The sequence below is a fragment of the Lotus japonicus genome, chromosome 2 (assembly GCF_012489685.1).
Source record: "Lotus japonicus ecotype B-129 chromosome 2, LjGifu_v1.2".
NCBI classification, from domain to species: Eukaryota; Viridiplantae; Streptophyta; class Magnoliopsida; order Fabales; family Fabaceae; genus Lotus; species Lotus japonicus.
In genome coordinates this window covers 59,558,803-59,683,153 of record NC_080042.1, presented here as the reverse complement: position 1 = coordinate 59,683,153, position 124,351 = coordinate 59,558,803, and the positions used below count along the sequence as shown (strand labels likewise).

Sequence of the window (124,351 nt, the reverse complement as noted above, 5' to 3'; positions counted from 1 at the left end):
AAAGAATGTCGTCGTAAAAGGGGACTCTGAGTTGGTAATAAAGCAACTTACCAAGGAATACAAGTGCATTAGTGAAAATCTAGCTAGGTATTACACGAAAGCTAGTAATTTGTTGGCCAAATTCGACGAAGTTAGGCTATGTCACGTTGCCAGAGTGGACAATCAAGAAGCCAATGAATTGGCACAAATCGCATCAGGATATATGGTCGATAAATGTAGGTTAAAAGAGCTTATCGAGGTCAAAGGAAAACTGAACCCCTCTAACCTCGACATCCTAGTCATTGACAATATGGCACCTAATGATTGGAGAAAGCCAATTGTCGATTACTTGCAAAATCCTGTGGGTACTACAGATAGAAAGACAAAATACAGGGCAATGAGCTATGTCATCATGGGAAACGAGCTATTCAAGAAAAACGTCGACGAAACACTACTGAAGTGTTTAAGTGAAGACGACGCGTTCATAGCGATCTCGGCCGTTCACGATGGGCTATGTGGTGCCCACCAGGCAGGGATCAAGCTGAAGTGGATCCTATTTCGACAAGGGATGTATTGGCCTACTATTATGAAAGATTGTATGGAGTATGCCAAGAGGTGCCAAGATTGTCAGAGACACGCGGGGATACAACATGTGCCAGCAAGTGAACTACACTCGATCATTAAGCCTTGGCCATTCAGGGGTTGGGCTTTAGACCTAATTGGCGAAATTAACCCATGTTCTTCTAGGCAGCATAAGTACATCATAGTGGCTATAGATTACTTTACCAAGTGGGTAGAGGCAATTCCTCTACAAAATGTGACCCAGGACACGGTGATCGAGTTCATTCAGAATCACATAGTGTACCGCTTTGGGCTCCCTGAGTCACTTACTACAGACCAAGGCACAGTGTTTGTAGGCCAAAAGGTAGCATCATTCGCAGAATCTTGGGGTATAAAACTCCTAACCTCGACCCCCTATTATGCTCAAGCGAATGGTCAAGTCGAAGCGGCCAACAAAACGTTGATCTCCTTGATTAAAAAACATGTTGGTCGAAAACCTAAAAACTGGCATCAAACGTTAGGCCAAGTGCTTTGGGCTTACAGGAATTCACCTAAGGAATCTACCGGAGCAACGCCTTTTCGACTAGCATATGGTCAAGAAGCGGTACTACCAGTAGAAGTATATTTACAGTCATGCAGAATTCAAAGGCAAGAGGAAATTCCAAGTGAAGATTATTGGAGTATGATGCTTGACGAATTAGTCAATCTCGACGAAGAAAGACTATTGGTGTTGGATACCTTAACCAGGCAAAAGGATCGCATTGCTAAAGCTTATAACAAAAAGGTTAGAGCTAAATCTTTTATGCTTGGTGATTACGTATGGAAGGTCGTCTTACCAATTGATAAAAAAGATAAACGTTACGGAAAATGGTCCCCAAACTGGGAAGGCCCTTTTTCAGTCGAGAAAGTACTTTTAAACAACGCTTATTCGATTAAGGAATTAGGAGGTAATCGACAAATGACGATAAATGGCAAATATTTAAAAACGTATAAGCCAACATTGCATGAGATAAACATCGAATAAAGAAGTAAAAGAGAATCAATTGCCAAATGCGAATGTTTTATTGAATAGAATAGAGCATTACAACTATGGCAAAGAAATTTTAAAAAGGAGGGTTGGCCCTACAACTATTGTATCTGGCCCTAAGAGGCTCCATGCGCCTCAAGACATCTTCTTGTTGGGATTCCAGTCGCGATTTCTCCTGTCGAATATCCAGCTCTTCACGGGCAGTAGAAGAAAGCTTGTCCACCAAGGGTTTCAGAGCTCCCACATTCCCCTCGAGTTTCGCCTGGCTAAGAGCAGCCTTCAACTCTTCATACTCCTCCATCTTCTCATCAATCTGGTGTTCAGCAAAGAACACTCGAGCAGTAAGCTCCCGGTGTTCTTCATATAGAGGTACAGTATCGTGCAGGAGGCCCAAGAACTCCTGAAGAGGGATTCTTACCGAGGCAATAATATTCCTCGAAAGAAGTTGGTTAATGAGCCCCGTAAGCTCTTCAGCCAAAGGGAGGAAAGAGTGCAACTCTCAGAATAAGTCTTGATCAAAAGCCAAGTTCCGGATCTGGTTAAGAACACGACGGCTAGCCATGACTGAAGGGAGTTATGAAAGCAGGAAAAGAATTCTGGAAAAGAAACAAGGAAGAGTTTGGAGAAGTTACTGAAAAGGAGTAACAAAAAACGCTCCATTTATAGGGTAACAACCAAGGAATGCATTAATTAGTGGCAATCAGTTGCTAACTCTTCATCTTACGGTTATAGGCCATGCAGATTACCACCACCATCGTGAATAGCTTTGGCTTTTAATGAACAAAGACTTGCATTGAATCAAGAAAATGTGGTATAAGATTGCAATAAATTGGTTCATTCCCCAGAAACAAAGCGACGACTGTGTGAGGGGGTGCAAGGAAGTTTGAGCGATGCAACAATAAATGAATAGCCGTCAAAATAAATGCGTAGTGGAAACTGAAAAGACTTGGCAAATTAAACGTCAAATTATATGGCTTAGGTGCCAAAACCATTGTCGAAATATTACACGCAATTGGCATCGAAAGCCATGGTTAGAATTGTGCCATCATTACATATTAATGAAGAGAAAAAAAAAGTCCTACAGCAGGGTCTTAAAAGAATTCAAACAATCAGCAAAGGTGGCAATCTTGGCATCGAGACCCTTCTTCACAGCCTGATCAATCTCCAATTCCTTGATAACCTCTTTTGTCGAGATGATCAGAGCCTTGGAGTCTTTAGTAAGCACGTCCAATTGATCCTTCACAGCAGGGCCTTCCTCGACCAAATCAGCTCGCTTTTTCTCCAGTTTGGTAATCTCTCGATGCAGCTCTTCAAGTTTGATGTCGACTTCAGAGATTTCATCTGCGATCAAAACCTTCCTAGCAGTGAACTTCTTGAAGTCCTCTTTCATTGCTGCAACTTGAGCTTTACCAGCAGAGACTTTTGCTTCCTTAAAGCTGACAGCTTGACCAACGTCCTTGATTTGATGAAAGGTGGCCGAAGCATCCACTAAAAAAGATTGAAGGTTAGCCAAAGCAGCAGCCTGTTGAGAGTCGAGTTTTTGGCCAAGAAGGAAGACAAGCAATTCCTTAGCAGCATGGCTTGCTTGAGGATCAGCCTGGATCTGGTCGAGAAACCCATTGGCGAAGACAATAGCCTTCAGCCGACCCATACTCTCCTCGATCTGCTGAGAATTGGCTACCCCACTTGATTGAGCAGTCTCAGCAGTAGCATCAACTTGACGGGGTGGAGAGTCCCATTCCAAGGTGCCATCGAGGAAGCTATCCAAAGCTGCCAGCGGGTCCTCCTCAAATAAAGTGTCGAGCTTTTCACTAGACACATGAGATGAAGAGCCACCCTTGTTTTGAGGCGAATGTTGCACAGTGGCAGTCGATTTTGGAGGAGGCATAGGGCTGTCATCTTTGCCTGGAAGGAGCTCTGTTTCGCGGATGGGAGAAGTTGTACCCTGAGTCTCCTGCAAGAAAAAAAAAAACCTCTTTTATTGCCTTTTCGATAAAGTAAAACGCATGTTAAAGGAGTCAACAAAACATGAAAAGTATAAAGATACCTGGCAAGCAGAGTCTTTGGAAGCGCTCGAGTTGGTGGAGCTTCTGGAATGGCGAGGAGACTTATTACGAGATTTGCTCCTGACCTTCCTCCTTCCCTCAGATGTGGAGGTCTTCTTAGCTGAGGATGCGGCCTTGGGAGGTTTCTCGACACCTTCAGTTTTGGATTTTGCAGGAATGGGAACTGGAGAATTCTCACGGGATGGAGGATTGGAGGTAGAGTGCTCATGAACATCAGTCTAAAGGAAACAAAACAAACAAGAGATGACTCAGATTAGGAAACCACGGGTTAAAAATATCACAAGGTACCCTCGAGAATGGAGAACATACCTGAATGGCGGCGCCGCCACCACCCTCTTTGTCAGCGACTTCTGTTTGAGCATCAGATGCCAACTTAGAAGCCCCACTAGGGGTGGAAACACCAACCCCCTTGGCCCTCTTCTGACTGGCCGAAGCAACAGGCTTAGGTTTCCGTTTCCGGCTCTGTCGAAAAATACGTCAGCCCATAATCCAAGGAAATCGAAAAGGAAAAGGTAAAAGCATGAGGAAAGTACCTTGAGCTTGTCAGCAAGACTGACATCATCATCCTCATCATCATCATCATCATCCTCAATCACGACCGGCTGGTCCTTGGAGGAATAAGCCACTGGGGAAATAACTTGAGGAGCTGGTCGAATAATGACTTCAGCTGTAAACAAAAGAAAAATTAAGAAGTAAAACAGGAAAACCAAGGCCAAGTCGAAGTATTACCTTGACCAATACGCATGTTCAGCGATATGTGGTTGAAGATTTCGACGGGCACATGATACGGAAAGTTCCATAGGTGGTACTTAGTCCAAGTCACTCGCTTTCGAGGAGGTAGAGCTTGATTGGCCAATACATTTATGTTTATATGGTCAACCCATTTAGGCAAGACCGGTGGAAAAGCCAATGCAAACTTACTCGTAGGCAAAGACGGGAACCTAAAGCCAGTTTTTCGAATAACAAAAGATAGACCTTCCTCACCAGGAGGAACCACTAACTTGGATTTCTTGGCTTTAAGTTCCCATTTTTGCCTTAATACTTGAGCTGCTTGCGCAACTGTATCTCGAAGGCGAAGAGTTGGGTAATATACCACACCAAAGAACTCTTGAAAAGATCGAATTTCTGCCAGGTGCATACCTTTGGTCTTCTTCGGATCCTGCTTCTGCAAAAGAAAAGCATCTGTCATGCATTGCAGACAATCGACGAGGGGCTTCGAAATTTGAGCCCAATACTCAGACCACCAGGCTTTGAAAGCATTAGTGGCATAATATGAAGGAGCGTAAGTGAAGGGGCTCAGGTTGAGGAGTTTCTTGTTATAAAATTGAACAGTCTTGTCGAAAACAGAAACCCTCTTAATAGTTCCGGGGTACAGGACTAGATTCTTGTCAAATAGAGTGTTGGGTAGAACTTGGCTAAGCCCAAACTGTCGAGAAACCAATTGAGGGTTGTAGCCACATAGAGTGTAGTCACTGCTAGCAAAGCCCACAGTTAAAACCCTAGGAGATAAGAGGGTCCTCCAAAGTGTGATGTGGTGCTCCTTGGGCAACGCAGAATCAGAGGCATTAGGATAAGAATTCCTCAGCCAGAAAGGGCCACGAATAGCCTTGCTGTAAGGAGAGAAACTGGAATGGTAGTGTTTCAGCTCGAGAAACATGGTAAAGTACTTCCTGAAGTCCGCTTCGAAACTCGACGCATCATAAGCAGGGGTCAGGGTCTCGAGCCTATGTGCATCAATCCTGGTGTTAGAAGCAGTTAGAGGATTATCTTGTACCGGCAGAAGAGATTCGAAGACTGCATTCAACCAAAGTTGAAACAGCCAAAGTGGTCCAGCCGCATTCAGAGAGACGGTCTTGGTGTTCCGGATATCCTCGACAGCTTCATTCAGCATTTGATACAGGTTGCCAAGGACGAGCCTAGCCATAGCAAGTTGTCGACCCTCGTGAAGCAGATTGGCTAAAGGCAATAGCTTGGCGGGTATGCGCAAAGATTTGGTGCAAAAGACATAAGCAGACAGCCAATACAGCAAGAAAGCGACATGTTCAGCGTCAGACACCTCACCACTCTCGACATAATGGTCCTTAATGAATCGACTAAACGAAATGTTGTCAGTAGGAATCGAGATGGGTTTAACAGGAGCAGGTGCAGAATGATAATCATCACCAATGGGCCACAATCCGGTGATAGCAGCAACATCCAAAAGGGTGGGGGTGATCATACCAAAGGGAACATGAAGGCAATTAGTGGACCTCTCCCAGAAATAAAGTGCACTCAACAGCATAGCAAGGTTATACGAGATTGGAGATCTCGACAACTGAATCAAGTCGAAAATCCCTACATCCTTCCAGTGTTGTTTCTTATCTCCCTCAACCCTATCTAACCATTTCAGGTAGGCCTTGTCGTTAGCAGAAGGGTTAGGAGGGGCCGAACGAAAGGCTCGTTTCGGGTCAGAAAGAAATGGCATACGGTAAGAGGGTTGAAATGCCAAAATGAGCTCCTCTCCCCTAACGCTAGGGTGAAATGATTCATGTTCTTCAGGGAGACTATTGGGCCTATCATGCTTCACTACTTTCAAAGGGCCCAAAATGGCGCGTAAAGTACCATTAACAGAGAAAGGAATGAGTACCTGGGATTTCCAGATAGCTCTCTTCTCTGCTTCGTTGGGAGGTTCTGGGATTGGCACGCGTTTGGACTCATCCAGCTTAAGCTCGGTGGCCAACGGAAGGGTTTGCTCAGGATTGGAAGCCATTGAAGGACGCAGCAAGTGTTTCAGAGAAGACGGAAGAAGATGAAGTGATGAAGTCTGGAAGAAGAAGTTGCAGGTTGGATGAAAGAGTAAAGCTTGAACAAGGAATACCAAGAGGGTATTTATAAACGGAAGGGGAAACGGAACCCAAGCCGCATTGAGCAGCAATTTATAAAAACTTTGGGTTCCAAGCGATTATTTTATTAATTAATTCATGTCACCTCTCAGCTTTTTGGCATAGGTGAAATCATGGCCCTAAAAAGGCTATAACTGTCAGCTAGTGGAGAAGTCACCAGACGTTATGGCTGCCGATTGGACTTGAAGATCGAATGGTCGAGAGCACAAAGCATTTGAATCGTTGGAATTGAACGGCTGCGATAAGAAAAAATGCTTGGTGTCTTTGAGCTAAAGCAGTCGACAACCAACATTTTTGGGGGGCAACTGTTAAGCCAAAATTACAAGCATTACAATTATCGACACCATGGTACAAAAAGTGGTTTCTCGACAGAAGGGGTTGGGCGAAGCCGGCAACTCAGCACACGATGTCCCTCAAGGACAAGTTAGTAAAAGCCATAACTCGACACACTCAGAAGATGAAGAAATCTCGATCACCTTAATGGAAGAGGCAGTTACCGAATAACAAGCGATTACAGGCACGTGCGTACACCCACGATGCCACGAATAGCAACGGTTGCCCACGACTCAGAACCATCCACGTGGCAATAGAGTCACGTGCGCGAAGACCATCGGCTAAACGTGGGGTATGGCGCCAAAATTCAAAACCCACGAAGCCATCGTGCATCCAAGTAAAACCGCCAAGAACATGGGCAGAAAGAACAATATAAATAAAGGAAGCAGCAGCAGAAGAGAGGGTTCCAACTGAAAAACTCTGAAAATTCACTAAAAGCTCTAAACGTCCGCATCAATGAGACTTCGAGAGCAGAACGTGATGATGGAGGAGTATGTTGCAGAACCAACGCTTTAATTTCCTTGCATTGCAGTTTGTTAATTCCCAGTTCTTATGTGTAGCTTGTTTTGTCGAAATTTGCTTTCATGTTATTTTGGTTTGCTTAACTATTTTGTAATCGACTCATATTCAATAAAATCCAGTTTCGTTTGAAGTTGTTTATTATTGTCGAAAACACATCCGTCCACACACTACACTTTGGCAAAACGTTTTCTCAAAAGGACCCTGAAATCTAAACTTCCTTTAGTCGAACTAAGAGGATATTTGTTTACCAAAAATCCGTGTAAACACCAATAAACATGTTTAAGCAATTGCTCACTATTTGACCAAAAACCTAACATGGATGAAGCAAATTAATCTAAAGATACCAAAATGAAAATTATATATAGCAGCTTGAAACTGGCCTTGTTCTAGTTGCATAGCGAAATCAATACTATGCTAGCATAAAAAGGTTTGAAGTAATATAATGAATGTTAATTCACAGACGAAAGCAAGTATGAATCACTGATTTTAAACATAGTATGCACTGCTGGAGCCTCCCTTTTCGACAGTCAATCACACACTTGAATCAGTTCTAAAAAATAAACACCTCAAACTCCCCATCAAGTAAATAAAAGTAGTATGCACAAATAAACTATAAACCTTAAAATCCAATATCACAGGCATCAATTCCGAAAATGAATGCTCAAAAATTGAAACTTAAAACACCTCATTAAGTAAGTACATGTTTAATTTCATGTTGCTCATCCAATGAAGCTCTTATCATCTTCTCAAACATGTTTTTCGACATCATAACATCTTAGAAGCACTTCCAAAATCAACTTGAGGCCAAAACATAAAAGTACCAATCAATGAGTTGACATAGTAAATGATTTCAACTCTTCTATGATTCTCCTACAAAATCACTTTTATACTAAAAGATTTCAACTCAATATCAACATAATCCATTTTGTAGGGATCAATTCTATCGAAAATGACTTGTTCTGTAGGTGTAAGCGAAGCCCTGGTTGAAGAGCTTCTCTGCCGTGAAACCGTCTTCAATCCGCGACAGATGAACAAGATGTGAAGAAGATGAAGAGCAAGAAAAGTGACCAAATTGATCTGAGATAGAGAGTGGAGAAGATGATGATGAAGAAACTAAAATTGGATTGTAGATGAAGATTAATATTAAATGTTAAAGGGCAAATTGCAGTAAAAAAAAATGTTAAAGGGAAAATATGTCATTCATTAACCAAATACATTAATTACATGGGTCTTGGTATTACGCATTACACAATACTAGAAATTAAACCTGTGTGTTGCACGGGTATAGACCGGGTTTGTTTTAAGTTATGTGTCTATTATTTGTAACAATAATATATGTAATATAAAAAAGTTATTCAATAGTAGATAATTGAGAATATGATAAATGTAATGAAATGTACACTAATTTTTTAGTATATTAAAGCACATGATTTATGCTACAGACCCACCAGCTAAGCTGCTAATGTATTCTATTCTATACATATGAAACCTTTATTTAATCAGTATTTTATAAACTTAATTAATCATTCAGTGTTTCTACAATCACTATCTTCTAGTTGTCCTCATCAGAATCATCCTCCTCCTCCTCTAAATCCTCCTCCTCTGAATCATCTTCGTCCTCTGAATCCTCCTCAACTTCCTCCTCTTTGAGTTCTTCTCAGCTTCCTCCTTCTTTGAATCATTCTCAGCTTCCTCCTCGTCCTCGTCGGGAGGAGCCTGCGGTGGCACGTCGCCGAGAGCTCCGGTAGCAAGGACCTTGGCCATGGCCAATGAAGCCAGACCGAGCACCATAGCTAATGTAGGGGCCATTCTTTCTCTTCTCTGAACAACACTATATCAGCTCGCTCTTTCTTCTGTGAACTTCTCTCAATTGTTCTTTCTTCTGTGTGTTTATATAATGCATACTCATGGTCAAATGCAGATGAGGATCAAATCATCAAAAAGTAGTAAAAATGTCTAATTAAGATCAAGAATCAACCCAGATAGGCAAAAACATGTGAAGATCAACTTATATTCCCCCATTAGTAGCAAAAATCTCTATCTTAACACTTAAGGAACCTGATATTAGTAATACACTAATCCTTCATTTTAGCTGTAAGACTCAATCTATATATATATATATATATATATATATATATATATATATAAAACACATTTGAACCATGGCATTAAGTGCATTAAACAATAAAAGAATTCCTTTCTATTAAATACATTCAATAATAAAAATAAAGACTTACAGAAAATACATCTACTTTATTATTCATTATATTAATTAATAATTGTTAAACTTTTAAATTTTTCATATATAAAATTAAATATAAATGTTATTTTAATTTTAATTATTAATCACAAGTTAAGGAATTTTTTAAAATAATAATAGTAATTAAAATTTGCTACATTTACATTAATAAAAATATTATATAGTTAATAATATTTTTTATATTTATAACTAATGTAAAAATTTATAATTTAGGTTCTTTTTCTATTCAATAAGATTTTCTCTTTAAAAAAAACCAATGTGTGTGTGTGTATAAACATGAAAAATAGACTTGAAATTTTGCATTAAATACATTAAGAAAAAAATCCTTAATTTGTATTAAAATACACTAAACAATAGAAAATATCCTTTGTAATAAATATATTAAATAAAAAATAAAAAACTGAAAAAAATTGATTTGTTAAAAACGATTAAACTACCTATATTAAATATTGATATTTATAAACTTAAAAGTTGACTTAACTTTTGGTTCAATGAAAAATATTAAAAATTAAAATTAATCAATTATAAAATAATATTTGTTGATAAATAATTTAGGTAAAATATTTTTAAAATTACAAAATCTAGGTATTTACTATTAAGTATAATGTATGTGTAACAAAAAGTTCTTTAAATATAAAAATTTATTCCTTATCTATATATATAAGTAAAGCACACTTGAACCATTACATTTAATACATTAGTAAAGATTACATGTATTATAATGCATTAAGTAATAAAAAATTATCTTTGTAATAAATATATTAAATAATAAGATTAAAAACTGAAAAAAGAAATTATATTGTCAAAAGCTATTCAACTACCTACATTAAATATTCACCAAAATACCTATATTAAATAATAATATTTATAATTTTAAAAAAATAACTTGAGTTGACAAATATTAAGAATTAAAATTAATTAATTATAAAGGCTTAATAGCTCTTTTGGTCCCTCACTTATCACGATTTTGCACTTTTGGTCCCCAATAAAAAAATTAGCATTTTTGATCCTCCACATTGCTTAATTCTTTGCAAAAATATCCCTATTTGAGACTAAAGCGGCAAAAGTGTGTAATTGTGAGGGACTAATTTTGCTAATTTTTTTAGAGGGACCTAAAGCGCAAAATCGTGATAAGTGAGGGACCAAAAGAGCTATTAAGCCAATTATAAATAATATTTATAATTAATTAATGTAGATAAAGTAGATTTAAAATTAATAAATATTTTTTATTAAATAATTATTGATAGTTAAAATTATCATAGAGTAATATTTCTATTTAACTATAAATATGATGATAAATAAATTAAATATATTTAAAACTAAGTGTAAATTAGGAGATATATATTAAATATATATGTTTTGCATGTCATGTTAGTTATAAAAAATAATAGAATAATTAAATTAAATTTATTTGTCAAAGTAGTTTAATTTTATAATTTTGATTTCAAATATGTTTTCTAATAATATTTAATATGAGTTCATAACCTCCTATGAGGTTTATCGTTGTTGCACTCATCTACAATAGACTAAAAATGTAGTATACAATGAAATATTTAATAAACTTCCTAAATGAAATTATATTTGATATAGCTACAATATTTCTTCATGGATAAAAAATAACAATCATTCTTAACCAACTTTCACTTTTGCACATTAGTATGGTACACGAGTTTAAGAATATTTTTAACTAAGTCCTTATAGATTATTTGTGTTAACCGCATGTATCCTCTACTGAGGGAATCAATTTCTATCAAGTGTAGTGAAAGCTAAAGGTCTATCATAAAGTGCATTCCTTAAGGATGAAATCTCAGGGATCCAAAGATTTAATTTTAACCACTGTAATAGACATTTATTAGGTTGAACGATTTGTGCTTGCAAAATTGTTTTATGAGGTTTTATAATTTTTTACTTTCTTTAACACTATAAAAATTTATCGAATAAGATAAATTATTATCTTAATTCATAAATAAGTTAAAAAGTATATATGCTCTTACAAACTGCATATTAACTAATTAAATACTCATTATGCAATAAATAATATAACTTTCATATGTGTCACTAAGAATATGTTTCGACATTAAACTTTCATTAGCACACTTCCCATAAAGTTTCAACTGAAAACACTACTTTCATGGCCAAAACATGAAAGCAAGAGATAAATACAACTTTATAAAAGTAGTTTTACTTTTTTTTTCGAAAGAAGAGAATAATATATAAATGGATAAAGAGATATTACAAACAGGTAACAAAAAGCCAAAGGAAAAAGCTAGCTAGACTAAAATCAAGTGGCAGGGCACTGCCACCAAGAAAAGAAAAGAACAAAAAACATAAAAGCCAAACAAGGCTAAACTACTAGCCTACAAAGACATAACAGTAAAGAAAAGGAAGAAATAAGAAATAACACATAGCCCCATGTAACAGTGAAGCAGAATTGCTCAAATGCTGCATAACAACCTCTTCAAAATACTGATCTAACTCCATGGGCTCCACAAACCACAGCACTAAAAGTCATCCATGAAGACCATAATGCAGACAGCCGTATATCAGCAAAATAGCATGCACCAACCAGTAGAAGCAAGGCATTTAATTCCTCAACACAGCCCAGATTTCAGATTGTCTAAAGCAACCTGACTTAGCAAGATAATCAGCCAAATGGTTTGATTCCCTCTGGTTTGTCTTCCTGAATCCTTGAGAATTCCTCCAATTCCACTCCTTCCGGGTGTGCCATGGGATGATCCGTCGACAATGAATTTAAGAGTCCCGGTTGGTGGAGGTGTCCAATGATTGCTGCGAATTCTAACCTATGGGACTTTCAGCCACAGGCAAAACGAACAAAACAAAGCCAGATATAAGACAGCAAAGGAAAAGAGCATGTACAAGGCATCCAATCCAGAATTGACAGAAATCCCAAGTCAAGTAAACACAAACCACTGAGAACAGGTCGCGATGCCACAATGTAACAAGCCACCTGCAGCTCCTTCAGCAAACACCACTTCAAGCCTCAAAATCATCGATACAACCCAGGATTGAATCTCATTCATTATGTCCCCAATTAACTTTGTCTCATTCCATGATAACCAAAACTCTGCCCATACCCACGCCCCACACCACCACCGCTAGGAAGCCAATCTCCTGGCCAAGATTTGTGAAGCGATACCATTCAGAGCACAATCATCACTACAATCAAATACCAAACCCAGCCTTTTCCCCATTAATAGTGCACTTCTGGCTCTTGTCATGACACCCATCGGATCCTGAAATTCAGTGGGTAGCACCGCCAATTGGTTGAAATCAGTAGCTTCCAACGTCGATGGAGTCACCTCGACAGCCGCAGCAGCATCGGTGGACCGTCCAGAAACTGATCCTTTGGCACGCTTGGTTTTGCTCGCCTTGGGTCTTCCCCTGGGGCGCGGGGAAGAAGAGGAGTTAGGGGCAGAAGAAATCACGGTTGTCGGTGTTGGAGAAATTGGGGAAGCAAGGGTCTCCGATGATGGAAGAAAAGCGACATCAGAACTGTCAAAATGCGGATTTGGAGCAGCGTTTGGGTTCGGAGAACGGGTCGACCCGTCCACTTCGTTTAGCCCATCATCCAAAACGTCCCCACCAGACAAAAAAAGAGGGTTATTTTCTAGGCTGGGCCTCACATCACTTAAGACCCTGAGAAAAAAAAAAGTAGTTTTACTTTTATAGATGACTTTACACAAACACGGACTAAATTATTCAGCTCTAATTATATATTTTCATCGTTTTACATAATATTGAGAGTGCATTACTATTTAAACATATAATTAACAAATAAATTGAAAATAATTTTTATTAAAGAAACATAAAATATAAAATATGTGCTTCGATCTCCACACTATACACTCTGAAGGAGGGATGATAAACCTTAATTATGACTAAATCTCGAATCTATAGGTATATCCAAAGGGTGACCAGTACCAAATGTTTATACCAAAGAAAAATATACTAAAAAATTAGTGTACAATAAATTTGTTACTGAGCTTTATTAATGTAATTACATTACATATATTTATCATATTCTTAACTATCTACTATTCAATAATATTTCATATTACATAAATTATTTTTACAAATAATAGACACATAACTTAAAAACAAACCCGTGCAACGCACGGGTTTAATTTCTAGTATATTAGTAAAATTAACTTGAAGAAAATAATTATTACAAAATTTGAGAAAAAAATTACTAAGAAATATTTAACTCTAATAAATTTATAAATTTTTATAATTAAAAAAAGTTGAAATTAAATTATTAAGTTTGGTCTCGACAGGTGTATAACCACTTGGAAAATTGTAGTTGTCGCTCCCGACGAATGACTTTCCTGGTATAAAGTACAAAAAAAAATTCTATTACAACTTATCTGATGATATTAATTTTTTTTTACTTGTTTAAAAATATTTTGAATTAACTGTATGATTTTTCATATTATTAAATAATTTTTAAAATCACTTCATTACTAATTATTAAATTTAGTAATATTAATATTAATTATTTACAAAAGAGAATTCTAATACAATTTATTAAAATGTCTTAACACAATTATTTTTTAATTTATTATATTTTGTATTTTATTTATCCTATAAAAACATTCAAATAATGTTAAAAATATTGAAAATAAACACGTGCAACGCACGTGTATTATATCTAATCAACACGTATTTCACATCTGGTCCGGTATATGAAAAATAATTTCTTCATACCTCAATTCCATCATAAACTGACATATTTTGAGAAAAATAAGAATAAAATTAGCGAAAGAAATCTGAATATGCTAAGTGATACCATAATAGCATAATTTCTTTCATAATGTGTTTAAATTGCTAAGGGATAAGATTGGCCTGTTGGTGGGAAAGGAAAAGATATACATGTGCACCTTGATATCTTCCATGAACCTTTTTCTGACTACAATTACATAAAAAAGGATTTTAGTAATATACTTATTTTTTAAGTATGACCTACAATCCACTAACCAAAGTCAATGCTTTCTCCCAATCCTAGCTATATGAAAATATCACCCTTGTCCAAATTGATCTTGGACACACATAACTCATGTTCCCCACTAAGCCCTATAAATAGATGCTCCTCTTTCCTCATCTATATACAGAAACAGTCACATCTATTCTTACAACCCAAGAGAAAAATGAAGACCTCACAGTTATTAGCATTTACCATAATTTGTTTTGCCTTCAGTACAGAATTCTTGATTGGCATAGCTTCTACAGCAGCACCTGAACCAGTGCTTGACATCTCAGGCCAGAAACTGAGAACAGGTGTCAAGTACTACATCTTACCTGTCTTAAGAGGCAAAGGTGGAGGGTTAACACTTACAAGCAGTGGTAACATCAACCACAACACATGCCCCCTTCATGTGGTACAAGAGAAGCTTGAAGTCTTAAAAGGCCAGTCAGTTACCTTCACACCCTACAATGCTAAAGATGGTGTCATCCTCACCTCAACTGATCTCAACATCAAGTCCTCTCTAACAAAAACTACTTGTGCCAAAGCCCCAGTGTGGAAGCTTCTCAAAGAGTTAAGTGGGGTGTGGTTTTTGGCTACTGTTGTAATATTTACTCAAGGAGTAATAATTATATAGTGTTCCAAAATGACAAATGTGTTGCATTGAATGGATTTGAATGAAGTCCCACATAGAAAGTGGAGCAACTTTTCAAAGCATTTATATATCATTAAATGCCAACCATTCAACAAAGAGACAAAGAGAGGATATAGTGCTACATGTGCATGGTTTGGTGGTCCCAAGCTTTTATGTCACATGTTCCATTCACACCACCCCTCGTCGGCGGCGACACTGGTGTGGGCGTAGAGGCGCTAGTGGCGTCTTGTAGACGGCACGACACTTGAGCACTTGAGCACGACGGCGTTTCCGTAACGTCCGTTTGTTTTGCTCGTTTTTGAATTCGGATTTTTGCAACTATTGGTAACAGACACATCTGTTGGTAACAGATACAATTTATGAATGGTCGCAACCTTATACATTGTTCTGTTTTTGCCATACATTGTTTTGTTTTTGCCTATAAATACAATGCATATTCAGAATTCATTATTCACAATCATATCTCTGATTTTCCAGAAAACCACTTCCCTTCATTTCGAGTTTTCATTAGTCTTGTGCAAACTCGAATCAAGGCTGATTATCCTGGGTATTCTTGCATCCAAACTCTAAGACAAAATTCAGAGAGTGCTTGAAATACTTTAAGAAAAGTGATTTCCATCACGATCAAGCCTGTTCATTTTTCTAACAGCTACTGGTGGTGTTGAAGGCAATCCAGGTATTGACACCATTGTCAATTGGTTCAAGATTGAGAAAGCTGACAAGGACTATGTGTTTTCTTTCTGTCCCTCAGTATGCAAATGCCAAACACTGTGCAGGGAACTTGGGATATATGACTATGGTGGGAATAAGCATTTGGCTCTTAGTGATCAAGTTCCTCCATTCAGAATTATGTTCAAAAGAGCTTAAGTTCTCACCAATCCTAAGCTAAGAAAAATTGAATAAAATTAGTCAAATGAGACTAGGCTTTTCTATTGGTAATGAGCAATGACATGAATTTCATTCATGTTATGCAAAATAAATGCCTTTGTAAGATTTTGTGCACATTTTGCGATGAAATTAACTAATTGATCAATGATCAATGATCAAACCCACTTTATCATCTTTTTTTCTTTCTTTTATTTAATTTCCTAATCATGAGGGCGAGCCTCGACGCAACGGTATGGTTGCTATCATGTGACTTTGCGATCATAAGTTCGAACCATGAAATCAACCTCTTGCAAAAATGCAAGGTAAGACTACCTACGTTAGATCTACGATGTGGGCACCTCCCCTCTACCCGAATCTCACACATAATGGAGGTTTATAGAGCCCATTGTGCTCTTTTAATTTCCTATTCATATATTAACTTAAGACACATATTTCAGTTTTATAATGATCACAAACTAATAAGGGATAAAGCAAGAGCTTAAGATCCCATTCAAAGTTGCAAACTTTTTCCTAAAATCAAGCTACTAGATGTATATCTCAAACATCCAGAGACTCTTAACTACAATATTCAATCTCCCCTATTTACAACAATTTCCCATGGAAACAGCTCTCTTGAGATTCCTGGGAGCCTTCTCATTCCGTAAAAACCCCATAAACCAAAATTCAGAGCCATCCTTAGTCACTATTTCTATGTACTTCTGTTCTAACTTGTTCACATTCATGCTTTCATTCACCTCTTTTATCTTCTCAATTGGTATCAAAACCTGCATACATAACAGCAACCTTGCTATCAGAAAAATAGCAATTATAATTTATATGAACTGATTCATTTGAGCTTAAAGTTAATTTGGTTTCAAGATTTACCTTGTAAGGTGCTTTAACTATCTCTCCAGCTTCAGAACAGAACGATGTGGGCATTTCACTGCAAAATGCAGCTTCTTTAGTGGAGATAAAGAGAATTCCAGCAATAGGACCAGCTGTGGTATATAAATAACATTGAGAGGCCTTCAAGAGTTTCTCTTCTTCTTGCATCCCAAAAACATGCTTGAAAATGTTTTCTCTCCCTCCTTCTTGTATAATCCTAGCACCCAAACTCAACTTACCTTTCAGAGTCTCAGACAGTTTAGGACCCAATTTTACTGCAAACACACATACAAACAGATGGTATGAATTAATCAATAGAGTTCACTTTTCTTGTACTATGTTAGTGTGATCTCTAAACTTTGAGTTACTATGTTCATGAATCCTATATGCAAGACTGCTATCATTTTTCAGACCTTTTAAATCGTTACTTCCTCAGTAATAAATTGAGCACTTCCACAGTTCTAATAAAATTGTGTATAGGCTAAGTACTGAAAAATGATTAAGTTCATCTCGCTAGTTCTATGACCTCTCTTATTACCGGAAGAAGCTGTTTAATCCTGTGGGGGTATTTGGAATACTGCTCGAATATAACTCTCGAGGACAATGAGGACATTGGAGTTCATGGGAAGGTTTAAGATAACAATCGTCAACAATTATATGTCACAGTTCTCATTCATAGTCATAAGAGAATAAAAAGGCTTACAAATTAAATGATAAAGCTCTGTGAATGACATAGGTAGCATTAAATTCATGGTACAGTGATAGAACTCACCTTCCATAGCTATGGTCATAATCTGGATCACTTCGATTTTTTTCCCTGTCTCTGAAAATGGCAACTCGAGTAGCATTAGCATCATTAACACTCATGATTCCTTCATTGACAGGTAAGAATTTATCGATCTACAATGTTATATTACAATGCTTTCAATATGTGCATCTCTATCATATGGAAAAAGCCGGCAAAGTTAGAACGAAAGAAATCAAAAAGGTTGAGAAAAATGGATTGTTCAACAACAAAGAGGACAATACAGTTCATGGGAAGGTTTCACAATTCACCATCTTCCATCTTCAAGCCCTTATTTCTCTCTCGTTCTGATCTCTGAAAAATAAGAACAAACAGGGTTGAAAGAAGTAAATGACCAAATATAAATGTGCAAAAGATAGGAGGAATAAACTCAAATCTGATACAGATAAAACTTGCAAACCTCCAACTCCAAAGTAACACAGTTAAGGTATCTGGTGAAAAGAATGAACAATATCAATACCAAATAATACATACAAAACCCTCATAATTTATCAAATTCGTGTAATAATAACAGTTCATAAAAAATCAGGATCAATTAAAGAAACATGTTTGCACGGGCCATTCCGACTCTCTCTCTATTGTTCTGATCTATGAAAACAAAGGGAGGAGGAGAAGATCTTACCGATGGATTTTTTGGAAGCACCGTTTATGATCTGGCGCCACCGTTAGCCGAGAAGTAAGGTGAGGTGAATGCCGAAGTCGAGAACAGAACAGAGAAGAGGGTTCGTTTCCGGAACAGGAAGAGTAAAAGAAGTTTGAATGGCGGCGAGTTCGAACCGGAGAAAAGGACTGAAGCGCGTCTTTGTAGTGAAACGCTGCTCACTGAAGGGGCTTTCCGGTTGGAGCTGGTTGGTGTCGAAGCAATCAGCGGCGCGGATGATGGAATCTAAGCCGTTGATGTTGTTATTGTGGTGGTTGTCGATGGTGGGGTGGTTGAAGCTGCAACTGTACATGTCGCCAGTGACGGTGAGTTCTGCGGGGAAAACGTCATGGAAAACAACATCCATAGCTATCAAATGACTCGATTTGTGACTGAAGCTAAGCGCGTTTTGAAGTGAAACACCGTCGAAAAAATGGGGTACAACCAATATATTTGAAATTCAAATCCTTCCCCAACATATGTACCAGCGAGACCCATAATTGACAGTGAGCAATTCTGTGGGCAACGCAGTGGGGAAATCCGAGATTAACTTGTTATGCTAAGCTGAAGACTAAAAGGGCTTGAAATTGAAACACTCCAATAAACTGACGCGTGGAGAGGTTCTGAGAAGATGACACCTAGGATTTTTGTCGTCCTTAAGAACTTGTGCTTTGTATCTAGTATAGATTAATGTGTGTCTATGGTTTTGTTTGTTGTTACGTATCTGATAGTCTTTATCTTTCAATTCTTTTTTTGTTACGTAGTTGATCTCATTATCAAAATATATTAATTGATCTTTTATCATCTTTTTTTTTCATATTCCAGATACTTTTATTTGAAACAATTATGAGATTAGTGGATTGAGTGGGAGTGGGAGTGGGACAATGGGAGAAAGAAAATAGAATTTATATTTTCACGTACTCGTACTCGTACCGGTGCGTATAGCAAATCTGATAACTATGGAGACCTATATGTTTGAGTTGGGTGTTTAATTGAGAATGAGACATATTTGTCATTGCAATAGCCTATTCACGCTGCAACACCACAATGCCCGCAACCGGAACACCTGCAACCGCAACCTTAATCGCAATTTAAAAAAAAAAAAAATCTGAAGCACACGTCAGGTGTGGGCAGTAGTTAGGCTTAGACTTAATCTTGCCCAGGCTCCACAAAAATCTTGGCTCCGCCACTGCAGTTACAATCACTAACAGCTCACTAACCGTCTCATTCTCTCACTCTCCAATCTGTTGGGAACATATCACAGGTGGCTCCTTGGAGATTCCTTTTCCCCTTCTAGAATATATGTGCCAAACCTTAGGCCCATTCCCTTTGTGCACTAACGACCCAATTGTATTATCTGGCCTAACAATACTACCTCCTCCTTCAACAACAACCTTGTCCTCAACGTTGAAGGCTGGGAACTGACTTTGAATGGTAACTCTGTCTTCCCACGTGGCCTCTTCAAGAGTTTGCCCCTGCCACTGAACTAGAACTTGGGCCACATCAATTCTATGGCGTAGCACTATACGATGAGCCATAATTTGGAAAGGTTGGATACTCGGGAACTCATCGCCATCCAACTGCTCAGGCAGCTCCTCTTCAACCGCATAATTGCCAACAGCTTTCTTGAGCAGCGCGACATGGAAAACAGGGTGAACACGAGAGCCCTCAGGAAGCTTCAGTCGATACGCTACTGCCCTGATTCTCTCAGTGATGGGATAAGGCCCATAGTAACGAGGGGCAAGCTTCGCATGAACCCTGTTCACGACAGATAATTGTCAGTGAGCTCTCAGCTTCATGAAGACTCATTCACCAACCTCAAACGATTGGTCCCGTCGCTTAGCATTGGCATGCGCCTTCATGCGTGCTTGTGCTGTGCACAAATGATCCTTCAATTGACGCAAGGCTTTATCACGATCTTGGAGCTCACGTTGCACAGCCTCCACTATGGTTTCTCCAAAAACCCAACGGGTGAGGACTGGTGGCTTTCTCCCATACACAGCTTCGAAAGGAGTCATTTGTGTCGCTGAGTGATAAGTAGTATTGAACCAATACTCCGCCCAATGAAGACAAGTTGCCCAGGTATTGGGTTGGTCAGCGGAGAAACATCGGAGATAAGTCTCCAAGCAACGATTGACAATCTCCGTTTGTCCATCAGTTTCTGGGTGATACGCGGAGCTGAGCTTCAATTGGGTGCCCCGCAATCGGAAAATCTCCCTCCAGAAATGACTAATAAACAAGGGGTCACGATCGCTGATAATGGACGAAGGCATACCATGGAGACGCACAATTTCCTTTCCAAACAACTCTGCCATGCTCCTCGCAGTGTAGGGATGCTTAATTGGGATAAAGTGGGCATACTTCGTAAGGCGATCGATAACCACAAAAATGGCTTCATATCCCTTGGAGCGTGGCAACCCGGTGATGAAGTCCATCGAGACATCTTCCCATATCTGGCTAGGAATCGGTAAGGGTTGGATGAGACCCGCGGGGGACGCTGCCAAATACTTGTGTCGTTGACAAGTATCGCAATTCCTGACAAATTCTTGGATGGTGTTCTTCATTCCCAACCAATACAGATTTGCTGCCAAACGTCTATATGTGCGTAGGAACCCAGAATGGCCTCCTTGAGGCGTAGTATGAAATTCTTGGATCATTTTGGGTATGTAAATAGATGAACTGAACAGAACCAAACGCTCATGCTAAAACAGGGTGTTTTGGATTACCTTGTAACCGGGATGAGCTTGGGTGTCTTTTTCCAAGTCCTTGATTATCTTCATCAAGCGTTCGTCTCCGGGTACCTCCTCCTGAATCAATTTCTGTTATGCTCAGAAAGGATAAGAAACCAACGTATTGAATTCCCCTGTTTCCTCCACTCGCGACAAAGCATCGGCGCCGCGATTGGACTTACCCGATTTGTACTCGATGTCGAAGTTATATCCCAATAACTTCGCTGCCCAGTTCTGTTGGTCTCCAGTGACTATCTTCTGATGCAAGAACTCCTTCAAGCTCTTCTGATCAGTTGAGACTACAAATTTGCGACCAAGTAGGTAGGGCCGTCAATGCTGAATGGCGAGGGCCACTGCCATCAACTCCTTTTCGTACGCTGACTTGGCCAAGCTGCGTGGCCCGAGAGCCTTACTGAAATACGCAATCAGGTGCTTCCCCTGAAGAAGGATTGCTCCCAATCCGACACCGGAAGCATCACACTCCAAGCGAAACTCTTGATTGAAATCAGGAAGGGCCAGTACAGGGGCAGTGGTGAGCCTGACTTTGAGTTCATCAAACGCTTGTTGAGCTGCGCTATTCCACTGAAAAGCGTTTTTCTTTGTCAAATCAGTCAAGGGTCTTGCTACCTTGCCATAATCTTTGATGAATTTTCGATAATACCCGGTCAAACCCAGGAATCCCCGTACCCCTTTCACATTCTTAGGCATAGGCCAAGCCAACACACTCTCAATTTTACCCGGATCTACCGCGACACCCTCCTCTGAGATTAAGTGACCTAAATAGTCCACAGTTTTTGTGGCAAATTGGCACTTCTTGCGGTTTGCTGTAAGGCATTGAGCTTGAAGCACTTCCTCTAAGTGGCCCAAATGCGCCTCCCAGATCTTACTGTATACTAATATATCGTCAAAGAATACTAAGACCCCTTGCCGCAGCATAGAACGAAAGATCTCATTCATTAAACTCTGAAACGTTGAAAGAGCGTTCATAAGACCGAAGGGCATTACAAGGAACTCATAATGTCCATCGTGAGTGCGAAAAGCGGTTTTGTGAACATCTGAAGCTCGCACCCTGACTTGATGGTAACCGGATTTCAGATCAAGTTTGGAGAAGAAACGTGCCCCATGTAATTCATCTAGCAGCTCCTCAATCACAGGTATAGGGAATTTGTCCGGTACCGTGACACGATTAAGCGCTCGGTAGTCCACACACATTCGCCAGGAATTGTCCTTCTTCTTCACTAATATCACAGGGCTGGAGTATGCACTGTTGCTCTGTCTTATGATTCCTTCAGCCAACATTTCGCGCACTTGCTTCTCAATTTCATTCTTCTGGTGGTGGGGATAGCGATATGGCCGCACATTGACTGGCCCCTGTCCCTCTTTGATGATGATACAATGTTCTCTTCCCCTCCCTGGAGGAAGCCCTGGTTTGCTCAGAAAAACCCCTTCGAAACGGTGGAGCACGGTGTTCAATTGCTCTTGCTGGCTTGGTGTGAGCCCCTGTGGCAGTTGTTTAGTTTGTGTGGGCATTCCCCGTGGTCCTATGAGCCTCTGTTCTTTACCAATTCCTGAACAAAGAATGCTTTGCAAGGATCCCAAGTTGTCCTTCTCTGCTCGCTCTCCCTGAAGCTTGATCCATTCTAGACCATTCCAAAAACTCATAGTTAAAGTTTGCCAATTAACAATTGTGTCGCCCAGAGTTTGGAGCCACTCAATTCCGAGCACAATGTCGGGTCCTCCTAATTCAAACAACTGCAGAGAGCACTCGAGCTGGTACCCCTGCATCTGTATCGTTAAACTCTTGCAGCGCCCTTGGGCAAGTGACCGGAACCCATCTCCCAGCTTTACCGTCATGCGGGGAGTCTCAAGAACCTCCCATCCCATCTTTCGCACCAGTAGGCCGTCCACGAAATTGTGGGTAGCCCCGCTGTCTATCAGAATCACCACCGGCACGCCGTTCACGAAACCCAGAATCTTCATGGTTTGAGGAGCCTCTTCTGGCCTTGCTCCCATGCTCCCTAAACTCAACAAACTCAGCTCCCCAACGTTGTCATCTTCCTCCTCATTGACTTCCATTGCCAGGATATTCCCTTCGCCGGAATCGTCATCCTCATCCTCCATAATCAACACGCGTAGGTGCCTATCGGGGCATTGGTGGTTCGGGTGGAAAGGCCCACCACACTTAAAACATAGGCCTTTTTGCCTCCGCTCCAGTAACTGAGGATAAGTCAAATGGTTGAAACCCCGGTCTCGAGGCCCAACCCGCTTCCCTTCCTGGGCCGTTTTTGTTTGCTCCCCTCTTGCCATGTTGTTAATGGGCCTACTTCCCTGGCCCGTTTCCTTTCCTCCTCTGACCCAGACCCAATCAGTGTTTCCGGTTTTACCCATGTTCGTTCCCCCGGGTCGCGAACCCGGTGGCCCAAATCTATTGCCCCGTGCCTGACCCGCTCCAGCTTCCCCCTTTACCTCCTTCTCCACTGCACGCGTTACCAGCAACAATCATGCTCGGCTCATCCCTCCCATGGCGATGAGGCTTCTAACCTTGCTTCTGATCTCTTCCTTCAACCCATGCAAAAAGTAGCTCTGGTACTGTTTGTCAGGAAGCTTCGGGATCTGCGCAGTCAAGAACTCAAAATCTGTAATATAGTCCTCGACGGAACCCCTTTGGCGGAGCTCGGTGAGCTGCTCGTACACGTCACCGTCGTCGTTGCCGCCGTAACGCTCCAGCAACGCGTCGCGCAAGCGTTCCCATGTCAGCACCTCGTCCGCTTCCAAGAGCGAATTGAAAAAATGGATTGTACCCCCTTCCATACTCAGTTGCGCGAGGCCCACCTTCACTTCTGATGAAGTTTCCTGGACGCGGAAATACAACCCCGCTCTTGAGATCCATCCAGCATGATCCTTCCCATCGAAAGGGGGCAGCTCTACCTTCTTCACCGATTGCCGGAATTCCTCCAACGCATCGCCACGGAGAGAAGTTTGACGCAACTCTCCCATCTTGCCTCCGGTTGGCTCCGGAGTCTTGCCACTAGATCTACCAATGGACTCTTCTCCAGGGCTTTCTTCCTCAACTGGTTTCTTCCCTACTGCCTTCTCCACCATTGCTACCAGAGTAGCCGGCAGATCCTTCACCGCCGATGTGACCGCCGATAGAGAAGTTCGCATTGCTGCGAGTTTCGTCTCCAACGCGTCGATCTTCGCCTCCATTTGGATGACTGCAACCTTGGTGGTTTTCTTGGGTGGCATCCACAAGTTTCCCCGTGAAGATGATCCGGTAGGTCGGACCAAATTGTTAGGAATCTATTTCCTAACAATGAAACAGTAAGCAATTCGCAGTAAAAGGAAATGATTTGTGATTGTTTATTGAATTGAAATTGGCTTTTACACAGAGTGGGAATGACCCCTAATCTGACAAGAGCAATGCTCCTTATAGGAAGCTCAGAGCTTCCTATCCATCTAACAGAATACAATGATCAAGATGCCTCTCAAACTCTCTCCTAGCCTTCTTATAAAATTTCTCTTACAATCACTAACAGCTCACTAACCGTCTCATTCTCTCACTCTCCAATCTGTTGGGAACATATCACAGGTGGCTCCTTGGAGATTCCTTTTCCCCTTCTAGAATATACGTGCCAAACCTTAGGCCCATTCTCTTTGTGCACTAACGGCCCAATTGTATTATCTGGCCTAACATAAATCATCTATTTAAGGACGAAGTTATACTCACAACTGCATCAAAAAGAAGCATCACTAAATAGTATAATAATCTCTTAAAGTTCATGTTAAATATTAATCATCATCTTTTCTGAGATTCCATGGAAGCTTTGGATTATACTTATTTGCAGATTTCATGATTTACTGTTTTGGCAGAAATCTTCAAATAAATTGTAGCATTTAGAACATTTCAAAGGCTTTGGTAGAAGAAGAGTACTCTGACTTCATAATATTACAATATCAAACCTGATACACTGCATGACATGATCAACTTAAACAAGTATAAACTATGGATTAAAGTGAAATGTATTGTTTAACTCAAAGAAGATTTTACACACTTTAACATACAAAGTAAACGAAACTTGAACTTTATTACAAACATTGAGTGAACATCAACACTAAACAGATATATAACACATTAATGAAATATTGAGTGAACATAAACACTAAACATGTCACATTTATTAGTGAACTTTTTTATTCATTAATATTGTGGGAGCTTAATTTGTTCTTCAGGCCTTCTGGAACTTAACTTTGAATGGAACATCACTCAGAGCCAGACGCCTATTCCCATTATCATCCACAATGAGGCCAATATTCTTGCACAGATGCTTGGAAGATTGCACTACATTGGGACAGTACACCAGCTTATAGGCCTCATTACTCTTCTCAATTTTGAACCAGTTGTAGATGGTTTTCCAACCAGGGTTGCCGACAGATCCGCCACTGCTCACAAACCACTTTCCTTTAGATGCATCAATCTTCCAAACTGGGGAATACTCAGCGCAACTCGTGTGATCAGTTTGGAACATGATGTTCAAATCCGTTGACACACGAATCACGCCTTTTTTTGAGTCAACAGGTCGGAAGGTTAGTGGGATGCCATGGTATCCATAAGGTCCACTCACAAGCACAACATCAAGAGGGCAAGATTTATCAGTGCTGGCAAGTGAAAGGCCTTCACCACTTCTACACCTTCCATAACGTCCACACCTATATAAGGGTGAAGCAGGAAGAATGTAGTAATTGGTGCCGGCCCGGAGCTTCTTCCCTGTGATGTCAACCACTTGCTCAGGTGAAGCTTCAGCTGCTCCAAGCAGTGGTTGTTGTGAGATGAAGGCAAAGAGAAGGACAAATGCAAGCAATGTACTGGTTTTCATTGTTCTGTGTATGCTTAGGTGTTTGGTATTTTTGCTGATGAATGAAGCATAAGGGTGCTGAATAGCATGAATTTATAGATTGCTACAATGGTTGTTAATGTTATTTTTTGATCAATACATTTGCACATTTAGGATCAATGATTTCAAATACAGTTGGCTATATTAATATTTTTGTAATCATGTAGCTAAATTTATAATTCTATATCTCAAACTATATATTCACAGTTTATTGGCATCAGTGTTCTCTAATTGTGGTCTTGGCTTTTTGTTTTTGAACCAGCAGGAGCCAGTTTTCCAGGTTAAACTAGGTTTTGCAGAGAGAATTAACAAATATTTTCTTGTTGACTCTTGCAACGTTTTGTTTCCTGATTTAAATTACTATTTCATAATTAAGAAGTAGGTAAAATACTATGTGCTAAAATTAATCTGTTTCTTCCTCATGAATTGTTTCAGAGATTCAGATCTAGCTACTTGATTTGAGATGAACTACTGCTATTAATCTCTAAAAAATAACAGCAGAAAACATTGAAATATATAACCCCCTTCTCTGTTTTCAAATTGAGTTCCTTATAGACCGCGTACTGGTTAGTTCAAGTGTACATTTTTATTTCCTTTAAGCATCAGGAAGTATAAAATGTGAACAAACCTCCTATGGATGAGGATGAAAGTCTATTCTTATTACACTCAACTGAGATCCTTACATATACTATATAGAAGATATCTTGGACCATTGACCATGACGTACAACCCACCAATTTGTAAGTACCCAGATATGATTTGAGATAAACTGCAACTATTAACAGCAGAAAATCTTGAAATATATACACCCACCTCTTCATTTTCAAATTGAGTTCCTTATACGCTGAAAATTTGGGATCAATTGTATTGTTCAAATCAATGACATCAAAGATGCATGTAGATGCATATATTTATCATTAATCCAATAGATAAGGACCACATGGCCCTCTATAAATTGATGCATTGCTTCCTTCAACTCCCATAAGCTGCATCCACAAGTAATCAAAATAGAAATTACTTGATTAATTAAAGCACATGTACAAAACAATGAATACCATGTTGCTGGCATTTTTACTTCTCTTTGCCTTGATATCACAACAACCACTGCTTGGAGCAGCAGAAGCTTCACCTGAGCAAGTTGTTGACATCACAGGCAAGAAGCTCATAGCTGGTGCCTATTACAATGTTCTTCTAACCATGCCCTACACCAATAGTAAAAGTCCCGAAGGCCTTGCCCTCTCAAGCATAGGCGAAAAATGCCCTCTTGATGTCGTGGTTGTGAACCGCTACCACAGCTCGCCATTAAGGTTCACACCTCTTAACACGAAAAAGGGCGTTGTTCGCGTCTCTACGGACCTCAATGTCATGTTTGCTCCTAATGCTACCTGTCCCTATCACTCTCCTGTGTGGAAGCTTGATTATTATAGTGTTGAGGGAGAGTCTGTTGTGACCACTGATGGATTTGTGGGAAAACCAGGTGCAGAAAGTCTTGATAACTGGTTCAAGATTGAGAAATATGCTGCAGCTTATAAACTAGTGTATTGTCCTCGTGTTTGCATATCTTGCAAGCATCAGTGCAAGGATCTTGGGATGGCTGTGGATAAGAATGGAAATCGACGTCTAGCTCTAAGTTATGTTCCCTTCCAAGTGAAATTCGTAAAGGCCTAATCGAAGATCATCATCAAATCATGCACAAAATATTACTATAAATAAGTGTATTTAATTAATTTCCCTAAAGTATGTTTATGAATAATGAGTGTCCCTCAAGTTGGGTTTCCTTGCTAAGATATGAATAAAATGAAATAAACTTTGGTAGCGTTTGGTAGACAGGTGGGAAGGGAACGGAACATGACATATGGGTTCCGTTCTGTGTTTGTCGTGTTTTTAAGATGGAACGGAACGGGACAAAATGCTCCAGGAACAGGACACTTTGGTTCCCTAGAAAAGGGTGGAACGGAAGGGAACGGAACGGAACACTCTCTTAAAGCTTTTGCAAGTTCAAAAATACCCATAATTTATATTTGAAATTTTATGTATCTAAACAGTTTAAAATCACTTATAAAATTGAAAGCATTTATTATATTTGTAGACAAAGTTAAATGAAAATCTACTTTTTCAAAAAAATCACTTAAAATAAAATTAATTATTTTTTACAAAAGTAAAATCACTTTTTGTAAGCAATGATAAACGAGCCAATTAGAGTGCGTTTGATTCAACTTATTTTTGAAAAATCACTTTTTAATCAAAAAATCACTTTTAAAATCAAAAAATCACTTTTTTAATCAAATATCACTTTTTGTGTTTGTTTCAGCTGAAGCTGAAAACAGATTATTTGAAACAGTTACTTTAGCTTATCATGAAAACCTATGATGATAGATGAGAGAAGATAAAAAAGTTATTTTAATTAGACTAGTCAAACACGAATCAACTTAATTAAAATAAAATCAATTATTTTTTCAAAAGTAAAATCTGTTTTTGTAAGTAATGATAAACGAGCCAATTAGAGTGCGTTTAATTCAATTTATTTTGGAAAAATCACTTTTTAATCAAAAAATCACTTTTTGTGTTTGTTTCAGATGAAACTGAAAACAAATTATTTGAAACAGTTACTTTAACTTATAATGAAAATCTATTATGATTTTTGTTACATGAAAATCTATGATGATAAATGAGGGAAGATAAAAAAAAGTGATTTTAATTAGAGTAGTCAAACACGAATCAACTTATGCTTTTCTCAAAATCTCTTAAAAAAAATTATAGTTAAAAATCAATATTTTTTAATCTAAACAAACGCACTTAAAATAGCTTAAATAGATAATTAGGTTTTTGTTTTTTTCAATAGCATACTGAAATAACTTAAACAATATATAAGTTATTAACTTATTATTTTAAATAAATAAGTGATTATTTCATGAAGTAAGCAATAACAAACGGTTTTTATGCAAAATGTTCAATTGAGTTCAATTTGTTTTCCTCAATCAAATATTAAACATGCAGGGTTATATATTGACTTTGAGTTACCAAACACAACACATAGAACATTATTGTCCTGTTCCATCCTATTTTGTCCCGTTCCGTTCTGTCATGTTCCGTCACCAAACGCTACCTTTGTTTCTTCTAGTCATGGATTTTCATTTTGAGTTGTTTCCCTTGTTATAACCTGATCAAAACACTTTACAAAAAGAGTAATTGTTGAGAAAGTTGAGATTCCAAGCACTGTGTTAATTAGCTATATATTTTTCTAACATACATCAAGTTACTTAAATCCATTTCTTCAAGTTTACCAATTATGTGATTACACATGTGCAACTATTTCTAAAAATAAATGTTATTTATTAAGAATTTATTATCAAAATTTAAAAAATTACACATAAACTTGATGGAATAGAGGTAAGAAACTTGATATAAGTTGTAAGAAACTTGATATAAGTTTTATTCTTTTTATCCCGCTTCTGTAGTAGTAATTCTAGAATGAGATAAGGATTAGAAATTTTTCTTTTTCTGTTCAAAAATTCTAGTCCTTATCCCATTCGTGAAACAAGCTAATAAAACCGCTATAAAAATCCAGCATAGGCTCTTTTACATTTTTATGTGTTTTTTTATTTTTTGTTACAAGGCGGGCTTAGATCCCAAAACTAGCTATCAAAGCCTCTAGTGAACCCAATCCCACGTATATCCGAGAAGAGAACCAATGCACATTCTCCAGGAGGTTTTGTGAAAAACAGTGTCCTTGCTTCTCCCCGAGCCAAACCAGCTCACATCGGCAACTTAATTTCCCTCGCGCTTGATATACGTCACTCTCACAACCCAAGCCCTTCTCATCAGTTCTTGAATCATGTGAATCATCGCCGCACAAGAGTGGTGTACGTGGTGTGCAACGTCAACCGATCAAATCAAATTTTAAATATGTGGGAGAGACAATTTTTTACTTAATTTAGCTAGATTATTTTATAAATCTAGATAGTAATGTGGTAAATTTTTAAAATGTAATTAAGATTATTTTTTAATTTTATTCTTTAATATTTATTTTTGGTCTATATTTTTTAAAATTCCACCCTTACCATTTTATTACATGGCTTCTAATGTCATTACTTTGGATGTGTTTGTTTCAAAATTTGAAAAAAGATTCCCGGGAATATGAAGGTTGGGAATGAACATTCTTGTGTTTGTTACAAGATTGGAAACTATGATTCATGGGTATCAATCATTCCCGGGAATAAAATAACTTCCACAATTCCCATGGTTTCTTTTATATTGATTTCCATGAAAAAGGTTGGGAATCTTACATTTCTATGGGAAAGATGAATGTAACTTCTCAGTTCTCCCACAATTTATCATTTTTTTCCTCTATTTTTAAGTTTTTTTAATTTTTAAATTAAGAAAATTTTAAAATGTTCCCGGGAATACTAAATACTTACCAAACACATTTATATAATTTAGTAATTTACCCAGGAATAACATACCCGGTAATCATATTTAAATAAATAAATATAGCTTTTTTACTCCCTCTTCAATCATCTGCCACTCGCACACCCTTGTCATTCTCCTTCGGCATCTTGTGCCACCACCGATCCATCGTCGTCCACCGTTAGCATCTCGAACCCCCCCCCAACATCCTGCCGCGCCGCCAGCAGCCGAACCATTGTTTCACTCGTCGCACACCATCGCCGTCAGTTCCCGTCACGCCATCCTCGTTCATAGACCCTTTGGCAGTTAGTTCATAGCTTATCCTCTTACTATTTCTGTTAGAAAATAAAAACTGAACCGGTAATCTAATCTCACAAGAGCTCTTTTTGTTCTTAGGTAATCTAAGAGCTCTTTTCATTAGGAATTATTGGATCATAAAGAATTGCTTGTGTTTATTAAGTAATGTTTGTTCATGTTGGGTTTTCTCTGAGCTATTTAATTTGCACATTACTTGTTTGATGAAATGATGGTTTAAGTCCATTGGGTTTTGAGTTAATGTACAATTTCCATTATGTGATGAGCCTAGTTTTTTATGAGGAAGGAAGTGCCACGGATGTGCATGAAAATGGGGTTGTGGAACATAACATGGGTGTGGAGATAAAGAAGGAATGGGGTTGTGGAACATGGGTGTGGAGATCACATGGTCTCTCAGCCTCTGTTCATTAACGAGATTCATGATTAGTTTCACCTTTGAAAATAGTTTAAATGCCTTTTTCTTGGTCTGCGTTACTCATGTGAGTGTGAGTCACAATTTAAGTTCTCATCTCACTTCAACTTGACGAATTTTCACTCTTGGGCTAAATACACTTACAAAAGTCCATATCAGGGTTGTCATTCCCGGATAGAGACTCAAGAAATGCCATAGAGGTATATTGCATAGCGGGATGGTCGCTACATTGAAGAAGAAGGAGGAGGAGGAGGAGGAGGAGGAGGAGGAGAAGAAGAAGAAGAAGAAGAAGAAGGCTGGAGCTTGCAAGTGGCTAGGCGTCGGCCGGCGGCTGGGTTGGAACTCCAAGTTGGCATATTGAGGAGGATTTGTAAATGAAACGTGAGATAAAATAAATGGAAGTCCATGTTAGCATATTAGACAAGGCATGTTTTTATCCTTGAAATATATCTTATTTTTTATTTTAGTCCATGCAATTTATCTTAGGTATCCTTGATTTCAAATTTGTTGAAAACACCATTTTTACTTTTCGGTCTCTTCATTCCACCAGCGATTTTGTTTTCATCCCAATCAACAAAACCTTAACCTCTCTCAGGCAGAGATGTCGTTGTCGCTTCTCCTCCGCCTAGGTGCGTCCCAATTCACCTCTAAGGGACTTCAAGGAAGCTTCTTCGACGCTTGGTGATGATGATAGGTTGTTGCACACTAAAAGGAAGAATTTGAGGGTTTGAACTTTGAAATTGGTCCCTTGAATTTTCCCTGAAAAACAAAAAATAAAATTTGCAAGAACTAAAAGAAAAAACAAGGTAAATTTCAGGGACTAAAAACATACCACGCCTAGTGCTGACATGGACTTCCGTTTGTTTTGGGCGGAAAAGTTAACGTTAAGGATGAAAAACATATAAATAATTTTTAAATGACTAAAATCAGAAACAAGGTATATTCCAAGGACCAAAAAATATTTAGGCTTAATTGCACTTTTCGTCCCTGATGTTTGGTCGTTGTGCAATTTTGGTCCCTTTTGCTCTAATTGCGCGATTTTGGTCCCCTTTATTTTGTGAAGGTGCAATTTTAGTCTTACCGTCAATTGACCGTAAAAAATAAACGACGCTAGTCTATTTGGAACTACTATTCACACCCCCTCACCTATTGCATCATCTTTTCTTCTAGCTACACCCCTCTTTGTGCTAATTGCACCACTATGTAATTCAAAAATAAAAAGAAAAGAAAAGAAAACTTTTTTAAATAAAAACATATTTTTTTTTCTAATTCATAATTTTCTATTATCTTCAATAATTATCATCGACAACACCATCACCCAACAATCCCACTCACCCTTTTCAACCCCACCAACGACACTCCCCCACTGACCCAACATTCAGATCAGCCATGGAAGGAGATGAATTCGAACCTCCTGGATTTTTTATTCTGGGATTTGATGTCGGTGGGATGATATTAGAATCGGGGTTTTGGCTCCGGTGACTTGACGTCAACGCTCTGCAACGAAAGGAGGTGGAGGTTTCTTGCGGTGGCTCCGGTCCCGATCTGGGAGCACCCGATCGTGGCCATGGAGGTTTCTGATTCTGGGGATTTCTCTAAAATCCCTTTCCTCTTTATGGGTTTTGAAACTGTTCTCCCATTTTGATTCTAAAAATTTGTTATGGGTTCTAAAATTGTTCTCCCCTTCTGATTCTGGTTCCGAAAATTTGTTATGGATTCTGAAATTGGTCAGGTTGTTTGTGGTGGTGGTGCAGTGGTTTTGGCTGAAGGAAATCTGTTTTGTGGGTGTGGCCTTGCAAGGATCGATTCCAAGAAAGGGAAATGTGGAATCTTGGCTATGATTTCTGGGTTTGGTGGGGTTGACGGCAGTGGCTAGGGGAGGAGAAATTGGTTCACGTTTTGATTTCTGGGTTTGGTGGCTACGGCAGTGGCTAGGGGAGGAAGATGGTGTTGTCGATGATGATGATGATTGTTTTAATTAATTTTTTTTAATTTAATTAACCTTAAATATGATTTAGGTTAAATAAAATTTGTAAACTATTAATTTGTTTTTTCAATTTAATGATGTGGCTGCCTAGTGGCAAATTTTGTCTGAGTCACCTTGTTGATAAGCTCCATGTAAGCTCATTCTGTTAACCTTTGACGGAAGGTCCCAATTGCAACAAGTTAATCTAAAGGGGACCAAAATTGCGCAACTAGAACAAAAGGGACCAAAATTGCACAACGACCAAACATCTGGGACGAAAAGTACAATTAAGCCAAATATTTAAGCAAACTTTCATTAAGCAATGTGTTAGTTAGCAACTCTCTTAAAATTATTGATTTGATGCTATTACACTCGAGAGAGAAAGAAAAAAATGAGTGAGAATTGAGAGATAGATTAAAGAAAGAAAATGAGTAGATAGAAGATGTATGATAAAATAAAGTGTAAATGAATCAAAATACTGAATATAAGAACAAGTAAATTAAGGAAGATGGACAGAATAATATTTAACAAAAATATCACAAAACAATACACTTTGCAATCCCTGGAAAAGAAAAACAGCAACGAAAATATGAACATTCAACACCTTGGGACCTGTGTGAAAGTTCTAATTGGAATTCCAATTACATTGGCTCGATGGCCAATTGTATCATCAAATCATTGACCAACCCATAGACAAGAAGTGTAGCATCCTTTATTATAAATTGATGCTCCTCAACTTCCCTAAGCTTCATCCATCAACAAATCAAATTACTAAAAGCATACAAAACAATGAAGCTCTCAATGCTAGTAGCACTTGTTCTTCTCTTCACCTTGATCTCACAACAAGCACTTCTTGGAGCAGCTGAAGCTTCACCTGAGCAAGTTGTAGACACATCAGGGAAGATGCTCCGAGCTAATGTCAATTACTATATACTTCCAATCATGCCTTTTGTTCGATGTGCGCCTAATAGAGGACACTGTATAAGTGGTGCTAGCCTTGGTCTTGCAGGCATTGGAGAAGCTTGCCCTCTTGACGCCGTGGTTGTGGACCGATCTCGCGGCATTCCAGTGACATTCACCCCTGTTAATCCAAAGAAAGGTGTTATTCGTGTCTCTACTGATTTGAACATCAAATTCTCCACTCACACGAGTTGTCCTCGCCAATCCACAGTGTTGAAGCTTGATCATTTTGATGGTTCTATGAGACAGTGGTTTTTGACCACTGGTGGTGTTGTTGGTAACCCAGGTTGGAAAACCATTAACAACTGGTTCAAGATTGAGAAGTATGATGGTGCTTACAAGTTGGTCTATTGTCCTAGCGTGGTGAAATCTTTGAAGCATTTGTGCAAGGATGTTGGGGTGTTTAAGGATGAGAAGGGGAGGAACATGCGTCTGGCTCTCAGTGATGTTCCAATCAAAGTCAAATTCCAACAAGCATGATGAAATTAATTCCTTAATAACATAAAAAAAAACTATGTATGAATAAGTGTATTTTCTTCATAACAATGATGTTGATTAAATAATTATGGGGATCCTAAGAGTTTGGGTTCCTTGGTTAAAATAAATAATGGCATATTTTCTAATAGTATTATATTTGAATCTCTACGGCCTTCTTCTTTTAGTACATGATAAGCAGCACCAGAAAAGCTAATTTTAGCGTCACGTCAATGAAAAATAACACTTAACAATTAACACTAAAAAAAACTGAATAGCATTGACTAGAAACTGACACTAATAAGTGAAAAACCGACACTACAACCTATCTAGTGTCATAAGCAGTGATATCGGATCGGACGCTAAAGGGTTGAAGCTAACGCGTGGAGTCGGACAAGGAGGTCGACGCTAACCATACAATCGGCCAAGCTGACTCTAGCCAACGCAAACCAGTCGGAGACATTGATAGATGCAAACCCCTAACCTTTTTAGTTTGTTGTATAGGCCAACACTAGCTAGAGTTGGTTGCTACAACCGACTCTACGTAGTATCTCCTGTCAATGCCCAAATGATGATGTCATACATCACTTGATCACAATTTACAAGGCTCTAAAGTGATAGTTCTCGATCATGCCAAACACCCATAACTTGAAGTTACTATGCTAGTATCTTCAAATTATAGATAGTGTGTGGCCTACTCGAGAACACCGATTTAGGGTACTAAAAATTGTTAACAAATGATGCTAGTCATCACCATATTTGCTTTGATAAATCATAATGCACCAATCATAATAAAATATCGTATCAATATAATTAATGAGCCAACATAAGATTTCAATGTCAGTCAAATTAATCACAAGTTCAAATTACACCACGTGGACTATTCAGGGCATCACAACCCGCGTGAAAGGATGACCAAGGTAGATGTACAAAGGTGGATCTGGTGTTGAAGGAGATCGTGGCAGACGAGGATGGAGGGGCGGAATTGGATGCTTCGCCAGAAGGGGTGAGAATCGGTGTAAAACTGTTTTACATCAACGGTGCTTGAACAGTAAACTCTAAAAATTAAAATATATTTTTATATAAAATCAAGCATGGATATAACAGTTCATCTATATCCATTTAGTCCTGAGCAAGTATTCAAGACACGTCTTAGTCAGAAACTTGAGCTGAGAAAAAAACTATTATTTATTACAACCTGCTGACAAAGATTATTACTAAACATTGATACATGAGCACCTGGATCAAGATTTTCAGTGTGTATTTTTGGTCAAGGAAGTGTTATTAAATGAAGCTATAAACAATACAATAAATTATATTGCCAACAGTAGAGTCGAAATCTTTGACCGCAACTTTGCATGCATCTATATTTTATGAATCCAAAGATAAGAAGAATCATACTAGATTAGGTTGTTCATCTCCTTTAATTCATTACCAAAAAACAATGAAGAACACCCTGTTAGCTTTTGTCCTCCTCTCTGTCTTCACCTCACAACTACTTCTTGGAGCAGTTTATGCTTCACCAGAGGAAGTGATCGACACATCAGGCAAGAAGCTCAGAGCTGATGCCAATTACTACATCATTCCAGCAAAACCCTTCACCATATGTGGCTTTGTCAGTTGTTTCACTGGTGGAGGCCTTGCCCTTGACATGATTAGTGGTTCTTGCCCTCTTGATGTGATAGTTGTGAAAGCAAATCAAGGCCTTCCACTGAGGTTCACACCTGTAATTAAGAAAGGTACTTCTGTTTATGTCTCCACTGATCTGAACATAAGGTTCTCTAATGCTGATTCAAGATGTCCACACAATTCCACTGTGTGGAAGCTTGATCATTTTGATGCAGCTACAGGACAAAAAACTGTGACCACTGGTGGTGTTATGGGAAACCCAGGTTGGAAAACCATCCTCACCTGGTTCAAGATTGAGAAGTATGATGAAGCTTATAAGCTTGTGTACTGTCCCTCTGCCTGTCCATCTTGTAGCCATGAGTGCAAGGATCTTGGAATTTTTGTGGATGAGAATAGGCAAATGCATCTTGCTCTCAGTGATGTTCCCTTCAAAATTAAGTTCCTGCAGTCATGAACAAGTGTATTTATCTAGATCATTGTGTTAGATTTCCTTGTTAAAAATAAATAAAATGAATAATGCTTTCTTCCTACTGTTACATTGTCACCATGGAATAATAAATGTTTTGTTTTATCATATACAGCTTAATTGCTTGCTCTTCAAGAAATGTGTACCTCTTATTATTTATCACTTTGTTGACAAACAACTTCTCGGGTTCAATATCTAGCTCTGTATTCGTCAGGGTCAAAAGGCAATCTGATATGATTTTGACAAATTCTGAAGGATAATATATAAAAAGTTATGTATCTCCCAGCAACCCAAATCTAATAAGATGTACAAGAAGAGTTGAAAAGCAAGGTACATGACAAGTATATATTCTAGAAATTCCATTCATAGCTTGATTTTATCAATTTTTCTTTCCACAAAATAAATTCTAAACTCATGAAGCTACTCACATGAGCTTCTCTGGCTTCTCCTTTAAATTAATTCTGCTATTATAATCAACTATATAAAGATTTCCAAATATGCACTAAATCAGCTATGTAACGAGGAAGTAATACATACTCACAACTGCATCAGAAAGAAGCATCACTGAATAGTATTTGTGGTCCTGGTCTTTTGAGCAATCAAGTAACTTAAAATTATCACTGAGATTCCATGCTAGCTTTGGATTAAATTTATTTGCACATTTCCTGATTTACTGGTTTTCCTGAATTATTAGAATAAATTTTATGCATTTAGCACACTTCAAAGGCTTTGGTAAGAAGAGTAAGATTTGATGGCCAGATGCTCTAACTTCATAATTTTACAAAATAAAATGTGATACACTGCATGATCAATTTAACAAGTATAAACTATGGATAAAAATGAAATGTATTGTTTAACCCTAAGAAGATTTGAATCTCATCCCAGATTGCTCATGGATTCATTTGTTTACCCAAAATCAGTGTAAACACACATACTTCAACATAAAAAGTGAACGACACTCAAACTTGATTACAAACATGGAGTGAACATTAGGACTAAACAGATATAATACATTAATTAAACATTGAGTGAACATCAATACTAATCAGTGTCACATTTATTAGTGAACTTTTTATTCATTATTGTCGGAGCTTAATTTGTTCTTTAGGCCTGCTGGAACTTAACTTTGAATGGAACATCACTTAGAGCCAAACGCCTATTCCCATTGTCATCCACAAACAATCCAATATCCTTGCACAGATGGTTGGAAGATTGCACTACACTGGGACAGTAAACAAGCTTATAATAAGCATCATCAAACTTCTCAATCTTGAACCAGTTCCGGATTGTTTTCCGACCAGGGTTGCCAATGGATCCGCCACTGGTCACAAACCACTTTCCTTTAGAATTAGCATCAAGCTTCCACACTGGTGAATACTCAGCACAACTCGTGTGATCAGATTGGAACATGATGTTCAAATCTGTCGACACACGAATCACACCTTTTTTTGAGTCAACAGGTCTGAAGGTTAGTGGGAGACCATGGTATCCATAAGGTCCACTCACAAGCACAGCATCAAGAGGGCATGATTTATCAGTGCTGGCAAGTGAAATGCCTTCACCACTTCTACACCTTCCAAAACGTCCACACCTATATAAGGGTGAAGCAGGAAGAATGTAGTAACTGGTGCCGGCCCGGACCTTCTTCCCTGTGATGTCAACAACTTGCTCAGGTGAAGCTTCAGCTGCTCCAAGCAGAGGTTGTTGAAAGGTCAAGGCAAAGAGAAGGACAAATGTTAGCAATGCGGTTTTCATTGTTGTGTATGCTTACGTGCTTGGTATTTTTGTTACTGATGATGGAGCATAAGGGTGTTCAAAAGCATGTATTTATAGATTGCATCAATGGTTGTTAATGTTATATTTTGATCCATAGTATAGTAGTACATATGCATATTTACCATCAATGATTTCAAAAACAGTAGGCTATATTAATATATCCATAAGGATTTATTTGGTCATATATCTAGTCAATAATATGAGACTTCTTAACACATACTCTCACGCTCAGCAGCTCAGGACAGTAATGATTTGCTGCTGGTCATATATGGGTGTCTCCAATAAACATATGTAGGATAAACTCTGATACCGTATTATAATTTTGATTAAATCTAACTCTACCCAAAAAACTAGCTTAGAGGTGATGTTTTCTCAACCATTCATAAGGATATATTTAGTCTTAATCAATGTGAGACTTCTTAATACACAATTAGTTGGGATCAATGTGATCTAATTGTACTTGGACTTTTTTTATTCAACCAGCAGGAACCAGTTTTGCATCCCTCTTGCTGATGAGATATGTATATTATTATTATATCTTTCCCACCTTAAAATAGGTTCTTGTTGGAATCAAGTGTTAGAGTCAAATCCCACATCGGAGAAGTCAAGGTGAGATGGAGAGTTTATAAGGAGATGGACCCATAAACCTAATGTCTTAAAGTTTTGGGTTAAGATGTGGTGTCCAGATCTCCTTGGTGTCTCCTCTCGGCCTTGGCCCATGGGTCCTCGCCGTGACTCTCCCCAACAAGTGGTATCAGAGCCGATGGTTCGTGGGACCATGACGGCTCCTTGTGTCGAAAGTCTTCCTAGCCGTGTGGTTAGGTGGCGGGTTCCGTTGGCAGCGAACAGCGGAGCAAAGGTGGATAGCTTCCGCAGACGGGAGCTTCCGCAGACGGGAGGATCATGAGTGATGTGGTTGAAGGACTCACACTTGAGGGGGGATTGTTGGAATCAAGTGTTAGAGTCAAATCTCACATCGGAGAAGTCAAGGTGAGAGGGAGAGTTTATAAGGAGATAGACTCATAAACCTAATGCCTTAAGGTTTTGGGTTAAGATGTGGTGTCCAGATCTCCTTGGTGTCTCCTCTCGGCCTTTGCCCATGGGTCCTCGCCGTGACAGTTCTACATAGCGAATTATCAAATATTTTCTTGTTGACTCTTGCAATGTTTGGTTTCCTGATTTAAATGACAATTTCATAATTGAGAAGTAGGTAAAATACTATGGGCTAAAATTGATCTGTTTCTTCCTCTTGAATTGCGTATATACGACCCTTGAAACTACCCAGAGATTTAGACATATAGCTGCAAGATTTGAGATAAACTATAAGTCTATAACTATTAACTGCAGAAAACCTTGAAATATATATAAACCCACCTCTGCATTTTCACATTGAGTTCCTTATGGTCTGAAAAAATGGGATCAATTATATTGTTCAAATCAATGACCTCAAAGATGCATGTAGATGCATATATTCACCATTAATCCCATAGATAAGGACCACATAGCCATCTATAAATTGATGCATTGCTTCCTTCAACTCCCATAAGCTGCATCCATAAGTTTTCAAAATAGAAATTACTTGATTAATTAAAGTACATGTACAAAAAAATGAATACCATGTTGCTAGCATTTTTCCTTCTCTTTGCATTGATATCACAACATCCACTGCTTGGAGCAGCAGAAGCTTCACCAGAGCAAGTTGTTGACATCACAGGCAAAAAACTCATTGCTGGTGCCTATTACAATGTTCTTCTAACCACACCCTACACCAAATGCGCAAATCCCCAAGGCCTTGGCCTCTCAAGCATTGGTGAAACATGCCCTCTTGATGTCGTGGTTGTGAACCGCCAGCACAACTCGCCACTGAGGTTCACACCTCTAAACCCGAAAAAAGGTGTTGTCCGCGTCTCTACGGACCTCAATGTCATGTTTGCTCCAAATGCTACCTGCCCCTATCATTCTCCTGTGTGGAAGCTTGATTGTTATGGTGTTGAGGGAGAGTGTGTTGTGAGCACTGATGGATTTGTGGGAAAACCTGGTGCAGAAAGTATTGGTAACTGGTTCAAGATTGAGAAATATGGTGCTGGTTATAAACTAGTCTATTGTCCTGGCGTTTGCATATCTTGCAAGCATCAATGCAAGGATCTTGGGATGGCTGTGGATAAGAATGGAAATCGACGTCTAGCTCTAAGTTATGTTCCTTTCCAAGTGAAATTCGCGAAGGCCTAGTTCAAGATATCATCTAATCATATGCACTAAAAATTAGAATCAATGAGTGTATTTAATTAATTTCACTATAGTATGTTTATGAGTGTCCCCAAGTTGGGTTTCCTTGTTAAGATATGAATAAAATGAAATAAATTTGGTTTCTTCTAATCTTGTATTTTCATTTTTAGTTGTTTCCCTTGGTAAATCATGATCAAAACACTGCACAAACTGAGTAATTGTTGAGATACTTGAGATTCCAAGTACTGTGTTAACTTTGCTATATATTCTTCTAACATACTGCATGGAACAATTGTTATAGCGCTTCTGTCATAGTAACGCTTGTCCTCGATTTTATTTGTAAAACAAGCTAATGAAATCGCTATAAAAGTCTAGTATAGGCTTCTTTACATTTGATTGGTATTTTGTGTATACAATATCAACCAATCAAATTTTAAATATGCTATAGAGACAATTTTTTAAATAATTTAATTAAATAATATTATAAATTTAGGTAGTTTGGTAAAAAAATTTAACACATGACTAATGCTCCAATTTATTACACGATTAAAAAAAGTGACTTATAAATCGAAACGGAGGGAATATTATTTTTCTGTTTTTATTTTTAATATTTATTTTTCATCTATATTTTTCTAAATTCCCCTCTTAATCACCATTTTATTACGTACATGACATATTATGTCTATACCTTGTGTCCGCCTATTATGTTCCTGTATTAAAATTTTCCAATTTTAGATCTCTCATTTTCACTTGTTATAGGTAGTCTGATTTAATAAAAGAAAAACTATGGGGGAGGAAAAGGGGAAGGAAGGGAACCTCCGTAGCCCATCTCCCTCCGAGCAACGACATCCACCTTCAATCCAACATGCATTTTTGTGCTGAGGCACCACACCGTTGTCAAATTTCAGATTATTATGGGTCACCACTTCTCATCACATTCAAATTGAAGTTTAACCCAGCCACCGTGCCTCGAAGACGTATGGATCACAAATCACAACATACCCTCAAGTCGAGGCCTCAATTGCGAAACTACATCGTGCTAGCCACTGCAACCACCGCGATCTTACCCCTTCTCATTCCTTCAGGCAGTGTGAAGTCACCACCGTAAGTCCGATTGCAAACTAGCACGTCCAGTAGGAGGTGCCGTCTCTGCATCTCCTCTCTCTCACACATTTTTTTATATATAAATACGGTGCAGTCTGCCATAAGAAGTCAAATTTAGGGGTTCACTTTTTAAGGGTTAATATTTGGTGAATCCCTTTACTTCACACCTTTTACTTTTATCACTTTCCTTAGTTCATTTTTTCAATTCAACAAAATTAGGTTTATAATTTTTGATACTTTAAATCGCTATAAATAATAGAAGGGAGTTAATTAATTTTGGAAAACTAGTAGTAGTCTAGTACACAGTCTTGAACCGCGATAAATAAATTCCCTCTTTATTTTCTCTTCAATTGCACGACAAAAGGGTTTCAATAGCGCTTGTGCAACCACCACCGATCCATCGTCCTCCACCGTTCGCATCTCCGGCGAACCACCACTCTCGCACCGTCGTAACCCGCTCACTCCATCTCCGCCAAAATCGTGAAGCGCCATCGCCGTAATTTCGCGTCGCGCCATCCTCGTTCATAGAGGTAATTTGTTAACTGTCAAAGGAAGAATTGCAGGTTTTTATTCAGTAATGTTTGTTCACATTGGGTTTTTGTCTGAGCTGTTTAATCTTGCACATTACTTGTTTGATGAAATGATGATTTAAGTCTATTGGGTTTTGAGTTAATGTACAATTTCCATTATGTGATGAACCTAGTTTTTGATGGGGTAGGAAGTTCTACTTATGTGCATGAAAATGGGGCTGTGGAGATAAAGAAGGAATGGTGTTATAGAGTGTTGGGAATGGGAGGTGAATAGGGTTTTGGTGGTGGTGGTGGAGGAGGGGCTACCAGAGATTCATGATTAGTTGCACCTATGAAAATGGTTTAAATGCTCGTGTCTTGTTTTCTGCAACTCAAGTTAGTGTGGATCACAATTTCAGTTCTAATCTCACTTCAGTGATTCTAGGTTGGTGGTGGCAGGAATTTGTGGCTAGGGGGCCATGATCAGGGGGGGACAATAATAAAGAATATGACATATTTGCAATAATTTTACAGCTGACATACATAGGAAATGATCATTGTAAATGAAGGGTAAGTTGGGAAATGATCATCGTAAATGAAATAGCCACCAAACCAAACGGAGAGTTGGTGCAAGCTCAATTACATGTTTTATACAGTATCGTTGACGTTGAGGGATAGGTACTTGTAGTTAGTTTTTGTCACCATTATTGACTTAAATTAGCCCACATCACCTGGATGGTGCTCTGATACCAATTAATAGAAACAAGCAATGAACAGAACAAAAACTTATTGTTTTTCAAGAACAAGAATGAACTACAATGGTTACTGGATTTTCGATAGAGTCAACGCTCTAGAATTCCCATAACTCTATAAGATGATAATTCCATTCCATCTAATCCTCTTATTTATAATATCTCTAGTCTCTCTTTCTAACTAACTCTCACAAACTAATAACTGTCACTCTGTTAGTGAGTCAGATATTGATAAGCACGAAGGCATGCTTTTAGAGGCTGAACCCAAATAGATTTGATGATTAGATAAGAAAGTTGTTATATTGAGGAAAAGTCCCATCTGTTCCAAAAAAAATAGAGCTAATTTGTCTAAGGTTCTAGGCATACATGTCTTTTCTTACACTAGTTACTTAATTAACGGGTACATGATCTACACGAAAGTGCACTATGATTAGAACACAGTGGAAAACAGATTGTGGTTGCTCAATCAATGGTATCTCAATGGCCAATGTTAGAAATCACATATGTACTTCAAGGTCATTTAACACATGAAAGTTGGATTACACAATGTTTTAAGGTTCTTGTGTTTGATTGTGAATGCATTAACAACAGCAACGTTCAGAGCAATGACCCGAGATTTATTCAAGTGGGGATCTTAATTAGGTGAGGGTACAAAGATTAGTCTTTCTTTTAGCATCTAAACTTAGCAAGTGTTTTGTATCATCATTTCTGCTGACAAGAAGTTTTTCATTGTGCTTTTGTTAAACAAAATAAATGCAAGAAGACATTGATATGGATGATCCTTTAGTGACAATAATTTGACAAGAGATGATAGTTTGTATATGGAGATAATCATCATAAGATGATTTGGATAAATCTATCATTTCATGCCAATAGGGACAAAAAGTTTCCGCCAGAACGTGGAAAAGGAAAAGAATTGAACCACTTAAACATGCATTTTTTTTTCCAAATAATTTTATGTTTAATATTTTTCATTTATTATGTGTGTTATCCATCTCTTCATGAGTATTGACATTTTATTTGTCTTTTAATTTTATTACAGGTAAATGGCTCCTTCGGGCAACAATAAGGCTCTCACCTCCCACGATAAAGAGATTAGGCGTGGGAGGGCCATTGTGAAGGAAGTTCTCCGCATAAGAGAAAAAGGACAAAAATTAAAGGTAACAAATTTACTTCTATTACACTTAATTTGATTATGTTGTTTACTATATCTATTATATATACATATTAATATTAATAATTTGATTAGATTGGATGGAGCAAGAAAGGTAAACCAATTAAGCCCCACAAACAAAAATTTGTTCGTTACATTGGGATGACTGCTCGGGAGAAAGTGCCAATTATTTATAATAGTTGGGAGGATGTACCGGAGCAAATTAAAAACAACATTTGGTCGGATGTAGAGGTAACATACTTCAGACTTTCTTTATCTATGACGTTTCTTATGTAAACAGTAACACACTTACATTGACAGTAAATTTTGTTCTCGTGTAGTCGGCTTTTCTTGTTGATGACATACATAGGAAATATGTACTTCAAGTAGCGGATCGTCTATGGACTCAGTTTAGGTCAAATTTATCAAAATGCGTAACAGACGATGCTGGTAATATGAATGAGCATCCACCACAGACTTATTCATGCATAATACCTGATGATGATTGGAAAAAGTTTGTTGCTCAACATGTAGACGAGCCCTCGAAGGTAAAATCATTTGTGTAAAATATCACTATGGTCTTTGTATTTTGCATATAGGTATGTATTCATAGTAGTACTATGTGTTCAAGCAGACACTAAGTGATGGAAATTTGCAAAGCCTACTGAAACCTGCCTATGAATTTATGAAATCGTGTACGAGAGATGCATCCCTTGAGCAAAATGCGGTACGTTATATGGATATAATGTGCTTCAAGTATCTTTTTTTAGCCATTCAAGAATGATTTTTAATTAGTTTGGTTAAATTTCTTAATGTATACAGATAGAGGAGGAAGGATCATATGTTACATCCTTGCCTCGTCATGTTTTGTGGAGGGCTGGGCATGTTAACAAGCAGGGCTTGATTGACAATCCGAATGTTCAACAAGTTTGGGATAAGTGTGTAAGTACAATAGCATTTCTTAACTTTTTTTCATTTGTTATTTGCTTATATTTATGACAAACATTTTTTTCACTTGCATGTGTGTCAGGAGGCACTTTTGAAGTCTGTATCCCAGAAGGAGACACAAGAATGTGGCCGTCAGGACATTGTTGACGGAGCCTTGAATATTCTAGAGCAGCCTGGTCGTGTCAGGGATGTCGAATTTGGGGTTTCACAAAGGGACAACTTCAAATCTGAAAAGCGCTCAAGAAGGGAAAATTTTGGTAAAGTGGAGCGTGTGGAAGTATTGGTGAAGACCCCTCAAGAACAGGTTAATACTTTGTTGCAAATGCAGATGCAGCAGCAGACGCTTCAGAAGCAGCGAAATTTACCACCCACGAATGGTAGAGATAGTTGCATGCCACTTCCATTAGCTGCCAACATTCCTAAGGTAGTTGGTTACTTTAGTGATTGTATTGCACTTTGATAGTAGTTGGTTACTTTAGTGATTGTATTGCACTTTGATAGTTAATTGGCATCATACTATCATACTTAAGTATTTTGACAGTTATTTCTATGTTGCTTTAGGGTCCCACCCAGTGTCTTTTATGTTTAGCAGTCCCATATTTTCGCACGGTTGGTACTGGAACAGTGTATAACCTGCCAGGTGATACGCTACACAATAGGCCACTACCTCTTAATCATGTGAGAGTTAGTGTTGATGTTATATTTGAAGGGTCTGCACCATTGCCCGTACCTAATGAAGATGCGGAGTTGTTTAGTGTTGAAAATGCAGTAGGTACTTGTGTGGCATGGCCAATCAATCTTATTCAATTTGATCTTGTGGTATGTAATTATAATTCCATTCAACATATTGTGTATATTCATTTCATAATTTGATCGCTAGTTGACTTAGATAAATACAAAATTCTTAGACTCCCACACAATCCAAATCAGAGGGGAAAACAACCGGGCACACAAAGAAAGTCGTTGCATCATCAAAAAAGCAAGCTGTGCTTCAGCCCTCTGTTGGAGACGGTGCGACCAAACTTCCTTTTTATTGCAAGCTTCTTTATGTTTACGCGCAAAAAGTGTTGACAAACAGCTCCCCATTGAGAATACCCATGGAGGAAGCAGTACTCAATTATGATTGCGTGGAGCACATTGGTTTAGATGAAGTCAATCAGGTTGTTCATCACCAGCAATTAGGTGCCTCTGTAATTTGTGTATATATCAGGTATTTCATCAATCTCAAGTCAACCATGTTTTTTAGTGTTTTGAATTAAACATTAGTGCTATGGGTAATCCATTTCAATTTTTGCATTGAAGGTACTTATATGAACAGATGTTGGTCCCAGATAATTTGACGGAAAAGTTCTCATTTGTCTTGCCACATCAAACATCACTAAATGCAGAACAGCAAACACATTATATAGTCGATGCCCTCACAGCACAAGCTCAGCTGGATAAATTGTTTCTTGCACCATACAATATAGAGTGAGTAATTTTTTTATTTCATAATTAAAATTGATTTATGATGGATTCTTATGAATGTGAGTTGCTCAGGATTTGCTAACTCAACATTTTTATAGAGAACATTGGGTGTTAATAGTGATTAATGCCTCTGAAGGGAAAATATATTATCTGGATCCTTTGAATGGTGATCCGAGACACCAAAAAGAGATGAAGACCCTGTTTGATACGTAAGCAACATGTGCATATAGTATATTTTTTACTCACTGACACATATCTTTGATGATTTAAAATATTCAATTATATGAATTTTTGTTAACTTTGTTAGAGCTTTGAAGATTTACCGTGTTACAACTAGTGCTACTGTGCCTGGAGCAAAACGAAGCAATATTCAGTGGGACAATATAAAGGTATTACTCAACTTCTTGAATCAATTATATTGGGAGAAAAGACATTTAACATATTTCTTTTGATTTGTAGTGCCCTCGTCAAACTAATAATATAGATTGTGGATACTATATCCTGAAGTTTATGAAGGATATTATCACTCACAATGAACCTATGATCCCGTTGGAGGTAATGCAATTTGGGCTCTATTTCATATATACCGTGGATTTTAAAATTTTCAATTATTTAATATTTTATTCATGTTTAATTTCTCAGTACTTTCAAGATTGTCGATGTAGCTTCTACTCTAATGATCAACTAGATGAAGTCAGGGAGGAGTGGGCTTCTTATGTGCTTGACAACTTCTGTTAGCAATTGGGGTCTTTGTACTGGTAATGAGTTAATTAGATATTGTAGTCTTGCTGTAATGATTCTTTAAATGAGTTATTTAGTTGATTGTGATGATTAGGGATATATGTGACTATTTGTGTGGTAGTGAGTTTTTAGTTTTGTACATATATGAAAATTACTATTATTTTGTGATACTAGTTGTTACTTGTTGAATTAATTTTGATTAGAAATCTTTATGGTGAGACTAATTAGAAGTATGGACGGTTCATGGTAGCAAATTGATTTCTAGGCCTTTTTTTCCCACTGCAAATTAAACAAAAACTTAAAAGAATACCCTATTATGTTGTTTTGTGTGTCTATACTCTATAATAGGTAATCCCATATTAGCCGCTCACAGACACTATGATTGACACTTGCCTTTTATAGATAAAACACTTCCAACTTCTATTCAAGACTTTTTTAAAGAAGTGCTTTGTGCGTGTGGGGGTGTAAATGAACTTAGATATCTGTATTCAATGGGTGACGCCCTCAAGGTTTTTGACCAAAGAAAGAAGAAATTGTGGCACAACAATTATTGACCTAGTTTTTTTAAATTATTTTTTATAAGCCAAATTAAGAATATCAAACCAATTTGTGGATGTCAGGCATGTTGAAGTGCAAAACCATTAATTGCTTGCAATACAATCAATGCTGACAGAGCTAGACGTGGAAAATTGGAAGTTGTATAATTTATATAAAAAGGAAACTTAACCGAGTTGGCCATATCATTGACTTCAATTTTTCTTTTTTAATGTGAAAAATTATATCAATTCACTGATTGAGAACTTCATTAGCTATAAATTGAGCCCCTATAAACTATCCAAACTCCCAGCATCAAAATTGTACATAGACCACATTAGAAGCAATAATACAAGTTAACCATGAAGTCCATATACCTTTCATTTGCCATTCTCTTTGCCTTGTGCACCCAACCCTTCCTTGGTAAAGGAGATGCTTCACCTGAGCAAGTGGTTGACACACAAGGCAAGAATGTCCGGGCCGGCATGGGCTACTATATCCGACCTGTCCCAACAACGCCATGTGATGGTCGTGGCCCTTGTGTGGTTGGCAGCGGCTTTGTTCTTATAGCAAGATCACCAAACAAGACATGCCCCCTGAACGTTGTGGTGGTTGAGGGTTTCCGAGGCCAGGCGGTGACGTTCACGCTGTTAACCCTAAGAAAGGTGTTATTAGGGTCTCTACTGATGTGAACATCAATGTAACCCTTGAGACTGCATGTGAAGAGTCGACGGTATGGAAGCTTGATGATTTTGATGCCTCAGCAGGACACTGGTTTGTGACTACTGGAGGTGTTGTGGGAAACCCTGGCAAGGATACCATCAGCAACTGGTTCAAGATTGAGAAGTATGAAGAAGACTATAAGCTTGTGTTTTGCCCCACAGTTTGTGACACTTGCAAGCCCTTGTGCAGGAATGTTGGGGTCTTTATGGATAGTAATGGGAACCGGCGAGTGGCTCTCACTGATGAGTCATATAAAGTTAGGTTCCAACCATCTGCTTGAAGCAACTTTAATATGTATGAACAAAGTAATTATGTAATATATATATATATATGTATGTATATGTATTTTCAATTTTTCAGTGTTGTTTATGTTTTCTTCAAAGATGGGTGTGATTGATATGTGAAATCAAAAAATAAACAAATGATCATCTAATGATCTAGAAAGGCATCACGGAGGAGTTGATGCTTCTGTAATATTTTATATATTCTTATATGAATAAATTACAGTTTTGCCAATATTACAAATATAAATAAATTATATATTCTTCTCCTATGATTAATATTATCAGATACTATAAAAAAATGATGTTCTGTCATATTTTATTTCAAAAGTTTAGGATGAGGAATGGTGCTTCAATCCAGGAAAGCTAAACGGAGGGTTACACTTACTACGTACTCCCTTCTCCAACAACCTGTCTCGGTGGCCTCGCACCTGTCGGAGACGAGCCATGCCCTCTTTACGTTGCGGCTGAGGACGCATATCAAGGCTTCCCGGTGACGTTCTACGCCATGAGCCGTAAGCAAATAGTTGTCTGGATCGCCACTGATGTAAACATTCAGTCACATAAAAAACATGATGCTTGAACAAAACAGTGGTTTGTGATAGTTGGTGGTGTTCTTGAAAGCCCAGGAAAGAAAGTTCGCAGTTGGTAGTGTTCTTTCTGACAAATTTATTGAATAATTGCAAGATTACTCATAGATTACCATCATTTCGGAAGTCGCATCAACCAAAAACTAGATATATCTTGCTAAAGACAAAAATAATAAGAATATAGGAAATTATAAACCTATCAATTATTTCATTTCATGGATCGGCTACTTTGACGCCAAAGGTTTTTGACCAATGAAAGGAAACATCGACACAACAAATCTTATCAAGACTTTTTCATATTTTTTACAAGAGAAGTGTTACAGAGTCCAAACAATATGCTCTGAAAAATTGACCGAACCAGTGTTGAATACGTGGCCAATAAAGGATTTTTAAACCATTAATTAAAGTTGGAAATTAGAAGAAGGTTAAAAGGTTCGCATTAATTAATGTTTTAAAAATCCATTAGTGGCCACGTGTACAATACTGGTGGTTCGGTCAATTTTTCGAAGGATATTGTTTGGACTCTAGTGTCCAGTCAAATTATATGGAATGTTGGAAAAGTTGTTTGGCTTAGAGATTTACAAGTTCTTTGTCTATTACAAGGAACTTAATGCCACGCGTACGTAGTGTCAGCTCATGCAACGCTAACGCAACGCCAACTTGTTTGAAAGACAATATTGCAATAACTTCCAACCGTTTAAAGTGGGTCATGACGCTGACATTATGCGGGATCTAAAGGGGTGTAAAGTCGAATTTAGCTTCATTAGTATTGGCTTTTGGCCGACGCTAATGAGTGTCGACTTTCGGCCAATGTTAAGTGAAGGTATAAAAAATTTGTGTTCTTTTCATTAGTGTACAGTGTAGAGATATTAACAAGACATCAGCATTGGTGATCAATGATAAGAGCATCTCCAATGCCTTAGGGTTGGATTACAAAACATTTTTTTCTCTTTTATTCATCCAACATACCTTATGGATGGTACAACTAAAAGGAAGGTAGTGTGAGGCCTAACTAAAATGAAAATAAGATACAACAATTATCGCAAAGTTGCATCGGATCGGTACCTTATATCGTATGTGGCATATCAGGTCCAAAAAATGATAAAATATCAATTAAGGTACTACTACTAAACATTGGACATGCTCTAAGATATTAACTTTTAACTATTTAATGTGAGCCCGGAGATGGAAGATGAATGAGGTATATCTATGCTTTTGACTCATTGGCTGGCTTTAATAATCATTATTCTTGTAGTGGATGTAGAATGAGAATTGTGGACTTGTGGGGAAGGTGGGAATATGAAACTTTAAAACTGACTGAGGATATTTTAGGAATATCAAGATGAATGGATGGTGGAATTGGTTTTGGGGATGGTGAGAAAAGTGGTACTCATCTTCTAGATATTTGGCATCATGTCTTTATTTTAATATGGGCCATCAAAGCAGAAACTAGATCAGGCCTACTTGAATGATTGAGAAATTGCGTAATGTAGTTGGGCATCTTTTAGTTGAAGACATCAAAACTGGACTGCTCTTAATTTTGGCACCCTAATCTTCCAAGTTGTTTTTTTTTTTGTTTTTTGGAAAGGAGTTGTTTATTGTTAGGCAGCAAGCAGTTTCATACTTCTCAATTAGATGTGCTACTTTTAGAAAACTAACGAAATAAAAGATACAATATTATACTGTTGTGCATCGTATTCGTACGTATCATCCTCCATGTGTAACAATTTTTTTTCGAGTTAGGAATAATACATGCAAAATTTAACAATTATTTTAAAACTAAAGACTAATTTAAGAGATGAAAATAATATTCATCGCTAATAATGACATTTTTATGATGAAGTTATCAATTTATAAATTAGTGGCAAAAGTTGCGGAAGAAAATATTTCTATAAAAATTAGGATGATCGTTAGGAGCACCGCCATCTATTGGGCAAGAGTGAATTGGCTAGTGTATTAGGAAACTGATGATATTTGTAATTCTGCGGGTCAAAATGATTCATAACAAAAAAGTGTCATCAAGTATTTATCAGTGTGCATATGAACCCCAGGTATTTGATCCACACTAGCTTTATAAATCAATTGACGGTCTTCACCTATGATATCACAACCCAAAACAATAATGAAGACAATAACATTCCCATCAATATTCACATTCCTACTCTTTTCTCTAGTCCTTGAAGCAGCTCATGCTTCTTCAAATGAGCAAGTGTTTGACATCTCAGGAGGAAAGCTCCAAATCGGTCCCACTTACTACGTCCTCCCTTCTCCAACCACCCGCCTCAGTGGCCTCGCGCTCATCGGAGACGAACCGTGCCCTCTTTACGTTGCGGCTGAGGACGCATATGAGGGCTTCCCGGTGTCATTCAACGCCATGAGTCGTAAGCAAGCAGTTGTCAACATCTCCACTGATGTGAACATTCAATTCTACATAAAAAACATGACATGTCCCCTTTCCTCTGTGTGGAAGATTGGTGAGTTTGATGCTTGGACGAAACAACGGTTTGTGACGATTGGTGGCGTTCTTGGAAAACCGGGAAAGAAGACAGTTAGCATTTGGTTCAAGATTGAAAAGTATGATGATGATTACTACAAGATAGTTTACTGTCCTAGTGTGTGCAAACAATGCAAGGTTCAATGCAGTGATGTTGGGGTGTATTTGGATGATTACAATGAGAATAAGCGTCTAGCTCTCAGCAATGTGCCATTAAAAGTTCAGTTCAAGCAGGCCTAGAAGTTTAATTTTCTTCATATCAATGTGTACGTGTTTTTACCTTTGTGTTTTCTTTTGGTTGTATTACTTGTCTTGAATTGCCCTAATAAAGAAAAAAAAATAACAAAGTTCATATTTTAAGGTGGTCCATTTTTTGGTTCTATTAATGCAGAGTGAATAATTTTTTAACTAGTACACCATTAAGCAATTATTTTTAGCCATATTTTGGTATAATAATTTTTTAATGGACAATCTTAAATCAACGACGGGTAATAGTGGATCACCAATCACCAGTGAATCCCTTAACAAGTTATTCACCCTATTCTTGTATTGCTTGTCTTCTGAGTAATATGACATGGTGTCTTTGTGGTGATCCCTAAAGGTTAAGGTCACTGATGGTCTTTCAATAAATTTGTTTGATTTTACAATTCAAAGATCACTAATTTTTCAAATTAAGGTTTCAGGTTTCATATGAGATAAAAGAATAACAAAGACAAAAAAGGGAGTATTTACATGAAATATTAACATCTACTTTTAAGGATCGATCCTTTATCCTTAACCCGTCTTTAACTACTTGAAAACTAAAAAGTAGATGTAAATATTGCAGCAAGTGAAACCACTGCAAAATCAATTTTTTTTCTTTTTGAAAAGGGAAATGATATTATTAAAATATGCCAAGAGAAAAAATCTCAAGGCCAAGTACACACCATTCCAACAGCAAGCAATACAGCAAAAGAAAGGCAGGAGACAACAGGGGAAAAACAGGGGACGAAGACTGCAACAGAAAACCACAGAACATAATAACAGAACAGCAAAAACTAGCAGCAGCACCAAACCATCTGAAAGAACCGACATTAGAACAAGGATCAAACTCTTCCTAAAAATCGAACCCTTGATCTAGGATTCAAACAAACACTTTTTACCATTGTGACCGGCACCAATTGGATAAAGCTACACTCAGTTAGCTTGGAGAAACTACTAAAGTACTACTTGTTTTAGCTTGAAGGGGCGGACATACTTGTAACTTAATTTGCATAGTTAAGTAAAAATCTCTTTGGTGATTAAGAGGTCACTGAAAGTAGTTTTGGGTTTGAGGTAAACTAGGATTCTAGGAAAGATAAATACATGTGTGATATTTCTAACTATTAACTATCTTTCTGTTTTTTTTTTTTTTACATCGGAAAATTATTAACTATCTGTCAATATAATTATTGCTAGCTGATGTATTGAACTCACTTTATTAAAGGGCACTCTAAACTTAAGAAATTATTTTTGCTACCTAATTTCTTTAGACTCGTACTAACGTTCAACATTTATTGAAGTAAATAGAGAAAGAGGTAAATTATTAAGAGTTTAATTTTGATACACTGTCAACCAATTAGATTTTAAAGATTTACCATGTCAGTCAATTTAATTAAATAAAAAATAAATATTTCTCACTTTCATGAAATTTGATTGGTTGACGGTGTAAAAAAACTATATATTGTCGGTGCATGAAATTTTTTCACAATTATTAAAAGTTACAAAGAACTTTTATAAAAACAATTCAACTCGTCTTCTTAGAATATTATCTGTTTTTTTCAAACTACTACTTATAAGGGGATCTTTATTTTTTTTCATTTTTAGTCAAAGGTGCAAAGATTAACATTCAAAGTTTGCCTAACAACACTTACATCAGTGGGACTTTTCTCCCAAAACGTGATCAAGCAATGCATAATCATATCAGAAATTAAGCTTAAAGCATACTCACTCATGCTTATCTAAGCAACCAAACAAACTAAGAAAAATCATACAGACTCTTAAATCCTAGGATCACCAACACAGCAACTCAACTTTCCAAACAGTTTTAAATCTACAATAAACTACTGCTCCACTGCAAATCATCCCACTCTGTCGGAGTTGCATAAACTGACAGCCTTCAAAGAAGCAAACGTAGCTTCAACGGCAGGACCAAGAGAAGTCAAGTTAGCAGCACTAGCACCATAGAAAAAGGCAGCAGATCTACACAGTAGCAGAACAGAGGGAGGGGTGGTAGCGGTCGATGCAGAGAACACGCAGCAACGGTACGACGACAGCGGTGACACGGTGGCAAATCAATGCTTCAGGATCTGAAACAGCTACAACACATCCATTTTCAACCCAGAGCTTTGCCAAGGAGGAGCGTTTGGAGAAGGGGCCTTAGGCCTGGGTTGAAGGGGCACTCACAACAGCGATGGCGGCGAGGTGACGGTCGCACCGTCTAGAAATTAGATCTGTGTCTCTGTACATGGTGGGAGGTGGAGGAGACGAAACAGCCAATGCGGAAGTAACAGTGGAGTGAATGAATGAAGTGGTGGCCAGAGAAAAGAGGACAACTAGGAAAGGAAGAAAAACTCACTTATTTGGATAGCAAATCCACCTAATGTGGAAGAAACCCACCTATTGTGGGAGAAAAGACCTACCAAGTAGGAGAAGAACCTCCCTAAAGGAGGAGGATCCCCCAAGGGGGAGAACAGCGCTGCACAAAAGAAGCTAACCCTAGCAGAGCGTCACTTACATTAAGAGGATCTTTATTCACATATCGAAAAGTAGTTCAATATTCATATTCATTTGGAATAAAGTGTAGAATGACCCAAGGTCTATGTCCTAAGTAAGAGCTTTAGGCCCCTTAAAAAAATTTGTACTAAGTAAAAAAGGTCTTCCATTCATTTGATAAGTTCAATAGTCTTTTTGCAAAAAAAGTCTCAAATAAAATTGGCTAAAAAACACTTTTGGCCCCTTATGTTTCAAGTTTGTGCAAATTCTGCCCCTACTTTATTTTTGTCTATGTTTCTACCTCTCATGTGTTTCAAACAGTGCACGGTCTACCCCTCCGTCAGTCAGACGTTAAAAAACTAACGGAATGAGTTGATTTGGCTTTTTTTAATTTATATTTTTTGGACCTGCCACGTGGGAGTTACAAGTGAAATTGGAAAAAGGAGCATGGGAGATTCAAACTCAAGACATGTAAGTATCAAAACATGCATTTAACCAGTTCAGTTACATACATAATTGATATATACATCAATCAAATTTCATTTATATCATTTTCTTGATCATCATCAACTTCATATACTCTTCTTCATCTCTCCAATCCACTCAGGAACCTCTCCTGAGAAAGTCTGACTGACAGAGGGATAGACGGTGCACTGTTTGAAAACATGAGGGGTAGAAACGTCGACAAAAATAGAGTAGGGACAGAATTTGCACAAACTTGAAACATCAGGGGCAAAAAATACTTTTTAGCCAATAAAATTCAAGGTCTCAGTTTAAAAACCCAAGCCCAATAGTTTCCATGAAAAGAAAAAAAATACTTAATCTCACATTTGACTAGTTTGGCATTTCAAAAAACTCGAAAAAATAATTTTAAATAAAAAAGTTTTAATATAAATATTTTTTAAGTAAAAAAGTCTCATTTTAAAATTTACTTTATGCCTCATTTAGTGCTGGATAGGTCTGAAGCGGCTAACTTCGACCCTCATATTATCGCATTATATTATGCACAACAAATGATGAACTAGATGCCATTAATAATAAACTCATTATAAGATGATAAGGAAACAGGTGGGAGACCAACGAGTTGGCATAAGATCAAATTATTTGGTCTTATCTAATAGGAGAAAGCTTAGAATAAAACATTGAAAGGACTAGATCAGCAGCCCATGGACTTCTTTTCACTCTGCATCCCAAACCAGACAGGTTTGTCTCCGTCATAGCAAATTGTATGCGACCAAAAAATAATCCATATATTAGCGCCGCCCCTTGCCTATATATAAATCTTCAATCTCTTCAGCTATTCAATTCACAACAAGAACAAAAACATTAAACACATCATACCAAACAATGAAGATCACATTATTTCTTGCATTGGTCCTTCTCTTTGTTGCCTTGAGCACAAAGCCGCTGCTAGGAACAAAATATACTTTACCTAATAGAGCGATTCGCGACACATCGGGGAAGAATGTCATATCCGGTGCTCAATACTACATCGTTCCGGGTTCTCCCGTCGTTGGCGGTGTTGGCCTTGCCAGAAGAGGTAAAGAACACTGCCCTCTTGATGTTGTTGTAGTTGTGAATGGCAACCGAGGCCTGCCTGTGGTGTTCACACCTGTGAACACTATTAAAAGTGTTATTCGCGCCGACACCGATCTCAACATCAATTTTTATACTGAAACAAGCTGTCCCGAATCCAATGTGTGGAAGCTTGGTGATTTTAATTCTACAACAGGACAATGGTGTGTGACTACTGGTGGTTATCTCGGTGACCCGTGGAATTATGACAACATTTACAATTGGTTCAAGATTCACACATACGAGGACAAGGAGGATGTTTATGCACTGAGTTACTGTCCAAGTGTGTGCAATAAAAAAGGTTGTGAACATGAATGCAGCAGCATAGGAATTTATGAGGATCATTATGGCAAGCGTCTAGGTCTGAATGATTTCAGATATCCAGTTCGGTTCCAGCGAGCAGCTGCCTAAACTTCTACTTATACATAAATCCTAGTAATGAATAAGTGTAATGTAATGCATTAAGTGTGTTGTAGAGCTTTTATATGTGTGTATGGTTGATCATTACACAACCAAAATAGCAAAGTACAATCTTCCTTAAAATTTGTAAGAATTATACTCCACCTCGTTCTTATCTAAAATTTACATCCCACTTTATTTTATATGGAGACAAATTTAGATGAAAAAATATTCTTCATCAATAAATTGTTAATCAATAGTTTCAAAAAATATTTTCAATATAATCCAATAAATTTTAAAACAAAAATATCCGAGTGCTCTTCATTCTCTCATTTGTGTTACTCCTCTGTAAATTCACAGTGCAACTTTTACAAATTTCGAATAGTGTAACACCCCACTTTTCGTTATTAGGTTATTTATTATTTTATTTTAATTATTATGTTATATGGTAATTTGATAATTTATGTGATTTAATTTGATGATTATGTGATTATGTGATTTAATTAGATGATAAGGTCATTAAGTTATTTTATTAAATAATTATGTGATATAGATAAATAAGGGTTTTAGGTTTTAAGTGAGTAGTTGGAAGTGGGGCCCATTGTAAGATTATTTAAGGGTTATGAGAGAATTAAAAAGAGAGAAATCAGAAAATTAGGATTAGAGAAGCAGCAGAACACAGGAACACGTGAAAGGTGAAGGAGAGGAGTAAAGGTGGAGAAAACCTAGAGTTTGATCTTTAAGAAGAAAAGGGTCAAGGAGGCTTTGTACCGGTGTCATAGAAGGTAAGGGTTTGAATTTACCTTGTATAATTGTAGAATAACAGAGGTTGAGTTTAACATGAAGGAACCCCCATCTTCTTTGAAAATTCAGAACTGAGAGACTGTGTTGAGTGTTAACATGTGGTGAGCAAAATTGATTTTGAGCGAAATTGAGGTTCTGGGGAAAATTGGTTTCTGTTCTGTTCTGCCCGCAGATACCCTAACAGTCTGTGTTGTAGAGAGCATAACTCTCTCTACAGAATTCCAAATTGAGTGAAACCAATTTTGTATGAAAGCTAACTCATAGGGCTATGTTGGGTAATATTTTCATAATTTTTCGATTGCTGGTTCAATACCAGAATCATTTGCAATTTCATTCTGTTTCTGCCCGCAGACACCCTAGCAGCCTGTGTTGTAGAGAGCATAACTCTCTCTAAAGAATTCCGAATTGAGTGAAACTAATTTTGTATGAAATCTAACTCATAAGGTTATATTGGGTAATATTTTCATAATTTTTGGATTTCTGGTTCAATACCAGAATTATCTGCAAGTTCACTCTGTTTTGCTCGCAGACACCCTAACAGCCTGTGCTGTAAAGAGCATAACTCTCTCTACAGAATTTCAAATTGGGTGAAACTAATTTTGTATGAAAGCTAAAGTATAAGGCTATGTTTGGTAAAATGTTCATAATTTTTGGAGTGCACGTTTAGTACCGGAATTATCTGCAAGTTTGCTATGTTTCTGCTTAACTCTGTGATTGATTCTGGAACTGGTTCTAGTAATTGATATGAGACATTTGATGATTTTGTGTTGCTAGTTTATCGGTGGAATAGTGAATGATAGATAATTATATTGAAGTGTTATTTTGTGCAATTTTGGTGTGATTTCCGTTATGGAATTTGGTGAGAAAATATGTTATATATTTGGGGCTGGAGTGGTCTCAAATTGCATGTTTTAATTTATGAGTTTTTGCACGAAATACACTTCATTTAGTCAAGAGGCAACGTGTCGGTTTTCATCGGAAAACTGAGGTTTGTCCCAGAACTGGCGTGGTTCTGGAAGTCTGGAGTGGACTTCATTGGTGGTTAACTGTCTGGAGTGGACGCGGTGATACCGCTAAGGTTAACAATTGGTACCACATGCATACATTAGAGTCTCACACACTAAGTTTCACGTTTTCAGTGGTTTTATGTGTTTGGTAATTTGTTAGTGAATTGTTTTGCTGTTGTGGTAAAGTCGAATTATTATTCTTCTTAAAGCTTATATTTTCCGAAACCTTAATAAGAATTGTGATTTTGTCTTGAGAGCAAATATTATAATCACTCAGATTTTAAAGAAAAGGTGAAGTATTTATAAAGCTGAATCTGAATTGTTTACTTGCTCTTTGTTATGCTATATTTTATAAAATGTAACTTCTTACCCTTCTGTTGGAATGATGTTCTATGCGACATCGCTCAGGTACTGGAGATAGAGATGTGGCTCATGAGGAGTAGCTTCGGAGAGTCTCAGTTTATGTTATTATTATTATTATTATAATAAAATAAGTGTCTTGCTCTGTAATGTAACACTGGGTAGATATTTTACGTTACTTTTACATTTTTGTTGAGAGGATTTTATAACCTCTCCTTATGGAAGTTTTTGAATGATTTTCTAAATTATGGCGATGTCGTACTGTTGATGGCCGAAGTGCTTATGAAATTCAGTTCTGAGTATGATGAATTTTATTGGAATATCATGAAAGATAAACCTATTTAAATAAGTGATCTTAAGCATCTTGGGATTATCTGGCTGGTTTAGAAATTTTATTGGCATAAATAATTCTTTGTTTGAAAAGCATATGAACTTATAAATTTTCAAACACAATCAATGTGAATTTTAATGAGTTTTCGTGAAGAAGTGTAATACTCCGAGTGCTCTTCATTCTCTCATTTGTGTTACTCCTCTGTAAATTCACAGTGCAACTTTTACAAATTTCGAATAGCACACCAGACTAGCAGATAAACTATTTCTCCAACATAGTCAAACATGTTTGTGTTTTCATTTCCATATTTGTATATGGTAATAATGCAATTTCAATAAAAATTACCAATTTTCAAAACTGGATTGTAGATCCACAAAAGGAATCTTGTAACAAATTAATTTTTTAATGAGAGAGCACAAGTGGACGAAGAAGAGAGAGAAATAAAATTAAGAAATAAGAAGTGGATCCGAGGCTACTACAACCCAGTGATGTGGTGAAGAGCAGGGGCGGATCTACAGCTAAGTGAGGGGGTTCAGATGAACCCCCTGAAAAAGAAAAAAATTCTACTTACCCCCCTATATAGTTTTTTTTTTGAACCCCTGAGATTTTTCATTTGCACCCATAGACCCATTGACACCTCTCTCACACACTCACAGACTCACTCATTCTCATCTCACGAGTCTCTCACTAGGTCATGCCCTCACCCTCTTTCTCTCACTCTCAGTCTCTCACTAGATTTGGCTGGCCGTCATCACTCATCAAGCACACAGCACGAGCACGGCTCACCACCGGCCACCAGCTCATCACCACGCCACGCCACCACCGTCCACCCGTCCAGCCGCGCGCCTCTCTATCTCCGTATCTCACGAGAGGGTCACTGCTCTGCGTTGGGAATCTGCATTCAACTCTCAAGGTTTCTTTCTTTCTGATTTATTTTTGGTATGAATGTGAATATGTGATGTTGGATGTGGAGTTTCATTGAGTTGGTTTTGATGTTTTTCTACAGAAATCAGAAATAGGTTTATAGTTGTGTTTTTATGCAATGCTCGTTTGGATGGTTTAGATTGATAGAAATCATAGAATGATAGTGTTTGATTGTATTTGATTGAATGATTGATTGAATGTGGAGTTCAATTGATTTGGTTTTGGGGTCTTGTAGAGAAATGGATCTGTGGAAGACACATGTGCATTCAAGCAACTTGCAAGGTTCTGCTGCAATTTTAAGTGCAGGAGATGGCTAACTGGGAGGTGTCTTTGGCTATTATTTGTATGTTTGATGATTGTTTGGGGTCCTTGGCTGGTTGGTTTTATTAAGACAGTAGGGGACGTTGGATTGGGTTTCTACTTGAGTGGTGATTTGGCTTTGATAGTTTGATTGACTTCAAAGGAAAAGGCTTAAGACTCATGTATATCAACTCTGTAACCTGATTTATCCACAGCGCTGGACGCCATACAGTACAGGTCTTGGCTGTGGTTAAAAGGAAAATTGAGAGGCTTTAATTACTCGCAGTTTGAATGGATTACTAACCCCATTGTTTGCTTGGAATCATGTAAATTGGTTTATCAGGAAGCAGGACTGGTTTGTTGGGTATATCAGAGCTGGCAGGAGCATCAAAGTTGGGTGTGGCAATTGAAATACGTAGCTTGTGAATTCCTGGACTTTGCTACTACATGATAGTATAGGTGCTGCCTGCTGGATTGTTGTCATTGGACCCTAGGAATGTTTAATTCTAGTTTTGGAGAATTATCTTGAAGGGAAAGGAATTCAGCTTGGTTTACCTATCAGATGCATGTAGTGTATAAGAGAATTAGGACCCTTGCTGTACCTTCTTAGTGCTTTGTTCCATCCTTTTATTTTCTGTTTTTTCCATTGCTTATTCTTTTCTTGTATTAAGGGTTAGGGTACCCCTTGTGCCTCCTATTAATACAATCTTTTGGTTTACCAAAAAAATGTATATCAACTCTGTAATTGCAGTTTTAGCTATTTTCCTTTGTTGTATGTTTGGAGCCTTGCTGCTTTGTACCTCTCCTCTTTGTTGCTTACTTGTAATCTTTAGGATGACACCCCTTGTGCCTTTTTATTATATCATTGGCTTACCAAAAAGAAAAAACTGGATATGTCTATTTTTTCCCCTAATTCTGGTTGTTGTGTGAAGCTTGATTTCCCTAAATTGATTTCCCTAATTCATTCATGAGATATATTAAGAATTCTAATTATGGTATGTTATTATTTTTAATTTTTATCGATGTGCTCATTTGAAAATTTTGAACCCCCTGACCCTGGGGTCCTGGATCCGCCACTGGTGAAGAGCCGCTTTTAACAAAATTCAACAGTATCTTAAACTAACAGAGTGTTCCCCGAAAACAATAATGGGGCAAAGTTCACAAGAAGTAGAAGAACAAGTGGCATTGGAGACCTGTGATTCACGGCGAAGGGGCGCCAACACCAGTTGTGCGAGGTGAGGTTTGGTCAGATCCTCCGGGGTTCAGGTCACAAGACAACTTTGAGATAGTGCCATGGGGTTTCATGTTCTGGGACGGTACGTGGCCACTGCGCTAAAGGGAATAAAGGCTTGGTGGTGGCAGTTTGTGGTGAAAAACATGGTTTGAAGATGGACGGGGTGTGGGCTCGACAACACAGTTGATGGTTTTTTTAAAATTTATTTCAGTATAATTATTTTCAAAACTTAATCTGTGATAGTGTATATTCATTAAATTTATTTAAATTTTAAATAATTAGTAGTGACAAATTTTTTCGTCACTGAATTTGCCTCTACATAAAATTGGGTGGACTGTAGATTTTTAGATAAGCAAAATTGTATGTTTTAAGTAAAATTGAATTATGAAGGTACTAGGGGTACCTCAACCCATGATATATACAAAGTCAAAAATAAAAAGAAACAAACAAAGCACCAATTTACTTTTGTCTAAACCTATTTCATGAGCATCTCCAATACTAGTTCTTAGTTCTTAGAAATTCATGTGGGCATGTACTGCCACATGTGCTTAAGCAACTCTTTGAAGATTTTGCTCCAACCATGATTTCTTAGTTCTTAGCACTATTCATCCAGTCCCACAATACCATTATATTTTAATATTTTTTATTTCCATATAATTTTGATTTAAATTTAAATGCTAATTCAATACTTAAATTTAATGAATGAGAGAGAAAAACTAATTTTTTATGCTAAGAACTCAAAAAGTAAAACTTCTTATATAAGAACTAAGAACCTTGCATTGGAGATACACCATAATATTAAGCATTCTCCTTATTAGTATTAATCTACTTTTGGTCAATACGCCATAATTAACCTATTTATTCAAAGAGTAGTGTGTATTCTGTTGCATCCAAATTAAACTAAACCAAGTTTTTAGTTAGATAATTAAGTTCATTTAATGTAAATTATTATTTATTGAAAATTTTGATTTTTTTTGGAATTCAATGTGTTAATTAGTAAATATTACAATAGTATGAGTCACAACGAAAGTGTGAAAATTTCACAAAAGCATCTCGCAGTGGTTCAGACCGCGCCACATAATAGAGGTGAGATGAACAATTATACAATATGCGCCGCTATATGTCTTCTGGCGGTTTCTCCAATAGTTGGCCAAAACCGTCGTAAAAGGATCCCCCACACCGTTACCAATACGCCGCCTCAAACATGCATTGTGCAGTGGATGGAACCGTCGAAAATAGTTCCAGAAACCGCTGCAGTTTACAAAATTTCTTTTAGTGCTGCTTGCAACTTTACTAATATGACACTAAACTTCATTATTCTCTAAAATCGGCTTAATACATTAGAAGGCCCCTGAAATTGTAAAGGGAATCAATTCCAGGGCCTGTAAAATTTTCGCGTCAAATTGGGTCCCTAAGAATTTTTTTTTAATTCAATTAAGGACAAAGTGTGTCAGCCGCTGATGTGGCTCGATTTTTAGTCTGTCACATTATCCACGTGCCTTTTATAATTTTTTTTAAATGACAACTTATGCCACATGTTTTAATTTTTTTAAATCTTTAATTATTTTTTATTCCAACTCATTTCAATTATAAAAAACTAACCTATCTTTAAAAAAATAAAATCCTAACCTAATCTTCTCTGGAATTATCGATGAAGAAGGAAGAGGGAAGAAGAGAAGGAAGAAGACCATGAAGCCGCCCTTGCCTACGACGGCACCGCTCTCTCCCTCCGTGGCCTCTGCCTCGACCTTAACGCCCCCTCCTCCGATCTCCACCACCACCGCTGGCCTCTGCTCGACCTCAACGCCCCCTCCCCCGATCTCCACCACCACCGCTGGCCTCTGCTTGACCTCAATGCCCTCTCCTCCAATAAAGGTCATATTCCATTTCAATTTCTTCTTCATAACTTGTTTCTCAATTTCCCCCCAATTTTTGATTTTGGGTTTACATGGTTATGTCTCATTGGTTTGATTCTGGGTTTGGTGGGTTTTACAGGTGGGGTTTTATGAAAATTTTGCTGGTTTGATTATGGGTTTGGTGGTTTGATTCTGGGTTTCATGGTTTGATTCTGGGTTTGGTGGTTTGATTTTGGGTTTAGTGGTTTTCCAATCCAAGAGTATGTTTGATTTTGGTTTGATTCTGGGTTTAGTGGGCAAAAAAAAGAAGTTTTCCTTCACAGTATACGAATGAATTTCCAATCCAAGAGTATGCTTGGCCAGCCTATGAAGCTTTCATCTGCATGTTTAATCACAATTACATTTCGCAGGTGGACAAAAGTCTTATGGAAGTTGCTGGTTCAAAGACGTTTTTCAGGCATTGCTTACCAGCGGAAAGAGGGGTGGAGGTAACTGACGAAGTTGTTGAAGCTCCGTATTCAATTGTCTTTCCGCAAGCTGAGAATCGAATGCACGCACAAAATGCCATAATGCTTCATGTACTTGGCAAGTAGTTTGTTAGATGATTATCTAATCTGAGGTTGAGCAGGATTAGTGTACACTTGCAATTATCATTTCCTTCTCAGGTTTATAGCAGTATTATTAGATTAGATTATTTATTATGTTTTTAAATTTCTTTCTGATTATTTAATTGAGTTGGGATTAAAAATAATTTATTATTATTTTTTTAATTAAAAAATAATAATAAAAGACACGTGGAATTGATGATTGGGATAAAATTGAGAGTTGGCACACTTTGGCCTTAATTGAATTAAAAAAAAAATTTCTAGGAACCCAATTTGATGCAAAAATTTTCTAGGCCCTGTGTTGGCCCAATATTTTGGCCCAAGAAAGAAAAACGCATTCAGCCCAAAACTCTCGAGGAAGTCGAATTCTGACTAAAGAAAGGAAGAGGAAGTTGCACCAAGTTAATGGGGCGGCAAAACTCGACAACAACAATTACTGCTAAACACAGGCACATGTAACACGTGCCACACTGACCAAGTCAAATTCCCCCCACGATGGTCGAAAACATGGCCAGGAAACGGTTGGAGCAGTTGAAGCACACGATCTCCACCACCATGCGCAGAACTTCCGGAGCAAGCATCAGATCGTGGGAGAAACCAGACCCACTAACACGCAGAACACGAAACTCTATAAATAGGAGAATCCAATTCAGAAAGAGGGTTCCCAACTCAAACTCTGAAAAATTCACCAGAAAGCTCTAATGTCCGCATCAATGAGACTCAAGGAGCAAAACGTGATGATGAAGGAGTACGTTGCAGAACCAACACTTTAGTTTCCCCGCATTTCAGTTTGTTGATTTCCAGTTCTTCTGTGCAGTTTGTTTGTCGAAATCTGCAGTTCATGTAGTTTTCATGTTATTTTAGTTTGTTTGACTGTTTTGTAATCGACTCGTATTCAATAAATTCCAGTTTCATCTGAGCTGCTTGTTATTGTCGAAAACACATTCATGTACACACAACACTTTGGCAAAGCGTTTTCTCAAAAGGACCCTGAAATCTAAACTTCCTTTAGTCGAACTAAGAGGATATTTGTTTACCAAAAATCCGTGTAAACAAATTGGCACGCCCGGTGGGACCATTTTTGTGAAAACTAAGTTTTACAGAAGCGTTTTGTGTGTTTTGTTTGCTGCATGCTATTTGGTATTTGCTACTTGCCTTGATTGTGATTTATATGCGCCTGAGAAGTGGTAAAACTATAAGTATGGCAAGCAATCGAGGGAGGACTTCCCCCCAAGGGTCTAACGTGGGCAATCAGGGTAGTCCCGGGGGAAGTAGTGGTAATAATAATGAAGAAGTGTCTACTGGAATGGGGCATGGCACCACTATGTCAACCCAGAATGTAGCAATTTCTGCAGTTGCAGAAATGCCTGTATCTACATCAGTACAGGCACAAATTGTTCCAACAGTTACGAGGGAAAACATGCCTTATGGTATGCCTACGTCTATGATGCAAGGCATACAAGGCACGTATTCGACGTTCCCTGAAAATGTTCCTCCATTCGGTATACCCCCTTTTGGGGCAAATGGAACAATGCTAAATTTGGGGAGTCGAGTTAGCCCTTCTATTCCTGGATCTAGTTCACAAATTTATTTATCTACAGGTATGAACACTGGTTCACTTCAAGCCATTAGGCAGCAAGTAGATGATAGTAACCATGAAATGGTTAACATGTTATCTCGACAGATAGGTGAGCTAATCAACCCTGTGCTCCAAAATAATAATGCCAATAATCAGCATTTGGCACGACAGATGGATCGTTTGGCGACAGCCCTGGGGGCACCAGTCGAGATCCAATCGGCGCCAGGGATCAACCAAATCCCGTTGCCTAACCATGTCCCTGCCCCTGTGCGCTATCAGGTGCCGCAACACCAAGAGATGAGGGCAAACCCTTTGTACGAGGCAGTGCAGCCGCCATTGCAAAATGTATATATGGTAAACAGGGAAGAACACGCTGATGGTGTGCTAGAAAGAATTCGACACCAGAACGCTGGGGGGCAACAAAATGTTGCTGCTGTGGTGGAGCAACTGTTGAACCAACATGGTTTCAACGTGGGTTTCGCGAATAGACCCCATTTTGTGTCAGCCTTTACAGAGGAGGTTCTCGAATCAGAACTTCCTCGAGGCTGGAAGGTCCCCAAATTCACTAAGTTCTCGGGGGATTCAGGAGAGTCCACTGTAGAACACATAGCCAGGTACCAAATCGAAGCAGGAGACCTAGCCATCAATGAAAATTTAAAAATGAAGTACTTCCCGAGTTCTTTAACCAAGAATGCATTTACCTGGTTCACCACCCTCGCTCCTAGGTCAGTCCATACATGGGCTCAGTTGGAAAGAATTTTCCATGAACAGTTCTTTAGGGGAGAGTGCAAAGTAAGTTTGAAGGATCTGGCTAGTGTTAAAAGAAAGCCAGCAGAGTCTATTGATGATTACCTAAACAGGTTTAGGATGCTTAAATCTCGATGTTTCACCCATGTCCCTGAACACGAGCTAGTTGTCTTAGCCGCTGGTGGTCTAGAGTATTCCATTAGAAAGAAAATCGACACTCAGTATATTCGAGATATGTCTTTACTCGCAGATAGAGTGAGGCACATCGAATTACTAAAGGCCGAAAAGTCCGAGGAAAGGGCCAAGACTACTAAGTGGCCAAAGAAGGAGAAGGTAGCGTACATAGACGCGGATTCAGTATGTCAAAATCCATGTGTTTATCGAGAAGTCCCTGCAGACGTCGATTTAAATGATGTCAATCTGGCTGAACTTCAGCCAGGGGATCCTTATGTTTGTAAAGCATTGAAACCACGTGAAAACAAACTTGGGGAGGAAAACCCCAAGAACACGATTCCTGCTGTGAAAACTTATACTTTTGATGTGACCAAATGTGATGCAATCTATGATATACTTGTGTCTGATGGTTTGCTTGTGGTCCCTAAAGACCAAAAACTTCCTTCTCCTGAACAAAGGAAGGGGAAGAAATATTGCAAATATCACAACTTTTTTGGTCATTGGACCTCACAATGTGTTCGTTTCAGGGATCTTGTGCAGGGGGCATTGGACTCGGGAAGGCTCAAGTATGACGAAAAAGCCAAAAGCCAAATGAAGATTGACTCCGACCCACTGCTGGTAGCTGAAGCCAATTACGTGGAACCTTTCTACATTGGCATGGTTGACATTTCTGAGAAGCTGAATCTGGGCCTGACACTCGAGGAGGCAAAGGAGGAAAACACGGCTGTCGAAGAACCAGACGTCGTGAAAGAGGTGAGCCTAGAGGAGGTTTACCCCAAGGCAGGGGAAACTCTTGTCGAGTTTTTGTCACGAAGCAAAGATAGCGAGAAAGAGGTCATGCTTTGTCCTCGATGTAGTGCCGTTTTCGACAAGTCAGCAGCTAAAGCCTATCAAGATTCTGAGATGAAGAGGCATTACCAGAGCAAAATGCCTATGTCTAGAAGGTTGAAGTATCCCCACGAGGAGTGGGTTGAGAGGGATCAAGAACTCGAAGGCCACAAAGGCCAGAGGTCAAGAATCAAGGACAAGACTTATGTCCCTGATGCTGGTTTGCCAAAGAATCAATGGTTTAGGCCAGCACCCCCAAGACCAAAACCATACCCCAAGTGGCAGAAAATCGACTTAGGCCAGGGGTCATCTTACATCAACAATTCCCGTGTGTCGCGGAACTATTCCTATGGCTCTGGGAATTATTATGCTCCTGAGCAAATGACTAGAACTCAATTCAGACGTTTCCTGAGGAAAAGAAAAGCTGAGAGAGAAAGAGGCGGTAAGTTCCGTTCATTATGGGACATAAAGCCAGAAGACAACCCTCACAAGGAACCTAGTGTGGGGTCAATCATCAACCAGCTCGACCATGCTATCAAATAGGGAACAGTTGTGCCCCCAAACCCGGCCAAAGAAAAAGGGAAAGATGTGGCTGAGGACGAGGATGAAGACATGCTCGACGATTTCGATGATAGCGATGGGGAAGATCTCAACATCATCTGCATAGTGTCTATCTTACCCGCTGAATTCGACAGGATCTCGGAGGTCACCGAGAATGAAGAAGACTACTACGACGAGGAGGAGCCAGATGACAACCCCTTGTGCTACTACGTGATGCAAAAAGGATCCGTCGAAGACGAAAGAGCTATTTTCCAGAGGCCAACGGAGCAGATGAAAAGCCACTTGAAGCCGTTATTCGTTTGGGCCAAAGTCGACGAAAAAGGAGTCAATAAAGTTCTTGTCGACGGAGGGGCCACGATCAATTTAATGCCTAAGTTTATGCTCAAGAAGCTAGGCAAAACTGAAGCAGACTTAATCCCTCACGACATGGTCCTTTCCGACTATGAAGGGAAGACAGGTTCTTCTTTAGGAGCAATTATGATGAGCATAACCGTAGGAACGGTGGCCCGTTCCACATTGTTCATCGTGGTGCCCTCAAAAGCCAACTACAACCTGCTATTGGGGAGAGAATGGATCCACGGCGTGGGGGCAGTGCCCTCAACTCTGCACCAACGTATTTCCATTTGGAAAGCAGATGGAGTCGTCGAGAACGTGCAAGCAGATCAGAGCTACTACTTAGCGGAGACAGGTTACGTCAGCAAGAAAAATTTCGAAAAGAGTTTAGCCACAATTGCTCCTCTAGACACAGTGGCCTCTCAATATTTCAACCCGTATTCGGAGTACTCGGTGACGTTGGATCCCATCAGGGGTTTAAACCTTAATGAAGCGTACAAACCTGATGCCATGAGTGGATGGCACAGCGATGAAGAAAAGGATGCCACAACTGAGTGGCAAAATGAGGTTAAAGATGATTAATTCGAGCCTAGCTCGAATTTCGGCTTACGCAGCCGAAAACAGAATAAGGACGGCCTTAGAGGCCGCAAGAATAGCCAAAGAAATGGCTACTGACGAAGCCAAGGCCTCAATTCTTCCTGTCGAAATGACATCTCAGGAGGAGGCAAAAGCACAGAAGGATAACACGTGCATAAGGAAAAACGAGCAGAGTGTCGATGAATGCGAATTCGAGGACCTTTGCAATTTGAGGCTAGATTACATCTACGATGACGGCCCATTAGGCTTCGAAAAGCCAGTGGTCGACATGTCCAAGAAAATGGAAGCACAAGACCCTTTAGAAGAAGTGGACCTGGGTGATGGCTCAGAAAAGAGGCCAACATACATCAGTGCTCTTATTGACCCAGAATTAAAGGATAAGATGGTGAAATTACTCAAGGAATTCAAAGACTGTTTCGCTTGGGATTACGATGAAATGCCTGGCCTCAGTCGAGAATTGGTGGAATTGAAGTTACCCATCAAAGAAGACAAGAAACCAGTCAAGCAATTACCCAGGAGGTTCCATCCAGATGTGTTGGTAAAAATCAAGGGAGAAATTGAAAGGCTCCTTAGGTGTAAGTTTATCAGAACGGCTCGATATGTGGACTGGTTAGCCAACGTGGTTCCAGTGATCAAAAAGAACGGCAAGATGAGAGTTTGCATTGATTTTCGAGATCTTAACGCTGCCACTCCAAAAGACGAATATCACATGCCTATTGCTGAAATGATGGTGGATTCAGCTGCTGGTCATGAATACTTAAGCTTGTTGGATGGTTACTCAGGCTACAATCAAATCTTCATAGCAGAAGAGGATGTGTCGAAAACAGCTTTTCGATGTCCTGGTGCCTTAGGGACATACGAGTGGGTGGTCATGCCATTCGGATTGAAAAACGCTGGCGCGACCTACCAAAGGGTAATGAATACCATTTTTCATGATTTTATTGAAACTTTCATGCAGGTTTACATTGATGATATTGTGGTAAAGTCCCCATCAAGGGATGACCATTTATCTCATCTGAGGAAATCCTTTGAGAGGATGAGGAAATATGGCTTAAAGATGAATCCCCTTAAATGTGCTTTTGGTGTTATTGCAGGTGATTTTTTGGGTTTTGTGGTGCACAAAAAGGGCATCGAAATCAACAAAAATAAAGCTAAAGCCATTCTCGACACAAGTCCACCAACCAGCAAGAAGCAACTACAATCGTTATTGGGGAAGATTAACTTCCTAAGGAGATTCATTACCAACCTCAGTGAAAAGACCAAGTCATTTTCTCCGCTTCTTCGACTAAAAAAGGAAGATGTGTTCCGCTGGGAGGCAGAGCACCAAAAGGCATTCGATGAACTCAAGAAGTACTTGTCCAATCCACCTGTAATGGTACCACCCATCAAGGGGAGGCCAATGAAGCTGTATATTTCTGCCACAGATGAAACCATCGGGAGCATGCTGGCTCAAGAAGATGAAGATGGCAACGAAAGAGCCATATTTTATTTAAGTAGGGTGTTAAATATCGCAGAAACTCGATACACTATGATCGAGAAATTGTGTCTATGCCTGTACTTCTCTTGTGTAAAGTTGAAATATTATATAAAGCCAATCGATGTAATGGTTTTTTCTCATTATGATATAATAAAGCACATGTTATCCAAACCAATCTTGCATAGTCGAATTGGTAAATGGGCTTTGGCCCTAACCGAATATTCATTAACTTACACCCCATTAAAAGCGATTAAAGGGCAGGCGGTTGCTGATTTCTTGGCAGATCACACCATGCCTAGAGAGATCATAACCTATGTGGGCATACAGCCTTGGAAGTTATATTTCGACGGTTCCAGCCATAAGAATGGAACTGGAATCGGGATGTTTATCATGTCCCCGCAGGGCATCCCCACTAAATTCAAATTTAGGATCAAGAGTAATTGCTCGAACAATGAGGTCGAGTATGAGGCACTGATATCAGGCCTCGAGATCTTGCTAGCTCTCGGGGCAAAGAATGTTGTCGTGAAAGGGGATTCTGAGTTGGTAGTAAAGCAGCTTACCAAAGAATACAAGTGCGTTAGTGAGCATCTAGCCAAATATTATGTGAAAGCAAGCAATTTGTTGGCTAAATTCGACGAAGCTGGAATAGGACATGTTCCTAGAATAGAGAACCAAGAAGCCAATGAATTGGCGCAGATTGCTTCTGGGTATATGATAGATAGACTAAAGTTAACAGAGTTAATCAAGATCAAAGAAAAACTGAGTCCTTCAGATCTCGACATTATGGTCATTGATAATCTAACTCCTGACGATTGGAGAAAGCCAATTGTCGAATACCTGCAGAACCCAGTGGGGTCAACTGATAGAAAAGTCAAGTATAGAGCTCTAAGTTACACCATTTTAGGCAACGAGTTGTTTAAAAAGAACGTCGACGGCACACTGTTGAAATGCTTAAGCGAAGACGACGCATTTATAGCAGTATCAGCAGCTCACGATGGCCTGTGTGGTGCTCACAAAGCAGGGGCCAAAATGAAATGGATTCTATTTAGACAAGGTTTGTATTGGCCAACTATCATGAAAAATTGCATCGAGTACGCAAAAGGTTGTCAAGATTGCCAAAAACACTCAGGAATCCAGCATGTGCCAGCTAGTGAATTGCACTCTATTATCAAGCCATGACCTTTTAGGGGATGGGCAATAGACTTAATTGGCGAAATTCACCCAGCTTCATCAAAGCAGCACAAGTATATCATTGTGGCAGTCGACTATTTCACTAAATGGGTCGAAGCCATCCCACTACAAAACGTAACACAGGAAACGGTGATCGAGTTCATACAAAACCACATTGTATATCGATTTGGATTGCCAGAGTCCATTACAACGGACCAAGGCACGGTGTTTGTGGGACGCAAAGTGGCAGCCTTCGCAGAATCTTGGGGCATCAAGCTTTTGACCTCGACCCCTTACTACGCTCAGGCTAATGGCCAAGTAGAAGCAGCCAACAAAGTCCTAATAAGCTTGATCAAGAAGCATGTGGGTCGAAAACCAAAAAGCTGGCATGAATCTTTAAGCCAAGTCCTATGGGCTTACCGGAATTCACCAAGGGAAGCGACAGGAACGACGCCTTTTCGACTGGCCTATGGCCAAGAAGCCGTATTGCCCGCAGAGGTATACTTGCAATCATGTCGAATTCAAAGGCAAGAAGAAATCCCAAGCGACGTTTACTGGAATATGATGCTAGATGAAATGGTCAACCTCGACGAAGAAAGGCTCTTGGCACTAGACGTCTTAACAAGGGAAAAGGATCGCATAGCTAAAGCATACAACAAAAAGGTTAGAGATCGATCTTTTATTACAGGGGATTATGTGTGGAAAGTTATTCTCCCAATGGATAAAAAGGATAGAGTTTATGGAAAATGGACCCCCAGTTGGGAAGGGCCATTTACAGTCGAGAAAACGTTACCCAATAATGCTTACGTGATCAAGGAATTGGGCAATCAGAGTCAATGTGTTACGATAAATGGCAAGTATTTAAAAGCATATAAGCCAATGTTGCACGAATGTAAAATCGAATGAAACATGAACGATAAAATTGCCAAATTATATTCATTAATCGAAAAACGTTACAAGTATGGCAAAATACAAGTAAAACTAGAAACCTAAAAAGGAAAAATGGCTCTGTATCCGTCATATTTAGCTTGCATGGGTGCTAATCGACCCACCAGCACCACCATCTGGCCCTCAAGTCGAGCCTTCTTTTGACGAGCAACCAGGTCTTCAAGGGAGGCTGCAAGAATCGCGACAACTGACTGAACAAGACCTTCAGGATCTTGCTGATCCAAAGAGGCCTGGAGAAAATCGAATTTATCCCTCCACTCATCTATTTGGTGTTCTTGAAAGAACACCATTACTGAAAGTTCCCGGAACTCTTCAAACAGAGGCTTGGCCTCCAAGAGAAGCCCCTGGAACTCCTGAAGAGGAATTCTAACGCGCGCAACGATTGGCCTATGAAGTAGTTGATCAATGAGCCCTAAAAGCTCATCAAGGCCAGCAGAGGAGTCATACAGGTTCTGGAAAAGGTTCTCTTGGAAAGCCAAGTCCTTGATATGACGAAGAATTAGTCTGCTATCCATGGTGAAGAATGAAAGGTTCTTGGATCGCAGAAAGAAGGGAAGAATGGAAAGAAAAGAGTTGCTGTTGAAAGACGAGTAGAAAACTGCTTCATTTATAGTAGGGAAGTAACAAACAGACGTATTAATGCAAGCATGCAGTTACCAAAGCGTCAGCCAAACACGGCAAGCCACGTCAACCACTACCACAAGTGAAGGAAGTTCTTGAGTCGTTGAACAGAAACGTGATAAAAGCGTTATAAATTATCGTGGTTTTCCAAGAAACTTGGAAGCTGAAAGGTTAGATTAAGCACCAAGTTAAAAGGTGAGGTTTAGCAATTCAATGCAAGGAGTAATGTAGCGAAAGCTGATTCAACGATAAAATGCAAATCGAGAAATAAAGCATGTCGAGCATTGCCAATACAAAGTCATTCATTAATTAGAATCGAATAGAGTTACAGGACAGGAATGATAAAGTTGGCAACAAAGGCCATAATAGATCCATGGCCATTACAATAAAGCAACAATTATGAAGCCTAAATTCTCGACTTGAAGGCTTCAAGCTGAACCCCAGCAGCAGCAATCCTACAATCCAAGCTTTGCTTCATACGCTGTTCCGCTGCTACTTCTTTAGAAAGTTGAGATGTCGAGAGCATCACGCCCGTGCACTCAGCAGCCAGCGCATTCAGTCGAGAATTCACAGCTGGGCCTTCATCAATCAACATAGCCTTTTGCTTCTCGAGTCTGGCTACCTCCCTGTGAAGCTCATCCAGTCGAGCATCAACACTCGACAACTCAGCTGCAATGAGAGTCCTCCTAGCAGTCAGCTTGAGAGCCTCTTCTTTTGCGGGCAATAGGCCATTGGTATTGGAAACCACTTGTGCCTTTTTAGTTTCAATAGATTGCTCCACTGCAATGGCTTTGTCAAGCGTGGCCACAACATCGACCACGAGAGTTTGCAATTCGACGAGAGCATCTGCCTGAATTTGATCAAGTTGTTGGCTTAAGAGGAAGGCAAGCAGTTCTTTCACTTCTTGGCCTAATTGAGGAGTGACTCGGACACTGCCAATAAAGCCAGTATCGAAAACCAGCCCTTTTAACTTAACAAGAGCCGCTTCAATCCGGCTATCATCGGGCACTCCACCAGACTGAGCAGTCTCAGCAATTTCAGCTTGGCGCGGCGGAGACTCGAGATCCAAAGTACCATCAAAGAAGCTCTGGAAGATAGAAAGAGGATCCTCGACCAAAAGAGCACTGAGCCTTTCACTAGAAGTATGAGAAGAAGCAGCCGTCTTAGAAGAAGCTGAACCTCCCTTAGCATGAGGTGAGATCAAAGCGGCTCTAGCATCTTGTTGAAATCGCTGAGGAGAAAGTCGAGGCTGTTGAGGGGAAGTTTGAAGCTGTCGAGGAGAAGGTTCGGAATGAGTAGAGGCCAGAACATCAGCCTTGGGTGGGGGCATTACTCCAATCACTTGGTCAGGCTGAATGATTGGATCCTCACCACCCTGCACTTCATCATGCGGCATGCTTTCTTCACGAGCAGGGGAAGGCAGGTTCTGCATATCCTGTGGAGGAAAATTAGAAAGGTTATCTCGACATTCTTTGGTATAACAGGGTTCACAACCAGGATGTTGCAAAGCAATTGGTTTCGAGTTAAAATAGAATGTCAGTTTGTCCCACACAGGGTCTGACTCAGTAGAGTCTAAACTCGAGCTAGAGGACTCTAAACCGCTCGAAGAACTAGATAGGGCAATTGGTGGAGGTTTAGAAGAAAACCACGTGGCCCGAGGTACAGCCATTTTAGACATGCCAACCCTCTGAAGAATCAAAGTAAAAATGATTGAGAAAGAGGAAAAGGAAGCAAATTGAAACAAGATGTGAGCTAATGATTCACCTTAGGGCCAGATGCTCTGAGGGGACTGGAACTGGTTGAACTCTTAGAATGGTGGGAAGAGGAGCTGCCAAATTTGCGACTAGACCTTTTCCCGGAGGTCTTCTTGGCTTGAGCCATCTCGACAGGAATTGGTGTAGTACCTTGAAGCAGAGGATTAGAAGCATGCTCATCAACACCTTGTTCAACACCTTGCTGCACTTCCTCACGTTGACTAGCTGATTTAGCCGGGGAGGGATTTCCCACAGAAGATTCACCAGCGCCTTTAGCCCTCTTTTGGCTCGCAGAAGTAGTTGGGGTGGCTCCCCGTTTTCGACTCTGAAACAAAAGCAAATGATCACAAAAATATACACGTCGAGTAAAAGTCAGAGTTTCACAAGGTTCAGTATTACCTTAGGAATCTTGAGCTTATCAGCCAAGGCAACATCATCATCATCATCATCCTCCACTTCGACAATCGCAGAGGCCACCCGAGGAGAAGCCTGAGGGGTCGGTCGAGGAATTGGTTCAGCTACAAAAAGAAAACAAAGGAGGATTAAGCCATAAATATCGCAAAGATGCCAGGTCGAAATGATTACCTTGACCAATAAGCGATTTTATCGATATGTGGTTGAAGATTTCAACCGGCACATGGAGAGGATAATTCCATAGGTAACGCTTGGTCCAGGTCACCCGCTTCCGAGGGGGCAGTGCACTGTGGTAAAAGTTTTTGATACTTACATGATCAACCCACTTAGGAAGCACTACCGGAAAAGCCAAAGCATACTTACAAGTAGGCAGTGGTGGGAACCTAAAGCCAGTTTTTCGAATAATAAAAGAAAGACCGTCCTCATCAGAAGGAAGGTTCAATCGGGTTTTCTTGGCTTTAGCTTCCCACATTTGCCTGAGAACTTGAGCTGCTTTGGCAACCGTTTCCTGAAGTCGAGGACCCGGAAAGTACACTACACCGAAGAATTGTTGAAAAGCGTTGATCTCAGATGTATGCATACCTTTGGTTTTCTTTGGGGCCTGCCTCTGCAAAAGAAAAACGTTTGTTATGCGCTGGAAGCAATCCTCAATTGGCGTCGAAATATCATGCCAATAAGCAGACCACCACGCCTTAAACGCCTAGGTGACGTAAAAGGATGGAGTGAAACTGAAAGGACTAAGACCAAGTAGCTCCTCATTGTTATAGTAACCAATGGTAGTGTCGAAAACACTACGTTTGGTGATGGTACCAGGATAGAGGATGAGGGATTTGTCGAACAAGGTATTGGGCAAATCTTGACTCAGCCCAAACTGTCGAGACACAAGCTGAGGATTGTAACCGCAAAGAGTAAAATCATTACTGGCGAAGTTGATGGTTAACACCCTGGGAGACAATATAGTCTGCCAAAGCTCGACTTGGTGTTGAGAAAGGTTCTCCGAACCGGGAAGATTAGGATATGAATTCCTTAGCCACCGAGGGCCGTAAGAGGGTTTGTGATACGGTGCAAAGCTCGAGCGGAAACGTTTCAGCTCGAAAAACATGGTGAAATACTTCTTAAAGTCAAACTCGAACGTGGAGGCATCATAAGGAGGGGTGAGAGCTTCAAGCCTGAAAGCGTCGATCCTTGTGTTAGACACCACAGGAGGAGAGTTCTTGGCTGGAAGAGATGGTTCGAAAACCGCATTCATCCAAAGCTGAAGAAGCCATAAAGGACCAGCTGCATTCAAAGACGCCACTTTAGGATCTCGAATATCGGCGATTGCTTCATTGATCATTTGGTAGAGATTACCGAGCACGAGCCTAGCCATGGCGATAATTCGACCCTCGTGCAACAGATTGGCTAAAGGAAGAAGTTTAGCCGGAATTCTCAAAGATTTGGTGCAGAACACATAGGCAGAAAGCCAATACAGTAGAAACGCGACATGCTCAGCATCGGAGACTTCACCATTCTCGACATAATGATCTTTAATAAACTTACTGAAAGCAATGTTGTCTGTCGGAATGGCGATAGGATCAGTGGGAGCAGCAGAAGAATGATAATCGTCACCCACCACCCAAAGGCCAGTGATGGCAGCAACATCGAGAAGAGTAGGAGAAAGCATCCCAAAGGGGACATGAAAGCTATTGGTGGACCGCTCCCAAAAGAAAAGAGAACTCAGAAGCATGGCAGGGTTGTAAGTAATCGGCGACCTCGACAACTGAATGAGGTCGAAAATGCCAGTCACTTTCCAATGCCCAGACTTACTGGCCTCCACCCTGTTGAGCCATCTCAGATAGGCTCCTTCACCAGCAGATGGGTTAGGAGGCGCAGACTTGAAAGCCCTTTTGGGATCTTTCAGAAAAGGGAAGCGGTAAGAAGGTTGGAATGCAAGAATGAGCTCATCCCCACGAATGCTGGGGTGAAAATGCTCGTAGTCCTCAGGGAGACTGTTAGGCCTGCCCTTCTTCGCCTTCTTCAAAGGGCCCAAAATGGCACGTAAATTGCCATTCACAGAAATAGGAATAAATACCTGGGATTTCCAGATAGCCCGTTTCTCCACGTCATACGGCGGATCTGGAATGGGAGTGCGCTTGGCTTCATTCATCTCACAAGCAGCAGCCAAAGGGATGACATTGTCAGAACCAGAACCAGAAGCCATGGAAGTGTTCAGAGAATACACCGGGAAAACAGAAACCAAACGATGGAAGGCGGTCACAAGCAAAATCAGGCAAAAGTTTGAGTGTTCGAAAGCTTGAGGATTTGAAAGCGTGAGTGATTGAAAGAACGGTAAAGCTTGAAGAAGGCCAACAATGGCGTATTTATAGGCAAGCGAATAGTCGGACGTGAAGCTGCATTACAGGGTGATGCATAAAATTTTTGAAATCCAACGGTTATTTTATTATATAACCGCAAACCCTAATGAAAAGGCTAGGAAAATGCCATGATTACTCTAAAGTAGAGACGGCACACGGCAGACGAGGTCAGACGCTAAAGCCTCTGATTGGAGCAAAAGTCAAACGATTGGATCTCTGATGGGACTTGAAATCAGAAAAGGAAAAGTCGCGAACAGCCGTCAAGTTCCGTCGAAATGCACGGGCGAAAAATGCTTGATCTCTCCAAGGACTGGTAGTCGAGAATCAACATTTTTGGGGGGCATCTGTTGGCCCAAGAAAGAAAAACGCATTCAGCCCAAAACTCTCGAGGAAGTCGAATTCTGACTAAAGAAAGGAAGAGGAAGTTGCATCAAGTTAATGGGGCGGCAAAACTCGACAACAACAATTACTGCTAAACACAGGCACATGTAACACGTGCCACACTGACCAAGTCAAATTCCCCCCACGATGGTCGAAAACATGGCCAGGAAACGGTTGGAGCAGTTGAAGCACACGATCTCCACCACCATGCGCAGAACTTCCGGAGCAAGCATCAGATCGTGGGAGAAACCAGACCCACTAACACGCAGAACACGAAACTCTATAAATAGGAGAATCCAATTCAGAAAGAGGGTTCCCAACTCAAACTCTGAAAAATTCACCAGAAAGCTCTAATGTCCGCATCAATGAGACTCAAGGAGCAAAACGTGATGATGAAGGAGTACGTTGCAGAACCAACACTTTAGTTTCCCCGCATTTCAGTTTGTTGATTTCCAGTTCTTCTGTGCAGTTTGTTTGTCGAAATTTGCAGTTCATGTAGTTTTCATGTTATTTTAGTTTGTTTGACTGTTTTGTAATCGACTCGTATTCAATAAATTCCAGTTTCATCTGAGCTACTTGTTATTGTCGAAAACACATTCATGTACACACAACACTTTGGCAAAGCGTTTTCTCAAAAGGACCCTGAAATCTAAACTTCCTTTAGTCGAACTAAGAGGATATTTGTTTACCAAAAATCCGTGTAAACACCCTGGATTTAATTTCCTTTACAATTAAATGGGCCTTCTGATATATTAAGCCCTCTAAAATCCTACAACTTCACTTCATCCTTCATTACTTTTGTTACCGAATATTAGTATTCATTACAAAATCCCTGACCGAAGAATTACAGGGATAGAATTAATGACAAATTTCATAGAGGGAAGTTTTTCGTTGTAAATATTGGCACTTTAAATTGGTCTATTTTAGCGACAATTTATTTCCATCTATGAAGTTCGTCATAATTCATGCAAATTTAACAACTATTTTAAAATTACTGACCAATTTAAGAAACAAAGATAAAATCCGTCGCTGATATTAATTGACATTTTTATGATGAAAGTTTTCAATTTGTAAATTATTGACAAAACTTGCAAAAGAAAATATCTCACGACAAAAACTTTCACTTATTTCATTACTGTTAATCATGGAACATTTTTAGTCAGGGATTCGGTAACGGATTTTGATATTTCATCACTAAAGTTTATGAAGTGATGATATTTCATCACTAAAGTTAAAAACGAATGAAGTGGAATGTAAATAAGAATCAAATTTGGTGTCATATGAGCAAAACTATAGGTAGTAGCTAGTTAACTGTAATTTACTCTAGTAGTATTTATTAAGTAGCAGGATTACTAGTGTATTAGTATTAGGAAGTTGATATTTGCAATTCCGCAGGTTAAAATGATTAATAAAAAAGAGGGCCTAAATAATTGAGTATCAGTGTGCATATGAAAAGTATACATGAGCCTAGCTAGTGGCTTCTTTTCACTTTACCAAACCTGACAAACAAGTGGTGATTAAACAACGAAACTATCTCTTCAAAAAAAAAACGAAACTATAAGTTCATTCCACACATAGAATACTCCAGCCAATAGTATTTGATGAAGTCCCCACATATCATGTTGACAAGTTTGACTCTGTGATGGCTAATTCTACGCGTTGAAATCCATGTCCACCCACAAGGACTATAAATTTTCAAGTTCTTCTGCTATTCAATTCACAACTAGAACAAAAACATTTAACACATCATACCAAACAATGAAGATCACAATATTTCTTTCATTGGTCCTTCTCTTTGCCTTGAACACAAAGCCGCTGCTAGGAACAAAATATACTTTACCTAATAGAGCGATTCGCGACACATTGGGGAAGAATGTCCTAGCCGGTACCAAATACTACATCGTTCCAGGTTCTCCCGATGTTGGCGGTCTTGGCCTTGCCGGAAGAGGTAAGGCACATTGCCCTCTTGATGTTGTTGTAGCTGTGGATGGCAACCGAGGACTGCCTGTGGTCTTCACACCTGCAAATACTAAGAAAGGTGTTATTCGTGCTGACATGGATGTCAACATCTATTTTGCTACTGAAACAAGCTGTCCCGGCCAGTCCAATGTGTGGAAGCTTGGTGATTTTAATTCTACAACAGGGGAGTGGTTTGTGACTACTGGTGGTGTTATGGGCGACCCGGGTAACTATGACAACATTTACAATTGGTTCTCGATCGAGACGTACCAGGGCGAGGAGGATGTTTATGAACTGACTTACTGTCCAAGTGTGTGCAGTGCTCATAATTGCGAACATGAATGCAGCAGCATAGGAATTTATGAGGATCAGTATGGCAAGCGTCTTGGTTTCAATGATTTCGCATATAAAGTTCGGTTCCAGCCAGCCTAAACTCTCTACTTATACATAAATCTTAGTAATGAATAAGTGTATTGCATTAAGTGTGTTTTCAATACTAGGTTTCTCAATCTAATTACTTGTCATCTTGTTCTCTGTGATTTGTTGTCAGCAAATGAATCCTCTAGCAATCTGGGATTGGATTCAAATCCTCTTTGAGCTTTTTTTTTTATTGAAAACTTAGTGTCATTTTTAAGAACAATTTGAAGAAAATCTTTAGAACTTGATTGATGTTAAAGAATAAAAGGTTATGAAGTTGAAAGGAAAAGTAAAATCAAAACAAACAAAAAAAGAAAGGTAAACCGTAAATTTTGCATTGCATTGAGTTGAAAATAAACATGAGAGTTACAACATACAAGTTCCCAATTGAGAATTGTGTGAACCTTCTAAATAAAACAAATGAAATCTTATTTATACACAAAGTATCCTAACCGTCACATAACGGTAAACTAACTATATTACAACACCTGTCCTAATATGACAATATGACAAATGATTCTTTTCATTAAAGTCTAAAAATCAGGGTATGGATAGTCTGGTGCTGTGAAAGAACTACTACAGGTAGGTGCATCCATTGACCCAGTGACTCAGACTTATTGAGTTACATGTATAATTTTAAGTTTAAGATCTCCAATTTTGAAACTAGATGTTAGAAAATACTGCAAACAATTCCAGTACTTTCCATGATTATATTCAATATCACCATCACCAACAAGGTTAAAAACCAGATTAATTTAGCCTAAGAGATATTGATTCTTTAAATGTACAGATTACAGAACACATATGATATATTTAAGCAGAATCCACAAAGGAGAAATATATGGAAGAGGGGGGGGGGGGGGGGGGGGGGGGGGGTGCAGAGATGTTATAACTGACCTGGAACATGGTACAGAACAATCAATTGTTTAACGGTTTTCACATTTTCTTTGTACCAAAAGCTATTTCAGAGTTGAGTGCAGAGTATCTTTGAGGTACTTCTCTGCATCACCGACTAATGAAACTGCCAAGAGATTCATTTACTGCAATCAAGTTAGATATAAGATAATCAAAACAGATATTGCATTGTCTGTAACAACCTTAGAAATGACCACTGCCAAAGTTCATTTAAAGCACAAATTCACTTATGATGAGTGAAAGTACTTACACACCATAACATTAAATCACCTCACATACCAAAAAGGATATCAATATCATAGACAATGATGTAAATCATTTCTCATTGCTTTCAAAAAAGCAATGGGAGATGGTATATTTCATTAGTATTCTAAATCTTAAACATTTCAACTTACAATGATTCTAAAACAGTTAAACCAAATCAAATACGTACAACCAAATCCTTTTCCAAGCACTATGCTAACTTTCATTTGAAACTTTTTGTAATTAACTACACATAACAAGGTTTTCCAATCAAGTAGAATAACAAAAAAATTATGACTTAACTTTGTAAAATGAGATTGAGATAATCTTAAACCAAAATCAATGGAGAAGAAATTACACAATAATTATAGTAGTCGCCAGCATAAACACAATACCTAAAGACAAATTCAACGACCAGGAGAAAATCAAGGTTTCATGACATATTCAACGAAAATAGCACCTAAAAAATAAAACTTGAAATCTCAGTGCCAATCTCATAAAACTGGAAAAGAAAAAAAAAAGTGGTTAAGGAATTTCTTAACTAGAAAATTTTGGTAACCAATTTGTTTACTCCTTTGTTGATGTTATAGTTCAAATCTCTGCAATGAAACTCAGAGTTTGAATGATTGTGAGAATCAGATGAAAGAAAGAGTGAGAGTGAGTGCAATGACATGCGTTTCGAAGAAGGTCCAGTGCGCTTTCAAACCTCAGTGCTAGCTTTTCTTCGAGTGCGGAATCGCAACCAAAATAAATTAGCGGCCCGATTATTAATATTATTATTTTGATATAATATATAATTGTATGATAAAACGGTAGATTATTTAATAAATTTACCTTAAAATGCATTTATTTTTCTGTTCCCGAATGATAGCTCAAGTGATAAGAACTAAGAAATATATGAGTTGGAGGGGAGAGATCAAGAGATCAATCATTTGATAATGCAATTTATCTTTCCGATATACCAAAACAATCTCAAATCAATGTATCCACTTGTTTAAAAAACATTTTATTTAATTGAATCTATCTTACATGATCACCGGATACATGATTTAAAACATGATTTGTAAAACCAAGTTTCTACTCCCTCCGTTCCTAATCTTTTGTTGTTTTAACTTTTGGCCTAAATTCTAAAATTATTGTTGTTTTACTAATCCAATGCATTTTTTCTCAATTTATTCCATGTATATCCTCATTTAATATTATATCTCTCACTTAGCTACCACCTTTTATTTTCACCAATAAAAATCATAATAAGTTTCTTAACCAATAACTATCACTCTCTCTCTTCACTCTATCTCAACATTAAATAGGGGTGTTTACGTTAACAAATATATTAATGATTGTACTCTTAAACAATGTGCATAACCTTAAATAACAAAAGATCAGGAACGAAGGGAGTATAACAAAAGTTAAATGCGGATGGGTCACCGGTGGAGGGTGAGGGGAAGGGCAATGAAGGAGGGTGAGGGGTGTCAGAGGAAGGTGACGGGAGGGGCAGCAGCAGAGGATGCGAGGCGAGGAGTGGCAAAGGAAGGGGAGGTGCATTAGAGAAGGGTGAGGGGCAAGGAGTGGTAGAGGAGGTGAGCGGGAGGAGTGCGCAATGGAGCAAGAAGAGGGACAACTCAACAGGGGGAGGGGCAACAGAGCAGGGTGAGGGGAGAAGGAGGGTGAGCGGGAGGAGTGCGCAATGGAGCAGGAAGAGGGACAACTCAACAAGGAGGCTACTAATTGTTGGCCGATGACTAATGTAGAATATAGGAGGCTACGTTGGCTGATGACTTTAGTGTCCGCCCAAACCAATGTTAATTTCCAGTGCGCCAACACTTATTGATGTTTGTCAGTCCAACGCTAAATTTAAATGGGTTTTTTTAAGGTATATATATGTGGGCTCTAAAGGGTCAAAAATAGCATTAGCGTCATGACCGATGTTAAAACGACAATTTTTTATAGTGATTACATATCTCTTACTTCTTTTGTCACTTTTGAATGTGTGCATTCGTTCATTGGGTATTTACCTAATTACATTTTCGGAATAGAAAAATGAAAACTACATCAATCCGTTGGCTTCTTTTGATCACTTCGCATACAAAATTCAACAAACTAAGATCTTGAACATGACAGAAGTTAGGCACTTGGTGACTAAATGACAACTGAAGTTCATTCCACACATAGAATCCAGCCAATTATATTGATAAAGCTCACAAATCATATTGAGAAGCTTAACTCCCTCACGGCCATGGTATGCGTTGATAGAATGGGCTGGTATACCAGTAGTCCAATTTGCACTTGGCCAATTGTATGCATGCGTTGATCGAATGTGACCACCATGACTCTATAACACTGCAAACCAGTCCATAGATTAATTAGCGCCACCCTTGCCTATAAATTTCCAAGTTCTTCTGCTATTCAATTCACAACAAGAACAAAAAATACTAACACATCATACAAAACAATGAAGATCACATTTCTTGCATTGGTCCTTCTCCTTGCTTTGAGCACAAAGACACTGCTTGGTTCAGCTGGTCCGACACCTAAGGAAGTGTTTGACTCATCAGGGAAGAACCTCCGAGCTGGTACCCAATACTACATCATTCCAGCTTCTCCTGATGCTGACGGTCTTAGCCTTGCCAATACAGGAAAAGATTGCCCTCTTGACGCGGTAGCTGTGGAAGGCTACCGAGGCCTGCCTTTGGTGTTCACGCCTGTGAACCCAAAGAAAGGCGTTGTTCGTGTCGACACTGATCTCAACATCTATTTTGCTGCTGAAACAAGCTGTCCTCAGTCAAATGTGTGGAAGGTATCTGACTATGATTCTGCAACAGGACAGTGGTTTGTGACTACTGGTGGTGTTTTCGGTGACCCGGGTTTGCAGACCATTAGAAATTGGTTCAAGATTGAGAGGTATGAGGATGCTTATAAACTGACTTACTGTCCAAGTGTGTGCACTAGTTGCACTCATCTATGCAGGGACATGGGAATATATGAGGATCAGTATGGAAAGCGTCTAGCTCTCACTGATGTGCCATATAAAGTTCGTTTCCAGCTTGCCTAAACCTCTACATATACATAAACCTCAGTGATGAATAAGTGTAATATGCATGACCTGTGATTTCAATACAAGGTTTCTCAATCTGATTCCTTGTCTTGTCATGGACAAGATTATAAAATAAACACGGTCTTAATGTTTGTAAGTCTTCACAGTTTCTAGTTTGTGTTTTGGTCACTGAAGGAATAAAATCTGATTCAGGTAAAATTGTGTTAGAAATGTAATTAATATAAATGATCTTTATACCTTCACCTGAGATTCCATGAATATTTATTTTAAAGAGAGAAATTCAAAACAATTGAAGATTTCTTTGAGATTGGATGTGGCTGCAAGCACAAAGTTAGGTGATACTTCTGTTGATTGTATGGTGATTGAACGGCGGAAAGTTTGGAGAAAAAAAACTCATCTCTACTTATGTGATTGGATGATGTACTAACATTGAAGATAAATTAGACAATGATATTCTAAAAATTTGGAGATAAATTAGACAATGATGTTCTAAAAATTTTCCATGTATCAGATGAGAGGGGGAAGATGTTACAGAATAAAATAATAGACGCAGTACATTGGCCCAATTAATAGGGTCATACACATTCTAAAATTAAGGATCACTGATTAAGGTAACTAGCATAAAGCCCGTTGACCCGTGCGATGCACCGGTAATTTTTTCTAAAATTAATGTTAATTCTATTAATTCACTATTTGAAATTTTACATTTTAAACTGGTCAAGTCATGTATGTCGTATGTCTGAACACATGAAATTTATATTAGTAAAATACTTATAACACTTATATGTCTTTAATATCATATCTTGATGTGTTATTGTTTTATAGTTTTTTAGACATTAATGGATAAAATATGATGCGACAAACTTTTTAGTTAGTATGGAACTTGTGTATGTATTTTTGGTTTTCTATCTTTCATGTAAAGGATTATCGGATAACTCATAAAAAAATGAACAGATAAAGTTCATAACATATGTTGTTCAAATATTGATCAATTCAAACACTATTGAAGTTTAGATGAAGGAAATTAGGAAATCATACAAAACTATTTGTTATAAATCTTTTGGAAAACTTCCTTGAAGACAATATTTTTGGTAACATCTTGTTCGCTAGTGTCTTCATTGCATATTAAGATTTTTAGACCAGATCTACTCTTAACTCTGGAAATAGCAATATACAGTTGCCCATGGGAAAAAACAGGTTTGGGTAGATAAACACCAACTTGAGATAATGATTGACCCTGACTTTTGTTTATTGTCATCGCAAAAGATGCAATCAAAGAAAATTGTCTTCTTTGAAACTTAACTGGCATGCTTTCATCAGATGGCATCAAATTCATCCTAGAAATGTAGACACCCTTCCCAATATGTGTGCCCGAAAGAACAGTAGCACCAATTACATTTGGACCAAGATATTCAACAATAAGTCTAGTACCATTGCATAAACCAGTAGAAATATCTAGATTTCGCATGAGCACAACAGGTGCACCTTCTTTTAGAACCAACTTGTGATCAGGAATACCAGAACATCTAATACCATTCAAAAATTCAGTAGTCAACCAATCAGCTTCAATTCCAATATCCTCATTAACTCTCCATACTGAATCAGAGCTAAGATAAGTTTTTTCATTTCCAGGAAATAATGACAAAGCATATTGGTTGATTGAATCAACAGCATCTAACGTTGGAGCAAGTATTGCTTTGTCAGAGTAGTATTTGACACAACCCACATTCTGAACAATGTCGGGGTACATTAAGTTCACAATGTCTGCAATAGGGTTTGAAGATTTATAGATTAACAAATCATTAGGAATTTGAACATCAGACTCACCATCATTATAATGACCCAAATTACCATCACCAACATCTAAAACCCATTTGGCAAAGCGTTTAATTTGAAGATACTAATAGAATAAGAAAAAAATAATTATTTTGAGTAGATTTGATTTATATATATAATATACTGTATACATAATTGTTAAGATTTTTGTGTTTAATTAAATTTCATAGAAATTTGAATAACAAATTTTTTAACAAACAAAATATATCCATCAATTTTTTTAAAACTTGATTCACACTTTTGGATTCAACTTTTAAATAAATAATTTATTATTATATGGAAAAATTTCAGAAAAAAATCAGTTGACATAAAGGATTGATGTACATGAGTAAGTTTGATGTACAAAAGATGGTTGAATATTGAGCTTATATTTGGGCAATGTATTGTTTTCTTTTAAAAAAAAGGTTGCCGAAAACACCTTTGGAACATTAATTTTAACAGAATAAGTTTGAAACAAATTACTTATTTTTTATAAACAAAGGAAAAAAAATTATAATTAAAACACATCTATAGTAACTTAGTTGTTATTTAACTATTTGAATAATCAAAATAATCATACGTTAAAAATAAAAACTATTGAAATGCTTGTAAATTTGCTATACTTGTCTCACTAAATAACTACTATGTTCTAAACTGGTTCTTATTGGCTCTACTAAGTGCATTTTCTTTTCTACCAACATTTTCTACCTCAAAATAAATTATGCTATCAATTTTAATTACTTTTGGATTTGTAATGTCTCTATTTACTATTCTTCTATTGTCAACTTGAACTGTATTAGCTAATACAACTAATAATATTTTTACTTTGAACAAGCTTTTTAACACTCTTAATTGATTCAAGATCATTTCCATATACTGATAGTAGCAAGAATAAACATAATGTTCTGGTAGAATTAAATATGGGGTGAAATATATGGCTAAGTATGTCTCTTAAACAACATCTGGCCTCCTCCCCACTTAAACATGAAATAGTAACTGTTTCATGTTTATTGAAACTAACTTAGTGCCTGAGTAAATTTAGACTGAAATGAGCTATAACAACAGGTCAAACTGAATATAACCAAAAGAGTTTAGTCAACATAGTTCATAAGATATATATATATATGTGTTGAAAAACAATATCAATTGCATTCACCCTTGACTGCGAAACTAAGGCATAATGTACACTCACTAACATCATTTAACCTGAAAAGAATGCAAGGAATATAAAACTGGCCATTAGTTCTATTATTGTTGAAAACTCAGAATACTTTTCAACCATTTGAACTGTGTAATTCCATAAGGACTATATTCTAATGGACATACTAAAAACATCTCATGCTATTTAGCAGGTAAGAGTAAGCACAAACAATTGTTTTAAATTGTGGTGGTATCTCAAGTAAGTTATAATCTACAGAGGAAAGAAAAGAAGATAATGATGAAATTTATGAGTAAAAGACCAACAATCATTGCCTCAGTAAAATGGACCCAAACTCCATTTAGCAGGTGATTTGATGCAGTGAAGCAAGCTATATGAGGACTTGATAAAATAATGAAGATTAAATTTCATTAACTATACAAAACTCCTGCTATCAATACTATTTTCCAGACTTGTGTGGGGCATAACAAAAAACCTATAATATAGGATATAACAACATGGGTGTGTGAAAACTATATTTTCAGGTATCCTTCTTTCTATGCTGCTAACTTGCACTGTTTCTCCTCTCTAAGCACTTGTTGTTGATTCTGATTTTCTTGCATTTACTGTGTAATTGTGAGGGTGTTTTGTTTCTGTAATTCTTTCTATTTTTGCCTTTCCAGAACTAATTTCACTTCATCTATTATATTAGTAGAAACATAAGAGAGTATGACAAAATGAGAGGAAGATAATGTTAACTTCATTACATAGAGTTGAACATGATCAAATCATACTACATGAACAAAATACACTACAGGGACTCTTCCTAGTCTACTTTGATAGCCATGTTAAATAACAAAAAACATGGTCTACTGGAAGAACATAGCATTGGCAGTCTACATAAATACACTAAGAAGAGTCCTAGTTAATCAAACAACATGACATAATCTTAAATACTAATACTAAATAACTAAATGAGAATAGAATCTCATGTAGAGAGATCAACAACTTCCCACACCTCCACCTCTTCACAATTCTGATTAGATTTCACATGAACATCCTTCAACACTTTGGTTAAATCAATAACTTCTTTGGATGTAACTTCACCATCCTTCTCAATGTTGGTTGAATCACCAAGATCACCAGATAAAGTCATAGTTCCAACTTGTGTTGGTGAAATTTCGAACTCTTCATCACCTTGGGTAAGATCAATGATGCCAGAAAATTTAAGGTTTTGTAAATCATCTGAAGTAGATGTATTCTCTTCAGCTAGATTCATTGTAGTCTTAGTAGATTCTGCACTATTCTTTACTGCAATCACAACTTCAGCAGTTGTAACACCAGAGGTTTCACATTCAATATTCACTCCATTCTTTGCATTCAATTTGTTTCCTACAACATATTCAATTTCTTTCAGATCAAAAGCTATTCCAGAATGAGCATCATCAAATTCTCCCTCTAGTTTCCGCTTCAAAGAACGATGAGCAATAGCTGCAGTAGAAATCTGACAACCAATTGCAGATGACTTGAGACCCAAGTTCTGCTTGCCAGCAGCAGCACCATTACATATGAGATTGCTAACATGCTTTTCTTCAGCTTTGGAATTTTCATGAGCATCCGCTAATTTTATGAATGGAGGAACAAACTTGGCCTAATGTGTGTCATTGATTCAATCAGTAGAGATATATAATAAACGCAGTGCAAAACTCTTAGTGCTTAATGAAATCATGTATTGTACCTTTACAGGGGTGATGAACAATTTCTCAGTCTTAAACATTTTGATTATTTCAGAATCATCACATATCCTCAAGACCTCATAAATTTCTTGCCGATTGTAGGTGATACCAAACCCAGAACGAACTTTAAATAGTAGCTCCTTGCCTACTAATTTCTCCTCAAGTATAGAAGGGTACTCACCAAATATTTTGGCCTTCAAGAAAAGATAATTATAACTCGATGTTAGGTATCGATATATATAACATAATCAAAATCTATATGAACTAAGGTGGTAAATTAATATGTCATTAACCTCCTCTGAATTCATTACTTCTTCACATGGTATATTGATAAGTTCCCTTGCCTCACAATCATTGAGCACAAATACAATACTATCAACTCCATTATAAACTTCAAGTTTGAAGGAGTACCTATTATAAAAACATGAAATATATATAGTTCTTAACAGTTGAAATATCTAGTGATTAATGTAAATCAAGTAAGGTCCAGGAGCTTAAATAACAGTGTAATAGTAGAGAACAAAATGATGGAGTAGGAATGGACATTAACTCACCTATTGATGAATTTCTCAATTGTGCGGAAGCAACGATTGCATTTATAAACATCATTCCCACGTTCAAGCTCAGTATAACAACAACATGAAGGGTAAGACCATTCACAATTTTTTAGCAAACCCACGATCCAAGCATGAACAACAAATATTCCCTTCTAGATTTCAGAGAAATTCTTTAGTATAGGTTAGAAAAAAGAGAAACACAAACATATTGGGGAAAAAGAATTTACCTCTCTAGTTAGAAGAAGTTGGGGGATAGTTTTCTTAGGATGCAACTCAAGCATATCAGCATAAATATCCACTTTCATATCAACCTTAGGCAAATACTCAACATGTAGTTTTGAGTTGATACTATCAAACCTAGATCAATTTATTTAATACAGTTAAAAAATCAAGATAATAAAATGCAATAGTCATATATAGAAGATCAAAATGTAATAATATATGAGTAAGGTAAAAGGAAATAATACCTATTAGCAAGAACAAAATCTTCTTCAAATTTGTGATTGATAAGGATTCTACTAACATAAGGCACAACATGAATAAGAATGTCATCTACAAATAGTGACACTATTGTCAGTCCTAAAAATTATGAGGGTTGAGAATATAATGAAATTTTCAAAAGGATTTACCATTCTTCTTTCTAACTTCAACATAACACAAGCCAATAACAGGTCTCTCAAGCTAGTTAGAACATAGGTACTCAGACATGGTGTCCACAATATCACCGATTAAAACACATGTACTCATTCCACTACAGGGCAACAAAAAATGATTAACTAATTTTTCAGTGTGAGGTATAATATAAACACAGAAAGTATGAAAATATAAATTTGATCCAGTAATAAGAGAAAATACCTTTTGTCCAGTAGTTGAATGTCCATGGTCTTATATATTCTCTTATCCTTAATGAGAAACTTTTCAGAAGAAGCAGCACTTAATATTCCAATCACATCTGTACATGGCAAATAACAGTAAAAGAAACAACATTAAAACATAGTCACACATTGAGCTATGATTATGAGAAGTAGAAATTTGTGACTTTGGTTGAAATTTTACCAACTAAATAGCCAAATGTATTTCCATAGTATTTGATGTGATCCATGTTGAAAAAATCCCATCGATTGAGAGGAATATTATCATCCACAGCTGGAAATATCTTGGTACATGAATGAAGAAAAAGTTTGTATTCAGTGCTTGTGCAACGTTTAACACCAATGTTGTCAACAATGCTGAAGAAAGAAATCTTGTAGACTTGACCTTCAACAATTTTGGGACAAAAAGGGTGTGACTTGCAGATAGAGGCTTCAAATTTCATCCCCTGGAATGGTTTGCAAAACAAAAGATATCAAAACCAGTTTCAAGATGGGAAAAAATTTAGACAATAGACTTGTTGAGTGTTATAAATAAAGCTTAAGTTGAACATGCAATTTACCTTGGTATCAATGAGAACCATGTCCATTGAAGAAGGAGAAAGAGGGAGCAAATGTTCAGGAACATTCCAGACTGAAAGAACACGGGCTCTCAACTTCTAGTGATAATCTTTCTTTGAAATTTGGCGAACATTATCATAATCTAAAAGAGCTGATTGATTCATGGTATTTAACTGGGAATGAGAAATTTTGGAAAAAAGACTCAAAAATACAAAATAGCTGGTCAGGAAACAAACTATGGTTGCAACGGTGTTGTGTTGTAGAACGTAAAGCTGGTTTATATAGACTCTTAAAAAACTTATTTTAATCATAACTTGCTTTAAAGTACAAGAAGTCCATGCCTTAAGTACAAAAAAGTTGATGAATGTGGTGATAGAAGTGACAAAACCAAAATCAACAAAAGCTTAAAATCAGAAAAAGATTGCCAGAGTAAGTTAAGAAAAATCTCATCAAATGATGACAATAAAAAGATTTGACACTTATCTCAACAACACCATGCTTTTTATTTCAAATCAAAATCAAATAGAGTTTTTTAATTTAATGTAAATTGAAACAAAATATGTTTAATGTAGAGAGAGATATATCACATCTATATACTTTAGAAAAGAAGAAGGCTGTGAGCCCCACCTCCATGACTTGGCACTCCAAGACTCACTCTCCACCACCCCCCTCTTTACATGACAAGTGTCACCTCCTAATTATTTTGGACCTCAATTGTAAAAGCCCAATTACGTATTTCAGTTTTTAGCCCATTAATCAAAGATAGGTATTCAAGTTTTAAATCTGTTTTCAGCGTGTTGTGCATATAAATCCTTTGATTATAGCCCACGTATTTCAGTTTTCAGCGTTTCAATCATTCCTTATTTACACAGCCTACTACTATAATAATTAAATGGATTTTTCATAACAAGTAATCTGTATATTCAAGGTAAAATACCTTGATTGGAATACATTTAATGTTAATTATTATTTAAAAACAGTTCACTCTACTATTTTCCTTTTTAAGCATAATTTTAAAAGAAAAAATAAAAGTATTTTCGTACACATCAATACTACGTAAATTATGGAAAAAGTCATGCAATTAATATAGAGCTCGGTAAGTTTTATTTTGATTTTTAAATCTCTTTCATTTTTTTTTATTCATATCAAATTAGTTCAATTGGCTATCTTCCAGATTCTTGGAATCAAATGATACTGTTGCACATGTGATTAGCCCGCTGCAGGACTCGGTAAAAAGAATCTACCTTTGAAGATGATTTCCTAAAACATAATGATGGAAAAACCATTGAGCAACTCAAAGATCTTGCTGAGGTATACTCTTGACTTTACAATTCAATAATAATTTATATTTCATATTTAGTTACAACATATATTACACGTTTTTATCTTCGGAATTTAATTTTGCATAAGTCTCATTGTGTTGTTCTTGGTACTGTTAAGTATATTGCAGAGGGTATGGATTGGTGTTACCCTGCGTGCAAATGTAGCAAGAAGGTATACCTTGCTGACGGAATATATTTATGTGAGTCATGTAATCGTCACGTTGTTTCTCCGGCTCACAAGTTAGACTACAACTTCGTGTGATGGATTCAAAAGATACTGCTACCTTTGTCATTTTTTATCAGGAGGCTACTGCGCTTCTAGGCAAATCATGTGCAAATCTGCTTGAAACTATTGTACGTATACTTTTGGTAGCGTATGATTCAATTTAGAATTTATGTGTATATTATTAACAAGTTTTTAATATTTTTTTTCCACAATTACAGGGTTCTGATCCTTAACAATTTCCACGAAAATTCTGAATTTGATTGACAGAACCTTTTTATTCAAGATTGAAGTCGCAAATAGTTTCCATTCTAAGTTTGAGAAATCATACCGTGTCAAAAAACTTTGTGCTGATCAAAAAATTATTAATCAATTCAGAGCGGCAATGACCTTCCTGCCTGTAATTAGTTTACCTTAATATGACATTGGTGGGCTAAACAACGTTTTCTATTTCACATTTTTAAGTTGGTCTATTCACATATATTCTTGAACCTATTCTCTGTTGTACAACTATTATACAAATATATCTACACAATAAACTAAATCACCCTGCAACGCACGGGTAAAAGACACTAGTATCACATAAAATTAACTTGTAAAGTTTCAGTGAGATATGGTAAAAAAATTTGAAATGACGTTATATAATTTGTTACTATTAATTCCAAAACTTCACTTGCAAATATAATATATTATCAAAAGAATAAATGTTATTAAAATTAAATATCCTAAAACACTTATTGACTATTAGAATAGAAAATCCTAGTTCAAAAATATAAAAGGTCACTGAAAATTAAATAGAAAATATATTTTGTATATTTACAAAATCATAAATTAAATGGGAAAAGACATTTAAAAAAATATTTCATCAAAAAGAGACTCAATAAGAATAAATATAAGATAATTACTTCACATACAAATTATTTGTATAAATAAATCATAATGTATTTATAATTTTTTAATCCTTAAATACTAATTTATTGAAAGTGAATAATGCTTTTTAAAAGGGACACGTTCAACTTCAAATTTTGAATAAATATTAATTTATGATTTTCAGAAAAATGAAGAATAAGATTTTTTTTATGGTTAAAATCAAAGGGGGAAATTAATCTCCACTATAGATTCAAACACTGAACCCTTCAAGATTCACATAACCCCAACCCTAGTGTCAGATAACTATTACCACTACAGCGAAAAAAATATATTTTAAGTCATAAGTGCAATGAAATATAAAAGTTTGGGAGGATAGTTTAGAAAAAAAATTGCACGGTCTAAAGTTTATTAACATTAACATAGTAAACTAATTACTGGAGGAAATTTTATGAAAATATATTCAGAGTCTAGTTGAAGAGTGTCCTAGTAACTCAAATTGACATGTGATTGACATTTATACACAAATTTAAATATGTCCATGATGTGTACTAAAAAATCAATCAGTTTCGAAAGTATAGAAATTTTTCAACATGTCAAAACTGATTAGAGAAACTATTCATTCAAAAACATATTACGGCAACTAATAAGTACAAAGTTTTTCATGACATTGTATTTGGATTTTTCTTTCCTATAATGTAAAATTCTTTCTATTCTACTGGTACGTACAAAATGATTTGTATACATATTTTATAATATATTATAATTTATTCATACTTAAATACTAACTTATTGAAAGTCAATAATGCTTGTTTTTTAAGTGACCTTCAACTTAATTTTTTTAATAAATATTAATTTATGGTTTTCAAAAAAAATGAAGAATACCATTTTTTTTATGGTTAACATCAAAGTGGAAAATTAGTGCATCCTACAGATTCGAACACTGAACCTTTCACCATTAAGGTAACCCCAACCGTTAACACTACATCTAACCCTCACAAAAAATATATATATTTTAAGTCATAAGTGCAATGAAATATAAGACCTTGTGATAGTCTAGAAAATAATTCCTTTTTTTTTTTAAAAGGACGTTCAACTTGAAATTTTTAATAAATATTAGTTTATGCTTTTCAAGAAAAATGGAGAATAACATTTTTTTTATGGTTAACATCAAAGTGAAAAATTAGTGCATCCTATAGATTTGAACACTGAACCCTTCACCATTAAGCTGACCCCAACCGTTAACACTACATCTAACCCTCACAAAAAAAAATATATTTTAAGTCATAAGTGCAATGAAAAATAAGACCTTGTGAGGATAGTCTAGAAAATAGTTCCTTTTTTTAAAAAAGGACGTTCAACTTGAAATTTTTAATAAATATTAGTTTATGCTTTTCAAGAAAAATGGAGAATAACATTTTTTTTATGGTTAACATCAAAAGTGGAAAATTAGTGACTCAAATAAATTCGAACACTGAACCCTTCACCATTTAGGTAACCCCAACCGTAGTGTCGAATAACGATTAACACTACATCTAACCCTCGCGAAAAAAAATATATATTTTAAGTCATAAGTGCAATGAAATATAAGACCTTGTGAGGATAATCTACAAAATATTTGCTTTTTTTAAAAAGGGACATTCAACTTGAAATTTTTAATAAATATTAATTTATACTTTTCAAGAAAAATGGAGAATAGCATTTTTTTATGGTTAACATCAAAAGTCGAAAATTAGTGCCTCCTATAGATTCGAACACTAAACCCTGACCCATTCAGGTAACCCCAACCGTAGTGTCGAATAACGATTAACACTACATCTAACACTCGCGAAAAAAAAAATATGAAGTCATAAGTGCAATGAAATATAAGACCTTGTGAGGATAATCTACAAAATATTTGTTTTTTATTAAAAGGGACATTCAACTTGAAATTTTTAATAAATATTAGTTTATACTTTTCAAGAAAAATGGAGAATAACATTTTTTTATGGTTAACATCAAAAGTCGAAAATTAGCGCCTCCTATAGATTCGAACACTGAACCGTTCACCATTCAGGTAACCCCAACCATAGTGTCAAATAACAATGAACACTACATCTAACCCTCGCAAAAAAAATATCTATATATTTTAAGTCATAAGTGCAATGAAATATAAGAGCTTGTGAGGATAGTCTATAAAATAATTGCTTTTTTTATAAAGGGACGTTAACTAGAAATTTTTAATAAATATTAGTTTATGCTTTTCAAGAAAAATGGAGAATAACATTTTTTTTTATGATAAACATCAAAAGTGGAAAATTAGTGTCTGCTATAGATTCGAACACTGAACCCTTCACCATTCAGGTAACCCCAACCGTAGTGTCGAATAACCGTTTTCACTACATCTAACCCTCACAAAAAATATATATATTTTAAGTCATAAGTGCTATGAAATATAAGACCTTGTGAGGATAGTCTAGAAAATAATTTTTTTTTTTAAAAAGGACGTTCAACTTGAAATTTTTAATAAATATTAGTTTATGCTTTTCAAGAAAAATGGAGAATAATTTTTTTTTATTGTTAACATCAAAAGTGGAAAATTAGTGACTCAAATAAATTCGAACACTGAACCCTTCACCATTTAGGTAACCCCAACCGTAGTGTCGAATAACGATTAACACTACATTTAACCCTCGCGAAAAAAAAAATATATTTTAAGTCATAAGTGCAATGAAATATAAGACCTTGTGAGGATAATCTACAAAATATTTTCTTTTTTAAAAAAGGGACATTCAACTTGAAATTTTTAATAAATATTAGTTTATGCTTTTCAAGAAAAATGGAGAATAACATTTTTTTATGGTTAACATCAAAAGTGGAAAATTAGTACCTCCTATAGATTCGAACACTAAACCCTTCACCATTCATGTAACCGCAAACGTAGTGTCGAATAATTGTTAACACTACATCTAAAACTGACAATTTTTTTTTTTTAAGTACTAAGTGCAATGAAACATAAGAGCTTGTGAGGATAGTCTACGAAACAATTTGAAGGGTCTAAAGTTTATTAAGATAGTCAAGTAATTAGTTTTAACAATGTCACAAAATCCTTAAATTTGTTTATCAAATTGAATAATATGGCACATTCACAAAATGAAACTCGTTGAAAGTATAAAAAAACTTATCACAACTGAGGCAAAATCATTTTACTATTTATTATATGAAATTAAATTTTTTTACTACAGTGAAAATCATTTAAATGTATATGAGTGGAGTTAATTTTATATGAATATATTGAGAGTCCATAGTTGAACAGTATCCTAGCAACTAATTTGAACAGTATATGAGTGGAAGAAACTAATCCTTGTACTACATATTACACCAAACAATAGAAGTCAGATTTTTTTATGACAATTAATTTGGATTATGTTTTCATATAATGTAAAACCATGTAATAAACTGTAAAGATTGTGAAAATATGGAAGAATAAAGAAGATGATCATTTTAGTTAGGTACCATTTATAGAGTAAAAGATGGCTTTAGTAAATCGGGTCTAAAGAATGAACACATAGTATTTAAGTTATTGTAGGAATTATTTTAGCAAACAATAACTCTTTCCAACATGGAAGACTCCGAATTTCCATTGACAAATAGTGTGTTAAATAATATTGTTTGACATCAATCTCTTGTATCATCCTAACTGAACTCTTATCAATTGGTGGTCAACACATGTGCAAGTGCACAACTTATGGTCCAAAAAAATGAAACTTTTACAGTGGAAAACATTACTTGGTGTAGTTGAACATGACAGATGAATAAATATGTGAATCAAATAAAATAACATCGATAATATATTTGGTAGTGGAAAAACCTAAGTAACATAAAAATTAACAATGTTAGTGAAACAACATAAGTCACATATATTATACCATAATACCTTAAAACCAAAATATGTCAGGGGAATTACATATTAAAAAGTCAAATATTCTAATAGAGGGACATCTCATCTATCCTATATCATATTCTTATAATATATAATAACCAAACAAAACAATGCTTGGCAGAATATGATGGATATTAAGACCACATTGTCTGAGGAATGGATAGTACTCCTAGATACAAATACAAATCCATTTGCACCAAAACACAACAAAAAAAATTTACACTGAATTGAAGATGTCCATAATAGATAGATAAGCATCTTTACTTCTCACTTCTCAATTTTTGGATTGAGCAGCCTCTTCTTTCTTAGTGGCTGGAAAGGGCAAGAGAATCACCCTCAGATTTGCCAGCACCTGAACATCCTACAGAATCTTTGAAAGGCGAAAGCTCATCAAGAGACACAGCACTGTCAGGAACTGCAGACAAATTGCTAGAACAGTCAACAGATTTATCACTAATTTCAGATTCCTGGTCATCAGATGCAGATTTTGATGCAATTATATCAGCAATTAGCTGCAATAATAAGGGGATAAACAATTACTTAACTTAAATGGGGAAATAAGATAATACAATTAAGCAGTATAGAAAAAAAAATAGTAAATAACATCAAAATAGAAAATACAGTAGTTGGAGTTTCAATCTTTGTCTTGTCCTTGAAAAGTTCAATTATTGACATATCATCACAGATCTTCTTCACTTTGTATGAATCATCATACTTCATCCCATGGTCACTTGATTTCTCAACTTTAAAAAGGGCTTCCTTCCCAATCAGTTTCTTGATATCTTCAGGGTATTCATCAATAGGTTTTCCCTGCAGAATATTAACACAAAAAATATCACAATCTAATAATGTATAGAAAATAAAAACATTTAATGAAATTAGTACATAATGAAACAGTAATAACCTTTGAGGACATAACCAAGTCTCTGCAGCTCTTGTTCAACAGGTTTTGGCAATCTGTGTCAAACATCACGAAGGTAGCAACTTCATCTCCATTTGAAACTTCAAATTTTATGCGAAATCTACAGGAAAAACATTCCTTCATCAGCAATAATTTGAATAGGAATGAACATTCCAACCATATAATAATTCATCTAACATAACAACAAACCTAGGAGTAACCTCAATCACATGAGAAGAGCAAGCAGAACAAAAATAAATTCCATCCTCTATAGTCACCGATCTGCGGCAGCGACAAGAAGCATACCACCACTTTTCCCCATCAAGTAATCCACTGATCTGTGCTAGTATAACAAAGAAACCCTCCTACATTGAAAGAAAAATTTGTCAATAATGCTGCATAGTAAACATACAGTTTTTCAGGGCAATTTTGTAGACACTACCTCAGGTGTGTCATGAAGCTCTACAATACTCTTCCTAGGAAACATTGTGATGAACTCCTCCTTGGGGGGAACATTTTGAAAACCACCACCAATTCTAGCAATAGGGATATCAGGAACAAGGCCATGTAAGGCCAAGCTGGACAACAATATGAAAAATAGTTAGCCATGACTATACATAACTAATATATAGTGGAGCATAATGAATTAACTGGACAGTAATTAAATTAAATAGAGTTACCCATCGCGAAATGCAGCAACCTCTGGAATCTCAGCATTCCACAACAATTTCGTAGCTTGCATAACATTCTGTATAACAATTTCTCCTATACATTGGCCAAAGCAAACATACTAAGTATATTAGCAACTTTAACAAATAAAGAAACAAAATTTAGGAAAATATTAATAACAAAAGAAAGACAAAATATACCTCTGTATGTCTTGATTTTCGCAAACTGCACTACAATAACTGCAAGCCCAACACCATCAGCAGCAAGAAATCCTTTAACAATATCAACATAGTCACCAAATAGAGTCATCTTTATCTTTCCCCTGGAAATAAATGAAAAATATTTAAAATCAAACTTTACCCTACAAAATATTAGTTAATTGGAAGGTTATAAACAACATACTTGTCATCAGTGATTTCCAACTCCATCCTCCTGGTAACATTTCCAGACTTTGAAAATTGTTGTTCATCAGAAGCAGCAGTAACTAATCCAATGATATCTAACAAAAAAAAATATATATATATATAAAGTGATCAGCTACTGTATAAGATAGATGAATACTAAACAGACTATTAAAAAAAACCACAGACCTATCAAGAAGTCAGATTCACCCATAGTAATCTGAATTTCTGATGTATCCTTCAATGTTAGACCAAGTCTAGGAATGCTATCACATTGGTCAATTTGAACTCTTGTTTTACTACTAAACAGAATTTTGAACTCATGATCAGTGGCACGATATGCACCATTATTGTCCACAACCGTGAAACTTGTAATTTTGTAGACATTGCCTTCAATAATATCTCTTCTGAATTTGGTCATCATGTACTTATTGATTGTTGCCTCTATTTTAGAACCCTGAAAATTAAGAAAAAACATTAAATAAAATATCCATAAAACCCAAGCTCATGATACATGTAAAATGAAATTAAATGAAATTAAAAACCCTAATTTACCTCAGAATCAATAAGGACAAGTTGCAGAGCATATGGTTTGGAAGGTTCAGAAGTAGGAGCCATCTCCCACTTCCTAATGATCCTAACTCTTATGTTCCATGCTTCTCTACCAGGACATAAGCTTCGAATAGAATTCATGTGGACAAACAGATAAGTGAAATCAGAGAAAATAGGGGTGTTTCGAAGAGAATGAATTGCTATATGGAAACAGGTTGAGTGTGAGTGCAAAACATGGCATATTTATAGCCAAAATTTGGAAGTACAGTGAAACAATCGCACATCTACTTCTACAAATTCAAATAAACAATAAACAATTGTAATTGTAATAAATAATATACAATGCAGAAATTCAGACTGACCATTTGATTTGAGTTTCAAACTTTGCTTATGCATTGAAAGCTAGCATTTTGGTGTTGCAGGAGAAGATATGACGAATAAACAGTGGAATGTTTGACATGTAGAAACATGTGTGGTTCTACCATAAACGACGGCAACCAAAACGTAAGGAAACCCTCAAACGGCGGCCGAGAGTAAGGCCTCATCAGATTAATCAGAAAGGACACAATTGATAGATTGATGAAGAGTGGGTGGAAAGATGAAAACAAACACTCCATAGCTGGTAGGGTTTAGGATTGAAAAGGGGAAAAGAAATCAAAGAGATGGTGAGAGTTGTACTTCGGAGTGGATAGAAAGGGGGAAAACACGCAAACTGAATCTCGGGTTGGTCATGTGTGATGAAATCCGGGTACCAATGCAAAACGACGTCGTTCTGCACTTTACAAAAGCAAAAAAAAAAATAAAAAAATGTCAGCACAGCAAGCCACGTGTCAACACGTAATTGGAGGTCTTTTAGCTACATGAAAAAAAGGGGTGACGAATAAGAAGTAGTAGATATCATTATCTGCCCGACATGCATATCTGTTATATAATAATATCATATATGCACTAGATTTTCTTCGAGTTTGTTGCAACCTATAAATAAAATGATAAGGGGACACACTTCAAGTACAATCTTTATTTCTCCGTCAACTTTAGCGACTTGAGGGGAGAGTGTCTTGCAAATACCCATCTCTAGTGCCCACCTAATCACTTGATATGAGAAGAATGAGACCCTTCATGAGGAGCATTCCTATAACACAACTACACAAGTTACTCAACATTTTCCTAAATTACAAACAGAGGTTTGGTAATTTTACACGAGAATAATATCATATACCCCGGACATATCTTAAACAATAAAATATTTGAAAGGAAAATAATATTTATATAAATAAAGCTGAGAATATTACAAAAATGAAAAGATCATAGATCAGCCCATTGGCTTTTTTTTTTACTTTCCATACCAAACCAAATAACATGACAGAAGTTAGGCACTTGGACGCTATAAACGACGAAACTAATTAAAGCTCATTCCACACATAGAGTCCAATTCCAGCAATTGTATTTGATGAAGCTCACATACCATATTGAGAAATTTGACTCCGTCGTGGCCAATTGTATGCGATAAAATCCATGACCATATATAACACTGCAAAAGAGTCCATAGATTAATTAATTAGCACCACCCTTGCCTATAAATTTTCATGCTCTTCTGCTATTCAAGGTAACACAAGAACAAAAGTATCTAACAAAAATACCCAACAAATGAAAATCACATTTCTTGCATTGGTCCTTCTCTTTGCCTTGAGCACAAAGGCATCACGGCTTGAAGCAGCTGGTCCAACACCTAAGGAAGTGTTTGACACATCAGGGAAGAAGCTCCGAGCCGGTGCCCAATACTACATCGTTCCAGCTTCTCCTGATGTTGGTGGCGGTCTTGGCCTTAACCGCACACGCAAAGCTTGCCCTCTTGACGCGGTAGCCGTGGATGGCAACCGTGGCCTGCCATTGGTGTTCACACCTGTGAACCCAAAGAAAGGTGTTGTTCGTGTTGACACCGATCTCAACATCTATTTTGCTACTGAAACAAGCTGTCCACAGTCCAATGTGTGGAAGGTTGATTACTTTGATTCTGCAACAGAGCAGTTGTTTGTGACTACTGGCGGTGTTTTAGGCGACCCGGGTTTGGAGACCATTAGAAATTGGTTCAAGATTGAGACGTACGAGGATGCTTATAAACTGAACTATTGTCCCAGTGTGTGCTATGGTTGCTATCACCAATGCTTGGACATAGGAATATATGAGGATCAGTATGGAAAGCGTCTAGTTGTTGATGATTTTCCATTCAAAGTTCGTTTCCAGCTGACTTAAAGTTAAACCTCGATATAGTTCTACTAATACATAAACCTCAGTAATGAATAAGTGTAATGCATTAACTGTGTTTTCAATACAAGGTTTCTCAACCTGGTTCCTTATCATGGACCAGATTATTACATAAACAAAGTCTTCATTTTTTAGTATTGAAAAGTTCTAGTTTGCATTCAACTTAGTTGATTATTGAAGGGATAATAATTTATTGATGTAATTGTGTAATCTAAATATTCTATTTCTTCTTATCAAATTTGTTTAATATATAAAAATATATAATCAAAATTGTATAATTTTATTGGCGGCTTGACCAATGCCGCATAGGGTCGATATTTGGTCAATTAGTGTTAGTTCAAACAATTGCTCGAATCATTGACCAACGTAGCGTCGGCCCACCATGGATTAGCATCAGTTTGTGGTTGACGTTACGTTCACAGTCAACTTAGCATTAGTCTTATAAGTATTGCAAGGTTGTATAGGTATGAGACTATACAACTAAGGATGACATAAAATATTTGATTGGTACTACTCATGAAAACAAGGTGCATCTTCTTTTCAGGAGCTCAACTCATAAAAACTCCAAGGTTAAGTATATTTGCTTAGGAGCAATATTCGGATGGGTGACCTTCTGAGAAGTTTTCCCAGAATGATCGAGTGAGGACAAAACATGTCGGAAATACTTGTGTTGTTACTGTTAGACTAGTCGTTAGATCGGGTTATTACAATTGTCGACATGTTCCTCCTTCTCTATGGCCTCCCCCTCACCCTTAAACCCTCCTCCTCCGCAACCTTCTCTTTTTGGTGGCCCATCTTACGCTAACCCTCGACTCCTCCTTCCTCTTCTACCACCTTCACTCTCTCTTCCTCTCCCTCTTCTGACAACGCCTTTGGATTTCCTCCACCTCCACCGCAAGGCTCCTTCGCTACTGGTGTCGTCACAATGTCACGCAGCCCCACTTCCGCGCCGCCCATTTTCGCTGCCACTCTGGCTTGTTGCTACCGCCCAGTATCATGGCCCCTGTGTTGCCACTGTCTCCTTATTATAGGTATAATTGATTTTACTTATGATTTATTTTTCTTAAGAGATTTGTGAATGCTGATTTTTTATATACATATTTGTGACTCATATGGATTAATAAAGTTTTTTTTTACAGGTAGCTTAGATATTTTTGAAAGACATTGAGAAAGAGTAGTAGATTAAGTGCAAAGTAATAGAAGATCCAATAGACAAACTATTTCTACTTGCTAGGGAAGAAACTACAAACATCAAAGATGGAGTGAGACAAGCAGAAGAAGCTACTTATGGTCTTCAGAAACAAATTTTGAAGATTGTAAAGATTATTATAGGATTAAAGTTAAAGTTGTTAAAAAGATGAAAGTGTTGGATCACGTGATGGAGCAAAATAATATTTGAAACATGATAGTTAAATGATCGATTATGATAATATTAGGATTTTTATTATTACTCCCTCCGTTCCTATTTAACTGTCCAGGAAGAGAAAAAACACACATATTAAGGAGTGCAATTAATTTTGTTACTTTTCATAAAAGTATTATTTGATTTTCTATTTCACCATTTAAAGTGTATATTATCTTTTCTCATTTATTGTTCCTACAATGACATTTCTTGTAAAAACATCATTTAATGCTCTCTTGAAACTCTAAGTGGACAGATATATAAGAACAATTTTTTTCTTCAAAATAGACCGTTAATAAGGAACGGATGAAGTATTTGTAATTGAAAATATATTCTAATTTTAGAGATATGTTATTTTCACCTCAGTAGCATCAAATTCATGTTGGGATTGATGATTATCCGATCCACTTTCATTGATTGTATGTTTTTCAGTGGTAAATCGATTTTAATAGATTTGATCATTGACATATATAAATGATATTTATTTGTCATCGAGTAGCATGCATCGTCACTATGAGCTTTGAATTCGATCATATAGCTAGTTTGGGCATTTAATTATTATGATTTCTCTATTTTTTGTCTTCATTATACCTGTTATGTAAGAAACGAAAAATATATAAGGTAGATAATAAACAAATCAAATTGATCAAGTTATATGATTGAAATTAAAAGCTTTTAACGATGAGGTATGATACTCAGAGACAACTAAAAAACATGTATATATAAAAACATGAGATTAACAACATGTATATATTAAAGAATAATGCTTAAAGGCACGAGAGTTTTAGTGTACGAGCCAGCACGAGTATCAAAAACCATGTTTAATTTAAAAAAAAAAAATGAAAAAAGTTGTATAACCCGAAACAGGTGTCTTCCTCTTGCCCTTCCCCGTCAATTGACCATGGATGAAAAATGAGAAAAGTAAGGTCATGCTTTTCACCCAACCCCTTTTCAATTTAAGAACGGGAATAGTAAAACTTTCTCCCTTTTCTTCCTCTTTTGCTTTGGATATTGTCCTTGAGTTATTGAGTATCCAAATCTAGGTGGGCATTGCATGACTTTCACCATTGCACCTTCTAAGGATCTCAAACCAACATTGGGAATTTATCCAACCACCTCTTTGCTGTTGGGTTTGGCCCCAACTGGGTATTTCATAGAAGATTCAAGTTCAACCAAAGATATTCTCAATCTCCAAAGTGGGAAACCGATTCTAGCTTATGTCTCCCCTGTTTTGATGTGCGGTGCATGTGTTGATTTTGATGATGCAGTGGTGGTTCTGCATAGTGGAAATCGTAGGTGGAAGTGGAGGAACAGTGCGACAGTGAAGGTTCGAACGCGCGGCAATGGCGTTAGATTTGGAGGTTGGTGGTTTCTCTTTAGAGGATTCTGGCTCGCGGTGGCGCTGGTTCGGTTCGGCGATGTCTTCACCGCTTGAAGGAGAGGATTCAACAGTGTGGAGAGAAAGTAGAGGGAAGTGCGGAGAGGAGAAAAAAGGCCAAAACGGTGTGTTTCACTACTCTCATGCGTCTTCGTGCTTTGGCTCTCGTACCATATAGCACCGCTCTATATTAAAAGCTTTTAATATATACACATATATATATTTATGGTGAAACTATTCAACTCTATCTACAACTGAAAAGTAAACAAGAGATAAAATTGGATAAAATTAAAGCCGGATATGAATTTGGCGTTGGTGTATTGAAAACAATACAAAAGTCAGCTTCGGCCACAACCGACACTGTTAGTGACAAAGTATCATCAACGCACAGATACCACTGACGTTAATATTTACTATTTAGCATTGACCATGGTCATCTTCGTGTTTCGTGGCTTAACCAACGCTAAAATGTTAGTTCGACCAAATAATTGACACAAAATGTAGGTTTAGGTATTTTAAAGTTAACGTTGATGCTAAACTAATGCTAAATAGATTGTAGCACCAATTTTTTTTCCTTAATAACGTCAACTTTTGAACATGCTAATGAATGCTTTTTTTTTTGTACGTAGTTGACAATTTTCTTCCCCCTCACATTGTGCTTAAGTGTGAATTTTTTACCCTTCAGTAAAATAAGGGGTAATGTGAGTTACTGATTCTAAACTCTATTGACCAATATGATTTTTTATAAATAAATAAAATATTAAATTCTAAAGCACTTATCTTTAATGTAATTGGACGCTGGATTATTTAACTCAAATTTCTCATGAGTCATTTAGACAACCCGCAAAATAATTATGTTATGTCATAAGACATTGAGTTAATGAACTATGTTATTTTTTCTTACTATATATTTTCTTTGTTAGGAACCAATATATGATGTTACTCATCCCTCTTTCATCTTTTCTCATCAATTTGAATGTTTACCCTCAAATCCTCAATAGGTGTCTTGGTGCCGAAATAACTCATCATCTAGGCTATGTTTGACATGTCATTTCAGCTAGCTTATAGCTTATTTGACTAGCTTAAAGCTTATTTGACTAGCTTAAAAGCTCTTCAAAAGTGTTTGGTGAAGGAGCTTATTTTAGTAGCTTAAAGCTTTAAGCTATAAGCTATCTCAGGTAGCTTATAGCTTAAAGCTTATAGCTTATTAAATTTATTCTCATTTTTATCCTTATCATTTTATTAAAATTCTACCATTACCCTTATATATTTATAAAAACACTAAACTTATTTTCCCCTCACACTTACGTATGCAGTTTCCGCCACCATTTCCGCCACACCGCTGCGCACCACAAGTATTATAAATATTATATTAATAAAAATAAATATTATATTTTTAAGATGATATATAACTGTAGCTAATAAAAATATTTAAAGTGATAATAATTTTAATATTAATATCATATTGGTATTAATGTGAAAATAAAGTAATGTTAAATATAAAAATAATTATACAAGTATGTCCTTTTATGTCATTTTACAATTTCAGCTTGTTTAACAGCTAGTTCTACCAAACACTTTTGTTTCAATCACGTAGCTTTTCAGCTTTCAGCTATCAGCTTTCAGCTATCAGCTAGCTTATAAGCTTTCAGCTAGCTTTTCAGCTTTCAGCTAGCTTATCAGCTAAACATGCCAAACATCTAATCACATTCCACATGAATCATTTATTTATAAAAAATCTTATTGATTCATTGAGTTATGAGTTATTAATTAACAATATGAATCATTTAGACATTCCACTTTTCAAATAGAAAAATGAAAACAGTCCAGCCCATAGACTTCTTTTAATCAGTTCGCATACAAAATCCAACAAACTCTTGAAGATGACATAACTTAGGCGCGCACTTAATTGGTGACTAAACGACAAAACTTAAAGTCCATTCCACACATAGATTAATCCAGCCAATTATTTTTTATAAAGCTCCCAGATCATATTAAGAAGTTTGACTGCGCGTCATGGCTAATTGTATGTGTTGAAATCCATGACCACCATGACTATAGAACACTGCAAACAAGTCCATAGATTAACACCACCCTTGCCTATAAAACTTCATGCTCTTCTGCTATTCAATTCACAGAAACAAAAATTACTTATAATTCATCATACCAAAGCAATGAAGATCACATTTTTTGCATGTGTCCTTCTCTTTGCCTTGATCTCACAACAACCGCTGCTTCAATCAGCTGAAGCTTTACCTGAACAAGTGGTTGACACATCCGGGAAGAAGCTTCGACCCGGCAGCAATTACTACATCATCCCGGCATCTTCTCGTATTGGAGGCCTTGGCCTTACTAGCACAAGCAAAGAATATTGCCCGCTCGATGTTGTGGCTGTGCGTGGTTTCCGAGGCCTACCTTTGGTGTTTAAACCTCTCGACACAAAGAAAGGTGTTGTTCGTGTCAATAGCGATCTCAATATCTATTTCGCTACAGAAACAAGTTGTCCACAATCCACAGTGTTGAGTGTGGACCACTATGATCCTCCAAGTCAGCTGTGGTTTGTAACCACCGGTGGTGTTTTGGGGAATCCGAGCTCGGATACCCTGTCCTATTGGTTCAAGATTGAGAAGTATGAGGAAGCTTATAAACTTGTTTTCTGCCCAAGTGTGTGCCCCAACTGCAGTTATCAATGCAGGGACATAGGGATACATGAGGATCAATATGGCAAGCGTCTTGCTCTCAATGATGTGCCGTACAAAATTCGTTTTGAGAAGGCTTGAAGCTCCAACTAATATAATGTCTATTTCTTTATGAATAAGTGTAATTCACAGGTTTTTAAACAAGGTTGCTTGAAGTTATACGTACTTCATATGTGGTTGCTTGAAGTGTTACTTCAAAGTGTTACTATTGCTATAAATACTTATGCCATATCCACTCTTGAACACAGCACAAGTTGAGTTTTAAAAAGTTTCTCTTGTTTTCTACACGCGCAATTCAGTAATGGCAGCCGCTGGGCCACAAATGAGTACAAATACCTACTTAGATTTTTTTTAATTGGTAAATGTTAGTTGTTAGTAATGTTAGTAAATTAACTAGTTATCCTCAGGGTTTGAACCATGGACCCTTCACCCTTCATGTTAACTCAGAGTATGTATTTCATAGACAAGAATTCATATATTTCTGTGTTTTTACATCAGGGCCTTCACTAGGTATATATAGAGCAGAATAATTAATACGTTTGACCTATACAACTGTACTAGGCACTATATAAGGCAAGAAATTAACATAACCTATGAATTAGGGATTTGCACCCGCAGGACAGAAACTAATTTCTCCTATAAATCAGCTTATTATACAGCTCACGCCAACACTCCCCCTCAAATTGTTGAGTAGATATTTCTAATGCCCAACTTGTCTAGTGAGCTATGAAAGATTTTGCTTGAGACAGCCTTTGTCAACATATCTGCAAGTTGATCTTCAAATCTGACAAAAGGAAATTTAATGATTTTTTCCTCAAGATTCTGCTTGATAAAATATCTATCCACTTCAATATGCTTAGTACGATCATGCTGAACAGGATTATGAGAAATCCGTATTGCTGCCTTGTTATCACAAAATAGCTTCATTTCTGGTTTGGATTCAAAGCCAATCTCAGTTAACAATATTTTTAGCCACAGCAATTCACAAAGTCCCTTAGACATTCCCCGAAACTCTGCTTCTGCGCTAGATAGTGCCACAACCTTCTGCTTTTTACTCCTCCATGTAACTAGGTTACCACCAACAAAGGTGAAATACCCGGACGTGGACATTCTGTCAGACAAGTTTCCGACCCAATCTGCATCTGTATAACCTTCCACATTTAGATGACTATTCTTAGAGAACATGAGTCCTTTACCAGGGGCATATTTTAGATACCAAAGTATCCTAATCACAACATCCATATGAGCTTTACTTGGATTCTGCATATATTGACTTGCAACATTGACTGCATATGCTATATCCGGACGAGTATGAGACAAATAAATTAATTTTCCTGCCAACCTCTGGTATTGTTCCTTGTTTGCCGATACAGAATCACCTTCCACTCCAAATGTTTGGTTTTGGACAGATGGTGTATCAACTGGCTTACAATCAAGCATTCCAACCTCAGATAATAGATCCAGCACATACTTCCTTTGGGAAATGAATATACCTTCATTTGATCTGGCTACTTCTATTCCCAAAAAATATTTTAGTCCTCCTAGATTCTTCATTTCGAATTCACTGCCAAGTTGTCCTTGAATCCTGGAGATCTCTTCAATATCATCACCTGTAATAATCATATTATCAACATAGATTATTAAAGCAGTAACCTTTCCTTTTCGATGTTTTAAGAAAAGTGTATGATCTGAGTTACTCTGTTGGAACCCATATTTTTTCATAGCCAAGCTGAGTCGTCCAAACCAAGCACATGGTGACTGTTTCAGTCTATATAAAGCTCGTTGCAACCTGCATACACCCCTATAACCAGATGACACGGTATAGCCGGGTGGAATGTCCATATATACCTCTTCCTCAAGGTCTCCGTGAAGGAATGCGTTCTTCACATCAAATTGGTATAATGGCCAGTCTAAATTTGCAGCAAGAGATAACAAGATTCTAACCGTATTCAACTTTGCCACTGGTGAAAAAGTCTCCTTATAGTCTATGCCATAAGTTTGTGTATAGCCCTTGGCCACCAACCTTGCCTTATACCTCTCTATAGACCCATCAGCTTTGTATTTCATTGTAAACACCCACTTGCAACCTACCGTCTTCTTCCCATTGGGCAATGGGACAAGGTTCCATGTGTTATTCTTTAGTAATGCTTCCATCTCTTCTTGAATGGCTTGAGACCAGTTTGGATTTGATAATGCCTCATGCACATCATGTGGAATATGACAAGAAGACAGCTTGTGTGCAAAGGCTTTTAGTGGTTCAGGTAATCCCTTAGTGGTAACATAATTAGCAATGGGATACCTTGATTCCTTCCCTCCAAGGTCTGGTGAATAACGAACAGGAGGTTTACCCCTATTATGCCTGAAAGGTAATTGATAAGTGGCAGGAGTATCCAGATTAATATTACAAGTTGGTTCAAGAGAACTTACCTCCTGGACATCCTCAATAGAGTCATTGTTGCGTGAACAAGAGAGAGGGGGGCAGCTCACACAAATGTCATTCTTAGTTGCATCATTACCAGTATTATCAATTTAAGCATCCTCATTAGTAACATCTGCATCATCATCCTCATCTTTATCCACCGATGCATCAAAGCTGGTATTTTTCTCACTATCATCTTTGGTTGTGTTAATACTAGCATCATCCATTAGTGCATCATGGACAATGCTCTCCTTTTCTTGGCAATCCCACCACTTCAAGTCTTCACACCCTGTCTCCCCCTGAAGATGAGAAGTGATGGGTGAGGGAGAGTAATAATGTTTAGTTTCGAGGAACGTAGCATCCATTGTGGTGTAGTGGTGCTTGGTGGTTGGGTCATAGCAGCGATAACCCTTTTTGTCAGTGGCATATCCTAGAAAAACACACCTCACAACACATGGATCAAGTTTGGTTCGTTGGTTTTTATGTAAGTCGACAAACACAACACATCCAAACACTCGAGGAGAAATGAGAGAGCTTGAAGGTAGGGTAAAGTGACTTGCTAGAGCCTGTAAAGGGGTTTTAAATTCCAATACCTTTGATGGCATTCGATTTAGCAAATGAATTGCAGTACCAACTGCAACCTCCCAATGTCTATTGGGTACACCGGTTCCTATCAGTAGGCTCTGGCAGTCTCTAAAAGATGTCGGTTCTTGCGTTCAGCCACTCCATTTTGCTGCGGAGTCTGAGGGCAAGAGATTTCATGTAGGAGGCCATGGACCTGGAAATATGTCTGGACCTGTTTATTAACATACTCCCCCCTATTGTCTGATCTTAAAATTCTAACATTTGCTGAGAACTAATTTTTTATCATAGCATGAAAGACACAAAACACATCAAAAACTTCACTCTTATGCTTTAAGAAATATAACCAGGTCATGCGAGTTCAATCATCGATGAAAGTCACACACCAATGACTACCCGATGCGTTGTTAATGGGAGATGGGCCTCACACGTAAGTATGAACCAAGGCAAAGGGAATATCACTTTTATTCATACTAATTGAAAATGGTACTCGATGACTTTTAGCCAAGATACATGTATCACAATTAAACATTGATTGGTCCAAGCCTGAAAATAATTGGGGAAGTAAATGCTTCATGTAGCCAAATGAAGGATCTCCTAGACGACAGTGCCAAAGCCATATCAATTTTTCCTTGGTTCCACCTGAGTGTCGCACATTATGAACTCTGCTTGAGTTGAAGTCTTCCATGTAGTAGAGACCCCCTCTCTTAGTACCACGCCCAATGATCTCCTTAGTAAGGATGTCCTGAAAAAGGCAAAGTTTTGGATACATTAGGACTACACAACTCAAATCTTCAGTAGCTTGTCCTATTGATATTAGTTTACTTGAGAGAAATGGAACCAATAGAGTATTTGGTAAGGAAATAGAGGATGACAATGCAACAGTTCCAGCCCCAACCACTGGGTATGAAACCCCATTAGCATTGATAATACTGGTCTGTCTCGGTGTACTTTTTGTTGTGAGGTCATCTTTGCAAAAGGTCATATGGTTTGTTTCCCCTGAATCCACTATCCAGCCATTGTACCTGTCATGTTGTGAAGTGAGAAGACAATAACTATTGTTAACTTGTTCATTTGGTGCATGTGTTGGCTCATTGTCATTCTCAACCTGTGAAATTAAGGACAATTGTGGTTCTACACTAGCAAGAGCAACTCTTCCTGAGCCACCCGCTGCAGGTTTCTGCTTCTTTGCCTTCAATTCATGCCACCATTATGGATAGCCAAGCAACTTGAAGCATGTGTCACGAGTGTGCTTTTTGTTTCCACAGTGCGAGCATCCACCCCCGTCGAATGCTTGGTCTTTGGTCCGTGTAATCAGTTTTCCTCCATTTGAGGATGTTGTTCCACCTTTTGTCAGTTGTAGAGTATTTGACTGTGGCAAGCCCCTAAGTCCTTTTGTCGCCATAGCTGCTGATATAGTAGTGTCCGAGCCTGCTAACATGACGGTTTTTCGGATCTCCTCTCTGCGAACATGTGCATAAGCCTGCTCAACGGTTGGAAATGGTTTCATCTGAAGGACATCACTCCGTATCTTGTCAAGCCTATCATCAAGCCCATGAAGAAAAGTATAAACTCTATCTTCCTGTAAAAGAGTGTTGTACTTTTGTATATCGGCAGTACAATCCATTGGGTTTGGCCGTCTAAAATCAATTTCTCTCCATAAGCCTTGGAGATTATTGTAGTATGATTCAATAGAGCCCCCAGCTTGTTTCATGTTGTTTACCTGCCTCTTCAAGGCATAAACTTGAGAAGTGTCAGAACCATCAAAGTAGGTTATAGATATTGAATCCCAAACCTGTTTGGCTGTTGAAAATCTGATAAAATTGCTAACCAGATTTGGATCCATGGAGTTGATTAACCATCCTTTGACTATAGCATTTTCTGTTCTCCACCTTCTGTAGGTTGGATCTGTGGGTTCAGGTTGGGGAATATCTCCATTTATGTACCCCAACTTGGGACCATAAGGCATAATTGGTACCATCGAGCTTGATGCCAATTGGTGCGGCGGAGGGTTCACTTGTGGCCATTGGGATTTGAGTCTGGTTTCGGGTCAAAACCTGGGTCATCTTCGTTGCCAAGGTTTCAATAAGGTCGGTGGCGGAGACAGCAAGCTGCTTTTGCTCTGCCGGGTCGTTCAAGGAATCATCCTCGAATCGTCGCTCTGATGCCATGTTAACTCAGAGTATATATTTCATAGACAAGAATTCATATATTTCTGTGTTTTTACATCAGGGCCTTCACTAGGTATATATACAGCAGAGTAATTAATACGTTTGACCTATACAACTGTACTAGGCACTATATAAGGCAAGAAATTAACATAGCCTATGAATTAGGGATTTACACCTGCAGGACAGAAACTAATTTCTCCTATAAATCAGCTAATTACACAGCTCACGCCAACACTTCATCCCACCCAAATCTTATGTCTCTTGCTTTTACCACTTGAGTTATCATTCGAGGACAATTGTATCTACTTAGATAAAGAAGAATTGGAAAAGCTCATTTTAATTACACAGTATAGAGGTATGATAGGCTAGCTAACCAAGGTCTTGATGTCATATTGAAGGAAATGACGAGAGAGATATTTAGAAAGAGAAAAGTGAACACTCATACAATCTCAGAAACTCACTTGGTTTTTGGTTTTGGGCTTCGTAGCAAATGAACGAGTAGCTAGAGATGACTTCCTCCGTTCTAAAACTATTGTAATTTAAAATTATGTGTAAGACAACTCTTAGTACATTAGGCATACTTTAATTTAATTTCAAACAATGCAACTCTTGAAACAGTAGCGCATGCCAAATACATGCATAGAAAAATACTATAAATGTGTAACCAATTAAATTATGAATCAAGTTTAATTAAATACTACACCTATATAGATACTCCATTGAAATCTATTTTTTATAAGAAAATAGACTCAGTAATTTGGGTTTGACTATTGTAAAGTGAGATAGTCACGTTAATTAGAAGATAAAGTAAGTCATCACAATTATTGATTTTTAGATAACAATGATTGATATCTTAAGAATATGCATTGTAGTTTATCATGCATGTGAAAGTATATGATCTCAATCGCAATTGTTGATTTCTGAATAAACAATTATGATTACTTACTAAAGTGACTATTTCACTTTAGAGGAGAGCACAATATCATTTGTTTATAAGTATAATCGTCCATACAATGTTTTAAAATAAAATTTATTAAAAAAAAGGATGAATTTAAGCATTTTATATAATTTATTTTCTCAATTAATCTTTTTATTCCATAGGTTAATGTTTTGTTCACACTCTTAAACAAACTATACTAGTGATAAATAGGAAGAAAAAAGAAAGAAATAAGAGATATCATGTGTAATATGAGAAGAGCAGTATATAGAAAGATAGTATAAGAAAAGTAAGTAGAATTGAGATCGAAGAGAAAATGAAGTGTAAATGAATAATAACTCATTCAAATTATATGATCCCGTACTAGTCAAATTAAGGTTACACAAGTTAATATGAAGGAAAAAAGGTAATAGTTCAAAAAAATGGATTCACACATCTTCAAAATTATAAGGCATATAGTGAAGATACATTTTGCTTCTTCTATATATCACAAAATCAACTAAAATTTTATCAAGTAATTCCATAAGTTTTTAACTCAAAACTACTTCCATTCACAATCCATCATCAAATTGTCACATATAAAACTGGTTCGATCCAAGAATTTCAGAACAAAATAAAGACTTTGGTTTTAACATATCAATGCCTGAAGTAAATGAGAATAGCTAGGGTATAGCTCCAGCCTAAAACCTTATTACAAAATAACACTAAAGGACAAAGGACACTGAACGTCTGAACTGCAAATTAATGATATCATTCACAAGCCTCACCCATTACACATACATATATGTGTATAAATGTTACTTGTAATGATTATCCATAATAACAAATCACTTTCTGTTGCTATTATCAGCTAGCTCCTCATTGTAGTTTGAGAAGTCAGGGCCAAATTCACCATTGAAAGGATGACCAGAGGGAGGTGAAGAAGGAGACGGCAGTGGCATGAAGATGTGTGGTTGCTGAGGAGGAGATGGAGGCATGAAGAGTTGCGGTTGCTGAGGAGGTGGAGGAGGCGGTGGCATCGACATTGGCATGAAGAGATGTGGTCGCTGAGGAACCTGGAGTTGGGGTGGTAGATAATGATGAACCTGATTCATAGCTAATTGGGAAGAAAACTGAGAGACCAAACCATTATAAGAATGATTGTCAATAATAGCAGCATTCTGAGCAGTTTGAATCCTGAGGAGATCCATTTCTTCCTCTGTCTTCTGCTTGAGAACTACAAGCACAGAAGTGTATCCATGATAATATTTTCAGAATAATTTTGTAAAATAGAAAGAGAATAATCTTGAAGTCATCAAGCAAATGTTTTTGAACATTATGCCTTAAGCTTAGCTAGGAACACCCCAATTTTTTTTTATTTTTGTTTGCATGATTAAGATTGTGACAATTGATACATGTACATTTATATAGTATTCATACAAGAAGTAGAAAAATGAATGAAAAAATTATTTATTAAATTTCATGTGATATGAAGGAAAGCGTAAATTCACCACTCTAGGGTTTAATTAGGCATGAACAAGTATGGAACCATTCTTACCTCTCTGAAGTTGATAAGTCTTAGTCATGCCTTGTATTTGTATTTCTAGCTCCTTTTTTTTAGTAGCCATTTCTGCGGTTTCTTTCTGCATCATATCAAATATTAAATAATATGATTTTTTTCTAATTATATAGGAGAACATAAATTGAATATAACTATAAATTAACAACTTTGAAAATCAACATAACTATTTCTTCTCTTTTTTATTTCACATAGTAAAGCAACTGGTGACGAAGATAAGGGATTTTTCACAGAAGAAGATTCTTATCCGGATAACCATAGTGACATGAACTTAAGGCATCATGTATATCCAGAATGATGGTAGTAGTACGTAAAGCCATAAGTACAATGAAAAAACCTGAAAATTTCATTTATGCAAATGAAAATATAAAACGCACCTTTAGTTGGGCAACACGTGCAGAGAGGTTGCTTGCTTGTATCTCAAGCTCCTTACCCTGTTTTTCCAGCTCACTTTGATGTTGCTTTTTCTTCTCCTTTCTTTTATCAGCGGATCTCCGACAACAAAGAATCCTGCAACACACAACATGTTTAGAGCACCAATTTATGTCAAGTTTCAAACATGCACATGTGATATAATGTGTGATATGATAAGAAAAAAATTGAAAATTTTGATGGAAGAAAAAGTAGGCATATGTATGTGTGCCATATGGCTATTGTTGTTAAATTTCAAGGTAAACATTCAACGAAACAAAGAAAACTAATTAGATAAATTTTAAAGCTCAAAAAATAATTAATTTTAAAAAATAAATAAATGAAATACATTATCAACCTCTTGGCTTTCTTTGGATCGACTAGAGCAATTGCTGCCAATCGCTCAGGAGTCAGGGTCCTTGTCCTCCCCCTAGTAGAAGACGAGGCACCCTGAAATGACACTGTGGAGAGCATGTCAACAGAAAAATTGCGCTGATGACGTTGCTTGACACCTTTCTCACCACCACCACTCTGCCCACCGTCTACCACTCCGGTGCTAACCATTCCGATATCGACAGTCGTCTTGACAGTTGATGGTGGTGGCGGAGGGGATGGAAAGTCTGGGATATCAAAGTCCTCAGACTCGTTCCAAAGCATGGCCATGTCAAAGTCTTCAGCAATATAGAATGTGTTTTCAGATAAAGCCCTCTGATGATGGGACAACAACTCTGACGTTTGTTCATTCTCCTCCACCGTCTGTGGCGTAGCTCCAATCAAGTTTGGCTCCACTCCGGTGCTAACCATTCCCATATCGACAGTTGATGGTGGTGGCGGAGGGGATGGAAAGTCCGGGATATCAAAGTGCTCAACCTCGTTCCAAAGCATGTTCATGTCAAAGTCTTCAGCAATATAGAATGTGTTTTCAGCCCCTTGATGATGGGACCACAACTCTGACATTTGTTCATTCTGCTCCACCGTTTGTGGCGCAGCTCCGATCAAGTTTGGCTCCATCAGCAGCAAAAAAATCAATATTAAGAGTTGGCTTCAGTGCTCAAAAGAAAAGTTGGAAGCTGAAAGAGTATGCAATATATTCAAATGAAATTGCACTTAAATACTTGTGTTTCTAAGGGCTTTGAGAGTGGTTAAAATAGCATTAAGTAATTGTATAAAGTAACTTTAACAATAACATTAATTCATATATTTAATATAATAAATAATATATTACAAAAATGAATGTTATATTTAATTTATCAAACTATACAAATTTACTTCAATGATGGTAGTGAATATTTATTTAATACAATAAACAATATATTATAAAACAAATTAGGTAATGTTTCAACCATTAATTATTATTTATATGTATAAGTAAATTACCTTTAATAATAGCATTAAATAGTATATTTAAAATAGTGAATAAAATAAAATTATATATATCTCAGAATGAACTATAATGAACTATAATCTGATATTTATTGAATTTAATAAATTTTAAATATTATATGAAAAATTAATTGAAATATAAATCATAAATTGTATTGACAAAACTAACTTGAACAATTATATTAAATAATATATTTATTTTAATAGATGAAATTCTATAAAAGTGCATGTTACATCTTTAACTATTAAAATTAATATTTTCATTTATGAATTAATAAATCATAAATATTGAAATAACTTTAATTTGGGTGAGGGTGAAAAAGCGGATAAGAAAATATTTTTCCTATTTTGTTGGATTCTACCCATCCCCCATTTAAATAAGTTTAATATTTCAAACAACGATATGATTACGTTATTCTATCATGTTCCTTTATCCTGCCCACCAAAAGAACCATAATCAACAATGAGCAAAAATTAGTGTAATTTAATAATCACATCACCACCTAATATAATTAATTAATAATATAAATATTTATAAATGATTTTAGAATTCATAGTAGCCTTAATATATGTTTTATTTCAACATTAATATAATGATTAATTTACTACATTTGTTGTTTACTCACTGTCCACTTATAGAGAAAAATTTATTTCTATATACTTGTCAACTTAGAATTCAATATAGCCTTAATTGATGTATTTGCAAATAGTGAAGAATAAATGAAAAGAGATAAAAATAAATTTTAAAGTGTAAAATAGGAAAATAAATAATATTTCTCTCAAAATTAATTGCATTTCTTAACAAACGTGTTTCTTATCTTTCTTGACAATCAACTAAGAACATACGTAGTTATTAAGTTTCATATTTATTTAGTGCAGCATAAATTATAATTAATAATTACATTAACTATAAAATTAAAGCTAATTTTAATAATAGCATCAAATATTATTTAATATTATGAGTAAATATAAATATTTATAAATACTTATAGCATTAATAATAACATTAAAATTATGTTGCATAATTTCAAAATTAATTACAAAGAATTAATTTCATATTATTGAATGAATTCTATATTATAGTTAGTAATTAAATTAATTAGAAAAAATAAGTTTTTAAATTCTTGAAATTATTGGATTTTAAGAACATAAAAAAGTATTTTTTTAAGTCTCATAAAATTTTATATATGATAGTTTATTTCAATATTTTAATTTTCTAATAACCTATTATTTACATAATTCAATGAAAAGTAGTCGTATACATTTATTACAATTTATAAAAAGTTTTATAAAATATAATCGCAATTTAAAAAAAAAGAAATCCATATTTATATTTCTTTACTGTAAAATTGGTTGAAAGTAAAAAGAAATCCTAAATTGGTGGGATGAATAAAAAACAATTGTTTATAAGTGGGAACACCGTAAGTCCAATTACTTTAAGAGTTTTGGACTTAACAACACCGACAACTAAAGTTCAAACACTTTCGTTGACATTCAATGTCGTTTTGGTCCCACACATTTCTAGCTCAATAAGTGTTATTAGATGGAGGGCACTAGGCCCAAAATATGAAAAAAGAGCCAAAAATAATAATAATAAACTAAAATAAAAAAAGTCACGATCCTTAAGATTCAAATTTATCAGAAGGAGTAAATGTCTGCACCGAAGACCTCTAAAGTTATGTTTCACTACAAGCTTAAGAAAAACAAGTCCAACAAAATGTGTCCACATAAGATAGGGATATGTCACAATGTCCTGGACATGAGATTTCTCAGATACATTATGGATCAGGGAGCTTTAGGTTTATTCTCTAAGAGATTAGTTTGAAACAAATTAAGTGAATTCAAACTTTCGACTTTTTATTAACCTAAGAAACAAAATTAGAGATTGGTAGATGATAAGACAAGTTTTTTTTTTTTTGGAAAGCCAAAATGAATGAATTAATAGTAGCATTAACTAAGGGTGCTACAACCCAATTGTACAGGAGAAAAGGAAGAACAAATTTACATCAGTACATCAACATAGGCTGGACAGCATTCCAAACCAGAACAAAGAGAAAAAAAAAGAGCCCACAGAACTTATGCAAGGCAATTTTAGCAACAAAAGTACAGCACCTACTTCAAATGAGATTTTGCATCCTCATGCAATACTGAGATAGTCCCAATCCAGCTGTAGCACCTTGTCCAAATATCCCAAACAAATTAAACTTGCAAGAGAACATAAGGTGATTGAGAACATTAGGCTCTCTTCTTTTTCAAGACATAGCACGCATAAAACATCAGCCCTTGACTGCAGAATACACCTCTTTTAATTTTCAGGTTTACTTTTGTCTAAATTCTATCCAACATGACTCTCCAACTCCAAGTGTATGCTAGAACATTAGATGGGGCTGCTACAGCCCAAAGCTTTTTGAACAATCCACCATTTTCCTGGGATTCAAGCACAGACAGAACATCATAAGCTTCTTTAACAGAAAAAATACCATCGGAAGATCCCTCCCAAGACCACATATCAGCTATTCCCTGCTTCACTTGAATTGCACTAATATCCTGCATCATTTCCTCCACATTACTTCTCCCAGAAAAACATTGCTCTGAAGTTAATTACATCTAATCTGTCCAAAAACCTCAAAATCAAGCCACTCTCTAACAATTTTTATCAATCTTAAGTATGAATTTTCCATTACTTTTATGTTTAGGAATTTTTACGGTTTTAGCGCCTAATGTATACGCATATCCAATTATTTGTTGCTTAGACACTTTTTTTTTAAATGGCTTAGACACTAAAATGGCTTATTCCTTTCAATACTTGTGGAGAGTACTATAACTAATACTTAGCGAACTTTTATTACTTGATGAATACAATCTTGACAAGTGAATATTATTTAGTGGTGATAATTGCCTTATCACATAGGATGATTATTTTGAAATGATAGAGTGCACGAGGAAGTAGGCACGATGGGAGCACGAGGTAGTTTTCAAAATTAATTTTATCTTTAGAATTAAGCCTTCTTAGAGCACCCAACTTTTATGTCTCTAACTCTTACTACTTGAGCTATCATTCGGGGACATGAGAAGAATCAATTTGAATTGTTGTGATCAGACTATACTTTTTTTGTGTTGTTAGCAACTATTCACCCTTAATTTTTTTTTTATTTGTGCTTGTATATTTTGATCATTGTTGGTTTCAGATGACTACTACAATTTAAATTGGAGACAGAACTATGAGAAGTTTTTCAATTGCTTCAGAGTTCATATTTTAGAATATAATGGACTAGATTGTAAAAAAAACTTCTCATAGTTCTGTCTCCAATTTAAATTGTAGTAGTCATCTGAAACCAGCAATGATCAAAATATACAAGCACAAATAAAAAAAAATTAAGGGTGAATAGTTGCTAACAACACAAAAAAAGTGTAGTCTGATCACAACAATTCAATTTGATTCTTCCCATGTCCCCGAATGATAGCTCAAGTAGTAAGAGCTAGGGACATAAAAGTTAGGTGAGATGAAGGGTGAAGGGTTCCGGGTTTGAACCCGGAGGAGGGACTAATTTCCAAACATTGCTAACAACTCACATTTACCTATAAAAAAAAATTGATTCTTCCCACAAATACCGAGCCTCCTCCATCAAATTAAACTTCTTCTTCCTACAAATTTGCCAAAGAGAATTAGTCAGGGAATTAGCTTGTGTTGTGTTTTAGTTTGTGGTTGTAATATTTAAAACGTGTCTTTGACTGAATACTTGATGTTTGTGTTTTGTAACTGTCCAGTTTGAATTAGTGTAAAATTTTCTAATTTGAAGCATTTTTATCTTGTGATTTGCCATTTATGGTAAATTGCCCTTTGACTCCTCCATTAATGTTGTTGCTTTGGTTGCCATTTATCCTCTATAAAAGGATATTGAGGCAAATGAGTCTTCATCACTAAACGTCTATGAGAGTTATGTACATTTTATCATTGGTGCATTCTCCTTCCATAGCCTATTTGGAAAATCTAGGATTGAAATCCTAGATTCTCAAAATAAGCTAAGGTGGTTATGTGCCACCAGTACTGGATTTTCGTTGTCATTTATCCTCTTAGTGTTGCAGATTTTTATATCAGCTAGAGATATTATACTCTCTATGCATATATTTTTGCATTTCAATTTTATATACCTTCATAATTTCAAAGTTAACTGCCTGTTGTGCTAGCATATACTCACATGCAGGAACAACTCATCTTTTTACTACTTTAGTACTCATCCAAGCTAAACCATTCTTTGATATTCTTCATAACTTTTACATTTTTGAAGATGGCTAACGTCTTACTTGGACCTGTGTTTGAAAGTTTGCTCTATGTGGTTCATAATGAATTTGCAACCACTATCTCATTTGAAAATTTTATAAATATGAGAGCAAAAACCATTTAGTACCATACAGTTGCAATGATGTTAAATACTAGTTACATTTTTCACATGCATGAAGAATGATGGAGAAAAAAGATGAAGTTTCAAATATCACCTACCCAACATAAAAAATAAAGGCTTAATTTCAGTTTGGGTCCCTAATGTTTCAGAAATGTGTGATTTGCGTCCCCCGTGTCTAAAACGTGCGGTCAAGCTCCCTGACGTTTCTAAAACGTGCGATCGAAGCCCTCCCGTCCATATCCGTTTGGTTCCGTCTGTTGACCAAACGAAGCTGCGTCCATGTGTAATGAGCGAATTTACTCCCTGATCTTTCATCTTTGTGCAATTTGCCTCCCTAATGTTTAAAAACAGAATTTCAAAAAATAAATCTTTAACAGATTGTAACAAAAAAAAATCATTAATTTGTTTCAGAAAAAAAAAGCATATCATTAATCTTGAATGAAAACAAATCATTCATTATCAAAGTAACGCAACCTGAAATAGATTCAAATCAACAACAATTCAAGAAAAAAAAATTGAATCTTCAATTCATGTTCGTTAACAAAATAACACATTTATCAAGAATATTCATAACAATTTTCTCCCTAATTCATCTTCCACTTTCAAACACACACATTTCTCTCCATCTTTCATGAAAAAACAGATCCAGCACAAACAAAAAACACATAAATGGCTATGGTGAAGAGAGTGAGATTACAAGTGAAAAAGATGAACTGATTTGGATTTTTTATAATTTATATTTAGTTATATTCTGATATTATTTAGTTTTTTAATTAATTTTTTTTATTTTAAATTTTATTGAAACATAAGGGAGTAAATTCGCTCGTTTTAAACATTAGGGAGGCAAATTGCACAAAGATGAAAGATCAGGGGGTAAATTCGCTTGTTTTATTACACGTGGACGCAGCTCCATTTGGTCAACAGACGGAACCAAACGGATATGGACGGAAGGACTTCGATTGCACGTTTTAGAAACGTCAGGGAGCTTGACCGCACGTTTTAAACACGAGGGACGCAAATTGCACATTTCTAAAACATCAGGGGCCCAAACTGGAATTAAGCCAAAAATAAATGATTATATCTCATCCTAGAAGTCATAACATAAGTCATATTGGTAAATGTAATTTTAAATCCTAACAATTGTTTCAGCTAGAAGTCTACATGCTCAAGGTCTCAAACCTTTTGACTGGTTCTGACTTCTTCTGATATATATGATATATAACTTAGAAATTGAAGTTTGTTTGTTTGGAGTTTTCAAAACAATTTTCAAAAACTGAAAACCTATTTGATACGACATACTGTTTTTAAAAACAATTTTCATTTTCAGTTTTTAAAATTAAAAAAACCAAAACAATTAAAAGATATTTTTAGTTTTCATATATGAGTTTTCAAAATGTTGGAAAACATGTCATTCAAACTGTTTTGTTCTTCTGGATACTGTTTTTAAATATTCTTTTTGAAAACTATTTTAAGAACTGAAAACTAAAACTGCAATCAAACAGACTCATAGTCTCTAGTCCAGCCACATAATCTTTTCTAAATCTTGAAATTGAAATTTTGTGACAAACTGGACTGTTTACCAAAACACTTGACTCGCTTACGAAATCTCAGACATCTTGACAATAAACATTGTAGTTCATTGTCACATATATTCCCTAACATTAGAAGATGTCTTGCCCAAAGACATTAAATTTATACATTGTCAGTTTAAAGGTCCACAGCTTGGCAGAGTTACATGATCTAAAGTTGCAAGGAGAAGTATTAAATGCCTTGAAAATGTTGGCAGTTTATCTGAAACTCAAGAGGCCAACTTGATAGGTAAAACATACCTCCAAGACTAATGCCTTTCTTGGGGGTAGCAGTTTGACAATCCGGATCACAGATTGCTACTAATCCCGAACAAGTACTTGACGCGCTTCAACCTCTCTCAAATATGAAGAAGTTGAAAATAGATTGTTCTAGAGGATCACAGTTCCCGAGCAGGATTGGAACCCTCACTAATTTAGTTGCTCTTCAACTACAAGGTTGTAATAAGAGCATGCAGATTATATCTCTTGGTAAAGTACCATATTCTAAAAAACTGAAATATATTGATTAATTACTTGCAGTACATTGATGGCGATGAATCTTACTATGGTGTGGAGGTGAGGGCTTTCTCGTGTTTAGAAGAATTCTCATTAGATGAGTTACCCAAGTTAGAGTCATTGTTGAAAGTGGAAAGAGGAGAGATGTTCCCACGTCTTTCTTATATGTTCATCCATAAGTGCCCTAAACTAGTGTTACCATGCAATATTCCATCTGTTAAAGACTTCTACTTATTGAATGGTACCAGTGAGTTACTGAGGTCTGTCTCTAGTCTTAATAGTCGTACCTAACTTCGGCTTATCGGGTATGATCATTACCTGACATTCCTCTCAAAGGGATTGAGAAATCTGATTTGTCTACAAACTTTGATAATGTCTTGTTTCAGGAAACTAAAGGAATAGGCAAACGAACTCTTCAATAATCTTAAAGCTTTGGAGGTTCTAGCTGAATAGTGATTGC

At 37.1% G+C, this 124,351-nt stretch overlaps 15 protein-coding genes, 1 long non-coding RNA gene and 1 pseudogene across 18 annotated transcripts; 13 read left to right on the top strand and 4 right to left on the bottom strand.

Annotated features, from left to right (window-relative positions):
* The first annotated feature begins 14,792 nt into the window (after window positions 1-14,792).
* Window positions 14,793-16,133, top strand: LOC130735512 (kunitz trypsin inhibitor 5-like). The gene is made up of 2 exons (XM_057587467.1): window positions 14,793-15,205; window positions 15,914-16,133. The coding sequence occupies exons 1-2, from the start codon at window positions 14,796-14,798 to the stop codon at window positions 16,131-16,133; spliced, it is 630 nt and encodes a 209-aa protein (XP_057443450.1). The 5' UTR covers window positions 14,793-14,795.
* A 599-nt stretch (window positions 16,134-16,732) lies between these two features.
* On the bottom strand, window positions 16,733-18,830 carry LOC130736759 (putative GEM-like protein 8). The gene is made up of 6 exons (XM_057588549.1): window positions 18,601-18,830; window positions 18,224-18,254; window positions 17,791-17,918; window positions 17,387-17,445; window positions 17,019-17,293; window positions 16,733-16,918 (listed from the first exon to the last, which is right to left on the bottom strand). Exons 1-6 carry the CDS (start codon window positions 18,828-18,830, stop codon window positions 16,733-16,735), a joined length of 909 nt encoding a protein of 302 aa, XP_057444532.1.
* Window positions 18,831-25,415: 6,585 nt separating this feature from the next.
* LOC130735511 (kunitz trypsin inhibitor 5-like) lies at window positions 25,416-26,079 on the bottom strand. The gene has a single exon (XM_057587466.1). It carries the CDS (start codon window positions 26,064-26,066, stop codon window positions 25,419-25,421), a length of 648 nt encoding a protein of 215 aa, XP_057443449.1. The 5' UTR covers window positions 26,067-26,079; the 3' UTR covers window positions 25,416-25,418.
* Window positions 26,080-27,082: 1,003 nt separating this feature from the next.
* LOC130738595 (miraculin-like) lies at window positions 27,083-28,086 on the top strand. Its single transcript, XM_057590657.1, has one exon. The coding sequence runs from the start codon at window positions 27,120-27,122 to the stop codon at window positions 27,750-27,752; it is 633 nt and encodes a 210-aa protein (XP_057446640.1). The 5' UTR covers window positions 27,083-27,119; the 3' UTR covers window positions 27,753-28,086.
* Window positions 28,087-33,958: 5,872 nt separating this feature from the next.
* LOC130736758 (uncharacterized) lies at window positions 33,959-36,823 on the top strand. Its single transcript, XM_057588548.1, has 2 exons — window positions 33,959-34,618; window positions 35,934-36,823. The coding sequence occupies exons 1-2, from the start codon at window positions 33,974-33,976 to the stop codon at window positions 36,699-36,701; spliced, it is 1,413 nt and encodes a 470-aa protein (XP_057444531.1). The 5' UTR covers window positions 33,959-33,973; the 3' UTR covers window positions 36,702-36,823.
* Window positions 36,824-37,803: 980 nt separating this feature from the next.
* Window positions 37,804-38,530, bottom strand: LOC130738594 (miraculin-like). Its single transcript, XM_057590655.1, has one exon. The coding sequence runs from the start codon at window positions 38,466-38,468 to the stop codon at window positions 37,818-37,820; it is 651 nt and encodes a 216-aa protein (XP_057446638.1). The 5' UTR covers window positions 38,469-38,530; the 3' UTR covers window positions 37,804-37,817.
* A 1,567-nt stretch (window positions 38,531-40,097) lies between these two features.
* Window positions 40,098-40,718, top strand: LOC130735509 (miraculin-like). The gene has a single exon (XM_057587465.1). The coding sequence runs from the start codon at window positions 40,098-40,100 to the stop codon at window positions 40,716-40,718; it is 621 nt and encodes a 206-aa protein (XP_057443448.1).
* Window positions 40,719-42,112: 1,394 nt separating this feature from the next.
* LOC130738591 (uncharacterized) lies at window positions 42,113-49,635 on the top strand. Of its 3 annotated transcripts, none has more exons than XM_057590654.1 (15): window positions 42,113-42,349; window positions 44,123-44,240; window positions 44,330-44,485; window positions 44,575-44,781; window positions 44,868-44,960; window positions 45,056-45,175; window positions 45,264-45,605; window positions 45,743-46,000; window positions 46,090-46,391; window positions 46,484-46,651; window positions 46,747-46,857; window positions 46,956-47,037; window positions 47,108-47,203; window positions 47,291-47,406; window positions 49,264-49,635. In XM_057590654.1, the coding sequence occupies exons 2-14, from the start codon at window positions 44,127-44,129 to the stop codon at window positions 47,384-47,386; spliced, it is 2,145 nt and encodes a 714-aa protein (XP_057446637.1). In that variant the 5' UTR covers window positions 42,113-42,349; window positions 44,123-44,126; the 3' UTR covers window positions 47,387-47,406; window positions 49,264-49,635. The 3 variants fall into 3 exon arrangements, with proteins under 3 accessions (XP_057446637.1, XP_057446636.1, XP_057446635.1); XM_057590653.1 differs by having other exon boundaries at window positions 49,259-49,635; XM_057590652.1 differs by lacking the exon at window positions 49,264-49,635 and having other exon boundaries at window positions 42,114-42,349; window positions 47,291-47,599.
* LOC130738593 (miraculin-like) lies at window positions 48,071-48,998 on the top strand (annotated as a pseudogene).
* A 1,801-nt stretch (window positions 49,636-51,436) lies between the features above and the next one.
* Window positions 51,437-52,322, top strand: LOC130735508 (kunitz trypsin inhibitor 5-like). Its single transcript, XM_057587464.1, has one exon. The coding sequence runs from the start codon at window positions 51,616-51,618 to the stop codon at window positions 52,249-52,251; it is 636 nt and encodes a 211-aa protein (XP_057443447.1). The 5' UTR covers window positions 51,437-51,615; the 3' UTR covers window positions 52,252-52,322.
* Window positions 52,323-55,987: 3,665 nt separating this feature from the next.
* Window positions 55,988-56,875, top strand: LOC130735507 (kunitz trypsin inhibitor 5-like). Its single transcript, XM_057587463.1, has one exon. It carries the CDS (start codon window positions 56,092-56,094, stop codon window positions 56,728-56,730), a length of 639 nt encoding a protein of 212 aa, XP_057443446.1. The 5' UTR covers window positions 55,988-56,091; the 3' UTR covers window positions 56,731-56,875.
* Window positions 56,876-59,669: 2,794 nt separating this feature from the next.
* LOC130738590 (uncharacterized) lies at window positions 59,670-61,219 on the top strand. Its single transcript, XR_009019467.1, has 2 exons — window positions 59,670-60,133; window positions 60,380-61,219. It is a non-coding gene; the product is annotated as an uncharacterized LOC130738590 (long non-coding RNA).
* Window positions 61,220-79,776: 18,557 nt separating this feature from the next.
* Window positions 79,777-80,623, top strand: LOC130735506 (miraculin-like). The gene has a single exon (XM_057587462.1). It carries the CDS (start codon window positions 79,836-79,838, stop codon window positions 80,466-80,468), a length of 633 nt encoding a protein of 210 aa, XP_057443445.1. The 5' UTR covers window positions 79,777-79,835; the 3' UTR covers window positions 80,469-80,623.
* A 3,418-nt stretch (window positions 80,624-84,041) lies between these two features.
* LOC130735505 (miraculin-like) lies at window positions 84,042-84,843 on the top strand. Its single transcript, XM_057587461.1, has one exon. The coding sequence runs from the start codon at window positions 84,064-84,066 to the stop codon at window positions 84,661-84,663; it is 600 nt and encodes a 199-aa protein (XP_057443444.1). The 5' UTR covers window positions 84,042-84,063; the 3' UTR covers window positions 84,664-84,843.
* Window positions 84,844-101,827: 16,984 nt separating this feature from the next.
* LOC130735504 (miraculin-like) lies at window positions 101,828-102,497 on the top strand. The gene has a single exon (XM_057587460.1). It carries the CDS (start codon window positions 101,847-101,849, stop codon window positions 102,450-102,452), a length of 606 nt encoding a protein of 201 aa, XP_057443443.1. The 5' UTR covers window positions 101,828-101,846; the 3' UTR covers window positions 102,453-102,497.
* Window positions 102,498-107,210: 4,713 nt separating this feature from the next.
* On the top strand, window positions 107,211-108,129 carry LOC130735503 (miraculin-like). The gene has a single exon (XM_057587459.1). The coding sequence runs from the start codon at window positions 107,287-107,289 to the stop codon at window positions 108,022-108,024; it is 738 nt and encodes a 245-aa protein (XP_057443442.1). The 5' UTR covers window positions 107,211-107,286; the 3' UTR covers window positions 108,025-108,129.
* Window positions 108,130-114,879: 6,750 nt separating this feature from the next.
* LOC130736757 (transcription factor RF2b-like) lies at window positions 114,880-117,032 on the bottom strand. Its single transcript, XM_057588547.1, has 4 exons — window positions 116,371-117,032; window positions 115,988-116,120; window positions 115,590-115,674; window positions 114,880-115,268 (listed from the first exon to the last, which is right to left on the bottom strand). Exons 1-4 carry the CDS (start codon window positions 117,030-117,032, stop codon window positions 114,880-114,882), a joined length of 1,269 nt encoding a protein of 422 aa, XP_057444530.1.
* Between the last annotated feature and the right edge of the window lie 7,319 nt (window positions 117,033-124,351).

Bases quoted from the DNA above. Each gene is read 5' to 3' on its own strand.
- LOC130735512 (XM_057587467.1), top strand. From the start codon at position 14,796: ATGAAGACCTCACAGTTATTAGCATTTACCATAATTTGTTTTGCCTTC. The intron at 15,206-15,913 runs GGCTACTGTTGT...CATTTTTCTAAC, and splicing joins TTAAGTGGGGTGTGGTTTTT to AGCTACTGGTGGTGTTGAAG.
- LOC130736759 (XM_057588549.1), bottom strand. From the start codon at position 18,830: ATGGATGTTGTTTTCCATGACGTTTTCCCCGCAGAACTCACCGTCACT. The intron at 18,255-18,600 runs GTTCGAACTCGC...TCTTTTCACCAG, and splicing joins CGCTTCAGTCCTTTTCTCCG to ATACCTTAACTGTGTTACTT. The intron at 16,919-17,018 runs GTAAATCTTGAA...TTATGTATGCAG, and splicing joins TAGTTAAAGCACCTTACAAG to GTTTTGATACCAATTGAGAA.
- LOC130735511 (XM_057587466.1), bottom strand. From the start codon at position 26,066: ATGAAAACCAGTACATTGCTTGCATTTGTCCTTCTCTTTGCCTTCATC.
- LOC130738595 (XM_057590657.1), top strand. From the start codon at position 27,120: ATGTACAAAACAATGAATACCATGTTGCTGGCATTTTTACTTCTCTTT.
- LOC130736758 (XM_057588548.1), top strand. From the start codon at position 33,974: ATGAAGCTCTCAATGCTAGTAGCACTTGTTCTTCTCTTCACCTTGATC. The intron at 34,619-35,933 runs GCATGATGAAAT...ATACAATAAATT, and splicing joins TCAAAGTCAAATTCCAACAA to ATATTGCCAACAGTAGAGTC.
- LOC130738594 (XM_057590655.1), bottom strand. From the start codon at position 38,468: ATGAAAACCGCATTGCTAACATTTGTCCTTCTCTTTGCCTTGACCTTT.
- LOC130735509 (XM_057587465.1), top strand. From the start codon at position 40,098: ATGAATACCATGTTGCTAGCATTTTTCCTTCTCTTTGCATTGATATCA.
- LOC130738591 (XM_057590654.1), top strand. From the start codon at position 44,127: ATGGCTCCTTCGGGCAACAATAAGGCTCTCACCTCCCACGATAAAGAG. The intron at 44,241-44,329 runs GTAACAAATTTA...TAATTTGATTAG, and splicing joins AAAAAGGACAAAAATTAAAG to ATTGGATGGAGCAAGAAAGG. The intron at 44,782-44,867 runs GTAAAATCATTT...GTGTTCAAGCAG, and splicing joins ATGTAGACGAGCCCTCGAAG to ACACTAAGTGATGGAAATTT.
- LOC130735508 (XM_057587464.1), top strand. From the start codon at position 51,616: ATGATATCACAACCCAAAACAATAATGAAGACAATAACATTCCCATCA.
- LOC130735507 (XM_057587463.1), top strand. From the start codon at position 56,092: ATGAAGATCACATTATTTCTTGCATTGGTCCTTCTCTTTGTTGCCTTG.
- LOC130735506 (XM_057587462.1), top strand. From the start codon at position 79,836: ATGAAGATCACAATATTTCTTTCATTGGTCCTTCTCTTTGCCTTGAAC.
- LOC130735505 (XM_057587461.1), top strand. From the start codon at position 84,064: ATGAAGATCACATTTCTTGCATTGGTCCTTCTCCTTGCTTTGAGCACA.
- LOC130735504 (XM_057587460.1), top strand. From the start codon at position 101,847: ATGAAAATCACATTTCTTGCATTGGTCCTTCTCTTTGCCTTGAGCACA.
- LOC130735503 (XM_057587459.1), top strand. From the start codon at position 107,287: ATGACCACCATGACTATAGAACACTGCAAACAAGTCCATAGATTAACA.
- LOC130736757 (XM_057588547.1), bottom strand. From the start codon at position 117,032: ATGGAGCCAAACTTGATCGGAGCTGCGCCACAAACGGTGGAGCAGAAT. The intron at 116,121-116,370 runs GTATTTCATTTA...TGTGTGTTGCAG, and splicing joins AAAGCCAAGAGGTTGATAAT to GATTCTTTGTTGTCGGAGAT. The intron at 115,675-115,987 runs GTGCGTTTTATA...GATATGATGCAG, and splicing joins CACGTGTTGCCCAACTAAAG to AAAGAAACCGCAGAAATGGC.